Source organism: Polyodon spathula, chromosome 1 (genome assembly GCF_017654505.1).
Source record: "Polyodon spathula isolate WHYD16114869_AA chromosome 1, ASM1765450v1, whole genome shotgun sequence".
Classification (NCBI taxonomy): domain Eukaryota; kingdom Metazoa; phylum Chordata; class Actinopteri; order Acipenseriformes; family Polyodontidae; genus Polyodon; species Polyodon spathula.
This window is the reverse complement of record NC_054534.1, coordinates 91,413,374-91,557,552: the sequence shown is the minus strand read 5'-3', so window position 1 is coordinate 91,557,552 and position 144,179 is coordinate 91,413,374. Positions and strand designations below refer to the sequence as shown.

General features: G+C 37.8%; 1 protein-coding gene across 1 annotated transcript; it reads left to right on the top strand.

The window, feature by feature from the left end:
* The first annotated feature begins 64,334 nt into the window (after nucleotides 1–64,334).
* On the top strand, nucleotides 64,335–137,772 carry LOC121324194 (gamma-aminobutyric acid receptor subunit alpha-2). Its single transcript, XM_041265783.1, has 10 exons — nucleotides 64,335–64,621; nucleotides 65,246–65,325; nucleotides 66,649–66,764; nucleotides 81,302–81,369; nucleotides 90,590–90,810; nucleotides 92,254–92,336; nucleotides 101,904–102,047; nucleotides 108,308–108,460; nucleotides 123,830–124,032; nucleotides 137,338–137,772. Exons 2-10 carry the CDS (start codon nucleotides 65,255–65,257, stop codon nucleotides 137,641–137,643), a joined length of 1,365 nt encoding a protein of 454 aa, XP_041121717.1. The 5' UTR covers nucleotides 64,335–64,621; nucleotides 65,246–65,254; the 3' UTR covers nucleotides 137,644–137,772.
* The last annotated feature ends 6,407 nt before the right edge of the window (nucleotides 137,773–144,179 follow it).

The following is a 144,179-nucleotide window of genomic DNA, read 5'->3' as shown; positions in this document are numbered from 1 at the left end:
TGTTAAATTCGCAGACGACATAAAAATAGGAGGAGTGGCAAACACTGTTGCAGCAGCAAAGGTCATTCAAAATGATCTAGACAAGATTCAGAACTGGGCAGACATATGGCAAATGACATTTAATAGAGAAAAATGTAAGGTACTGCACGCAGGTAATAAAAATGTGCATTATAAATATCATATGGGAGATACTGAAATTAAAGAAGGACTCTATGAAAAAGACATAGGAGTTTTTGTTGATTCAGAAATGTCTTCATCTAGACAATGTGGGGAAGCTATAAAAAAGGCCAACAAGATGCTCGGATACAAAAGTGTTGAATTTAAATCAAGGGAAGTAATGTTAAAACTGTAAAATGCATTAGTAAGACCTCATCTTTAATACTGTGTTCAGTTCTGGTCACCTCGCTACAAAAAGGATATTGCTGCTCTAGAAAGAATTCAAAGAAGAGCGACCAGAATTATTCCAGGTTTAAAAGGCATGTCATATGCAGACAGGCTAAAAGAATTGAATCTATTCAGTCTTAAACAAAGAAGGCTACGTGGCGACCTGATTCAAACATTCAAAATTCTAAAATCTATTGACAATGTCGACCCAAGGGACTTTTTCGACCTGAAAAAAGAAACAAGGACCAGGGGTCACAAATGGAAATTAGACAAAGGGGCATTCAGAACAGAAAATAGGAGGCACTTTTTTACACAGAGAATCATGAGGGTGTGGAATCAACTACCCAGTAATGTTGTTGAAGCTGACACCCTGGGATCCTTCAAGAAGCTGCTTGATGAGATTTTGGGATCAATAAGCTCCTAACAGCCAAATGAGCAAAATGGGCTGAATGGCCTCCTCTCGTTTGTAAACTTACTTATGTTCTTAAATATTTGTTACAACAATATATCAACGGTGGACATCAAAACCAAAGCTTCTATTTGTAGCCGAGGAAAGGGATTAACATCACTGAATTTTCAAATAGATAATTGGATATGGTAGTTATTACTATGTTGATATATTGAGGTTCTGTGGAAATACCTATCCATCTGTTCATGTCATTAACTTGAATGTGACTAAAGCTAGGCTATTTATTCTGGTCAGTCACGCAGTAGGTACAATGCCCTCAATGAAAACAGCACCTGAAATATGCTTTGCTACCCTACTCTAACTGCAGAGCCAGTGACACCCAGCTAGCTCTGTTTTGTCATATGGACACCGAAATTCAGGGACAAAACATAAATAAATACTTACATAAACAAATATGTATTACAATAGCCCCGTTACATACAATCCAAACATTTCCATCTAGACTGTAATTCATAGATACATGGTATGCATTTTCATGAGTTATTAATTGAGAAAAATCAATAATACCTTTTCACGCTACAAAATAAAAACCACAACATTCATAGGCTTCATATATCACAAGAATTTAGATACAAAATTTTGGCAAAATAACTTCCCTTGTCCTCTGTCATAAACACTGATGTTATTCTCTGTCCAGTGCTGTTCCTTTTAAGGTTAGTTGATGAAGTCTGTCTTCTAAAAGTGGAGCCTACAGGGACAATCAAGAAGAAATGCTTTTACTTAGCAACAAGAAATAAGCTACTCTAACACACTGTGATGTGCATGCCAGACTGGGGCTTGGAGCAGTGTAATAATGTTACTTGATTAAAGCTGAACTTGCTAAGTCATTTCCTTTACAGTAACAAGGTAATCACAAGGAAACACTGCACTTATTATTGTCAATCAATTGTCAAAATAGTTTAGCAACTTGAACTGCCTACGTGATAACATATGTTAAGAATTATAGAAGAGTATAATACAGTATATTTATAAAAGTTGTTTTACTGAGGTGTTAAGTCTCATTACTGTAAAAACACTGCATTTGTGACAAAAACATTCAGAAATAAGAAAGGTGGATGTTTGCAACATTGTCCTAAGGTCTGTTATATGGTTAATGTGAAAACCCTTTGCATGGAAATAACTGTGTTTCTCTGACAGTGCTTAATTAGCACATGAATCCTAATTTATGCAGAACCTGGGATGTTATTTTTCCAGCTTACTGGCAGTATATTAATGATTAACGCTAATAGGAACTCACCCTCATGTAATTTAAAAAAAAAAAAAAAAAAAAAAAAAAACTGCATTTCACAGGCTACTTAAAGTAAACAAAATAGATGAATAAATAAAACAGAATATTTGAGATACAGCACTCAGAATCCCTCAGAACGATTGCAAACTGCAAACAAATGTAATGTTGTGACAAAAACAAAACATTTTATTTTAGGAAACCGGTGGCAACTCAATCCAAATTAAAAAAAAAAACCAAACAAGCAAACACGCAAAAACAAACACTCTTCCTAAAGACCATGGGTAACATTTTCAAAGCCTTTTACTCTAAATTTATATTAGCATTATTTACTGCTAATCAACTTGCTATTTTTTTGCCTGGTTTTTGAGCGGATTTTTTTTTTTACACACAAGCGTGAAGCACATCAGTGAAGAATTTTAATAGAAAAACTATTTTTACAAACTCATCGTGAAAACCAAATTTATGACCGCGTGATCTCGTTCTCCCTTCCTTATTTGAAACTCTAAAAATGTAATTCTCGTTGACTGGAATTTTTTTCTGTTTACAGTATTCTGAAATAATTGCAAATAAAATAAAGCAAGCTCACAACACAACTCCAATATCAATTGATAATAGGCTGCTTTAGATTTGTTTTAAAATGATTATATTAAAAATATGAAATTCATTGATACAGAGTTTACCATTTGCTGAGCACTATGATCTGTGGATTAAATTAAACAGTGTTGAAGTTTCTAGAAGGAACATGATGCAGTTACTGTATCTGAAGATTGAACCAAACTTCTTTAAAAAAAAGAAAAACAAGAGTCTGTTTTGATTAACTTATTTGTGTACCATATATGCTTAATGGCTTATTAAAAAAAAATTATAATAATAATATATTGATATTTTTTTCCTCACTGTACCTCTTTTTCTACCCTATATGAAGCCCAACTCAAATATTGCCTTACCGATCCAACCCATTTAACACTCTTTCCCCTTGTTAAACTTGATAAGTGTCCATTCTGGGAAGTTTGCATGTGCATGGCCAGTAGTGATTGCTGAAGCGCTATGGGGTTCGACATTCCTTCCTAACCCTGTGGGAAATCAAAGGCCAATGAAAGTCTTCTTAGGGGCTTCCATTCAAGGTTTCAGTTTCAAGCAGCGAGATTGGATCCATGTTGAGGTGAATCACACTCCACTTGAACCAACAGTGCTTTTAACTAGGTGAGCCACTGGGGACCCCTGACCAGTATTTTCTTCCTCTTACCTTATTTGGTTTCGATAAACTGTCTTATAACAGGTCCTAAATATAAGGGTAAACTGTCCTGTATTTATACATCAAAAAACCGTGGGGGAAGGTCATGGGAAGACAGGTGTGGAGTCCACTCCGGACTGGAAGAAACCCTTTTACAGGTAGATTCCTTCTTTTTTTGGATGCCACACAACATTGGAAATCACTTTTATAGCTTTTTTTCCCTTGATTTTTGTTATTTATTATCATGTTTTTATTGTTCTTCCTTCATGGAGAAGTTTACATTAAGCTCTTTTAATGGAAATGGCTGCCATGATGTTAAGAGAGCCCATTTATTAGATTTTATTGAGCAAAAAAAAACTAATTTTATTTTACTGCAGGAGACTCACTTGAAGCACACTTGCTGTTAGAGTGGAAGGGGAGGGTGATCTCAAGTCACAGCTCTAACATTAGTGCTGGGGTGGCAGTTTTATTTTTACTTGGAGCAGAGATTGTGTCTGTGGAGGAGGTGCAAGGGAGGCTTTTAAAAGTTTTAATATTTATGCTCCTAATTTGGGCAGAGAACTGATTTTATTTTTTAAAAGTCTAATCAGATTTTAGGAAAGTGTGATCCAGAACATTACATACTGGTGGATGAGGATTTTAATTGTACTTTTATATTTTAATTTAGACAGAAACCACAATGAACGCAATACCCAGTCTATCAAAGAGCTGTCTGGCGCGCTTTAATCCAGTTGCTGTCTGGAGGAATTTACACAACTCCTCTAAACAGTATATCTGGAGCATGGCTGGACCATGTATACACTCAGAGCACCACCTTAGTAGAATCATTATAACAGCAGTATTCACCCCACAGCCCTGTTTTAATCATCACTTCATCACCAGTTTTCTGCTTACCCACTGCACAGCACACTAAATCTCACTGGCACTTTAATGTTAAACTATTACAAGACACTTAGTTCGCAGATTTTTTACACTGTTCTGGGACAACTGGAGAAGAGAGGAGGGGTGTTTTTCCAGTTTGAGGCAGTGGTGTGACTTGGGGAAAACTCAAATTAAGTTTTTCTGCTAGCAATTCACCCAGAATGTCACTAGACACATGAATGCAGTGGTTAGCCAGTTAGAGAACGAGCTTTTAGAGATTGAGAGAGCACTGGGAGGCCAGAGCATGGAGGGGAGATATTGCAGCCTAAAAGAAAGGAAACATCACCTGGGTAGCCTGCTGGAGGAGGTCAAGGGATGGATGTCATGGATGTCTCCACAGACGCCTTCTTTGAGTTGGAGAAGACGGCAGCAGAACAGAAGCAGATGCTGTTACTGAGGCTCCCTGTGGGGGAGAGAGGTCTCCAGCCCTGCAGAGATTCGTAGGGCTGCGGTGGATTTATACTCCGAGCTGGAATGGACTGAGAAAAGCAACCAGGAGGAGACAAAGATGCTATTGGAGGGTCTCCCTAGCCTGAGTGAGGGGGGAGCTCCGCAGCCTGGACATGCCTCTCTCATTTGGGGAGCTCACGACCACTATCACACAGCTCTCCAACAGCACAGCACCTGGGCTGGACGGACTGCTGGCTGAATTTTATAAGCACTTTTGGAAATGTCTGGGATGTGATCTGCACCCGGTGCTGAAGGAATGTGTGGCAGAGGGTGAGCTACCCCTGAGCCCCAAAAAAAGAGACCTCTGCAAGCTGAAGAACTGGCACCCTGTGTCGCTGTTGTGCTGAGATCCTCTCCAAAATTCTGGCCGGCCATCTTAGGGAATATTTGAGTGCCGTGTTGCACAGAGACCAGATTTACTGTATGCCGGAGCGCTCTGTATTTGATAATTTGTTTTTAATCAGAGACCTTGACCAGGAGAAGTCTTTCAATATGGTGGAATATGATTTTTTATTCTGCACCCTGGAGGTGTTTGGTTTTTGGTCCTGTTTTTATCTCTTACATCAACATTTTATACTCTAATATTTTTAGCTTAGTTAAGATTAATACCAGTCTATGCCAGCATTTCCCAGTGCAGAGAGGAATCAGACAGGGTTGCTCTCTGTCGGGGATGCTTTACTCTATCCATCGAACAACTGCTACAGCGGCTGAGGGAGCACCTTTCTGGTTTGGCCGTGCCTGCCCTCCCCTCGGCCCAGCATGTCTGTCTCTCAGCGTATGCCGATGACCTTAAAGTTTTTGTGACCACTGACAGAGACGTGATTGTGCTGGAGTCCTGCACGCAGTGCTTTGAAAGAGCTTCCCCAGCGCTGTTGAACTGGGCCAAGAGCGGAGCATTCCTGGCAGGGAGCTGGCTGGGAAGGTTCCCTCCCTCCCTGCCTCGGGTACTGGAGTAGAACAGAGCTGGGCTAAAAGTGCTGGGAGTATACTTGGGCACATTGGCTTACATGCAGCAGAACTGGGAGGGGATGTTGGTGAAGGTGGCAGGGAGATTACAGTGGCTGTTGAAATACATGTCCTTCAGGGGGAGGGTCCTTGTGATTAATAACTTGGTGGCATCCATGCTATGGCACAGACTGGTGTGTCTGGACCCTCCCCAAGGGTTGATGGGGTCTAGAAGAAACTTTTGGAATGGAAACCATTGGTTGAGGCCAGCGGTGCTGCTTTCAGACTGCAAGTGGCCTAAAGCCTGCTGTACACCCCTGAGCTGAGCTGGATAGACCTGGCTCTGTCTCTCCTGAGGCGGGCTGGAAGGCTCGGCTTAGACAGGTAGCTGTTTTTAATGACCCCTTGCAGAGTAAATAATACAGGGTTGGAAAGTTAAATGCTGGAGGTTAGTAAAGGTTTTAAAAAGCCTGTTTTTTAAATGTGGCATTTTTAAATCTAACCAGCTTTTTCAGTGTTTTTACAGGGTAGAGTCACCACCCTGGGTCACCTGATAGACTGGACTGAGTGGCGATGGAAAAGCAGGGCTGAGCTGACTGCAGCACTGTAAATACGTTTGTAAATATCATAAATACATCTTGGATATTGACAGGCCATTGCAAAGTCAGTTCCTGTGTCTCGCCCATTCTGCCAGTGGATACCCACAACCCCTTTTTCACAGTCAGGTATAAGAGAGACATTGCTAAAGTGGCATGTGGAGACCCAGCAATAGAACCACATGTTCTCCGAGACTTCACTGGGAAACAAAAAATAAATTAAGCTTCACATGCTTCCAATCCCTTGATTTTCCTGAATGTTAAATTAATTTGCAAAATTGTTATATGGCTAACTGCTAAGTTTCCATAGCGACAGTAGGGACATGCTGGAGTATTCAGGAGATGCACAACCCCTCAGGTGGAATACAAATTAAAAATAGTCAGAAATTGTTTAAAATCATGATTAGCCATATCATTATTTAAGAAATATACATGATTACATTACTGGTCAGTCACATACTGACTGGAAGCTATAAAACACTAAAGCACAGATGCAACAGATACAGCAGACCTTGTTTGGCCACAGCTTTCTCTTAGTGTTCAAGCAAAATTATGCAATCTTTTTTTTAAACTAAATCTAGTTATACAATAAGAAAAATGTGCAAAAAGTTATAATTCTATTGAGAGGTTCTTGTGACATGACAAATTAGTGCATGTGTGTCATTTTGCTACTCAGAATTTCTTCCTATTTTCCTTAGATTTTTTTGAAATGCAACCAATCCTTATAGATGTACATATTTAAATATATAAATGTTTATACCTCAGCTGGCAATGTAATGCATGCTAATCACATTGAAATTATAAAATACCAAGACAATATTACAGTTCTGGTGTTCATTAGAAAAAAAAAAATGACTTCATATCATCTTTTTAATTTATATCAGTTGTCGGGTTTTAAGATCTTTGGGTTGCAAATGACTTTGCTAAATTTGAATGAGTAGAATTCATTAATATTCATAATGCATTATACAGAAAAGACTAAAGTATTCACTGGTGGCCTGACAATGTCAGAGAACAGAATTATTAAAATTACTAATAACAGGGAAGACACCATATAACCCTTAAAGAGAGGTTTCATTTAAATGGGATTGATCTAGGAAATTCCTCATGAAATAATTTGAGTACACAATAGTTATGATAATTGACTGAGTGTAGGTTTGTGGGATTAGTCAAGCATCTAATAAAGCTAAAATAATGTCCTCTAAAGATAAATTAAATTAAAGATAAATTTCATGTTTGCATGGGGCCACACTCTTTTCTAAGTGGCTGGCTGGCAGCATCTTGTAGGTCAGCAATACCAATGTATTAATGTAATCTTAAAATCCAGTTCGCCGTGTACTCAGAAAGTGATTGGAAAAAGACTGTTGAGCTAAACTACTGTTAGCACATAGGAACTGCATACATATTCTCATTACATCAATGTGTCTCTTGTAATACGGCAGGGAAGAGGTTAAGTTTTCCCTGCCCAAAAACATGAGCGAATGCACATTAGTGTGTGGGTCTTAATTGAATTAGATTTGTGTTAATTGTTTTATTATTGGTTATCCCCTGCACCTGGTGTTAATTGTAAATTGGAGCCAGGTGCAGGGTATTTAAAGATAGCAGCCAGTCTGCTTACAGCTGTAGTGTGAAGAGCCTGGTTGTAAGTGTGTGTAACCATCAAAAGGTATTGTGAGTAAGCCTTTCAGTGTTTTGTGTTTTGTGACAGGTAAATGGCTTAGCTGTCCTGTATGTTAGTCAGAGCTCCAAAACGGAGTTAGGTTTTGTTATTTGTTGGTTTTTATTAAAAGTGCACTCAAGCGCTTAAACTTCCATTTGGCATGTCCTGGGTCCTGTCTTAAGGGGGCAACGAACAGAAAGTGAGTTGCAGTTCATTTACACTCTGTAAAACCAGTCAGTTTCATGTGCTGTATACTGCAGTATATCACAGACAATTGACACAAATTACTTCAATGGGGCATTTATGACATTTTTTCCTGTGAAATAAAATCACATCTTTGACAATCCCACTATGGCCTTGTAGCATTGCAGTCAAGGATGGTCAGGACCAGGAAAGCAGACCCAGAATCAGGAAGCAGCAGTTTTAAGCACTGTGCACGCTTTTATTAACAATAACCCTCCCCTGTTCAGGCTGGGCATTCACCTTCACTGAACTATCCTTTCCTAGAACAAATGATTCAGCTGCTTTTTTATACTGTGTGGCTGGGACTTGATTGAGCAATTATTCAATCAAGACCCAGCCACATTCCACCTGTGTATTTGGCAGGGATGGAATTAACTCTATCTTTGCCAAACTTAAATACAAAACAACACATTATTTACACTGACAGGGCTTCCGCCCGGCCGCAGGCCTATGTTTGCATTGTGTGCAAACTGCAGGAAAAGTACCCACTCCATAGCAAATGCACAAAAATCTGATACTTTCATTCTGTACTAGAATTGTTTATGTTCTGTTTTCTCAAATGCCTGTTCGAGCTTGCCTTTGATGCCCTGGTATTAGACTGCAATCCCTAAATGGGTTTAAAGTTAATTTTCTGGTTGAATTTATTTTGATTAAATATATTTAGGGCTTCTGATTTTGAAAAAAAAACAAACATTTATTTGAAAATAAATTTGTGTATATACAGGTATATCATGTACATACAAAACTGTGCAACTGAAACAATGGAAATAAGTATAATTTTTAATAAATGGGTTTATGTTGCTTACATAACAAAGCGCATATGCAACCGAAGCTATTGTTTATACACAGACATACTATAATTGAAATGACATGAATAAATAAACAGAACAGAATGGGCTTCATTTACAATTGTTTACAAAGTCAAAGTGCTGGCACAAATCACACAGATCCTGCACTTTTCAAAATATGCAGTGCACTTAACGCATTTGGCACAGCTATCAACAGTAACCCAGGCTTCTGGCATCAAATGCTCCACAGGTATATACTAGTACAATGAAAGCTTCTAATTCCTTCAAGGCCATTGACCAGGGATCATCTTGTAGTTGTCATTGAGCTTCTGTTTCAGTGCAACATTGTATTTGGTGAAGCGTACACATGTCAATCAACAGGCGAAAAGCACTCAAGGTGCTCTCATCATTGTTGCATTTTGCATATGCCATAGGCCCTGGAATTTCCCTTAAAATATTATGTTCACCCTTTCTACCTGCAGCTTCAACACCAGGATTTATACTTTGCAATCATTACCAGCCTCTTGAGTGGGAGGTGGTGATGGCACTACCGCTGGAGAAGCGGCTGCCTCAGGTGAAGTATCAGCTGGATCAGGTGTAGGGGCTGATGCAGGTGAAGTGCCACAGGATTCTTGCCACAGGATTGCTTCTTCTCCCATGGGATCTCCTTCACCCTCAGTGTCACTGCTGCTGAAAGATTCATCTTCACAAACCCATTCTGCCTCAGAACCAGATTTGCCATTGTTGCATCAGAATCATTGTTTGGTAATATTTGCAGTAATTCAGTACACTGCTTTGCTGTCCTGCGTCTTCTGCAATCCATTTTCAATGTAGGGGTAACAATGAATTTCTTAGAAAAATGAATGATGTGTATAGTAACCAGAGTGCAGAGAGACAGCCTGTCACCGTGAGCTGTCAAGGCTGATTGATGGGCTATCAGGAGGCTCATTAAAACAATATAGATGTCAGAAGACCACTCACTTGAGGAATGCAAACTGATATAATCAAACTTCAATAAATGGCGGCAAGTCCTGACTGATAAATACAAATCATACCACAATATTTCATTGTTATAAAATGTTTTATATGTATCGGTCAGTTTGACCGCTCCTGGTCGACATAGGTATGACAGTATTTTATCTCCCTATTTTTTGCAGCTAAGTGATTCTTTCTTTGTCAGGGTAATTAGTACATATATTTAGGAAAAGTCAGGAAAGCACAGATCTGTATCTTAAACACATGCACCGCAATTTAAATTAAAATTCCAAAAATTGTCAAAATGATCGCCTTGGTTGTTCTAGTGTTAAAGCTATATTAGTTATAGGGACAATTTAAAAACAGAATAGAATTCTAAATAAATGCCTAGACACATAAAACCCCCCAGAAGAATGTGCACTTGACCATAAGGATTTTGTTGTGGAACACAGTAAAAGGAAAGAAGTTACAACTTAAGTGTTTAAGTACTGTCGAGTTACTATATTATGACAGAAAGGAAATGCCCAAGCATTTTGGAAAGTAACCAAAAACAATAATTTCATGCAGCACATAAAAAGCGAAAGCGCTGAAAGCTCGATTTACACAAAACTCGAAAATAGCTGAAAAAAAGCACTGAAAAAATGAAATGAATATAAACAGAAGCCCTACTTATATTTTAAGTCACCTTTGACATGAAATGTGTTAAGAATGAGGTAATGAATTAGAAAAGTATTGCTAATTAGCATTTGTGCTGCTAGGTATAGACTAAACTGCATCTATCATAAAGGGCAAGAGTAATGCATTTGTTAATTGCTACATGAATGAAATAAATCCATGGAAGATAATTAGGGCAGCCCATTTTAGCAAGATACATATTTAGTGAATATGTTGCCAATCAATAGACAATAGTTGCACTAATGATACATCCCTCCTGGTCAAAGGGATTAATTATATAAACAATTTTTGTATTTTTCATCCTGAAATAGCCTTGATGTTATAAGAGATTTCATGATTAAATTATTTGTTTAAATAATGGCACGTACCAATGAACTCATAATAAAATCCAATAAAAAGTATTTTTTAAAACTTTGTTTATTGGTTTTTACAGATTATACAAGAAATAAAATAAAACACAATTTAACAGATTTTAAATGAAATTAATAAAAATTAGCGAATTAATAAAAATAACAGGAATTGTTATAAAAAGAGAGGAAGAGAAGGACGAGAGAGAGAGAGAGAGAGAGAGAGAGAGAGAGAAGAAGTGTAATGTTTGTTTTTACTTTTTAGAATATTAATTTTATTTATTTTATGGAAGGGAGTGAAGTCTGAGCCTGTCAACACAGGAGAGAAAGGGTTGGCATGCTTTATAAAATTTTGCAGTGGATCCCCTAAGTGTAAGCTTTACTTTTTCCAATTTAAGACAGTACATAAAATCCCTAATCCAGTGAACAAGGAAGGGTGGGGGAGTCTGTTTCCAACCAAACAATATCAATTGCCTAGCCAGTAGGGTTGCAAAGGCCACAGTGTCTGACTGCAGCCCTGATAGGGGAGCATTGCTGGCTACCACACCAAAAATTGTAACGAGTGGAGTGGGGTCAATGGGTACTTGCAAGGATTGACAGAGGGTCTCAGAGATAGAGGTCCAGAATAGAGCCAACCCAGTACAGGACCAGAATATATGAATAAGAGAAGCTGGTTGTAGTTTGCTTCTGTCACAAGTTGGACCCAATTCATAGTACATTCTGGCCAATTTAGAGAGCAGCCTTTTAAAAGTGACAAGTAATTGTGGCCTTAAACTTATGCTTCTGTATAAAATACACAAGGACTCCTCTATCTGCATATTTATGAAGATAAAGCTTATTTTTCCTAATAGGTTTAAAGGATATATCCAAAGATATCTTCAGTTATATATATAATAGATATATATATATATTATATAAATATATAATATATTAAGATATATATAATATATATATAAACTAGACATGTATTTGTCAGACTTACATAATGTACATATGTACTGTATACAAAAATCAATTAAATTGATCACTTAAATTTGTAAAGTTACTGTAGGGTTTGGGTTAGAATTTACAAAAGGGATGCTGTTCATTTTGTTATGGTTATTTAATATATATTTATAATATATCTCCTTTACTAAAGATTACTACAGTAACATTTTCAAATACCTTTAAACAAAATTAACCCCATTTCAATTATATTATAGACTTGAAGTTGATGATCCAGAAGAAGGCATCTTATGTTTCCTGAACTAGGCATTTTTTTATTTTTTATTACTGTTCATAAATATACATGGCACATACATTTTGGATATATAGTCAACTAGAGGCTTTTTCAATTTTACGTGCAAATTCCAATTTTTCGTCCAGATGGTGTATATTAATTATCACTACACAGACTAATGTTAACAGGTGTTACATTTTCAAGTGAAATCTGTCTGACGTTGAGTAGTGAACAAGCTGGCTTGTGTCTGTCACACGCAACAGTAATCTAAAGTGTGTTAACTGTCTCCTGCTAATTTTCTTTCTTTTGCCATCTGAGACTACAAGAACTTGGCAGATATCATCAATGCTGAGGATGATGGAAGGACTGGCAGTGGCAGCTGATTAGATCTTTAACAACTGTGATGTGAAACAAAAAACCATCAAATGCAGTTAATCAATGCATCTCGATTATAAGTCAGCTGTATAGCACTGTTAAAGAAAATAACAATTCAGCAGAACCTCAGAGAAATATGTTCTACCCTGGAAACACCTGTGGATATAATTTCTTCTTGGCATCCATGATTGGAGGTAGGCAAGGAGAGCACCAACAGTGATTATTACTTTTCTCCCAAGGCAATTCAGGAAAAGGAAAGGAACAATTCAGTAGACACAAAACTAGGGAATACTGGAGGTTTTAGTACCATTGTTTACTAAAATAACTAAACCTGGCCTGGACTGGAGATTACAATTAGAATTTGTTTCTGTAGATCCTGGATTGTTTTCATCACTTTAAAGTCTTAGTCTTGTCTCATATATATATATATATATATATATATATATATATATATATATATATATATATATATATAGATATATATATACATACACACACACACACACACACACACACACACACAGTGCCTATATATATATATATATATATATATATATATATATATATATATATATATATATATATATATATAAAGTCTACACCCCTTTCAAAATATACACCTTTTGTTGCCTTATAGCCTGGAATTAAAATAGTTTTTTTTTTCATTTATCTACACATCCTAACCCACAATTTCCAGTGAAAAAAATATTCTGGAAATTTGTAGAAAATTAATTAAAAATAAAAACTGAAATGGCTTGGTTGGGTAAATGTCCATCCCCCTTGTAATAGCAGTCCTACACCAATATTATATTATAACATCACACACCAAGTTAAGTGGCCTGCATCTGTATTAAATTGTAGTAATTCACATGATTTCAGGATAAATCCAGCAGTTCCTGTAGGTTCCCTCTGCTGGGCAGTGCATTTCAAAGTAAAGACCCAACCATGAGCACCAAGAACTCCGGGACAAAGTTGTTGAAAGGTACAGATCAAGTGATGGGTATAAGAAAATATCAAAGGCCTTGAATATTCCTTGGAGCATGGTCAAGAGAATTATTTAGAAGTGGAAGGTGTATGACACCACCAAGACCGTGCCTAGATCAGGCCGTCCCTCCAAACTGGATGACCAAGCAAGAAGGAGACTGATCAGAGATGCTACCAAGAGGCCAATGCCAACTTTACAAGAGCTACAGGCTTTTATGGCCAAGGCTGGTCAAAGTGTGCATGTGACAACAATATCCCAAGCACTCCACAAATCTGGCCTGTATGGTAGGGTGGTAAGAAGGAAGACATTACTCAAGAAAGCCCACCTTGAATCCTGATGAAGTATGCAAAAAAACGCTCAGGAGATTCTATAACCATGTGGCAAAAAGTTTTGTAGTCTGACGAAATTAAAATGGAACTTTTTGGCCTAAATGCAAAATGTTATGTTTGGCGCAAACCAAACACAGTGCATCACCCAAAGAACACCATCCCTACTGTGAAGTTTTGGGGATGTTTCTCATCGGCAGGGACTGGGGCACTTGTCAGGATAGAAGGTAAAATGAATGGAGCAAAGAACAGAGAAGTCCTTGAGGAAAACCTGCTACCGTCTGCAAGAAAGCTGAAACTGGGATGGAAGTTCACCTTTCAGCATGACAACAACCCAAAGCACACAGCCAAAACTACATTGGAGTGGCTAAGGAAGAAAAAGGTAAATGTCCTTGAGTGACCCAGTCAGAGCTCTGATCTAAATCCATTTGAAAATTTGTGGCATGACTTGAAGATTGCTGTCCATCAATGCTACCCAAAGAGCTTGACAGAGCATGAACAGTTTTGTCAAATATTGCCAAAACTAGGTGTGCAAAGTTGTAGAGACCTATCCCAACAGACTCACAGCTGTAATTGCTGCCAAAGGTGCTTCCACCAAGTATTAACTCAGGGGGGTGGAGACTTTTCCAATTATGATCTTTCAGTTTTGTATATGCATATATACAAAATTTGCTCAGGTGCAATAGATTACCTCAACAAGTCACACAATTTGTTAATGGACACCATCTGTGTAAGAAATTAGTGGATCACCTGCTTTAAATTAATCTGTGAAGATAAATACTGCTTTCTCTGTATGGTCCCACAGTATGATAGCGACCTTCAAAAGAAATAATCAAAATGAAGACTAAAGAGCATTCTAAGCAGGTCAGGGATGTGATTATAGAGAAGCACAAATCTGGGGAAGGGTACAAAACCATTTCAAAGGCACTGAACATCCCTCAGAGCTCAGTGCAGTCCATCGTACATAAGTGGGAAAAATACGAAACTACCACCACAATGCCTAGATCAGGCCGCCCCTCTAAACTTAGTTGCCGGACAAGAAGGACGCCTCTTAGGAAAGCTAATGTGAGGCCAACAGTGACTCTGAATGAGTTACAGAAGTCAGTGGCTGTGATGGACAATGATATTCATATATCAACAATCTCCAAGGCATTCCACAGAAAGGGCCTTTATGGGAGAGTGGCAAGCAAGAAGCCCTGGCTGAAAAAAACCCATATCCTTGCCCGCAAAGAGTTCGGGCAAAACATCACCAAGAAGATACTGCAGTTATTTGGCAGAACGTCTTGTGGTCTGATGAGACTAAAGTGGAACTTTTTGGCCTGCACACTAAGCGGTATGTGTGGCGCAAATCAAACACTGCACACCAGCCAGGTAACACCATCCCCACCATAAAGTATGGCGGTGGTAGCATCATGTTATAGGGATGCTTTTCAGTAGCAGGGACTAGCAATATTGTCAGAATTGATGGGAGGATGAATGGTACACAATACAGATAAATATTGGATAAAAACCTGTGCCTCTCTGCCAAAAAACTAAAACTGTGGAAGAAGTTTGTCTTTCAACAGGACAATGATCCAAAGCACACTGCCAGAGCAACACTGGAGTGGCTTAAAATGAAGAAAACAGATGTCCTTGAGTGGCCCAGTCACTTTAATCCCATCGAACATCTGTGGCAAGAACTCAAAATTGCTGTCCATCACCGTTCCCCAACTAACTTGACACAGCTTGAGCAATTTTGCAAGGAGGAATGGGCAAATATTGCTCCATCACGGTGTGCAAAGTTAATAGAAAATTATCCGAAAAGACTATTGGCTGTAATAGCTGCCAGAGGTGGTTCAACCAAGTATTGACCCAGGGGGATGAAGACTTAAAAAAATGACATTTCAGTTTTTTAATTTTTATTATTTTATTGTTTACTATTTTCTTTCTTTTTGGGGAGGACTCTGTGAAGAAGAATAAAAATTCCCAATCTAATGCATCAAATTCCCGGGCTGTGAGATTCTTAAATATATGAACAGCACTCTGATTAACTATCTAGGGGTTGATTAAGGTTGCCAAGGTAAATTAGACAGGCTTGGTGTTTTAGCTCTTGTCAATTGCCTCTAGATTAAATTCAGATACAGTAAACAACAAATCGATTAACTCATCTTTGCCCAACTTCCTGGTAAACTTCACAAAAATCAAAGAGAAGGGGCATGTCGTATTTAAATTAGGGATGGTATCTGCTTCCCAGTTGTCAAATAAATTCCTTGAACTTTGCCAAATAAAAGTAGTGAACGTTGATAGCAGGAGGTTGAAAAATACACAAGCTAGACTCCTACAAAGATCTAACAAATCACATTATTTATTTTTTTATTTTTTTAAATATCATGGCATGCTGGCTCAAGTCAAGCAATTCTGTAACACAAAAGTTAGTGCAAAAATATCATAGAAAGTCAAACAAGGCTATAACCGGAATTATATTTAACCTAATTAAATTAACAAACACTTTCCTAAACATGCATTGTTCATGTAAAATGTACATCTTGCAGCTCTTCATACTATATGTAAGGTATCACCCAATCTGTGGGGTTTTTGGTGTGTAATCCACATAATAAACAATTCTCAACTCCACACCAATGTCACTGGGAAACAAAGGCTATCACTATAATGAACGAGTCAAACTTTAACAAAAGAATAACATTCTGAGAACCTGATTTCCTCCTTGTATTATTTATTTATTTATTTATAAAGGAAATGATCCCAGTGAGGCAGAGGCTTTGTTTACAAGGGGTCCTGTCATACACAGACACAATCATACATATAACACACAATTAATATTTGTGTGGTCCAGTATTAGACAATAACAACAAATAAACAAAGGAGCAGAAATACACCTTTGTTCTTTTTTCTTTTTCAATGTGGACTAAAAGAAAAGCAATGGCAAGGAGCTTTAAGCAAATCCCGAATCCGCTCCTTATAACCAGAAAATGAGAGGTTATCAAAGTCCATTCTTAAACCATGTGAAAAAGTGTTCCAGGTTTTTGGGAGTCGATAAAAAAAAAACACTTCTACTTGTGTCCGTATCCTTGGGACTACCAAACTATCAGAATCATGAGATCACAAACTATAGCCAGTATTGACCAAAGTACTAATATAATTGGGAACCATACCTTTAATAACTATAAAAACAAAGCAATACCAGTGATAAAGCCTTCGATTTGTCAATGAGAACCATCCTAGTTTTTTTTTTTTTATACATCTGGCACTGATGTGTCAAAAAAGGCCACACTAAAACAAAATGGCAGCATGAATTATATATGAATTTTATTTCGGTAGCACTCGCTCCTGTTCCATATAGCTCACTTATTATCTCCTAACTCTCTCCTCCTAATGAGCCGAGAGTGGGTCATTTTATATTTGTGGCTGGAACCTTAATTACCTATTAATAAATTACCTTATTAAGGTTTCAGCCACATTCCCACGAGAGTTTTTAGGGATGGGGTATTAGCCCCATCCACACTGACTATACATTATAAGACCGGCTTTTCATGGGTCTCAAATAAATAAATAATCATGTCGAATTTCTTTTGTCCGTGCACCAACAAAATATAATAACAGCAACAACAACAACATTACAAATGAATACAAACATAAATAAATAACATCCACAAGGGGAGGGCACCCCGTCACAATGACTCACCATACAAAGGAGTAATATTGTACCTCAGGGATCAGAACTATCCATTGGGCTACTGCCGTTGGTTGGAAATCAAGATACTGTAATATTGTACAGAACATAGCACTGTTTTTAGTGAGACAGGTGTGCTACAGAGTGGATAGCCATGTTTCTGAACATTAGGGCATTCCATGTTCTCAATTCACTCTGTTCATATTTCATATTGGTATATTTTTTCTTGGTTGTTTGTTTATTTCATCTACTCCAACATCCGCAAAATACGCCCCTCCATCTCCTTCTCCGCTACCAAACTCCTGGTCCACTCTCTCATTTTCACCCGGCTTGACTATTGTAACTCCCTCCTCCATGATCTCCCCTCCTACGCCTTTACACCATTTCAGCAAATTCAAAATGCTGCTGCCCGTATTATATTTAACCTCCCCCACACTTTTCACACTTCTCCTCTCTTCCTTCAGCTACACTGGCTCCCTGTTTACCACTGTTGCCTGTTCAAATTCCTTACACTAGTATATAAATCTCTCCATGGCCTTGCCCCATCTTATCTGGCTACACTCATTTCCTATTATATTCCTCCTCGTCCCTTACGCTCCCAATCACTACTGTCCCTCTCTGTCCCACCCTCGCCCAGTGCCCAATCACGTTTTCGTTCCTTCTCTCTTCTTGCTCCCCTCCATTGGAACTCCCACTCAACATAAAACAATCACCCACTCTACACAGTTTTCGCTTCTCCCTTAAAACTCATCTTTTTTCCCTAGCTCATTCTACCCTTACTGCTGGACCCCAAACTCCTGTTATGACCTTGCCTGCCCGACCCTGGCCTAGCCTCTGGCCCTTGCTTTCATCTACCTATTAATCTCCTCACCCTACCCCAATATTCTTACCCTCTTTCTTCCCCCGTTTTTTTCAGTTTGTACAAAATTCTAAAAACTTGTAGTGCCTTGCTTAAAGGCACTATAATAAATGCTAAATAAATGAATAAATACTTTTGCATATCAAGATAAATATAAACTTATCATATGTTTTACTTGCAACATGGATCAACAGGGCATTATTTAATGTCTGAAAATATAACTAATTGTATTCATTTTTTGCAAATGCTGTACTTTGCTGGACTCCCCTGCAGCTCCTTGCAATTAATGCTAATTGACTGATTGAAGTTTTAGCACTGCACTGCAGGGAAGTTAATTTAATACACTTGCACCGAAAGCAGTAAAATGGGGCATGAGGAGTTTCTTGTTAGATAACTTTACTCAGACTACTCATTTCTTGGTATCTCTTCTTTAAAAATATGGAAAAGTTTTTTAAATGACACTTGTTCACTATTTATCTAGGATGGAATATAACTAGTAACTTACTGCATAAGTGTCAGTCCACTGAGCCTACATATCTATCACTTTATTGATGCAGTCAGTCCAATGAGTCTGTGGACAGGTAAGGATAAAACACTTGAGGCACTTAAGATACTTCTCCAATATGTTTCAAAGTAATCCAGACAAGACTGTATTTTATTACTTTTTATTTGGGCTGTACCAAACTGAATACAGCTGCTCCAACAACCAGTACAATTCTATATTCAGTGTGAGGCTCCTGTTACCATAGAGACCTGCCTCATACTGCTCTTTTAATTCATGAGTCACCCTGGTATTTAGGCATTTAAAAATCTAAAAAGCGTGTAACCACATGTGCACACTGAGGACCCCTGGTAAAGTCACAAGCTGATCAGTCATGTTATTACAACACAGAACAGCACAGAGAACCACAAGCACTTTTAAAGCTAAGGACCCAGGGATAGATTAGAACTGTTCCATACAGACTCAGTATAAAGAATGCCCAACCGGGTAAGTGTTGTAAGAACATACATAAACATGATAGAGACAGTATTCGTAGTTAGGATATGTTGACAGTAAAATGCACAACTACTATATTTTCCAGTACAAGGGCTCTGTCTAATTCACTCTTTACAATATTTCATACTTTTTAGATGTGTAAGACAGACAACAAAATAAAGTGTTCATACGAGTACATGCTTGACCTAATTGTTGCATAATGATAAATATAGTTGTTTGCAGAAGTATTCACCCCCTACCAATAATGTCACATTTTGTTAAATTACAAATAATGTATGCACAGTTTTTCAAAAAAACTTTTTTTTATTGAAAGCTGTAGTGGTTAAACTGAACGCTGTTATACGAGGAGGAGGTTAAATGTCAACAAAACTTGTAAAGCAAATGTACAAAATGAAATTTACTGGTTGCATAAGTATTCAGCCCCTTAAGTCGATATTTCATAGAAGCATCTTTTGTAGCAATCACTGCTGTGAGTCTTTTTGGATAGGACTCTACTAGCTTTACACAGCAAGATGGCAAAATTTTTGCCCATTCTTCACAGGAAAATTGCTCCAGTTCTGAAAAGTTTTTTGGGGATCGTCAACGGACTGCAATCTTCAAGTCACGCTATAAATTTTCAATTGGATTCAAGTCAGGATTGTGACTGGGCCATTCAAGAACATTAACTCTCTTCTTGTTCAGCCGCAGTGTGGCTTTGGGTCTGTGCTTCGGGTCATTGTACTGCTGAAATGTAAATTTCCTCTGAGTCTTGGCTGACTCAAATAGGTTTTCCTGAAGGATTCGCCTGTACTTTGCACCACCCATTCTCCCCTCTATCCCGACAAGCTTCCCGGTCCCTGCTGAAGAGAAGCATCCCCATAACATGATGCTGCCACCATCATGCTTGACAATTGGGATGGTGTAGACTGGGTGATGTGCAGTGTTGGGCTTGCGCCAGACGTAACACTTGGAATTTAGACCAAAATTTTTGTCTCGTCTGACCACAAAACCTTTTTCCACTCACCTGCAGTATCATCTACATGCTTTTTCACAAACACTATACATGCTTTAAGATGAGGCTTTTTGAGTAATAGCTTCTTTCTTTCCACCTGTCCATACAGGCCAGCTTTGTGTAGGGACCAGCTTATTGTTGATGTGTGAACACTGACTCCCATATCAGACACAGAACTTTCCCATCTTTCAAGCTCATTGTTGGCTTCAGAGTGACATCCCAAACCAGTTTCCTGCTTGTTCGGCTGCTCAGTTTGGAAGGGCGACCTGATCTGGGTAGTGTCTGGGTGGTATGATGCATCTTCTGCTTCTTAATGATGGAATTCACTGTCATCACTTCATAATCAGCGCCTTTGAAATTTTCTTGTACCCTTCTCCTGCTCTGTGCCTCTCTACCACTTTATCCCTGACTTGTTTCGAAAGCTCATTGGTCTTCATGGTTGCTTTGTTGGAATACTATGTGAGTTGCAGCTTGAAAGTCTTTATATACCTAGGGAAATTACCTACAAGTTAAACCACTTTGAGTACACACAGGCTGAAACCATTTCACTAATTTTGTGACCTTTCAAACAAATCATTTGCACCTGAGCTATTTTAGGGCTGCAGTAGCAAAAGGGGTTGAATACTTATGCATTTATTATTTATATTCTTGTAAGAGGTTAGTGGGCTGAGTCAAATGGTGGGACTGGCAAAAAGTACACAGGAGGCTTGTTCTAGTTCTCACCGCCGTGGACTTCCGCGTTCGGGCGGAGCGAGCGATCTTTCTGGAATTCTCAGACGGTTCGACCTTTGCCTTTCCGCCGGTCTCGTCCTGTTTTATGCAACACCACCAGCGATTGGGAGGATCGACCACAGCTCCGACCCATTGCACCCCCGTCACAATTCTATATACATTTTTAACTTTATCAATGTGGAGAAGTTTGTGTAGATTCTATATGTAAAGTCTTTTGAAAGCTTCGTGGAGTACACTCAGGTGCCAACAAAATGTAAAAACTTTACAGGGGATGAATACTTTTGCAAACCACTGTAAATGAGTAAATAACCCAGGGGAGTGTTCAAGATATATGAATATGCATAGGATATCCTGTAATGGCCAATGGATAACCAAGTTACTCCTCCAAAGAGTTAGTCTTGGTGCTGCCTTTTGGATTTTATCAGCATATCTCAACTATGCTGGGCAGTCTGTGTAGTGTTACAGATCTTTTGTCACCTTAGCAGCTACATTTTGTGAGGCCCTCTGGTGGCCACACAATGAAATAATTAAAATAATTGATAGTGGTCTTGCAACATTTTTATTTATTTATTATTTTACCATATATATATTCAATACATATATGGAATTTGGTTAAGGATTAAAAATAGAATAAACTTGGGAGCTCCAGAGTGGTGCATGCGGTAAAGTGCAGGATGCCCCCTATAGCCTGGAGGTCGTCGGTTTAAGTCCAAGCTATTCAACTGCCGACTGTGGACAGGAGTTCCCAAGGGGCAGTGCACAATTGGCTGAGTGCTGCCCGGATGAGGAGGGCTTAGCTCGGCTCCCTGTAGACTGGCTGGGCGCCTGTGGGCCTGCCTGCAAACTGCCCAGAGCTGCATAATCCTCCGACACTGTAGCTTTGAGGTGGCTGCATTGCGGGCTGGCAGAGTGAAAAGAAGTGAGCGGCTGACGACACACGTTTTGGAAGACGCGTGTGTCTGTCTTCGTCTCTCCCGAGTCAGCGCAGGGGTGGCAGCGGTGCGCCGGGTTGAAATAATAAAAATAATTGGGCTTTCCAAATTGGTGAGAAAATGAGAAAAAAAGTAGGAAAAACATAACAAAGCAGTGAAAGACTGAAGGTATAATGTGGTCCATAAACTATGAGCATTATTTTCCACTCTGGGTTACATTTCCACCATATGAAAAGAAAAAAAAAATCTGTAACTGGGCTTTGGTAAAAACTCAGGCAGTAGTTTGTCATCTTATCTTAGGAGCATTATCTAATGTCCAATGTACCAGCTACTTCTAGAGTTTCCAGATAAATAAATTAAGCTAGGCTTTTAAAGTCAATGTTACAGACCTTTTAATGTACAAGATGTGTGATCTTTTCCCATGGTGGAAAATGCATTTGGCAGTTTAGAAACTCCGGAATTGATGGTTTAGTGCAATAAGGTATGTGGGTGAGTGTGAACAGAAACAGGGACTATAAAGAGTATTTCAAGGAAAGGTTAACTATGCAGAAGTTTATAGCCTGTTAACCCCCATCTTTCTTCTGCCAACATATATTTTCATCCTGACTGCAATTTTTCCTCGATAAATTTGTGTAGGGAATGTGGTATTAATTATTGTTATTTAATATCAATTATCCAACATCAATGATGGATCTTGACAATAAATGTTAACAATCAAACTGTACTTTATTAAATGTTACTATCCATTGGTAATTGATAACAAAACAACAGTTATTGGAACATATACAGTGCCTAAAGAAAGTCTACACCTCCTTGAACTTTTATCACATTTTGTTGTGTCAGTGCCTCAGTTTCATGCATTTAAATGAGGATTGTTTTCCACTTATCTACACAACATACTCCATACTTTTAAGGGGAAAACAGTTTTTATTGAGAAAAAAATTATATATTAAAAATACAAAACTGAAAGATCATAATTGGAAAAGTCTCCACCCCCGAGTTCATACTTGGTGGAAGCACCTTTGGCAGCAATTACAGCTGTGAGTCTGTTGGGATAGGTCTCTACCAACTTTGCACACCGAGATTTGGCAATTCTTCTTTACAACACTGTTCAAACTCTGTCAAGTTCTTTGGGGAGCGCTGATAGACAGCAATCTTCAAGTCATGCCACAAATTTTCAATTGGATTTAGGTCGGGGCTCTGACTGTGCCACTCAAGGACATTTACCTTTACCTTAGCCACTCCAATGTAGCTTTGGCTGTGTGCTTTGGGTCGTTGTTATGCTGAAAGATGAACTTCCATCCCATTTTTAGCTTTCTTACAGAGGGCAGCAGGTTTTCCTCAAGGACTTCTCTGTACTTTGCTCCATTCATTTTCTCTTCTATCCTGACAAGTGCCCCAGTCCCTGCTGGTGAGAAACATCCCCATAACATGATGCTGCCACCACTATGCTTCACAGTAGGGATGGTGTTCTTTGGGTGATGCGCTGTGTTAGGTTTGTGCCAAACATAACACTTTGCATTTAGGTAAAAAAGTTCCAATTTAGTTTTGTCAGACCACAAAACTTTTTGCCACATGGCTACAAAATCTCCTGAGTGTTTTTTTCAAACAGGATTCAAGGTGAGCTTTCTTGACTAATGGCTGTAGCTCTTGCAGAGTTGCCAATGGCCTCTTGGTAGCCTCCTGATCAGTCTCCTTCTTCATCCAGTTTGGAGGGATGGCCTGATCTAGGCAGGGTATTGGTGGTGCCATAAACCTTCCACTTCTTAATAATCGTCTTGACCGTGCTCCAAGGGATATTCAAAGCACTTCGATATTTTTTTATACCCATCACCTGATCTGTGCCTTTCAACAACTTTGTCCCAGAGTTTGTTTGAAAGCACCTTGGTACTCATGGTTGAGTCTTTGCTTTGAAATGCACTATCCAGCAGAGGGAACCTACAGGAACCGCTGAATTTATCCTGAAACCATGTGAATCACTATTTAACATAGCTGTAGGCCACTTAACTTGGTGTTTGATTTTGAAGACAACTGGTTACACCTGAGCTAATTTAGGATTGCTATTACAAGGGGGCTGGACACTTATCCAACCAAGCTATTTTAGTTTTTATTTTTAATAAATTATCTACACATTTCTAGAATATTTTTTTCACTTGGAAGTTGTGGGGTAGGATGTGTAGATAAATGGAAAAAAAGCATTTTTTTATTCCAGGCTGTAAGGCAACAAAAGGTGAAAAAAAAGAGGGTGCAGACATTCTATAGGCACTGTATCTGTAGAGGAAATATAGTAGTCTACTAATCTTAAACGGTTACAGAATAGGTGAGTAATACTACTGGACCCAGGGGTTATTCTCTCATGTCAGGATTGGAGATTGCATGAATTTGTATTAGTATTTACTGTGAAGCAGGGCATGTGTTCTTGAGCTCAATTAAAGTGAACTCAGTTTAGACCAACTCTCCATTTGTCTCTCACCTCACATGGCAAACCCACAAGTTGGTTCTTAATATTAACCCTTTCTTTGTTAATTTCTAACCCTACACCTGTAAGCTGTAAATAAGTGCGTACATGTCCCCAGTATTACTTGTGGATATTTTGGTTCAGTAAATTTTATATGGATCAGGAAATATTTAACATTCAATCCTTAGGAATTAGCAAAAATGTTATAGCGAGCCACATAAATAAGCAAATTACTTTAGAGACATTTTAATGCCACCTTAGAAGGTATTTTATAGCTGAGGTTTGTGAACCAGTCAATGGGAGAAAAAAAGTCCATACTTTAATTTGACAAAAAAAGTTTAGGAGAACCTAATTAGAGTGTCATTCTAAAATGGTATCCCTTCGCTGTATGGAAGAATCATGATAAGTTTTCAGTATTAAATGTGACAACTGTCAAAATGAAAACGTTACAAAGTTAGTATTGGTATGACCTCCCTGAGCATTAACACAATCCTGGCAGCGTTGACACATAGACCCGATCAGCCTCTGGATAGACTACTGTGAGATGTTCTGCCATTCTTTTGATGCAGCTGCAGCCAGCTGCTGAAGGTTGGGCTGGTCGCAGTTTCCCCCTGTGGCAGTTTTGTCCCACAGATGTTCTATTTGACAAGAGAAAAAGCTGGCCACAGCAAGACCTCAACATTGTTTTCTTGAAGTTGTGGAATTGTAATCCTAGCACTGTGTGGTCTTGCATTGTCCTGCTGGAAAATCAAAATGGTCGTATATTTCATTGTTCTTTCATTAATTAAAATCATGTCTTTTCAAACGACTATTTATACAGATTCTTAATGAACTCATCCCAAGGAATAATACTACTCAGACAATCAACAAACCTATCTGCTCACTAAAGTGTAAATAACATTATGTATGTGCCCAATGAGCTATTGATGTAAAACAGGCTGTTGAGTTTTCATTGTGCATCAGTGTAGTTTCAGATTACATTTGACTATAATCTGTTAACTTTTAGGTACTGTGATTATTAGTGATAATGAGGTCTCTCTGTATGGGTGTGCAATGGTTAGATTTGAATTGCTTAGTTTGCAATTCTGCTGCTCCAAACAACATGGTTAGTCTGTGACTAACTTCATCCAAGTATAATTTAACTGAAAACTTGCCATATATATATATATATGAGCATAACAATATTCACAAAACATGCCACATTCATTATTCATTTTAAAGGGTAACTTTTCTTTATCATTTCTACATATTTCAGGAATGAGGAAAAGTTAATAACTCAGATTTTTCTGGGTTTAGAAAAAATCTAGCTAGAATAAATCATTCTGAAGCACAAGTGGATGGGATTTAAGCCAGTGTAGGCCATTGCTAACAGTGGCGTTTTACTTTTATTATATTTCTATTGGGAACTGAAACCAAACTGCAGATTGTTTTCTATAACAAATGACATTTTTTTTTTCTCTCTTACCAGTTCATCTGCAAATTTAGATCTGTTTTATATGTATTTCACTTTGCAATTTTGATAGGGATGCTTGCTTTCTGTAGCATGGTTTCTGTTCTCAGAATTATGCCACTGAATTGTTAGCTCATTAATGGATCACCTGGGTCAAAGCAGTATCAGTGAAAAGACACCACTCCATAATCCCTATTCTAATTGAATACATTATTTCTTATCCGTTTTTTTATCACTGCCTAGCATACATTGAATCTCCCTGGACTGTCTGACATAATTCTAATTTAGGTAATCTAGTCACATAGCAGAGATTTCCCTCATTGAAAGTAGGCTAATGAAATACAAACAGAAAAATAGCTGGTCTGGGAATATTCCATGCAATGTTTGACCATTTAAATACTGCTTTTATGTATGGACATATTTTTGGCAACAAATAGTGACAGCTTAATCCATTTGACTGGCAAACATATGAACGAACACCTTCAATTTCATCAGCTCAACGGCTCAGAAATTCCAGTGTCTTCTCCGGTTCTGAGTTTGAGTTTTAGAAAACCAGGGCTGGACTTGAATAATTGACTAGATTCCCAGGCAATTTGTATCACAGTTTGCTGTATTCCTGCAACATTGGGTAAGTGGACTATTGATTGGTGGATTGGCAAACCAAGAACACCTTCACATCTATACTTATACATATTGCTTAGTTTAACTTGATGGATTAGTGTTTTTGCTGTTCTACAACACAAGACGATAAACCCCTTGGTGGCTCACTAGATTAAAACAATCTTTCACCTCTGGGTCATTCAATTTCAACACTGGTCAGTAGTGATCAAAATAATTTCCCCTTGATGGCTATTTGGGGTCAAAGTGTAATAGTGACTTATTGCCTTTTAGTTCTTGGTGGGCTGTTGTCAAACTGCCCTCACAAAGTGCACTAATTGCAAATCAGATCCTGCAAGGCTAGCAATCAGGAACATCGTCAGGATAGTGGGGGATAAAGCATATAGAGGCTGCAAATAACACACTGTAGATGTGTAACTTCAATGATTAGCTTTCTGAGCATTCACTCTCCTGCTAAAGTGCTTTCAGTTCTGTATATGTTTCATCTGACCCTAGTACTGTGTCACATTGAGTACACATTCTACTACAACAAATACTATTAATAATAGAACTCTGTCACATCATAACAATAACAATAATAATAATAATATTTTTTCTGGTGTTTTTTGTAAAGGTAAGATTATACATGATGTAACAACACTGAACAACTCAGTTATACAATATATTATCAATACATTGACATAGCTAGACTTCTCCATATAAACTATAGGAAAAAAACCATGGTCCACCTAAAAGCTGGATGTATTTGTGAGATAGCCATGAACGTTTTACTCAAAGAGGTTATGCACAGTATTTTACATGGGCCTGAGCATGGTATAATCTTACAGAGAAAATGTAGTTTTAAACGACAAAGTGGATAATGTCATCCACTGCACACTAGAAAAAGATGAGGAACTAGAAACGTGGTGAGACAACTGCTTTGTAATTGTACAAATCCCGACTTGGTTCAGTTATTTATTTAGTTTTTTTAAGATTGAATTTGTATTAAAAACTTAACATCCTCTACAGCAGGGCTGGGTTACACCAGCTATGCGTAAGTTTGTCCATAAGTTAACACATACAGCCTTCACTAAGTGCTTAGTAGTTACTAGTTAGTTGATAACTAAGCGCTGTCCTATTTCCGGTTGCACTAGGCATACTTAAGGCAGAACTTCGCTAGTTTGTTACTAAGATTGGAGACTCCAATTCGGTCACGTGTTCTCTTTACAATAACCAATCAGCACTGAGGATGTTGGAGCGCAGATGCTGCTGATCAAAACAACTCCAACGTAATAAACTTGAACGTACAACCGAGTAGTCATTGTGCCTGGCTTTAAACTGTTATTATTAATAGTATAGGTGACCGATTACAAGTACCGATAATATGCATATCATTTAGTTGTGATTGTTTTATATTAAAGATTAATTTATTAAAACTATTAAAATTAATTCAGTGCATTTTGAGTCAGGATACCAGCACTGCAGACTTTTCCCGTTCACACAGAAAACACTGTAATGAAGAGCTTACCTCTCCACTCAGTGCTCTTTATATCGTAAAACACGCTGACTCCGAAAACTTTGAACACTATCGTCTTCAAACAGAAGTTCCTGTAACAGTTGCCTTGCCGTCTTGGAATGTGATTCTATAAACAGCTTACACCTACCTGAAGGTAGGTGTAATAACTATCGTTATAACTGTCTTACCTGGTGCAACCCGCGTACATTTAGTAATGTGTTTTAATTATAAATATAACATCAAGTCAAATGTTAAGTATATTTATGTATATCAATTGCATTAACCTATTAAACTAATTCATTAATGGTCATATATAAATTACATAAATAAGTCTGCAGGTGTTATTGGGGGATAGTGTGTTGCTTTGTCATTTCCAAGTTTTTAATTACTGTTACAAAGACATTGTTAGCAGTGTGAAATGCAGCATCTTTTGCTAAATTAACTTTTCCGCTGTATGGCGGATCATTCAAAAAGCGATTGATACCAGCTCACAGCTCACATAAAGTTGGAAATTACAGTTTACAGTTTACAGTTTTTTTTTTTTTAGTTAGTTCTGGTTCTGAGTTGATTTAGTTGTGTTTCTGGTGCTATTTTTCTTTAAAGTAAAGGTAATTACTGGTAATGGTACTTTGTCAGATTCGGGAAATTGATCTTCATACCATTTGTCACAAGTTTTTCCATTAAAAAGATCAAAATTTGATTGTGGGCCTGTCATTTTTTTTTTTAAATGAATAATAACACTATGTAACACAATTTTTGTTCATGGGTAGTAAGTGTTATTTCCTAATTGCTTATGCCTCAAAAGTATAGAAAATGGCTATTATTCCCCACAAACTTTGCTTTTGTGACCAGGACAGTGATATTTTGTAATATCTCTATTTCCAATGAGAAAATGGGAGCTTTTGTGTCTTTTCATTCACATAAAGTCAGAAAAAAACAACATATGAATCCAAATTAACATGTATTTATACTAAAGTAATACAAAAATGACTACAAAAGATTTAGAAGTGAGTAGTTTTTCGAGATTTACGATTATACTGTAAATTTACTAAAATTGAGCTTTTTGGCCATCAAGGAAAACGCTATGTCTGGTGCAAACCCAACACCTCTCATCACCCCCGAGAACACCATCCCCACAGTGAAGCATGGTGGTGGCAGCATCATGCTGTGGGGATGTTTTTTATCGGCAGGGACTGGGAGACTGGTCAGAATTGAAGGAATGATGGATGGCGCTAAATACAGGGAAATTCTTGAGGGAAACCTGTTTCAGTCTTCCAGAGATTTGAGACTGGGACAGAGGTTCACCTTCCAGCAGGACAATGACCCTAAGCATACTGCTAAAGCAACACTCGAGTGGTTTAAGGGGAAACATTTAAATGTCTTGGAATGGCTTAGTCAAAGCCCAGACCTCAATCCAATTGAGAATCTGTGGTATGACTTAAAGATTGCTGAACACCAGCAGAACCCATCCAACTTTAAGGAGCTGGAGCAGTTTTGCCTTGAAGAATGGGCAAAAATCCCAGTGGCTAGATGTGCCAAGCTTATAGATACACACCCCAAGAGACTTGCAGCTGTAATTGCTGCAAAAGGTGGCTCTACAAAGTATTGACTTTGGGGGGGGGGGGGGGGGGGGGGGGGGGGGGGGGTGAATACTTATGCATGCTCAAGTTTTCTGTTTTTTTGTCTTATTTCTTGTTTGTTTCACAATAAAAAAAATATTTTGCATTTTCAAAGTGGTAGGCATGTTGTGTAAATCAAATGATACAAACCCCCAAAAAATCAATTTTAATTCCAGGTTGTAAGCCAACAAAATAGGAAAAATGCCAAGGGGGGTCAATACTTTCGCAAGCCACTGTAAAATCACCTTGTTACCTATCCGTTGTGATGTAGTGGAATGCCTCATGAGGTCAAAAATCATGATCAAATTTAATTTTTTTTCCCCCACAGAAATAAAGTGCTGTTCAGTAGATTATGTCATGTTCTGCAGGATGTTGCCCAAATAATTGTGTCTTCAGACTTCTCAAATGTTTACATTTGAGTGGTTTCATTTATTTGAAGAGGATTTTTCGATTTCTAAATTATTTTCTTTAGGGTAACCAACTCAGATCTGCTTTTACATGAAGAGTTTATAATAGAGCAGGCATTTCTTTCTGGTGGAGGGGTTGGACGAGCAAATCTAACTTTTCTTGTAAAAAGACACTACAGTTTTTTTTTGTTGTTGTTGTTGTTTTTTTTTTTTAAACCAAGTAATATTGACTTTTCAGTTGGGTATGTTTCAGTAAACCTATATGGCGATCAATAGATTTGATGACAGGCTTAAGAATTCCAATGTAACCCAAAAGTTTCAGTCAGTGAATGCATTAATAACTGAACTAATAAACACATTGATACAAATTTGATCAATGTATCAATCATGCAATCTCATTTTCTTTCTTGGTTGTAACCACACAAGTGACATCACAATAAAACAAACATAATAACTTTCATAGTTTTTCAAAAAATACATTTCCCAGACTTTGTACCAAGTGAGTTGGTCTCATACTGTAATTAATTTTAATCTCTGAAGCAGGAGACCAGACCTGCATTCTAATTCTCTTCAGGGCACAGATGTACCTTCTCAGTAGTCTTATACAATAAAATATGTCAAATAAACTTCACCAGTTGAGTAGACAATCTTCATTTTAGATGTGAAGTGAACCAGATAATAACCTTAAGTTCACTTCCAAACAGCCTTTACTAAACCGACCTCTCCATAGTGTGTTTCTAAATAACCCTTGTTCTGTGTAAATGGGACCATACAATGAAGACATTTCCAAGAGACAAAGTGATTAGGAAAGAAAAGCTGAAAATACCAACTCATCTGAACTAAAATATCAGTTCATGGAAGAGTAATTGCCAGTTGCCATTAAACTTATCCAGTTTAATCTACAGTGGTGCTCATCATAATGTGTATTATTAAGTAAAGATCTAGAGGTTTTGTCTTATGAGTACCGGCTAGCTTAGCAAAACAGTTAGAGGCTGTTCTGTAAACATGATCAGCATAATCAATGATCATTTGAAGAGGATGGATGTTAAGCCTGGAGCAAGCCAGGCAGTGTGCAACATATCCTGACTCTATTTCTAGTATTTAGGACTAATTTATTTTTAAACCGAATCAATTGAGACCTGTTGAAGTTTTCTTGTGGTTTGTCTTGGTGGCTCTGTAATAATTACAAGATGTAAAAGCTCCATTCCCTTGCACAGTGCAGCTCAAATGCATCCTGATACTTCTTGTTTCTCTCTGGAAACAAAGTGTTGCTGCAGGTCTAGACAAACCAAGGTGGTTGGTCCACTCCCCTGGTACATGTAACAATAAACGTTGTCACTGCACATTTGTTTCAATGAGCGTAAGAGAAATGTTCATATATTTATTTTTTAGTCACTTTATATATATATATATATATATATATATATATATATATATATATATATATATATATATATCGTATAATGACCACTCAATAACAGGTATAGGCCATATTATGATAAAGAGAGAAAGGATCGATGTTGTTAATCTCCCTCCTGATCAGAAAGGGCACTGTGTAAGGACAGTGGTACGCTGCCTCCTAGATGGACCGCTTTGATGGTAGGTGGAAACCGGAAGGTGACCATATTAGGGGGAGTGCGCAGTTGCACGTACACGGAATGACTCCACTGCGATCAGCTGCGGGACGGCCCTCTATTGGAGAAACCATGGTGATGAGTTGATTGCAGGGAGGAGGTCATGGGTACAAAGGGGAAGCAGCTATGTCAGTATGCCGCCTTGCGCTGAACAAGAGAAACCTGACTGCCGGAGCCTGTAGTTTTTGTTTGTTTGTTTGTTACATGTTGTCTGTTGTGTATTGCAGAGGAGGAGTACAGAGCCAGCAGCTGCAACCACGAAGCCAGCCCGCATCACCAGAGCACTACCCTCACTACACGACACCAGCACCACCCTGTGGATTAAAGAGCACACTTTCGTGCACGGACTGCTGGATTATTATTGTTTCTTCATTTTGATCTGTAAACCACCCGTGTTCTCCCCGATACCATTGCTGGTAGTGGGGTGGTTCTTTTTGGTTCTTTTTGGTTTTGTTTATTAAAACATGTTTTTGGGAACATTACTGTCTGGACAATCATTTTATTCACAACACCACTCACACCTGTCACACTAATACATTTTACATTATTTAAGCACTAGAACCCGAAGAGGGCTTTACCATCTAGTAGGGTCAGTCTTGGGCCATTTAACATAATGAGAAGGACCTTACCAGATGATCAAGTCCTCATACGTGGGTTCTATTCAGTGGTGTAGTGGTAAATTAAAAAGAGGGTAAACTCCTCTGTTTGGTGCTTGAGGCTAGGCAGTGTCATGGTAGGAACTTAGGTTGGCCATTGTTACCATTTTTCTAATTTTGTTCAGAGACACGGGAACGAATTTCAAACCGGGGGTGCTGAAAATGAAAGAGGGAAGCAGCTTCAGGCAATATTTAAATATATACAAAATCGTCATTTTGTGTGCATTTCACCATCAAAATATGCACAGACCAAGTGAGTTTCATATGAAACAGAGGCACAAAGTCTATAAGACAATAAGCCAGCATATTAACTATATTTCAAATCAGATGTACTGTCCTTAGATGTCTTTTTAAAATAAATATAAATAAAATACATTAATCTTCTGCACTAAAATGCCTTCATTCAATTTGACACTTTTAATAGGTCTATTCACACATTATAAATTGTGCTGGTCTGTAAAGTAAACAGATCAGACTTGCAAACATGTTCCAGACACCTGTGCTAATCAGGAAAGTTCCTCCTTTTGTACATTAATTGTGTAGATGCATTGGGAAACAAAGTTACAATTTTAATGGCAGCGCACAACTGCTTGGTATTTGGTAGCAACTGTTACTTATTAATATAGGGTTGGTAGATTGTTATATTTATTTATGTTCTCTCTACCTGCCTTTTAAAGGTGTAGTTAGCATCATCTGACCATTCCTTAACAAAAACTGATGGCTTTCCTCTCACTGTGAGGAAGATGTAGTCACTACACTACACACCACTGATTTCGTAAAATACTTAACAAATAGCAACATGTAAAATTAGCAAAGAAACAACTTGAATTATCTTATGTGTTTGCATTAAAAGGCGCGCTATTTAAATCGCAATCCATGGATACAGAGCAATAAACCTGTTAGCAATCGAGCTAGTCGTGTTGCTTGTATCTCATCTGTGAGTAATTCTTTAGAGTGAAAGAAAGATTGAAGTCAATACTGTTGTAAAATGATATTTTTTCGATTTTGTTTTTATTTGAATTGTTTTATCTCTTAGTAGTTTCAGCCACTCCCTCCTTTATAATGGCTTGCATTTCTTTTTTTTTTTACATTTTGGAAATCCCCCATTACATTGCTGCAATTACACAATATTCAACTCAAAATGTAACAATCAACAATGGTCATGGAAAAAATATTTTCTCCTGGAAGCTAAAAACGAAAATGGCAGTTTGTCATGCGAGGCAAGAAACACATTTATGCTTTAGGTAAGCTTACCTTGCTAATATATACCCTAATGATTAGACGTCTCTTCTGAGTTCTTACCGAAAACATACAATGTCACTTTCTACTTGAATCCATACTAAAAAAATCTTACATTCCAGATACTGTGCTAGTATGAGCCTACTAATGGAAATGATTGTGCCTCACAGGCCATGGGCTGCTGCAGTCACAGTCACAATACAGAACACGACAGAGAAGACACCACCAGTACAAATACAGATTAGAGTATGATTTAACAGTTATCACAGCGAAACCAGCTGCTAGGTCAGGACACATTTGTAAGTAAACGCTGTCTCTCAAATGGCAGTGCTTGGTGCTGATAGGTTGGAACAAGGAACGTCGCCCTCGAATAGCAATGCTTAGTGCTAACTGAAACACTAAATGACAGCATGCACACAGCAGTACTAATTGGTGGAAACGTTGATTCATGACTTTCTTGCAGGCAGTGCAAATGCTCATTCATAAACTAAAGTTAACGAGAAAAGTTGCCGGCGTGGCCGCACCGCCACCCCACCCCTCCCTCAGCATGTGGGAGTGCAGTCGCACCCCCAGCACCCCCACTTCCCGCGTCCCTGATTGGGTTTGGAGGACATCAGGGGCAAAAATGAAAGCCATTAAAATGCATTTCTGGCACTCAGTTCCACAGGGACAGTGACAACACTGTTTTTAGAATGATTTTGGTTTTGAAAATAGCACAAACTCCACAAGTCTCCAAGGCAGACGAAATGCACACATTACAAATGTCAGAACACTAGAAAACCTTTTGTTCCAGCGCATGCTGCAAGGAATATCTGGAGTACCGGCAACATTCCAAAGACTAATGGAAAGAATGGTTGGCAACATGAATCTCCTGGAGGTTTTAGTTTATCTGGATGACCTCACAGTTTTTGGAAGGGCACTTGAAGAACATGAAGAACGTCTCCTCAAAGTGCTAGATTGCTTACAAGAACAAGGCCTAAAGCTACTGTTGGATAGTGCCAGTTTTGCCAACCCAGCGTCAAGTATGTAGGTCACATAGTGTCTCAGCAAGCCATCGCCACAGACCCTACCAAAATTGATGCTCTCAATATCTGGCCAAGGCCAAACAATTTGCAAATCACACTACTAAACTAAATGGGAAAAAGATAGGCAGGTGGAAATCTCTCAAGAAGCTTGGAACCATATATATTCTATTTTGTTCAGAAAACTCTTTCGAACATTATAAAGTACTTTAGAAACCATACAAACGTTTTGCTTTTTTTCAACACAATATTTCCTTTTTTATTTTTGCTCCATCAATGCTAGGCTTCACTCCATTCAATTCAAAATTATAAACAGCTGCCATTATACACCATATAAACTAGGGGTGTTAACCATTTAGAGTTTAAACATTTAAACATTAGAAAAGTGTGAAACATTTGTAATTTTGCTTAATTGTTTAAACACTGTCAAAAATGTGTAGGTCAAATATTAAGAACAAGAGGGTGTCTGCAAATAAAGGCTACTCAAGAGTTTTTTTTTTTAGTTGTCTACTTTCTACCTTTGTCATATAGCATCATTGTCACTGGATAGTCACCTCCCATGCTTTTGCTCACATGAGTAGTAATGTCATCTTTGGGAGCTTGAAATAAGTAAAGCCCTGTCTGGGCATAGTGGGATAAAAAGGGAGACCAAGAAGTGCGGAGAAGGTGGCTGTGAACTCTTAACTGGCGGCCAGCGGACCCCACAAAGAAACCGTCACAGCTGTGCAGGGTCCCTCGGGATGGTGGTCGGGAGGACCACTATGGACGACCATTGCCAGGTCCCAGTTTTCATGGAGGGAGTGACCTACACCGCTTTGGTGGACACCGGGTCGACAGTTACCATTGTGTGGTCAGACATCTTGAAAAGGCATCAAGGGAGACCGTGGCTGATGGAGGTGACCGCTGCATGTTACGGACTGTGATGGGGGAGCTACAGTCGATGGAGGGAAAAGGAACAGTGACAATCCACACTGGGGGACAGTTGCTAAAGCACCCGGTGTGGATTGCCCCAGTCCAGGACTCCTGTATTCTAGGACTGGATTTCCTCCATCGCATCGGGGGCCAGGTGGATTTACAGTTGGTGGTGTTGCATCTTCCTGGAGAGCCAGCCCTTACCCTGGCTGGACCCAGAACATCGGGCCCATCAGCCAACTCTGGCAGCGAGCAGTAAGAGGAAGCGGCTGCCCCGGCAATCATCCCAAGTGAAGGTTACCATGATTTCCTCACCTCACCAGGAGGGCTGCAGGCACTGCCAGAGGAAGGAGGACTGGGAACAGGAGCTGCTGCCCAAGCAGCAGGGGGAGGAGGCCTCGCTGTCTCCCGGGCTCATCTGGCAGCAACTCAGGACCTAATTGCAGGCAGCTGACCATCACCGAGGCAATGAAATGATGGCAGCTAAAGGAACAGGATCCCAATCTCATCCCCGTGTTACAGTGGGTCGAGCAACAGCAGCGCCCCCCTTGGGGGGCCATCGCCATGCAGTCCATCACCACCAAGGGGCACTGGTCACAGTGGTCCTGCATCATGGTCCGAGATAGGGTGCTGGAGCACCCATGGGAGGCTCCAACAGGACAGCAGTCTCACTGGCAGGTGATTTTGCCCCGGGGTCTTCAGTCTACCGTGTTGGAGGTGCACCATGGCACCCCTGGTACAGGCCACTTTGGAGTCAACAAGACGTTGTGGCGACTCCAACAGAGCTTTTACTGGAGTACTATTGCCGCCGTTGTGACAGTTGCACTGCTAAGAAGGGATGGGCAGACCAATCCCGTGCTTCCCTCCAGCAGTTTCCTGTCGACAGCCCTACGGAAAGGGTTGGAGTCAATATCCTGGGCCCCTTTCCCTGCTCCGAGAGAGGAAAATGCTTTGTGTTAGTCGCCATGGACTATTTAATGAAGTGGCCTGAGGTGTACGCCCTGCGAACCAGGAGGCTGTGACAGTAGCAGAGGCACTACTGGAGGGGTTCGTCTGCCGGTTTGGGGTTCCCCTGGAGATCCACTTAGACCAGGGGCGGAACTTTGAGTCCCGGGTCATGGCGGAGCTGTGCCTATGGCTGGGAATCCACAAAACCTGGACCACTCCACTACACCCCCAAAGCGATGGATTGGTGGAGCGGTTCAACCGGATGTTGGCGACCCACTTGGCCATCACCACTACCAAGCACCAGCTGGATTGGGACTCGCAGCTACCCCTGGTCCTTCTGGCGTCTACCAGCTGCACCTTGACCCTGCTGATGATGGGTAGGGAGCTGCGGGCCCCCGACTACATTGGTTTTCGGTCGGCCACCCGACACAGAGGTACTTCCCCCTGGACCTGAGTATGCCCGGAGGCTCCAGGACTAGATGGACACTGCCCACGACTTCACCCGTGTGCAACACCAGGTGGTGGGCTGCCGCCAGAAGCAGAACTATGACACTTGGGAGAAGGGGAGGCCGTTTCGGGCACAGGAGCTAGTTTGAGTGTTCCAGCCTCTACGAAAGCGGGGCCGTTGTCCGAAACTGGACAATGCCTGGATGGGGCCCTGTCGGGTGTTGGAGCCTCTGGGCGAAGTGATCTACTAGGTCCAGATTCTCCACAGTGGCCGGAGGATGGTGCTCCATCGGACCAGCCGGCGACATGCAGAGGACTGTGAATGCATCTACTGGACAGTCTGCCACAGCCACCACACCAGCGGACCCTCCCAGCTAAACAGCCACCTTGCAAGGAGCTATTGCACCAAGGCCACCGAGGGTGTGCAGCTGACCCCGCCGATTCCTGGACTGAAGAATCTCTCGGGATGACGAGGAACAGAGGGGAATTTGTGTAACGGCGGGTGCCACAGCTGCCAGGGAAGTACTTTCCCCGGATCTCTGGGCTGGGGGGTTTCCCCACAGCTGCCGGGCAGGGACTTTCCCGGCTGGTGATGTATCCGCTCTGGATTGGCTGAAGCGGGTACTGCTTCCCTCCGGCTCTTCTATAAAAGGGACTGGGAGCTGGACATCGGAGTTAGCCTGGAGAAAAGGGACTGAGACCTGGAAATTGTTTAAACTTGTTATTTTGGTCAGTGTTTTGAGTGCAAAATAAAGGTAAGTGTTGTACCTCAAGAAGCTCTGTTTTGTCTCCTTCTTGAGATTGCTACAATATATATAATATATATATATATATATATATATATATATATATATATATATATATATATATATATATATATATATATATATCCTGTGACTAGCTTTTACTGTATGAGCTCAGTGCTGAAGATCCTGCCTGAGTTTGGGGTTCTTTATAAAGTTGCTATATTTGGATGTTCTTATATTGCACCTGCAGGCAATTGTTTGATGTAATGATTTGAATCAATTTTAAAATAGAATATGTTCAATGGGTTTTTAAGTATTTAATAAGTAAATTTTACCTCACTTATTGGTTTGGTTGTTTCTGTTCTGCCGTGAATAAAGTGCTCTAGTATTTATAGCATCATTGCTGTCACACAACTGTGAAAAAAAGTTTATTCTTGTGACACTAACTCAATATTCAAGAGGGTATCCAACCTGCAACTCCATGGATCTGAAAAAAGTTTTAGGTCTAATCTTTCTGTTTAGTGGGGAAGAATACATACTTCGGCATCAACTTAGAAAGCGTTAGTGAAACCAAATGAATGGTTCTCCAGGCAGTTGATTGGTGGACTTGTATCGTGTCACCAACAGGTTTTGAATAGACCCGGTAGCGAAATACCTTAACCCTTTGCTGTCTAAGCAGAATGACCATATATGGGCATGAATATGGCCACTTTGTGTTTTAGCACTTGTAGTTTGGCAACCTTAAATCAGAAATGTAAACCCAATATATCTACAGAAAGGAATGAAGTAGCTGTTTCTAATGATATAATGTATTTTATTGTGGAATGTATTATATTTTTTTCATATAAGCCACACCTCCCAATCTTCTTTTGAAAAATGTATAATAAAAAATAAAATATTAGACAAATGCCAAATTTCGACCTCTTTCCAAGTTATATATAAAGCAACTTTGAGCATTTACAATCTGCAAAATTGTCCAAAGATTTCAAATCAGAAATCAGAATTGAAATATCTTGTACAGTTACAGAGCTACACAAGGTTTTAAATGGTATTTTACGGAAAAAAAAACCCTCAGAAATGGCAAATGCAGACTACCTAAGACTTTCCAAAAACTGAGACTGAAATCATTATGACCCTTTTTGTGATTACCGGGGAAAATAACAGCAGGAGAGATATAATCTTGAAACTAGCCACTGTGCTTCAGCAGAAACATTTCGATCAGAAAACTACAAAACATTAGGCTGCTGCAGCTCAACCTGGATTCAGTGCTGCACCAAGTGACAAACATGTTACTTTCATTTTAAATTAAAAGTTACTTGACTTTTTATAGTTGTATGTACATATACCTGTTTATACACTAGTTTCTTTTATTAGTTTTTCATTTTTGAAGTAGTGAATTAGTTAGAAAATAAACCCTTTTATGTTTAATTGTTCATTTAAATACAAAGTTTCGGCTGTGCAGATGTTTGATATGATGTGTTTGAATAAAAGTTGTATCCGATAGTTTGTCTTTCATTTTAATATTGATGTTGTTTAAAATGTACCATCATAATGACTGCCTGCAGCGGTTTTAGGAATGAGTATAGCGCGGTGTTTCTTGTGTTAACATCTGCAAGCAGATGGATCCTCACCTTACACGTTACCCCAGACAGGATTATACCTTAAATATTGTCTATGACTTGAGTGTGCTACCTTGTGAGAAATCACCAAGCTCATTTGATAAAATGCAATGGAACTAAAAAGGGGAAATTTTGGATTTGAAGTAAGTGCAAAGTAATTTTATCTGAAAGGAAAATATAGGGACAGACTTGCTTCAACATTAGGTTTGTTCCTTATCAAGTATTACCGTATGGGTATTTACCTTGTGAAGACCTGAATACCTGAATAAAATGATAGCAAAGCTGAGCGTCAGCATCTATGATGCAGTCATGCCCACCCCCGAAGGCATAAGAAGACTGAATGCCCGGCTGCCAGCATCCTTTTTCCTTTCACAGGACTGAACCTAGACGAGACAGCCATAAACAGATGATTACTTGTTAGTTTTTATCTGCTTCTATATTTCACTAATTGTGTAATACATTAATTTATGTGATAATTATATATGTTGTTTTAGTTTTCTAATTACATGTAATTTTGTGCACAAAAGCCTACTGTTTTGTCATGTCCTGTAGCGGCTTGTGCCCCACGTGAAGCCGGCAGCTGTTGTCGCCCTTTCCCAGGGTTCAAGCTACTTGAGTCGGCTAACTGGTGCTCTACTTACAGGCTGCTTAGCTCTGACTGGATTTAAAATAAAAGTTCAGTTTTGTTCACATGATTGTATTATTATTTTAACTGTAATATAGTTATTACTGTTTTCTGAGAGAGTTTTTCTCTTCTGTGTGTCTTTTCAGTTTTTTTTTTTTTTTACAGAACTAGACCATTTACTGGCTAGACCTTTGACTTATCTGATTAATCTCTTAATTTCAAAAGGTATGTTTCCTGAAAATTAGAAACCTACTGTAATCATTCCAATATATAAATCTGGGGACTCTCAGCTGGTGATGAATTATAGACTGATCAGTATTCTTCCAACATTATCTAGTCTTAGAAAAGGTCATAGCTGTTCAGTTGATAGATCCTTTCGAGTCTAAAATTTTTTGCACTTGTTACAGTTTAGATTTAGACCCAAGTACTCTACTGTTTTTGGACCTAAAGAAGCCATTTGACACAGTTAACCACCATGTTTGTTTCTCTAAATTATACAGATTAAAGTTTTTCAGAACTGACACTGAGATGAGTTGAATCCTATCTAAAGGACAGGACCCAGTGTGTTTTAGTTAACAATGTTAAATCGCCTTTCAGAACATCTGTTACTGAAATCCTAATTTAATTTAGTAGTCGCCAGTTGATTTTTACCCCCATTTTCTCACAATCTGAAATAGCCAATTGCATTATTTTAGGCTCTGCTCACAAGCTACCAGTCCTGCTCTGACTCGGGAGTGGCAAAGTCGAACCGAAATGTGTGCTGTCAACTGACTGCTTTTATTTTTCACTGCAGGACCTCCATGCAGCCACCTCAGAGCTACTGTGCGGGAGGACAACGCAGCTCTGGGCAGCTTACAGGCAAGCCCGCAGGCGCCCGACCAGTCTATAGAGGAAACTGGTGAGCCGAGAACACCCTGGCCGACCTAAGCTCTCCCCACCCGGGTGACGCTCAACTAATTGTACGCCACCCCTTGGGAGCTGTCATCCACGGTCGGCAGTGGAATAGCCTGGACATGAACTGGCAAACTCCAGGCTATGGGGCACATCCTGTGCTCCATGCTGAGGGACTTTACTGGATGCGTCAGTCAGGAGCCCCCAGGACCCTTACTTTTTTAGTCTGTATATTAATGACCTCCCTGAGGTGTGCCCCGGAGCAGGTTTACAGATGTATGCTGATGACACCTTTATTTACGTATCTGCAAAAACCTGCACCGAGGCAGCTTTTAAATTGACAGAGCATATGAAGAATATATCCAACTGGCTTAATTTTTCATGTTTGACTCTAAATGTAAAAAAAAACAAACAAACAAAAAAAAAAAAAAATTAGTATATGTTTCTCCATAAGGCAATTAAGGACTAGTAATTTTGATGTCCAAATTGACGGGAAAGTTTGAGGAAGTCTCCGAAGTAAAATTTTTAGGAATTATTATAGATTCACACTTGGAATTTGATAGGCAAATTAAAAAGGTTAATATTACTGTTAAAATGAACTTTAGACATATTAGGGCTAATTTAACCACCAAAGCTGCTAAACTATTCATGACACTATGATCTTTACACATACATCATATTGTATTACCTCTTCGTCTCAAGCAAGTGAATCAGTAATTAAAACAAATACGTTCCCTTTACAAGCAAGTGCTAAAAATCGTGGATAAAAAAAAAAAAAATCTGTGAGATACCATCACTGTAACATTTTGAGTAAGTACCAATTGCTGAGATTTGATAATTATGTCAGCTTTTCTTATGCGAAAATGGTATTTAAAACTTTACATGGATTATGTACTCCACCCTTAAAGGAGTTCATAAAAAAGCTCTCTGAAGATACTAATAGGCTCACAAAGGAAGCTGTATATGGGAATTGTGAAGTGGAAAGGCATAAAACAGCATTTGCCCAACCAGATCTCTTTATAAGAGGTATTTTATTCTGGAACTCACTTCCTTCAGAAATTATGGTTCTAAGGAATTTAAAAATATGTTGTAATAAAGTTAAGGCTTGACTGAAACATAATCAGTTATGCAATCATTAATTTAATCAGGATGTATTTGAATTTGAATTGTTCATATTGGATATTTATATTCTATAAATTGGACTGTAACTTGATTGTGTAAGCCGATGAGTGTTATGCACCTTTTTGTTTTATTTTATTTAGTAGAAGCCAATTAGTTTTTGTTATTTTCTCCCCAATATATTAGTGTTCAATTATTTTGTTTAGCTCGGCTTACTGTGCCCACCCCTGTGCTGACTCGGGAGGGGCGAAGATGAACATACGCTGTCCTCCGAAGCGAATGCCGTTAGCTGCCCACTTAATTACACACTGCAGACTCACCATGCAGCCACCCAAAGCGGAGGACAATGCAGGAGGACAACGCAGCCCTGGACAACTTACAGACAAGCCCACAGGTGCCCGACCAGACCACAGGGGTTGCTGGTGTGCGAGGACACCCTGGCCAACCTAACCCTATCTCCCCCTGGGCAGCGCTCGGCCAATTGTGCACCGCCCTCTGGGAACTCCCGTCCATTGGTCGGCAAAGGAATAGCCTGGACTCGAACGGAGACGTTCATATTATAGGGCGCATGCTGCACTCTATGCAAGTGCTTTTACTAAATTCGTCACTCGGGAGCCCTTTGTTATGCACTTTTAATAGGTAATTTATTACTTTAATGTTGTATGCATTTTTAATCAAATATTCAAAATTAGGTTATTGTTATAGTTTAGAGTAGACGTAATATGGAGATTTATTACTGTTTTCATCAATGTCTGCCTGGGCACTGTCAATGGAAATTAGCCTACTGACTTTATTGAAAATGCAATGCATCTTGTGTCATGTAAGTGACTCTGAAGTTAGAATAGTATGTGTCCCTGATAAATACAATAAACAAACAAATAGAGCTCCTGGGCTACCGAGGGTACCATATTGAGTGTACCGTAACGAGGCTAAGGTCTACATCTCGATGCCAAGTTACCAACCCAGTTCCCAACTTCCCATATCCAGTACCAAAGGACTTAGTTTGAGCTTTGAACAGCTTGTTACAGTGTTTTATATTACGCTATTACATGCAGTACTGTACGCTATGTACATTACTGTGCAGCGGCACTGCTACTTGTGTATTATACTGAGGCAGCAGTGTTTTACACTGTGTTGCTGTTTGCATCGTGCCAGGGTTTTATCACCACAAAGGAACTGGTGCGTCTGCTTCCTAAGTGGCCACCCCCAATGCCCAAAACAGCTGTTGCAGTCAATCAGGCCAGACGATTGGTTCACCACGGTGCCTAAAGGATGCATATTTTCACATCCCCATAAGACCAGGGCACATGAGGTACCTGCAATTCTCTTTCCAAGGATCAGCGCACGAGTTTCGCATACTGCCATTTTGCCTCTCTCTAGCTTCCTGTGCCATTTCAAAGTGAATGAAAGCTATTCTGGCCCCATTGAGACTCAGAGACATCAGAGTGCTCAATTACTTGGATTGCTCACTTGTGTCTTGTCCCCAGCGCAGGCAGAGGCCTACATGGAACTCGTCACAAGCCACCTTCATCCGTTGGGCTTGTTGGTGAATCGTGCAGCACCAGCTCACGCCTTCGCAGACAGCCGCCTATCTTGGAGTGCATTTGGACTCCAGGTCCATGCTGTCCACAGTAGTAGTAGCATCTTCTCAGACCCTTTGGGTCACCTGCGCATGCACCATCTACAAGCCTAGTTCAACAGCAGGGTATTTCAGCCCGTGAACTGTGGCCGCCTAATGACAGTGTCTCGCCACTGTCTGAAGGTGCTGTCTTGGTGGACACAGCCTGCCCGTCTATACCTAGGTGTGGCATTGGGCATTGTCACCAGTTGAGAGGCCATCACCACAGAGGCATCCAGCCTCGGTTGGGGCACTGTGTAGAATGGCAGGGGGGCAAGAGGAGTGTGGAACCACCCTTGGCAGGATCTCCATATAAATATTTTAGAGCTGTAGGTAGTTTATCTGGCCTTGCAGAATTTTTTGAAGGCGGTTCAAGGGAAACACACTTGTCCGGATGTCCAACACTACTGTTGTGGCTTACAGTTTCCTTCGCTTAGCCCACAAGCTTTTGCTCTGGCCACACAATCACCTCATCTCACTGCAGGTGGTACAGCTGCCTGGGGTGATAAACTGGGCAGCGGACCTCTTCTCAAGGGGAGTTCCCAATGCCTCAGAATGGAGGTTTCACCCCGAGGTGGTGATCCTTATTTGGGAGAGGTTCAGGAGAGCAAAGATAGGCCCACTGTCCCCTCTGGTTTACCATAATAGCAGGCAGGGACCAAGTGGCGATAGATGCCTTAGCACACCAGTGACCAAGGCAGCTGCCATGCTCCCGCTGTGTCTAGAGAAAACCAGGCAGGACCGAGCCAGTGACCTGCTCAGTCGGGTGCAAGGGACATTGTGGCATCCCGATCTATCGAGCCTACAGCTCTGGGTCTGGCCCATGAATGGCTGCATTTGAGCTGCCAGGGACTTTCCATCAGGGTTATTGACATTCGGCAGAGCACTGTCCACGACATTGTGCCCCCCTCACTTAAACCACTGGGCACCTTTAAAAAAATTAGCCAACGATGAGATGGTGGAATGCTTACCACTTAATAGAATATCCTTCCAGGGCATGCTTGAATTACTGCAACCAAAGCTCAAATAACTTAATAGCCCCCAGAACATAGCATATTGGTTACCCATATTGTAAATTGCTCATCTGTGTTTATTCTTTAGTTTTTAATTTCTCCTTATTATCATACATCTGTTTACTGCATATGAAAGGCAGTAACATAAAAGCGCTGAAGTAAATTGTTTTGAATAATTTTTGTTGCATTAGCTGTGAAGTTGTATTCACATTTTTTTTTTTGATACGTTGCTTCTTTGATTTGCTCAAAAACAAGAAAGAAAAACTAAGGCGAATAAAAATGATATATTTAATACTTAGTTAAACATTGTTGGTGTTGAATTAATGACCTGGCGATGTGTCCTGGTTGCTGGCACCTAAAACTGATCAGAGGGAGACAGGGAGCAGAGGTTAAATATAGTCCCATTGCTGGTATGCGGGGCTGAACCAGTGCTCCATGTGGTCACATAATCGCTGGGCGACTACCCTGGGTTGAGTCTCTGGTGAGCTTCAGTACTCCCTGAATACCCTGTGTGTTTCCCCTGTGATGTTCAGGTGGTGGAGAATGGCTTGCTTCACCAGGTCGTACTGGGTGGCTTTGGCATCCGTCATGGCCTGGTAGGCTGCCTGGGCTTCCCCAATCAAGCAGGCCCTAGCTGGCTGGCCCAGAACTCTCGTGACCATGTCACGGTGGTAGTCAGCCGCTCAAACGCGAGCAGGTAGGTTTCTGGGTCTGCCATCATCTTTTGCATCCGCGCCTTTGGGGTCGTCATCACGTTGGTACTTTGGGCATCATTGCACCACTAACCCTCTTCAGTAAAGCCGAGTACCTCTCCTCTCTCCACCTCTCCTGGACCTCCCGTCTGTTATCCAACGCCTCCAGCAGCACCGACAATGCAGTGATCTCCATAGTCCCGCTTTCTGACACCACGTGTGGCAAGGTGTTGCAGTGCCCAGGTGTAGAGGTGATGCAGTGTTCTAGATAACGACAGACAACAAAGTACTGGCGAAATGGTGGTTTTAATTTGTATTCCAATAGTCTGATGACAACAGTAAACAATAAATGAAGGACTGGCAGTACACAACGATGTGTACTGCTCAGCTAAACAAACATGAGGTTCAGTCCCAAAATAGTAAGCACCGTATTTATCCCTTTGCAGGCGGCCCATTTATAATTTCAATCGAATTTGATTGATGACGTAACTGCTTACTATGCAGGGACAAGTGTGTTATTTATTTATTTTTTTCAAATTAGCATAAAAACCTTTGTCAGACTTCAGACAATCAAACAAACAACGATTGGTCTGGTCTGCAGTTCAAGATCGACATTTTTATTTCATTTTTTAGCACCGTTTTTTCTTTTTTTTTCTGCCGAGTGATTCAGTGACCACAGTGTTCTACAAGTATAAAGAATTACCTGACAGCATACTAAATCACTTATAAACAAACATTTACTATAGTGAAATATCAGCATGACAAACCAATCAAAATGTATTTCACTAAAGCCCCTAACCAATAGAGTTCAGTTTCTGGATGCAGTGCAGCATTTCAGTATCTATGGTTGCAGTGTTTACTCGAGATTACCGTAGACCATGGCATCAAAGCACAATTCTTTACCAGAGGGGTTTGTAAATAGCTTTGCAAGACCCAGAACACTTACTGATCCAAAAGAAATATGGTAGAAGACACTTTTATAGAAGATGTTGATGGAATGAATGCCAGAAGGAGAAAAATATCACCTGAATTACAAACTTCTTCCCACTGATATGAAGATTCTGAAGTACATGAGCCTGTGAATATTCCAGTTTTGCTTGTTTAGTTTTCAATAGATGTTAGTTATTAGAAATACGCCTTGGTTATAAGTAGACTAATGTCTATCAGGATAGTACATAAAGTCCAATTGTTTAGTGTAGGCAAATGTGTTACTCTTACAATATTGTATCAGACTTTGCTATTGTTGGTGTTACCTTTTATCTTGTAATTCTTTTTTTACATGTATTGGTTCCTTTTTAATTTTGTCATTTATGAATTTAGCCCAATGTAGTATGTTACTTGTATAGCTATTAATTAGTTATTATAATTTAGTATTTATTTATTTATATTGAAAATGTGTTGTGTTTATTGGAGACCCTCCGGTCACTACACTAATTTTTATTTTGTGGTACTGTTTGGCCTTGTTCGTGCCTACATACCTACCTGTACCTTTACTTACTTACCTGCTCTCTACAGTTATCAACATTTTGTCTTATTATGGAAGTTACTGCTTTATACAGTTATCATTTCTATACCCATTTGTATTTTGTTTTGTTTATTTCTTCATTTGTTATTATTGTTCACAATAATAAACTTATTCCTGAAATTGACACCTTTGACGTCACTGTGTTTGCTGTCTGTGACTCTTGCTGACTTGTTTTGATAATATTAAATAAAGCCAGTAATAGCTCCTTAGGGATGGCACTGCAACTGCCTTTCGGTTGTGCAGGGCGACCGTTACAAACTGAAACACATAGAAAAATAAAATACCTACCATCTCTAGCTGTTCATTGTTCATGAATATAACTATGGTGTCACAGAGCAATTAACGTTATGGCTCTTCATATAATACTCTATACAGTCAGTCCTCGCACTTTGGACACAATTTGTTCCTGGATGTCGCGTTGTAAGTCGAAGCACATTTTCCCATAGGAACAATGTTATAAGTTGGTGTTACTTTCCTGACTCTTCAGCCACATAATACAGTCTTACAAAAATGACCCGTTATATTGTACTAGTGCAAATATTTATTTAAATTTTTACACTCAGTCCGGTGTTTACGCGCATCCTACTGACTGAGACACCTATCTGGCTTGTTTAAAAGTAGAGACTCGGAGCTTTCCAATGACGTACTCAGTGTGTGTATGCGGAACTCCTAGCAGGAAATACGATGGCCTGAGGTTAAGCCCATCATCATGTGACATTCACAGTGAAGGTTTCGTTTCGAGTCGGTTGCTCTTATCAGGTATTGTTAAAGGCAAAAAAAAAAAAAAAAAAAAAAAAAAAAAAAAAAAAAAACACTAGACTAAGTCAGGGTGAGCACGGAAGGTACTGCAGTTCGGATACCGAGCCGCGCACATGACGCATAACTCAGGTCTCGCTGTGTCGTAAATGACGTATCGATGACGTAAAGTCGAAGCAGGGTAATAATGCAAAAGAGTCGTAAGTGCCGTGCGTTGTAAGTCGAAGCGTCGTAAATCGAGCATCATCTGTAATGGCGTATAGCTTTAGGCTCTGATTATTTTGTTGGGAATTAATATTGTTTTACTTAGCCAGATGCATTATTTAGACGTAACATATGTTTTTATTATCCTATTCATGTAGAATATGCACTTTCTGAGCCAGGGAGACTATTAGGTTGTTGAATCACTCAGCAAAACCTAGAACATCTAAAAACAAGAAATACCTAATTACCAGATGTTTGCTGCTGGCATCAATAAAATGTCAGATGCTGTTTTATAGAATAGCATCATTAATTGCATTTGATTAAAGATTCTTAGCTGAGGAAAAAGATGCAGCATGAATTTAGATTACTGCAGGATCAGGTAGAATTCATTAATTTGATCATAAACACATGACACATAATTATAGGATTCCTTATTATTAAGAATTCATGACACTTGTTTGATTTGTTTTTTGTTTTTCCTGCTCCCACTATGTACTTTTTTTCTCAACCAACACCTTTTTTCAAAAGCAAAAGCAAGTTTAAAAAGGTCATATTTTGCTAGAATAGTTGGGAGGAGAGGTAAATACCGATCAAAAAAATAATTAATAGAAAACATATAAAAGTAAAAATTATATATATATATATATATATATATAATTTATGTTTTTTTTAGACAATTTGAACGGGATTGTAACTACTGTAAAATTGCATGACTTATTGTATTACACAGAGCTGTGCCACTCAAAGATATTCAACCTCCTGCTCAATCTCTTAAAGTTACTTACCCAATCAGTACTATCTGGACATAACAGTGGCGTATGGTAGATAGACGTTCGCGGGCAGACTTTTTGGTTTTTAACTGAAACAAGGCACTTACAAAATGATAACTGTTCTAAATCAGGTACTACCGGCTGAGTCTGGGTTTCTGTTCTAAATCAGGTACTACCGGCTGGGTCTGGGTTTCTGTTCTAAATCGGGTACTACCGGCTGGGTCTGGGTTTCTGTTCTAAATCGGGTACTACCGGCTGGGTCTGGGTTTCTGTTCTAAATCGGGTACTACCGGCTGGGTCTGGGTTTCTGTTCTAAATCGGGTACTACCGGCTGGGTCTGGGTTTCTGTTCTAAATCGGATACTACTGGCTGGGTCTGGGTTTCTGAAACGGTCATGTGCACATGGTCGGGGTGGCGGCTTGGCAGTTATATATCCCATCAATTTTGCCCTGAAACCCCTTTCTGTTACTGATTTCATGTCATTTGAATGCCTGGCTTTTAAGGTACTTTCTTCTCAGCCATTAGCAGTAGAGCTCATCTGTCACCCACCGAAGCAGGGAAATTCCTTTTTGGATGAGTTCTCCCTCATTTTATCTTCTTTGGTTTTGGATTTTAGTAGGATATTAATTTTGGGTGATTTTAATATCCATGTTGACTCTCAGCACTGTCCCTTCTCAGTAGAATTTCTCTCCCTATTGGATTGTTTTGGTGTTATTTTGGTGCTGGTGTTAATATTCCCACACATAATAAGGGCCATATACTCGATCTTGTTATTTCCACCGGTTTAACAGTTAAAAACCTGCAGGTTCAAGATTGGGGCATTTCTGACCACCAATTCAGAATTTTGTGGAATCTCTCTCTCAAAGTTCACTGAGCTCTCTCCAGTCTCTAAGATTGTCTCAAAAACAAAACCTACCACCTTAGACCCCATTCCTACATCCATTCTTAAATCAGGTTTTCCAGTTTTGTGCTCTTTTGTAACTCACATTATTAATGACTCACTTCACTCTGATATGGTACCGTCTACATTTAAATGTGCTGTCATTACCTCCTTGTTAAAAAAGCACTATTTAGATCCTAGCTTGCCCTCTAATTATAGGCCTGTTTCTCATTTACCATATCTTTCTAAGATCTTGGAGGAGCTATTGCCCATCAGCTACAGAGTTATTTAACTAATAACGATGTGTACAAACCTTTCCAGTCTGGTTTTAAATCTATGCACAGCACGGAGAAAGTGTTTGTCAGGGTAGTCAATGATCTACTGCTGAATGCTGATTCAGGTTGTGTTTCCATCCTTGTCCTGTTAGATCTTAGTGCTGCCTTTGATACCATCAACCACACTATTTTGCTGAATAGACTGGAAAGGGGTGTAGGCCTTACAGGTTCTGCACTCTCTTGGCTTAAATCTTACTTGACCAGAAGGGAGCAATATGTAAAAATTGGTCAGTGTTCATTGCCAAAAACCGCAGTCATATCAGGTGTTCCTCGGGGGTCGGTTCTGGGTCCGATTCTGTTTGGCATATATATACTTCCAATGGGTCAGATTTTTTGCAAGTATGGCATTAATTTTCACTGCTATGCTGGTGATACTCAAATCTATATGCGCACTACCTTGAAATCAGCTGTATCTTTAACATTCTGCTTGAGTGATATTAAGAATTGGATGCAGAATAATTTCTTACAGTTGAACTCTGATAACTCTGGTTCCTCATATCAGCTTCATAAATGTGAAAGTTTTAAACTGATTATTGATGGAATTGAGACCCAGCCTAGCACATGTGTAATATCCAGATTTGGCTTTTGAAGAGCATATCCGCAATATAACTGAGGTCTCTTTTGAAGAACATATTCACAATGTTACTAAGGTGTCTTTTGAAGAGCATATTCACAGTGTTACTAAGGTGGCTTGTTTCCATCTGCTTAATATTGCTTGTATTGTATTCACCCTTGTCTTACTGAGCCGGATGCAAAGAAGCCTATGTTTTTTCCTTTATAAGCTATTGCAATGCTTTGCTCGCTGGTGTTTAAAAAAACATTCCTAACAAGTTGCAATTTGCCCAGAACTCAGCAGCCCGCATTCTAACTAAAACAAATTCTAATGATCCTACTATTATTTTTTAAGGTGCTGCATGGGTTAGCACCAAACTACATTTGTGACCTTTCACCATATACGCCTATGCATCGCCTTCGATCCTTTGACTCTGGCCTGCTATCAGTATCTAGAACTAAGCAGCATTCTTTTGGTGACCGAGCGTTTACCTGTATAGCTCCTAGGCTGTGTAATGACCTTCTGAAGGTCATAAGGGACAGTGATACTGTTAGTATTTTTCAATCTAAACTGAAAGCCCTTTTATACTTTGGCTTTTATTGTCTGACCTGTTATGTATTTTTAAATGTATGTATTGTATTTTCTTGTTTTATTGGACATTATGTCAGTTGTTTTAAATTGCTTTTTTTATTCTTGTGACGCACCTACAGATGTGCACATGAAAGGTGCTATATAAAAAAAAAAGATTACTATTATTATTATATTAAAAACATAGATCTCAGACACTTTCATTAATATGCATTATAGTGCATGCCAGAATCACACAGAAAGAAATGCACTTCTTATTGTCTGTACATGTCTTATCATCTTATTGTTAGTTTTTAGCCTGTTGCAAACAAAAATACAATTTTATTTTAATAGGATATCCATTGCTATTGGAGAAATTAGCAAAAAAACAAACAAGCAATTTTCTGTAACAATAGTGAAGTAAACAATACACACTAATAGTCTTTTATAAATAAAAGGGTAATTTACTTTCTGAATTTCTTGTACGGACTGGAGCATTGTAAGGTCCAATGGATGGGTCTCTCTGTTGACTGGGACACTTGATGACTTATTATTATTCATTGTTAAGGACACCTGATTGACATTTTACTGATGTAAAAAACTATTGGGGGACCTCTGAAAAAATGATCTGGAATAAAAAGAAATGGAAGACTCTCACGGGTCTAAATTTCACCGATGTTGGTAATAACTCTGAGGCTCTGTTTTATGTGGGGATTTTTAGTTCCGTGCAAATCTGGCTTTAGATTGATTTTTTTTTTTTTTTTATGTTATGATTTTCAGAAGTATAAATCTGCTTTACTTTTGTATTTCAATGTGTGTTGTGATTTATCTAAGTTATGAAGTAAAATGCACAAAATGTTTTTGATCACAGAGAATTGTGTTTACTTCAATAACCAAAAATTATATAACTTTAGGATAGGTTGTACTATTCTTAATCTAGGTCACTTTTCATTATGTACTTATTTTTCTGTGTGATGTACATTATATAGGCAAAAGCTGCATAGTCCTGAACAGTGAACATGCAAGTGTGAGGGAATATTGGCACAAGTTTAAGTAAACCAGACAAGGTTGACGACTTGTTTATGGGGTACGAAAACTGTCGTTAAACTGAAATGCCTGACTTCCTATAGCTATATACTGCTTCACTGAATATTTTTTTTTTTTTTCTATTCACAACCAGCCTTTATTTTCACTGAAAGCAGGAAAAGGTGGATGAAGAGAATACCACTAAGTGGTTGAGATATGTGGCCACATAACAATATGTGACCACTTTGAACTAGTAGATAAAGGGAATTTCTGAAGTGTGCCTCATTTATTGTTTTTTTAAAGCGTACCAATATTGAACATGTCATTAATGTCAAGTGTTGTGGCCTCTTTATAGTCTTATACAATTTTACTGTAATGTGCTAGAAATGCGATACTGAGTCACATCCCTTCAGTGATGTAACTGTCTTTTTATAGGGTACTTAATTCAGACCTGTGACACACAAGCATTACAAAAAGGAAAAGAATTGGGCCTGTCAAACTCCATGGAAACAGAGTTGGAGCTCCGCCTGCTCTGTGTTCTATTGTACTTTAAAGAACAAGTGTTGAAAGATGTACTATTGAATAAACTTTTTTGATATTCAGTACTGCTGCATGAATTTCTTTATTTCTGGATCTAATTTTTGGTACCTAGGCGAATCATACTTTTTCAGTGTGTGGCATGGCTAACATAAGGAAAGTAATGCCCTGAATTTAACTGTTCAGTGTAGGTTTTGCTTATCTAATGTATTTTCCATGCATCTGTTCTATAACTGTCATATCAATAGAATACTAAACGAACATGCCTGGAGTGCTTTGCTGATTTTTATTTTCTGTATGGTAACCTTTTGTTTCCTCATTTTAAATGTCATGTGTTGGCTTCTTCTTCTAATTAGATAATATATAGAGAGAATGCTCCATCAATGTTCATGGAATACTGTGGTTATATGACTCTGTATGGTTCTGGTAAACAACACATTACATTTTGGTATGAGGAAATGGAAACAAGCAAGCAATGAAGCTCAAAACTGTATCTATCAGGCAAAGAAAAATACTGAATCCCTATATTGGAGTAACAGAATTGCCGCTTGCAATGATTGTAAACAATATAAAAATCCAAATTTACATTTGAATGTTTTGAAAAAACATCATTTGAAAAAAGTTTTAGTGTTTACACAAAACATTCACTGCAGTGTCAATTTAATTTATGCACATACTTTTTTTGTTATTGATATCTGTTACAGTATATTTAAAAAAAATTGAGTGATGTTCATAATACAATCATAATTATAAAATGTAAATGTATTCACCCTATTAAATTCAGTTATGTTGGACCTTCACAGTTACTGTCACATGCTTGCTTACCCCTGTACATGTTTATGCGTGCTGCAATGCATGGACAAAATAGGGTTCTCATTAAAGTTCAGCCATGGCCTTAATTTAAAATGTGCTTACTTTTTAAGGAGACTTTACTGAAACACAATGCTCTGTAATAAATAAGTAATAGTTCAGATTTTACTCCAAAAAATGCCAGTGTATCCCTCAATTAGACTTTGAAAAGATAAATGAAAAGAGAAAGCAGTACCTGACCCAGCAAACAGAGTTTTAGATCATGTTGGAGGTTTTAATTCCATTTTAGCATCTGTCTCTTTGTTTAGGCTGTTCAACAAACCTAGGAGCCACAGCTTCTGGCACATGCTATAGTGTAACTCTTTAAACAATATGTGCAATGATACTGAATACAAACAATAATCAGCAGAATATAGAACTGTAACATTGAGCAGGGATGTTCTGCTTCATATCTAGAACCTCTAGTTAAGCTGACATTACTGATTTTTTCAGACCATAGCAAACATTAACCAAGACTTTTGCATAAATCGGGATATGTAGAATCAATACTGACATCCAGGGACACATTTAAAAGTGAATAAAAAAAAACAACTATAGTAAAACACAAAATACAGAAGAAAATGCATGAGTATTGTTTATGATTAAAGGGTACAGAAGGACCTTTTTATTTTATGGTGTTACCATGTTCCCATATGTTGCTAAAACTGTTTACGTAAGGTGTGTGTATTGTTTTATTTTATTATTTTTTTTTTACATTTTGACCACTTTTTTAAAGGGGAAGGGAAACAATGGGGTTGCCTGTCAATTCGAAGATGACCACCAAATATCGTTTATGGGATATACGCCTGCCTATTGGTAGGTGTCACTGCGCTCTTACTATCAAAGCTGCCGATAGCCCCCCCCCCACCCCCCCTCGTCACACAGTACTCAGTGCACGAGGTACGCACGGTAATTGGTGCACGTGGTGCACACGGTACTCTGTACAACGTTAGTGTGGCAATGCACAGTGCTGCATAGTACGTGTTGCACATAGTGCACGATACTCTGCGCACGGCGCTCGGGTTGCACAGTGCACATAGTGCTTGGCCACTACCTCAGACCTAACGCAACAGCTCAGTGTCTCGTTGCCCTCTGCCTGTAAACGGTGCTCCACTCCGCTGTAGGCTACGCGCTGCCCCGGTCATGTGAATGCACATAGTCCAGGATAGACACACCTGTCCAGCTACTACGCTGTGTTTACACTTTATCTGTGTAACAGCCTACATCAATTTGTGATTGCAGTCTGCTTAAAACCTTACAGCACTCACCGTTTTGTGTTTTCCTCTGCTATTGCAGTTTAAAAAGAAAAAGAGACACGTGATACTCCACCAGACCCCGGCTCTGTCGTGCCCGGCTGTGGAGTTGACTCTGCTGGACTGCCTCAGCCCGCCCTCTCGTGCTCTTAAAAATTTCAGTTCACCCACGTTGCCGTGGTGTCTGTTGTATTACCCTCACAGCTTGCTGTGGAGTGTGTATGTATTCGTTTCTTTACTGCATTACAGTTTAGAAATAAAAATAATACAAGCGTGATTTTTCCACTCTGACTCAGCTCTGCTGGCCCTGCTGTTGAGTGGCGTCCGCCAGCTTGTTTCAGCCCACCTAATCGGCATGTTGTTTTTTTTTTTGTTTTTTTTTAAAAGCAGTTTCACACGCTGCCGTGGTGACTGCTATTTTACCCTCACAACCTTGCTGTTGTGTGTGTGTATATGTGTTTTTCTTTACTGCCTTTCAGTTTAACAAGAAAAGTAATAGCAGAATAATTCCTCTACCAGGTCTTGCTGTTGAGTTGAATCAGCAGGCATATTTTAGCCCACCAACTCGACGCTTGGTCACCCGTCTGGCATGGTGAATGTGTTTCTCCCATAGCTGAATGACTGTGTGTATAAGCCTGTATTTTTTTCCTATTACTGCCTTTGCAGTAAAAAAAAAAAATATATATATATATATATATATATATATATATATATACTTTTATTCCTGCCTAACATGCCGCAGCTCCTTGAGCCTGAGCTCCACTCTGGCATACGCTATGCGCTGCCACGTTGTGTGACTGCACCCGGTCCAGAACCAGGTTATCGCTGCTCTACACCATGGTGTAGCACCGCGTGCTCCCCTGTTCTGCTCTCCTGATTGCCTACTACAGCCACTCAAGCCTGTGTATCCACCCTGGTATATGCACTACCCTGGGTTGTGTTGACTTCACGTGGTTAAGGCTGGGTGCCTCTCATTGCTCTCCATGCCTGGTGCTTAGCGCCGCATCATGTCAATAATACCTGTACTCGATTCCCCCGATGCTTTGGTGCCCCGGTAGTGTATTCTACCTCACTCAGTGTCCACGGTGCTTCTGCACCCCTTGTTGCCTGAGTGCTTCTATACACGTCTGAGCCTTACGTGGTGTTGGGAACCCCTGGCCAGACAGCAGGCTCAAGCCCTCACTGTGGCCCCAGCTCAGCCGATAACGCCAGCCCCGGAGTTAACTCCACCTGTACCAGTGGTCGCCCCAGATGTTACAGAACCGGATTTCAATTTTGATGAGGATGACCATTATGTGATTATGTCATAGCCTCATGGGAAAGTGGCACCTTCCTTCAAAAGCAGCCCCTACCTCCCTTGACCATTACTTTGGACCAGTGGTTGATGAATTGCTGCAGCTCTCCCACAGAGAATGCAAAGTGCCTCGGCACGTAGAGAACAAGACACACATACTTGTTGGACGTACCAATATGCTGGAGCTGCAAGCAGTTCTCCTTGCTCTCCAGCGCTTCCTACCTGTGGTGCGCAACAAGCATGTGTTGATCCGCAGGGACAGCACATCACTGGTGGCGTATGTCAACCACCAGGGTGGCCTTTGGTCCCCGGGGTTGCATCGCCTCGCCTTCAGGCTTTTGACTTGGGCCCAAAGGAACTTGCTGTCCATTCGGGTAACGTATGTCCCAGGTGTGGACAATTGGATGGCAGACATCCTCTAGGGAGGGTCCGCACCCGTCGGAGTGGCGGTTCCACCCTCAAGTGGTGGAGCGCATTTGGGAACGGTTCGGGAAGGCACAGGTTGATCTCTTCGCCTCGGCGGAGACGACACATTTCTCCTTGTGGTACTCCCTCTACCTCTTCGGCGGTCCACTCGGCATTGACACCCTAGCCCACGTATGACCCAGAGCACTCCTTTACGCATTCCCACCTCTGCCATTACTCCCAGCCTTTCTCGAAAATGTCCGGTCAGAGAAGGCATCGGTTCTCCTAGTGGCGCCCAGGTGGCCCAGGAGAATCTGGTTCTCAACTGTATGCCAGCTATTGAACTGCCCGCCCTGGGAAATCCTGCTTCTCCTGGATCTCTTCAGTCAGACGAGAGGCACGCTTTGGAACTCGGAACCAAGCAGGCTCCAGCTGTGGATCTGGCCCCTGAAATGGACCGCTGATCAGCCTTAGGGTTGTCAGACGCGGTTGTGGGTACTTTGCAGAATGATAGGGCTCATTCCACTAGGTCGTTGTACGCCTATAAGTGGAAATATTTCTAGAATTGGTGCCGGACTAACAGTCATGACCCAATATCTTGTCCCATGCCTGTCATCTTGCAGTTTCTGCAAAATCTGCTTGAGGCTGGTAGATCACCTTCCACACTTAATGTATATTTAGTGACTATTTCTGCTTGCTATGCCCCCATTGACTCAATGTCCCTGGGTGCACATTTTCTGGCTACCCTGTTTCTCCGAGGCTCTCAGCAGTTGTGCCCTCCTAGGAGGGCTACTCTCCCCAAATGGAGCTTTGGGGTTGTACTGGAGGCTCTCACGCAGGCCCCATTTGAGCCTATTTACTCCATTGAGTTGAAGTATCTGTCTAGGCGGGTAGCCGCATATTCCATGAGAGGGGTGGCTACGTCGTGAGCCCTCTTTAGAGGTGCATCTATGGCTGAGATTTGTAATGCGGCTAGCTGGGCTACACCGCATACTTTTTTCAGGTTCTATCGTCTTAATGTGATCGATCCATCATTGCCTTCAATGAGCACAAGGGTCCTTGAGGTTGCACGCTCGCACCTCTGATCTTTGGTCAGGCAGGGCTGAGGCATCCCTTGTGACGGCTCTGGTATTCGTTTTTCCTCAAACAATGTCTGATGGCCATCTTTGAATTGAAATGGAACATTAGTTTACCTACTGTAAACCTGGTTCCCTGAAAGAAAAGATGGCCACCAACCGCAAGGTCGTGTCGGTCATCACCTGCATGACGTTTTTTTCCGCTTGGTAGACTGGACCGAGGAGGTCATCGGGGGAACCAGGTTTATGGTAGGTAAACTAACTTTTTGTGTGTTAAAATGATTTACAAAGTAATAAAAAATAAAATTTGCCATAGAAAACAAGTAATATTTACCACTAATACAATCAAATGACTTTTAAAAATACAGAAACTGGCACTTTCTGTTACGTGTTCTGCCATATTGACAGTGACGATAGTGACGGATGGAACAAACTGCATTGCATGAATAGAGTAACCTGGACTAAAAGGCATGACAGTTTATTCCCATGGGTAGGTGGAAGTCGGCCAGCTAGAAAAGGGGCGGAGCTACAGTTCCCGAACTCAATGACCCAGACGGGAATCGGTGTGGCATCTGAGGATTGGAAAAGCGGATGTGCTCGTTAAACATGGGATCATGAGGGAGGGTATAACATAGGGGGGTAGCAAAGTAATCTGCTCGTTTGTAAATGGTTAGAGTTAATCTAAAAGGTGTAAGAGTATTGCTGAAAACCGTGAGTGTTTGTTTTGTGTTTGTTAGTGTTCGCTGTAACTGTTGTTTGTCTCACTATACTACTAGCAACACGATCCGGAGCTGTAGCGCAAGCCAGCATCAACCAGGAATCACTTTCACCCGTGCATTTCACGGAGAACAGCACCACTAGCATGTAATATTATTTCACTGTCTTGTGTTTTGTGTTTAGTTTTGGTGTATGTAAAAACTGGACTTTCGTTTGCGGTCAAACCCGGGGATTACAGTTACGAGTGATATGCGCCGCTGTATCACTCCAGCATTTATTATTTACAGGTGTTTGCCTTTGGGATCATTAATAAAACACCCTTGCACCTGAAAGCAATTGTCTGTGTGATTAATCTGCTCTGCACTGCACTCACCTGTATCCAATCACCACTTTGCCACAACCCTTTAAGTCATTTATATCAATTTTATGTTTCAAGTCATTCAAGCCAGACAAAACAATAACCAGTAAACCTAATCATTGAAATGTGCCTGCAATACAACCAGAAATGACATAATTTCACAATCATATTGTAAAATCAACGATTACATGTGTTTTCTTTTGCAATACATACTTAATAACACGCCTTCGAACAGAAAGATTAATTTTAAACTGCATTAAACTACCCTAATTGGAAACACAACTTGCCAAATACAAATTCCTGTTACTGTTATCTAATATGTGGATTAAATCAGCTTTTAGATGTTATCTCTCTGAAAGGTTCAATACAATGTTAATTTTCCAACTTATGTTGACAACAGAAACCCATACATGTAACAGCCCTTGAGATCCAGATATTTTGAATTCAGGTCTTGCATTATGCCCTGTCTGCTGAATTATCTAATTTTGCAAAAAGGAACAGTCAGATTCTTGTGCAATGATGCAAATCTTGGTGCATGGTGTGCAAATATTTCCGCCAGTAATGGACGATAGCTGAACTTCAAAAGTTTGAATAATTTAATTGAAGCAGAGTGTCAAAGCAATTACTGCACTGGACTATATATATATATATATATATATATATATATATATATATATATATATATATATGAAAAAGTAAAAACAAACTTTGATGCAGTTAATACATTTTCTGTATCTGTGGAAAGATTTTAAATATGGTGATCATTCGTAGGAGTTTTGAAGGAGAAATTATTGCACCACCATGGTTAGACTGCATGGTCAAATATTGAACGGCATCATGGTGTGCTGTGGGTACAATCGTTACATCATTGTCCTTATATAATAGTAGAGGTGTGTGCAAACCGTTCCATTTGGTATAGCATAATTTGTAGCCACAGAATTCCTGGACCACTGGAAAGACACAAGACCCTTAACTATGAAATACAATTGTTTGCATAATTACTGGCAGTGGATCATTTTTTGCCCATTTTACTCATGTGAACACAGATTGCTCACTAAATATATCACTGCGTAACTAATTGTTCCCTCTTCAGATATATATTTAACATTCATTTACTCGGTTAAAATGAACAACCCATGGCCTATGGTCAAACTGTGGGGGGTCTTGCTTGTTAATTGCTTATATCTGCAGCGAGAACAAACATGTTTTTCTCTTGGAGGGCAAGGGGTGAGTCATCACCTTATAAAGATAAAAGGAAAGGGGGCCCCAATTTACAGGTAATTAAAAAAGACTAAACTGCAGTAAACATATGTGTATGGATAATGAATACTGTTAAACTGATTTTAAAAACAGCAACACTAAATATATATTGACATTTGTAATGATGTACACATTATACATTAACATATTTATGTCTAATATGAAGGGGCTTCTATATATTCTAACACAGTAATATTTTGTTTTCAATCTGCCATGCTTGTACGGATTCTTTCATTTTGTCCATGTTACCCACAGGGTCAATTTTTTAATATATCCTACCATTAAAGATTCAGACTTTTAATAAACAATAGCAGATTATTTGTCAAAGTGGAATGATTCTGAACATTCAGAATCTCAAAGTCCAGATCAAACCTGAATTGATTATTTATCTCTTTTGATTTTAAAGAAAAATCTATTAATGTCATTTAATTCCATTTAGATTTGGCTTTACCTTTATTTCTTTGGGGCATTGGCCAATGGGTATATCTGTCTATCATTACATTTAGTATGTGTATTTGTGTAAAAATCAGAAACTGTATAATAATAATAATAATAATAATAATAATAATAATAATAATAATAATAATAATAATAATAATAATAAAATTGTGTATAGGAAGACATAGTAGAGGTACAGCTATACTTACAGCAGAGACACACCTCTTTCTTTTATGCAGACTGTGGTGTTATAAAGACATATACAAGTACATACAAATAAAAGCATGTCGGCTCATACTACAGCTGTTGTGTGAGAACCCTATGGTGCTGAAAGAACAGCTCTGTGTCACTAAACTGACAGCACAACTGCTGTATTTCTGACGATATATATATATATATACTGTATATGTGTGTGTGTGTGTGTGTGTGTGTGTGTGTGTGTGTGTGTATATATATATTTATATTTAAAGAAGACGTTATTGCGTTTAATAATTTAACTCTCTGTCCGCCTAATACTTTAAATGAGTCTTTACACTAACTCTGAATCGGACTGAAGAGCAAGCTCTCAAAACTAGTCTGAACAACATCGCTCCTGCTTGACTCCATCTGGCACACACACACAATATTTGTTTATTTCAATTTTAAATGGCTCAGTGCAGCAGTAAAATGTTTATGTACCAAATTCTTGAGACTGAGAAGTTACTTTAGATAATGCATTTCAAAAGAAGACTGAAAGAATAATTGTGGACATGTCTGTTGTGTTTCACTTATAAAGCTTTTAGATTATATGAAGTGATCAAGTTAATGGAGATAAAAAAAATATGAAGTTTAATACAACAATCAAGAATGCCAACAAAAACACTCAATTAATGTGACTACTGGACGAATATGATGCGGTGTCTGTGGATTTAATGGTTCATTTAAGCTTACAGTGCTCAGCTGGACATATTTTAGTGGTTATCTTTTAAATAGGCTACTCCTGCCATTACTTTTTCATTATGCATTTATTTATCTAGACACTTTTTTGTTTGTTTTTGGTCCCTGGGTTTACTGCTTATAAAGTCTGTGGATATGCTTTCGAGAAGATAACATACCTTTTAAATCAATTCGGGTACATAAATATTTTTACTAAATGCTATTTGTATTTTGAGAAGAAAAGCTTTCCAATATATTGTAGTCCCACCTGACATTCTGTTTAGTTGCTTCTTTTCCCAGAGGACTATTAAGGACAGGACATTTCATCTCTGCGAATTTCAATTAGACTTTTGCCAATGGCAAAAAATGCATATTAATGATTCACAATACTGAGAGAAGGCCTGCATTCAATTATGTATACTATACAGTAGCATATATCAGACATAATAATCAAATTGCAAAGGCTACGCAATTAAAATAATTAGTGACAAATAGGGGTGTGTGTGGTGAGGGAGAAAGATAGAGAGATAAAAGGACCAAAGGAAACAGATTCTAATTGTAATCATTTATTTTTATTTGACTTCTAGTTCCCTTGCCTCACTAATTATTGTAACTAAATAAATGGCTTGAGCCTTCATTACTCATGGCATCAGTCTCATTTCTGTCTCAGAAGAACCCAAAAACGCTACGTTGGTGTTAGAAAGAGTGTGATAGGAATGAGATGGTTTGGAAAGTTAGCCCCAGCCTGAGGTCACAAAGGACAAGAGCAAGGTACGGGCCGAAGTAAACCGCACTGCAGAGTCGAGGCAGAAGGGTCTGCCCCAACCAGACAGTGAAAGAGGGAGGCCTTCCAGAGTGCATTTGAAGTGATCGTGCACAAGTGGTCAGAGGCCGAGAAAGGAGGCCAATTGATCGTTGCGCTAGATGGGGAGGCGTAGAGCTGCATCTTGACTCTGCCGATGGGGGAGAGGACCAACTACACTGCACTGGCAGCTGCAGTGGAACAAAAATTCAGGCAGGCTGCATCCATTTTTTGACACACGACGCAGCTGAAGGAACGACGGAGGCGACCAGGTGAGTCATTGGGGGCACTGGGAAATAATGTAACATGTTAATACAGAAGGCATATACAGAACTGTCCAACGAGGCTAAGAACAAGATAGGGAGGGATGTGTTTATTGGGGCAATAGTGCCAGCAGAACTACAGCGGCACATCCTTTTCGTGAAGCCGAAGGCTGTGCAGGAGGTGTGGCGCCTAGAGCAGATCCTCATGCCAGCCCAGGTTGCCCTCCCCATTCACAACAAGGCCATGGTAGCCCAAGCAGATGCGTGGTAGCACAGGCCACCCAGAAGTAACCACAGATGTAGCCAGCCTGGCTGTTTGCCAGGGCCGGCTAACACTCCAGAAGCCGGTTTTGCATCGATTACCAGCGACTAAATGCTGTCACGATAAAGGATGCCTACCTGCTCCCCCGCATTGAAGATTCCCTGGACAAAATCGCAGGCTCCTGCTGGTTCAGCTCCCTTGACCTGTACAGTGGCTACAGGCAGGTTGAGCTAGCCCCTGAGGCCTAGCCAAAAACAGCTTTCACAATGGGACTCGGCCTCTGGCAGTTCACTGCAATGTCCCTGCCACATTTGAGCGCTTCATGGAGTGTGTCCTCAGTGGCATTCCACACTCTGCTTGTGTGGACTATATGAACAACTTGCTTGTCCATGCAGCGACCTATCCAGAGGCCATTGCCAACCTGAGGGAGGTGCTGGACCGGATCTGGCTTGAAGCTACACCCAGGGAAGTGCCACCTGATGTGCCAGGAGACCCAGTTCCTCAGTCAAGTGGTAGAAGCCAACGGGGTTGCGACAGACCCAGCCAATGTGGAGGCGGTACAAGGGTGGCCAACGCTAACATCAGTCCGCCAAGTAAGGGACTTCCTGGGGCTGGCATCACATTATCAACGGTTTGTCCGGGGGTTTGCCGACATCGCCCGCCAACTACCACTCCACCAAGGAGAAGGGGAAGCTGTTCAGCTGGACTGAAGAGTGCAACAGTGCGTTCCTCCAAATTCAACATGCACTGGCCATGGCCCCCATCTTTGCCTACGCTGACCTGGCCCTACCCTTCCCGCTTGACACTGACACCAGTGATGTGGGACTGGGAGATGTGCTGTCTCAGATGGGCCCTAAAGGGGAATGAATAGTGGCCTACTACAGTAGGCCCTCAGCAAGACTGAGAGAAACTATTGTGTCACACGGAGGGAGCTGTTGGTGGTTGTGCACTCCATTCGCCACTGCAGGCCCTACTTGTACGGCAGGCCCTTCACTGTCAGCACTGACTATGCTTCGCTACAGTGGCTCCTCTGCTTCAGAGAACCAGAGGGGCAAGTGGCGCTCTGGATCAAGGTGCTCCAGGGGTTCGATTTTCTGTTCCAGCCATGTCTCACCAGCCATGTCTCACCAGCCATGCGACGTTGCGCAGTGCCGGTACTGCAAGTGCCTGAACCTGAGCCACAATGCAGGTGAGTGTAGTCACCCTCGGTGAGGGAATGCTGATGGAGGTCCTGTAGGAGAACCTGGTCCCGCTGCAGAAAGGTTGCATGTTGTGTGTGTGTGTGTGTGTGTGTGTGTGTGTGTGTGTGCAGGGGTTGCGTGTTGTGTGTGGAGGACAATTGGCATATGGGTTTGGCGCAAAATATGGGGGGATGGGGCAAACCAGAGGATATAAGGGGGTGTAGGGAAAAGACCGGGAGAACTGGAGAAAGCTAGAGTGACAGAGAGGGGGGATTGTGGGGAGAGATAAAGATAGAGTGGAAAAGGACCAAAGGAAACAGATACTAATTGTAATAATTTATTTTTATTTTCGGCTCCCAGTTCCCTTCCCTCACTTTATGATTTTATTTTATTAATTATTGTAAATAAATAAATGGCTTGAGCATTCATTACTCATGGCATCAGTCTCATTTCTGTCCCAGAAGAACCCGAAAAAGCTACAATACAGTTAGGTTTTGCTGCACATCAATGTTTATATCTATCTATCCATGCCTACTGTGTCAAAAGCAGAACACCATATAACTGAATAACAGTAAACACAGGCTAGATTTACATTTCAAACTGTACTGTAATTGGCTGCAATGACACCAATGTAGTGCTGTGGCTTAATACATGAACACACTTAACTTTAAACAAATTCAAGTTAATACGTTTAGATTTGTCTTTCCCATTAAAATAAAGTTGGAGAATAAATCCCTCTGTTGTGTTTGAAATCCTCGACTGGTGGATTCTAAGGTTCTGTAGGGGTACTCTACTTAACAGGCATTAGGACCCGGCAAGGCTCCTCCTTTTTCTTTGTAGTTTTGTTTCTCTGTCTCAGACTGCAGTGAATTTGGAGCAGAATGTTAGCAGGTGCAAAAATAACAAAAACAAGGGATATATGACGGAAGATCAGGGAAGTTTTGTTGACATACTCTAGGATGAGCGCAAACTACCGCCAGTTCAATTGATTTCTAGGTATTGGGAATTGATTGAAGCTCGCCCTCGTTTCCCTTGCGCGTTCACGGTTTTTTTTATCTAACCACACTGAGCAGCATCTTACTGCTGCAGTGTGCTTTTAGGCTCAACTTTCACATTTTCTTCATCTTTCTCAGGACCAGTCCAAGGAAAGTCATTCTTTCTTCCAGGTAAGAATTGTCAGTGGCTAAACATGTATTATTATTATTTTTTTTTTTTACTAAGAAGCATATTTTAATAATTTATGGTCATTTACATTATGCATGATGCATCTGTGGGACTATTGTGGTTTACTATCGCAATTAAATGAGAATTTCACAAGAAATACATTGAACTATATATGTGCAGTAAATGATGCATAATGTATACGTTTATTGCAAGTGTCACATCAACGCATTAATCGGTTTAAAATGTACTCTTACAAGCTAATGTTCAAGTTAATATTTCTATATATATATATATACAATATAATATATATATATATGATATATATATATATATATATATATATATATATAATATATATAATTCAAAGACTGTAACAAGGAAAGCGAAGAAATGAGTCACATGTATACGCGATCTGGTTTATAACCATTGTTGATATATTACATAACAAACAATCAAAGTAAATGTCAATCTTGTAGCTTGTTTAGTAAGAATACTGAAGTCCAGTCTATTCTAAGAAGAAAGGTAGTTTCGGGTAGTTGATGACGATCTTTCTTTAACACAAAAGTTATCTTTAGTCTGTTTACTAGGTGGACTTGTGGATTGTTTACATATTTTTTTTCTTATAGATATCAGTCATGAAGAGGAAGCTATACGCGTTTGAATATCTATGTATTTGTCTTTGGTTGGGGATATTTTGGCAAGCAAGGTAAGAGCAGCGTTTCATTTATTTTTTATTTGGAAATACTTGTTTTCAGATGTCTTAAAGACGTTGTGGGAGATAGCAGTGCAACTTTGAAATAAGTACAGTGCTATCCATGTAAACACTGAAAATGGAGATTAGTGTATTTATAGGAGAGTGATATACAGTGTTGCTATTACTACTGTGCCTAAAATAAACTAAAAACGATGTTCATACTGAAATCCTCTAGGTGGAGATAGTGGTATAGACCTTCATAGCATCAACAGTAGACTCCAGGTTGCATAAACATCATTGCTGTTAGTTATAATTAAGTAATGCACAACCGTATATACCGGGGTTTCCTCAAGCGTTCTTGAAAAAGACTGATTGTCTACGGTTGCCAAAAATTCTATCTACTTGTACATGTTTATCTTACATTCGTTTTGAATATAACGTAATAAGGTTAATAATAATTTACAAAAAAAAATAGCGCAAGACGTTGCCATTAAAGTGGAAATCCCACAAAGAAAACGGAATTTCCCAACGTGACTTTTGAAATTCCCCTCAGGCGAATGTGACTTGCTTCTTTTTAAGTCAATGCCTAAGCCTTCCTTTTAAATTCTGCTGTTTAAAATTGAACTGAATAAAACAGCAACTTTATAATTATGTTTTTATAGACTTGTTTAAGCAGTGCTTGGGGCTATTTAAGTCAACTCTGATGTAAACAAATCTTATGCAAATAATTAAAGACTTTGTTATTTATTTCCTACCATTTTAGGTCAAGAATAGGGAAGCTTTTGAATAACGATAATGATAATAAATTTACAGAGCCAGCTTTCTCTGTGTCAGTGACTCATTGAAAAAAAAATGGCAGTAGAACCTCTCTTCACAAGCTTACATCTGCATGCCATCATGGACAAGCTGGATATTTATGTTGACGGATTTTCTGCTAAATAGGACTATAACCAAATATCATAAACTGGAACACTGGAAAACGTGGACCTCTTAATTATATGAAATAAATTGTTATGATGCACTGTGCAAATATTTATCACACTATTCACCTATCCGTAATCTAACAATATTTATCACACTATTCTCATATCCCTAATCTAACATCAATGTGGTTATTTTTACAAACTGTTTATATTGATTTACCGTGATTAAAGCAGAACACAGGTTTTTTTTTTTTTTTTTTTTTTGTATTTTATAAGGAATGAAATTGAAGGGGGTGCTTATGTTGTGTATGGATGTGTTTGTTATAACTGTTTCCTAGGTCAAGTGATCTGAATTCAGTGTCACAAAATTCCAAAAAGAATATACATTTAAATGTGTGCAATTTCCATTTAGATCAGCAGTGGCCAACTCCCAGGAAGAGGAAGCCAAAAATAACATCACCATCTTTACAAGAATTCTTGACAGGCTTCTGGACGGCTATGATAATCGACTTAGACCTGGATTAGGAGGTAAAGGAAAAAAAGAAGAAAGAAAGAATGTTCTCATTATTCAAAGACAGTGGATACTGTTGACATGCCAGCATTTAATTAGAAAATGCATTTGGAAAATGAATACTAAAATATTTAATTAAATAAGCCTTCAATTCTTTTACTGATATACATCAGGAGTAAATGTGTGAATAAAATAATAGGACAGTTTAATGGTGCGAAGATATTTTTTAAAATTAATTTGTAACCTTTGTTTATTTACACATGTTTAGACATACAATCCCAGTCTTTTATGACTGAGTCAATAAATTCCAGTGTTCATTTTTAAGCATCATGACTAAAGCAGCATGCAAGGACTAAATGCCACAATGCAAAAGCAAACTGCATGCTGTATTCATAGTCAGCATTTGTCTATCGTTTATGATTGTATTCCATATTTTCCTCTTCCTATTTACACAGGGCATTGCCACCTTCATTATTGTCCCTGTGTTCAGCCAATGGCCTGTCCATATAAGATGGTTTTCATACATGCATTACTTTAAACATTACTGTGGTTATATAATTACCACATATTACAATTGTCATCTGTTATTCCAACTCAGCACACACCTGTACTTATATCTGTGTACATTTAAGGAATGTAGCACTATTAATAGGCACTAAAGCTGTCAGTTAAGCCTCTAAATAGCAATCGATTAATTGGGCACACAAAATATAATCATTCATTATATAATCATTAAAAAATATAGATGATTGTACCGGCCACAGAAAGTTTTGCTCCCCCTCTCACCAACGTGATTATTTTAATATCATTGCTTTTTAGTATGAGCTTGTGCACAACAGTGGAATGTGAGGGGTAATTAGCTGTAATATAATATATGTAAGATACTGGAGGAGGACCAGTGTCATGGCAAATTTCATATATATATATATATATATATATATATATATATATATATATATATATATATATATATAGATATATATAGATATAGATATATATATATATATATATATATATATATATATATATATATATATATATGAAACCATATTTTATGTTTCTTTTACTATAAAGATTATGTATTTAATCACACGCACATCAATGTATTGTAAAGCATCCAGAGATGACAAATAACAAAAGCAAGAAAAGTATGAACATTATGATTACATACCAATAACAAATGCACAAATGTATATTTGTTTTTACTCTATTCACTCTGAATCGCAAAACAAAATCGCCATTGCTACAGGGGCAAAATTTGGCAGGGGGGCGAAATTTGCCATGCCACCGGCATAAAAATGTTTTATCAACGGTGGGTGGCACTTACATTGATTGGATGTGGTCATCAATCAGTAAACCCAGATTTGAAAGCCTGGTTTGAAAAATGCATTGTAAAAAATCCCCCCAAAACAGTTCATTTTTAAACTAAAGAAGCGTAAACTATGTACAGTCATTTTTCTTAAAAGTGCACAATCTGTTTACATGCTGTTTGCCAGAATACAGGCTTGTCGACCTGCACTGGATTCAAGGCGGCTCACTTTTTGTTCACATCAAATACACAGAGTACTACTTTGCATACTCACAAAGCTGATTCGCTGGTGGTCAGCAAATGAGATGCTAGTTAACACTTAACAAGAACACACCCACTGCTTGTCTTTGGCAGAAATACTGTAAATAGCAAGGCAGGGGCATCCAGTGCAGTTTCGTTGATAAACTTAAATTATGTTAGTAACTATGCACTTTACAAAAATGTAATTATTGAATCGATTGGACAGTATTTATCTTGATGCATATAATGAGGAATGGAATCGATTGAAAAATTGATTTTTGGTTTAATCGTAGCAGCCCTAATAGGCACATGGTCATTTTTACTCCAGCTGTATTGAAAACATGTGCTTCAAATGGGTAAGTGTATCCTGCAATGACTCATTGCCAGTTTAGTATCTAATGGCCTCTTCATTATATAAAATGTAGTATTTGTAAATTGCATGTGCGTGCCTCATCTAAGAGCTGACTGTTCCTTTCTTTCCCTGTTTTTACCTAAATATTGATGGTCACTTGATGGACAAGCAAAAAAGCAGCATGCCAGAATTCCTTTAAAACAGGTTGCTGTGCCTCTGCGTCTTGTGTATGTTTCCGCACAGATTGATATGTCTAGGTGTCAGCCTTGAGTGGGCAACACCTTGTCACTGCAGCCTAGCTAACTGGTAATTACTGTAGACTGCTCTGGTGTTGTGCTTTAATAATCCGTCTGTAGGTTTTCTGTATTATGGTTTCTGTAAAACACCAGGAAAGACACTTGTTTTATACATTAGATCCTGGGCTGTAGAAGTTATGTATAAAGACAATTGTCTTTCCAATTTCTGACTGTTGCATACAAATATCTAAGAATATTATTATTACTGTATTTTTTTTTTCTTCAGAAAGCCAGTCGTTGAAGTATTTAAACAGCCTAGGTTGTTTGTTTTGTGGTATTCATTTCATTTAGAGTTTTTTTTCTAGCACATCATCAATTGCCATGGGCTCAAACAGTTCAAAAGGGATGTTTTCAGTATCTTCCATGACAGCAGATGTTTTGACAGGTGTTTTCATTGATTTTGCGTGGTGTAGTGATACATGGTTAGCACACGTGCAGTAATTTACCTTTGTTCCTAAGTAGTTCCTAATCATGCTGGTTATTGTAATGGCTTGGAGCACTGATGAACCAATCACTAACACACCGTTTTATAAAAAAGAAAATTGCTCATAAATGCCTCTTTTCATGGTACTTAAGTATTCCAAATGTATAAAGGAGGTTTACATTTTTGTATTTTTTTTTTTTTTTGCCGTTGTGCCTGATCAGTCAACGGAAATCTTACTGTCTTGTCCGTCAGCTCTTCGTTAATATTCATGGTTCGTAAATGTAATTTGAATACTAGTTTAATTACTTAATTTGGGTGTGTAGCCTATGGTGGTGTAACTCCAAGGATGTCCAGTGGTTTATTACTTTTAACTAGTTTACTTCCAGGTCATGTTACTTTTTATTTGCATTGTTTAACTGTTATTAGTTGTAACTTTTTTTTACATTATGGTGCAGATAATTAAAAATATGTGACATGTTGTATGCCTAATTTATTTGCAGTTGTGCACAAGTAGATCTATACATGTATCAGAGTTATATTACTGTTTGTGTAAGCTACTATTCTCTCACAGCAACTGATAACACAAATTGCTATACTTAATGGCAAATACAGCAGAGGGTTTTCCCCGAAATATGTTTGGAGAGTTGGATGGCTCTAAAATGTGTTTCAGGTGTTTGGAAAGATCTCGAGGTGCACTGCAATGTCCCCCTGAAGATGCCTGCTTGCTGCATTTCACAATATATCAGTTCAATGAAGGGTTGTATCTGTGGCTGAAGATGACTTTCAGGCCCTCATTGAAGAAATAGCACCCAATCCCTTAAACCCTGACATTCCACATTCGAAAATGGCAGAGAATGAACCAGTGTACTTTTTCCCCAAACCCCCATGATGCAAGCTACCTTTATACCTGAATGCAAATTGCCCACAGCAAGTGTACTGGCCTTGGTGCTGAATCATGCAGGAGCTACAGGTTTCGCAGTGGTTAGTTAGAGGGAAGATATACAGCACAGACAAAAAACGCACCTTATTCTGTTTGGGATTTACTAACAGGAATACCGTTATCTGAATAAATCATGCTGCCACTCAATAGCCAAATGAAATTAACTGATTTTCAATACAATATTGTTCTACATTGTTTTATATTGTATACATCAGTTGTTGACGGGTTATAGTTTTTTTTTTTTTCATCATTTGGATACTGTACATGCTAGCTGGATATGATAACCTTTAGCTTTAGCTTTAGATTATAAAAAATCTTTGGCAGCAATTACAGCTGAGAGTCTGATGGCATAGGTCTCTACACCTAGATTTGGCAATATTTGACCATTCTTTACAAAACTGTTCAAGTTCTGTCATTCCTTGGGGAGCGTTGCTGGACAGCAATCCTCAAGTAATGCCACAAATTTTTGATTGGATTTAGGTCGGGGCTCTGACTGGGCCACTCAAAGACATTTATCTTTTTGTTCCTTAGCCACTCCAGTGCAGCTTTGGGTGTGTGCTTTGGGTCGTTGTCATGGTGAAAGGTGAACTTCCGTCCCAGTTTCAGCTTTCTTGCAGAGGGCAGCAGGTTTTCCTCAAGGACCTCTTTGTACTTTGCTCCATTAATTTTCCCTTCTAACCTGACAAGTGCCCCAGCCCCTGCCGATGAGAACCATCCCCATCACGTGATGCTGCCACCACCATGCTTCACAGTAGGGATGGTGTTCTTTGGGTAATGCACTGTGTTGGGTTTGCACCAAACATAACGCTTTGCATTTAGGCCAACAAGTTCAATTTTTCTTTCGTCAGACCACAAAACTTTTTGCCACATGGCTACAGAATCTTGTGAGTGTTTTTTGCATACTTCAATCGGGATTCCTTCTTGCCACCCTACCATACAGGCCAGATTTGTGGAGTACTTGTGATATTGTTGTCACATGCACTCTTTGACCAGTCTTGGCCATAAAAGCCTGTAGTTCTTGCAAATTTGCCATTGGCCTCTCGGTAGCCTCCCTGATCAGTCTCCTTGCTTAGTCATCCAGTTTGGAATTGGTGGTGCCGTACACCTTCCACTTATTAATAACTGTCTTGACTGTGCTCCAAGTGATAGTCAAGGCCTTTGATATTTTTTTTTATACCCATCCCGATCTGTGCCTTTCAACAACTTTGTCCCAGAGTTCTTTTGAAAGCTCCTTGGTGCTCATGGTTGAGTTTTTGCTTTGAAATGCACTACCCAGCAGAGGGAACCTACAGGAACTGCAAAATGTATCCTGAAATCATGTGAATCACTACAATTTAACACAAGTGGAGGCCACTTAACTTGGGTTGTGATTGCTATTACATGAAGGGTGGACACTTATCCAACAAGCTATTTCAGTTTTTACTTTTAATTAATTCTCTACAAATTTCTATCACTTGGAAGTTGTGGGGTAGGATGTGTAGATAAATGAAAAAAAAAAGAATGCATTTTAATTCCAGGCAATAAGGCAACAAAAGGTGAAAATTTTGAAAAGGGGTGCAGACTTTTTATAGGTACTGTATATAGTGGTACTGCATATAAGGTATTACATTATTTTAACCCGGGACCTTTTTTGTATAAAATCTCTTCATTTGTAAAAAAAGCCAAAAAAACCCCAAAAAACAAAAAACATTTTTGTTGTGATGTTATGCTGTTTGTAGTTGTTGACAAGAGACTGATGCTATCAAAATATTTTCACCAACCAGTCAGATATGAACTCTGTACTCCAGAGGAAAGGCTTGGCTACAGTCCATTTCACATATCTGCCCTTTTGTTTTTATACAATGTACACAACGAGTTACTCTTTCGAATCTTATGTCAGTGGCTGTCTGACTCATGTGGTCCTAGATTGTTGTAAAACCACATGCTTTCTTTAAAGTCTGTTTTCTCACATTTCTGTACTACTGTGTGGTAACCAGTCTACTTTAATTGATATACTTTTTATAAACACACATCTCACGCTGTCTGTTTGAAACCTTTCATACCTTTCAAACATTATGTCAGTTTAGGTAAGATGCTTTTGTGTAATCCAACATAAACACAAACTAATTTGAGATAGCAAACTTAAGATAATTTTCAAATTGCTACTTTGTATTTGTCTAGTTGGTAAAGTGACAAATTTAGTCAAGTCCTTCCTTGGAAGCTTTCTGGGGGTATTGTCTTGATGAGACAGGAGTTCAGTCAAAGCGTAATAGAAAAACACATGTATTAAGGAATATACATTTTAAAAATAACACCTTGTATTGTTTTTTCAGTTACTGTATTTTTGACCATTCAAATTCTTACCCAAATGGTTTCAAATTTTTGCAAACCATCTGATTTTTCAGTCAGAAATAATAGTGCATATCACTTATAGGAAACAGCATGCAATTTGAGCCACAATGGTAGTACCCCAGCATTTAAATGTGTTAAAAACAGGCAGCGTACAAATAAAAACATTACATTCTTAATGCCACACTTAATACAACTGGAATTATTACATCAGTCATACAGACTTGGCCTGCCCTGACTTTCCTCCAAAGAGTGAAAAAATAACCAATCTATCTGTGCTTAAACCATGTCTTTGTCTGAGTTAGCCCATTTTATATTGCCATTTGGCCAATATGCTATTAAATGGCCAATTGCCAACCTACTTTCATTGTGAGATAATGGGCCTCATTTACGAAAGGACGCTAAGCTTTATTGTGCAGGATAATTTTAATTACTGTGCACGTTAACGATTTCCGTATTTACTGTAACAATTTTATTCATTATTGCACGAAATAGTGGGCATATTATGGTGTACACTGTTTTTACTGTGCCACACTATGGTAGTCAGAATGACTATGTGATGTGTATGGTAATGCACGATAATATATTTAAATGAGGCACCCCGCTCTGAATAATGAGATGAGCGTCATTTACACCGTATTTACTGAAAGGCAATAACTGTATTGTGCACATTAAAGTTTTGTGCCTGCTTTAATGTCAAATCTATTTTTCATCTTTTTAACCGCCATTTTTGAATTATTGCAACTTTATTCTTTGCCATTTAATTCGTTAAAACGGATCTCAATTGCTTTTGATTTCTATTATTCATTGTCAGTTTGACAAGTCAACAGATTTAATCCGACGGGATTCAGGGAAGTTGCAATTGAAAAAAACAGTTTGTTCTGTGTTTAGTGGGGGTGGTGATGGAAATTTTTGTTTGAACCGATATATAATATGGCCCAAGGGCCCATTTGGTTAAGACTGTTCACCTTCCACCGCCCGACCCCGTAAAAAAAAAACAAAACAAAACAAAAAAAAAAAAAAAAAAAAAAAATATATATATATATATATATATATATATATATATATATATATATATATACACACACACACACACACACACACACACACACACACACACATTGTGATGTATGTGAAAATGTCTGTATAAATTGTATATAGGCCAGTATACTGAAATATACTACTTTACCCAAAACACATTAACTAGAAGCAGCTTTCCTAGAAAACTGACAAAAAAACTCAATATCACAATGTAAAATAATGGAGAAAATAGAATTCTATGGGTATTTTACATTCAATGGAAATATCAAAGAATAAAAAAACATGTCAGCGTATATAATGCTAAGTCTCAACATTTAACTTATATTCTAAAATATAACTTTTTTAACAACACTGAAAAGAAAAAGATACCGACAAACTATAAAATTCAAAATATACAATGGGTTTATGAGTGCAAGTCAGTGTCCTCTTAAAAAGTACAGGCTAATCTACAAAGATGCATGTCGAATTCACAGAGAAGGGTGGCGAATACAGGAAAAGCATGACAGAAATAAAAACTTATGACGGAAATAAAACTGAGCAGCATTTCCGTCATACGTTTTTATTTCCAACATGCTTTTTTGTATTCGCCACCCTTTTAAGATGCTGCCCACTTTTAGATTAGCCTTGCACTTTTGGGCCACCATAGAAACAGTAAACAGTACCATTTTGAAATGTACATTTTATGACTTCTGTCAGGACACTTGACTCGCACACTTGATAACAATGCTCATTACGTGTTCTAATTGTGCAACTTTTCCACATGATGCGGTTGATGCAGAATCCAGTGTAAGAAAATGGGTACGTCTGCATTTCTTGCTTTCATTTTTTCCGGCACTCTGCTAGCCAGTCCACTCTTTTGCTCAGTCATATATGGTGCACTGTGGCGGAGTGTCCTGCCCCTTTATGTTTATTAGTGTTTTATGTTGTATGTAGTGTGTTATTGTTGGTGTTTATGTATAAAATACACAGGATGTAAATATGGGTTACGAGCACAAGTGTTTAAAATGTATATTTGTATTTAGGCACGAGGATAATATGTGAGCACGGGGAATTGCACTTTTATTAATTCATGTGCAGTTGTACCAAGATTCCAACTGAATGATTGATTAGAAATCGGGTCTCGGTACAGCTGCATATAAACAGCATGTTTTCACGCACTCGGGGTTGTGTGTTTGTGAGTGGAGAAGGGGAGAGAGAAGGAGAGAGTCTGTTAACAATTGCTATTTTGTGCTGGAAGCTCCAGCACGGTACTTGTTTTCTGTCCATCCACTTTGTTCATTTGTCTGTTTGTCTGTCTATTTACTTTGGCCAACGCGCCCTTTATTTTCAGTCATGTGTTTTGTTTAAATCCTTTGTTTCTTATTATTTACAATAAAACTCTGGACACCGTAACGTCACAGATTCACCTACCATTCCTCATTGTTTGGAGTCTACATTTCTGATCTGACGTCACCCCTGCAAAGCCATCATGTTCACAAGTGGTGTCTGAAGTGGGACGACAGCGCCTCCAAGTGTCAGACCAGAAATACGGCAGGTTATTTATTTTTTTACAAAGGAGTGTTTTCGTTTTGTTTGGGAGAAAAAGAAAAGAAAGAAAAAAAAATGGGAAAAAGTGGTCGGAGAAAGCAGGAACCTCCCTAGAAGCATCCAGGGAAATTTGTGACGAGGACCTGGATGCATTTGTGGAGGCTTGGTAGAGCCAGGGAGGGGTTGGTTCCTGGAGTGGAGTGCTATGTGCATGGAGTGGCTGACTGCCCTCTCCCGGATACAGAAGAGGGGCAGTCTCCATGCCAGCGGCTGGAGCAAGAGTGCCTGGAGACCCAGGAGAGGAAAGTGAGGAGAAGAAGGCAGAGAGAGGAAAGGGTGAGGAGGAATCCGAAGGAGCCCGAACGTCCTACGCCTGAGTGGGAGGAGCCCGAACATCCTAAGCCCAAGAGGGAGGAGTCGTTGCGATCCTGTGTGCTATTTGATTGGCATTTTTACTATGTATGTGACCTGTGATTGGCTTAATGGGAATATCACTCATACAATGCAGACTGCACATGTTGAATATGTGCATGTTATATTAAAGAGGCGGGTTGTTTTGAAGAAGAATCCCAAAACAATACAGTACAATGCAATTTTAGAAACTAATAGGTGAGCCGAATGCATTCAAGGAGACAGGCTTTTTTTTTTTTTTTTACATCAGGCAAGGAATACATAATAAAAGTAAAAGATAAGCAGTGCAGTTTCGCTTTGCGTTGCCTCTGCCTGTTCCGTGCTGAGTGCCTATTCTGTTGATCGCTCATTTTCAGCCAGTTTAAGCCACCTTCACAATAAGCTACTGTCCAAAAGGTATGCCATGGTTAAGTCTCTGACATTATCGTGCACAATAAATGATCGCTCTCTATACGTGTAGCGTGCACGGAGTGGTGTGTAAATTAGCCAAATACTTTGCATGTAAATTAATGTGTTCTCTGTTAGTAAATGGGGCAGTAAATTTAGATTTATCACACCGGGTAGGCTCACTTCAATATGTGCGCACTAACTCCAGATTTAGTGCCCTTTCATAAATGAGGCCCACTGTCTGTATTTGAGGCCTCTAGATCTAATCCATTTCATTATGGCGGGATTCTTAACCCTTTGCGGTCCATTTATTCAGCGCCTATCAGGCAAGTCAGGTCCAATTTATTTTCACACGCGCTGTTTATTTTACATGAGCTGTTTAAAATTTTTTTTTCCCCCCCGAGTAAAACTGGTTTAAAGGGCATTGCAATACTAAGTGACATCAGTACTGCATCTTCAGCCAAGCCACACCCCTTGTTTGCTGTATTTTTCACATACCTCTTTATAGACGTGCATACTGATAAATCCTCTCCTGATCAATCGTTTTATCACCAAACTCCTCAATAATGCGATCCAAGTCATTATTGTATTACTAGAACATCTCAAAGAGCTGCAAATGTCTGTGATATTCTTTGAGCACTGGATGCAGAAGCAGTTACCTCCTTTGTTTATGTCTGCTTGTCTCTGTATGGTGCAGCTGCTAGGACTATTGCTCACACGCCCCTTTTTTTCCAGGTTTCAATCAGCTCCTATCGGTCTCACTCGGCCATTGAATGGTTCTCTCAGCTTTTTACGGAGAAAAAATGACTAGAGACATGTAATTTACATCTTTTCGATGATGTCGGACAGTGTCCAACATTGGACTGGAAAGGGAAAATCGCAATGTCAAACCTGGTCTGACATAGGACCCTAAAGGGTTAATGTTTCTTTATGGCCAAAGCATTTTCATAAATATATTCTGATTACTCTCCACACTTTTTACATTACTTATGGTCAGTCTCGTATTTTTTTCTTTTGCATTTTGTTGGATCTCCTTCTTATCACCCGGTGTCATGCTTTTGTAATGCTTTAGTAATGCCTTCCCCAGGTGTTCTGAAGTAGTGCTTTTGACAGTCAGTTTGTCATGGGTGAAAAGGGCAGAGGTAGGAATTCCTTTGATATTTTTGATATCCAATTTTAAGGCAGCAAGGTATCAAAACTTTCCAAGACACCGTTCTGCGACATGCCATATAAAGACTCACATGGGAGAAAATTTTTATTTTCCATTTCTGTTTCATGTCATAAAGTCATTGGCAATCCAATTTCTCAGATAGTTAACCATTTTCAAGATGATGGAAAACCTATCACCATAACGATATTGATAAAAACTTAAAATCACTGCCGGGTGAGTTGGGGTGCAAATATATTTGCATGAATTGAAGTTCGACATGCACTACTAGAAATAACATGACTGAAATATATGCAAACAGGCGTTGTGAGAAAAAAAGAAAAACATGAGAAAGTGGTTCTGACATTTTCCACTGATGCATGTGGCTGTCTTTTGAGGGAATTCCATGATTAACATACTCCTTTGTAAGGACCTACAGTATGCCTTCTGGTGAAATAGCAGCCAGTAAGATCAACCTCTATAGTATAATTATGGTAGAATGCCATTCTCCTACTTGAATAAATTATGAACATCACAGACTCTGCTGCCAGCCAGATCTTTTATTTAGTGTTTGATGAGCTGGGGTCTTATTGCATAAATGCAGTAGCTTTTCTCCATTTCAAAAAAAAAAAAAAAGAAAAAAAAAGAATACTTTGGCATTAAAACTAAAGTGTTTTACTTTAGCACAGCTCTGTGACTTGCAACCAACAAACAACCAACCCAAAACAAACTATTCCAAAACATAATGTAACTTTGCTGATAAGTACAAATGAATGGCAATTGCAATTGCCATTAAATAATATTTGTATTTTAAAAATGAAGACAAACTTTTTTTTTTTTGTACATACCTAGACATTTTGCTAATAAACCAGTTCCAAGGTGATAAATACACGCCTAGCAGGCATTCAAACATGGGGATTAACATCTGTTCAGCACTGGTGTGCATGGCAATCAAAGAAACAGTTTGTGTGAGAAATAAAAATGTCTGAAGAATACTAAACTAATATTGATTTCTGATGTGGGGTGTAATATCAGAATGCTGCCCCTTGGAACATGAAATAGTCATGGTGATGCTTTAGAAACCATAGTACAGATGAGTGATTTAGTTGACAAAACAGGACATTGTCCCAAGCCAATAGAAAATGCCAAGCTGTAGTGATTTTCTAGAAGCTTGAATCTGCCATTACGTAATGCATCTGTATTTCACACTTACTAAGTATTGTAAACAGGATTTAAAGGCCTGACGGTTATACAGTGCCACATCAAGGGTGGTATGTTGGCTCAGCAGGTTATGCGTACGACTGGGACATTATTTCCCGAGGGCCCTAAATTGAATTATCTATCTTATTGTCATTTGAAACTGGTGACAGAGCCAATCCTGTTAGGGCAGTTAAGTGATTATTGTGCAGTGGCAAAGGTCTGATGAATGGGAAGCCTGAAGACACTACATACTGTTAATCTGTCATATACTATATTAAAGGTTTGCAGGTTGTAATTTGAGGGTCAGCATTAAGTCTAATTGCAAAATAACACTCCATCAGAGAAACTCTAGTAAAGATACTGTTTAAAATGACAGCAAGAGTCTAATGTAAGTGTTATGGACCAGTTTTATGGTTTGATTTTTGTTCACAGGAACAGCAACCAACCAGAGACATTGAAGTAGGATAATACATGCCCAATTCAGAATGGTTTATATTCAAACAGTATTCAATCACAATTAATTTAATTTCACAATACCAGGTCATGTAAAGTGTTTTCCGTTAATTAATTTTGTATTACAAATTAATTATTGTATTGACATTGGATTCCAAACAGAGCCAAAATAACTCCTTCAAAATCAATGCCATGGAAAAATATGAAAAACAAACCCAAATCAATACAGGGTCCATTTTTATTTTAACACCCACTTTTTAGGTTGTTCGCTTGTTAACATTAAAAAAAAAAAAAAGTTGATTATGTTTTATTACTCGTTACCTAAAAATAAAAAAAAATAAAAATACTGTATTTAAACAGAAAAAAAGGCAGCTAAACATTAGGTCCTTAATTAAGGAATACCAACTCTAAGTTGATCATAAAGTGGCATGACATTTGTTTACTTTTAAAGATGGTGTAATGTTTAGCTAATGAGATCGGGTTTTATTTTCTTATCTTTTTTAAAAATTTATAAACAGTGTAATAATCCCTATTACTTCAAATTTAAGACACACTTTTTAAACCAATTTCATTTTCTCAAAAATGTCCTGCGTCTTAAATTTGAGTACTGTATATGTATTAAAATCACCAACAAAAGATATGACTGCCCGAGTAAACAACAACGTGACTGACTGTCAGTTAAAGGGTTCCTTAGTAGTTATTCTGCAGAGTAAATACTCCCCTCCTCGATGTAAACAAGGCAAGCTTTCGCTCAGCGCCCACCTGTGTAGCTATGGCTGTGATGCAGTAGCCACGAACTGGCGCTGCTGCGTTCTTTAAACAGGCATAGGATCCCTGGGCACTGCCCCCAGCCAATCAGGACCTCCTGATCAGCTCAGCTGAACCAGTGACAGGGTCTTCCCTGTCACAAAACGTCATTAACTTCCTGAGGAATTTGAAGAGAAGCTTTACATTTTCAGTATTTCATTATTAGGCTCAGTTCTAATCAGACACCCGTATTTTTCTACTTGCCAAGCAATATTGCAGTTCCCAAAAAGGGAGAAAAACATGTGTGAGTAATCACGACTGGAAATGAGAAGCAGCACATAACTGTAATGCTTAGAGTGACAGCATAGTTACAAATTGCCTCTATATGTATTTTTCTTATATGAGTAAATGCATCTTTATTTGATTTTTTATTTTTTCCTTAATTTGAGGGTGGGAAATTTGGCCTGGGTCTTAAATTCAAAGGAATACAGTGTGTGTGTGTGTGTGTGTGTGTGTGTGTGTGTGTGTGTGTGTGTCTATATATATATATATATATATATATATATATATATATATATATATATATATATATATATAGACACACACACACACACACACACACACATTAACACATAGTTAACAAAGAAATGAAGAACATTTTTAGTGTGCTAGTCATTCTTTTGTTCATAGTAATTAAATTAAAAGCAATGTCCTTAAAAAGGCATACAGGGTTTTTACTGGTTGCAAATATGAGTTTTGTGTTTTATGTCTTGTATGGTTATTTGACAAGTCCTCTTGTGCAATTTTGGCAAGAGGATGCAAATACTGTGAAACCATACACACAATGCATTTACTTTTTGTAAGTCACAACAAAGATTATGTCATGTGTTCGGATGTACTGGAATTTTGACAAATTCATGACATTTGTGACTTGTCAATGTTAATAGTGGCTGATGAAGAAACAAAGACAAGACAGCACTGCAATAAAAAAAAAAAAAAATGCTGTAATTTATTATTTTTTCTAGTTTACCTTTTAAACTTTTATGTTGTGTTGGAAGACATTTCATTACCTTGTAACGCGAGACATGTCAGTTCCGTAATATAGGGTGTTGTTGACACCTCAATCAAACAGGTGAGCTCAGAACAGTGCAATTCACCCTGTCATTCTTTCAGTGGGCCTAGATTCCAAAATGAGATCTGATAGCGTTGAATACAATCATTCAATGTTAGAATGTACTAGAAATCCCTTTTCAAAACAACTAGGGATTTCTTGGAACCTCATTATTGTAGCAATGTGTTTGTTTTAATGGGGATGGGCTTTAAATGTAGGTCATTTTGTGAGAATTAAAAAAAAAACATAAATAACTGAAGTCTGTATGCAGGCAGCCTTTGAAAAAAATTATGGTCTGTCCTTAGGAAGATCAGAACACTCTAATGTGAACAGGCATACAAATGATTACATTAATTTAATTAAGAAACTGAGGCATGTAATTGCACTAAATAGCCCAATAAAGTTACTAGAAGTAAAACATGCAAAAGAAACATGATTTATTTATGCAATGGATATTTAAAGCCTGAAATCCTGTAATGATAGTATGATGTTGCCATGGAAACAGTAGTGCTTTAGACTAGAGTAAGCATTGGATACCTTTTTAAGAAAGTGTAGGAGGTTTTGTGTTGCATCTCCCAAGGTATTATTTCAACCAAGTAGATTGTTGAATGTATTCTTTTTTTTAATGTGTTTTGTTTCAGACAGAGTAACAGAAGTGAAGACTGACATCTATGTTACCAGTTTTGGACCTGTTTCTGATACAGATATGGTGAGTGCACACTTACAGTACAGTAGAAACCTACAGTACAGTAGAAACCCCAGCAAGCTCTATTCCAGGGCACTACCAAATAGTAGATTATTCAGATACAGCCAACCTAAAAAACACAATTGATGGAAAACAAAACATTGAAAATATAAAGCAATCTGTAACTTGAATATTAAAAATGTTTACAATAAAATGAAACACACTGTTCACTGGTTTCTTACTGCCATGAAACCCTGGTTATTTTTATAGTTTTCTAATGTTTAAACCGCTAACAGAACTGCACTTTTCATGTAAATTATACATAGAAACGTATGAACTGTTTTTTGTTTTTTTTTGTAGAACGCTACAGTTTTCTGTTGTCTTTTTGCAATTTGAAAAGTCTTTCATGCAAAATGTTTCCTCTGCACCCACTGTCACCATGCACAGTAATGATTCACCAACAGCGATAGGCCTATTAGCATTAATTCCACTGTCACTATTTAATTAGGTAGCTACAAATAAACTTCTGTATTTTGAATCAATCATTCCACTTTGGGAGAAAAACTGATGAGGGGGTCCGGCTTGAGAACATGCAAAAGCTGTAATAAAAATCAAGCTCATAACACATTTTACTGTGTTTAACTGCTGTTGGAAAAGTCCTAACCTAATACATTTTAAGTCTAAGTTCAATCACACAAATACAACATGCTCACTGTATCAATCAAATGCAGGAGTACAGTAAAGTTACAATAGCTATAAACATGCATACCGTTGTTCAGAATCCATTTGGAGAGTAAAGCTGTTCATTCAGCTACAAACCTCTATCGTCTGATATGTCTTCAGTTAGTCATTGCTTTGTACAGTATTATTTGACAGCAGGACATATTTTATTTTTTGTGGACCCTCCTTACCTAGCATTATTTTCAATAATATCCACATTGAGACAAGCAATAACATCACATTGTCACTGCTTGTATGAGGATTCTTTTTTTTAATCGGGAAATCTGGTTTTTTTTTTTTTTTTTTTTTTTTAACTTTACCACCACAATGAATATTAACCCATTAGCGTTCAGGCAAAGTAAGGTAAATATTTATTGATGATGTTTTTGATAGGCTTCCTAATAATATGACGCAAAGTATTTGTGGTTGAGTCTATTGCATAACGTGGGGATTTGTTCAACAAATTCTTTATAAAATGAAAAATAGGTGATCTTTTTTTAATAATAATAATAATAATAATAATAATAATAATAATAATAATAATAATAATAATGTCCTTTACATACATTGATGTACAAATATATTTGAATGGTATGTGTTCACTATACCCTGTTCCGAGATCTACCTCAGGACCTTTTGCAACCCACAGTTTGTGAACCACTGATCTACATCACTTCTTTGGGAGCAGTATTACCCCCAGCAGGCTAAATACATCGAAACAACATTGATTCAACGTCGACGTTGAATTGACGTTGAAAATTGGTTAGATTTGCAAACGGAGTCAACACTGAATTGTTAACGTTGGTTCAATGTCGGTTTTCAACATCAGTTCCAATGTTGACAATTCAGTTGCTTCCATTTGAAAATCTAACCAATTTTCAATGCCACTTCAGCGTCGTTAAATCAACGTTGTTTCAATATATTTTGCCTGTAGGGATGTTTCCTTTTGTAAGCTGGGCTTTACGATGTTGGTTTGGCTCAAGTAGCTTTTCAGTAATGGCCCCAAGTTCGATTCAGAAGGAGGAAATTATGTCATCGTGCAAGGCATGCTAGGATGAATAAACAACAATTTCAACGATAAAAAAACAAAAATCTAAAATTGTTTCAAAATGTAGAAGTAAACAAATGTATAATATATTTAGCTACACAGATTGCAAACTGGTTCAGGTAAGTAAAATATAAGATTAAATATTAAAATATATCCGCTCAAATGTATTGGATAGCTGTGTCCAACTGTAAAGGAGCTAGATGGGCTAACTTCAGTTGCCACTTTCACTCTCAGAAGACAGTTTCAATTGGCTTGGGCACAAGTGGAATTAGATTAGTGCTCTCAACCTGACCCTAACCTAAGTAGGAAAAAAAACACTACCACGCAATGGACAGGATTTTCAAGAGATTGTAAATGAGAACTCCAGCGTTAATCAACAAATCGGTGTGTGGCATTGATTGTGGCATTTTCAAGTTATGCCTATTTTTTTAATTAAATAATCGTGCCACTTTGATTTCCAAAATTATGTTGATTTACGAAATAATATCCAGCAGTGCTTCTTGCAAGTATTTATTTTGTTTGCTTGGGAATTTAATTGCAAATCCCTGTTAATTGTCATAATTTATCAATAGTTTATTTGCACTTGGAAAAGGAGGATTTTAATTAAGTATGTAACTCACCTTGAAACAGAAGTTTAACAGAGTGGTTGTGACACCAATGATACAGACAGAGTGTACAGCACCAGAGTTAATTTCTTACAGACTACCTAGATAATTCAGTATGTGCAGGTGAAAATATTTTAGCTTTTTCTATACTTGTGGTTATGAATGAGATTTATTCACTTGCTTTAACCATTTGTACCTCATGGAATGTTTGTTGCATTACTAAAATGATATACCATTATTTGCACCCAGTGTAATGTTACTACTAAAAATGATCAATTCAATTGTAGCCTGAACTCTGGATATGTACATTATATGACAGCTGACCTCTACTGTTTGAAGCATTTTTATTTGAATTATGCAAATAAAAACTTAAGAGTAAATGATGAAATCATGGTATAGAAAACAGCATATTAGACATAGTTAGATATGACAATAAAGTTTCCTTAGGTGATTGCGGATTTGTAATGTGTCCTCGGCTTTTAACACCTGTGTCTAATCCACACAAGAATGAAGAAGAGGCGTACAATAGAACACACAGATCCACTAGAAATGTGGTCAACATCATTAACATTGATTATATTTTAATGTTGTGATATTTGTAATGTTGGCAGACTCCCCCCACACTTTATGTACAATGTACACTTTCACCTTCACATGTTTGTAGGCATATAAAATGTGCTTATAATACTGTGGGTTCAGTGGCTTCTTCAAATCATGTTGAGTTTATTTATTGCGGAGGCAAGTAAAACGTATCAGAGAAAATACAGTCGTTGAGACAGGAAGTGATGTATGTGACCCGTGACAGTTAAGCTTTTTAATGAGAAATGTGATAATTAACAACCTCATTGACTCAATTGCAAAGTATTAACAGATTGATTTTATTAATAACTGTTTTTCGGAAGCCCCCCAGGCCTTATTCCAAAATCAATCTGTTTAACACTAGAACCGCCATCTGCGTCAATTTGACATTTTGAGGTATACATATGTAAATAACTCTGCATTTGTGAATCTCATGCGCATGTCCATTCTTGACTTTTCCTAACGCTGTCTGAGTGGCAAATTTGCAAAAAATAACAGTTTTATAAGAACCACCTACCTAGAACCGCCAGATGGTCATTTTGAAGCATATTACAATACAGGTTTATTTCTTTTGTATAGCCTATAATAGTGTTATTTTAATATACAAGCCCCACCCCCCACTCCCTTCCTAGCCTGCACAGAAGTATGTATTTCAGTGGAATGTGGGGGTGGTGTGTTCTGGCTGTAATTCAATGGCACTGCGTCTGTGTTTACATCACAGCTCCTAGATGTAAACAAACCTTGGATTCATTTTTTTATATATAGACAATGTCACAGAATTGTTTTGATTTGAGGGAAATTAGAAGTATTTGCCCTGGCAACGAGGGCAACAAGGATTTGCCCACAACAATGGAGGTGTTACTGTTTCCCCATAGAAGCACTGTGCCACAGAGTCATGCAATAGAAATGGTAACATTATTATTATTATTATTATTATTATTATTATTATTATTATTATTATTATTATTATTATATTTGATGTAGCTGACACTACATAATATCCAAGAGCGACTTGCAAGTTCAATGAGGAGGTTGTGTCAGATGGCATTCTTGCACAATTCTGCTATATGCATCTATAGCCTTTTATGTTGCCATTTAAATAGTGTTTCTGCTATGATATGATGTTCATGAATAAAACTTTTTAGTTGTATCCAATAGTTTGTCTTTCATTTTCATATCGAAGCTGTTTAAAAAATGTAAACATCAAATTGATGTGCTTGGCGGTTCTAGGTAGTCAGAAATTATGGCAGTTAATCCTAAAACAGAAAAATTAATGTTAATGCTTATAGAACTAAAAAGTAAGACAATCCCAATGTCATTTTAGTTGTTTTGGGATGATTTAAATTATTCTGAGTCGTTCTGTGTTAGTAGCTTCCTTTCTTTATCTATGTCAGTCATTACCTGACTCTTGAGCCTCCCTGGACAGTCCCAAGTGCTCATTCTATTCAGGCCATGTGAAAATGTTGGCCAACCTACTTTCTCTCCATATAGTGTAGGTAGAGCCCCGTGTTTCTCGCAAATCCGAGATAGCACAAAATAAAAAGAAATGCAACATGTAAAACTAAGTAAAATCGAAATGCAAATATAAAATGAAATTGGGAGGTTTATTCAAAAAATACTTTAAATAAATACTTGCAATCATAGTTGTCAAGGCTCAGCTATTGTCATAGGCACAGCCTGAAGGGAAAAACAGAAGCTCTGACTAGCACTTTTGCAGATGTATAATTTGGAGTGAGTCATTTGCGAAGATAGATTCAAAGCATTAGCTGTTTATTCCTTTTCTTTTTGGTTAAAATACAGCTTGGTTGCTTATATTTTGTATTAGTATGCTAATTATTTGTTTTATTTCAAGTGGAGCACTTTGTACTGGAACAAATGCTGTTTTGGTTTTGATTGAATTTGAATGAATTCATCTGCTTTGCTTAGTGTTTAAATACTGAGAAACCCCAAGCTTGTTGTATACTGCTTCAGTGCAATGGGATTGAAATACAATTCCTATCGTTTTTTTATTTGTTTAGTTTTTAATAGGTGCATGTGCAATTATTATGACAGCCCCACAATAGTAGGGAAGTGTAAACATATATATTTTTATTTTATCTTATTGAATTTTTATAGAGGGCATGACCAGTATTTACTGTAAATAGGCAGTTAATTAAAGAGTAGGGGAACTGTACGTTGCTGTAACTGCCGCTAATGAGAAATAGAGGTAACTAAATTATTTATCTCTGCAAGATATGTTTGTCAAAATGTTAAAAATAAAAAAAGCGGATAATGTTTAATAAAAATATGTAGGTAGTTAATACATGATGTAGACCTATACTACTAGTATTGATATTCTAGTGAGTTGTTTTAAACTAAAATTATAAAAAATAAAAATAATTTCACAGGGCTGTAAGTATAGATTTATATGTAGGGCCTGCATCTGCATCCATGTAAAAGTTAGGCACAGCATACTGCGCAAAATTATGTTTCCTGTCAGTCCATCAAATGTATAGCTGTCATTTGTTTTTGTTTAAGAAACCTAATATTTCTAATGATATCATGTTTGAGTTAAAAGGAGGTTTTGTCTTTAAAAAAAAATAGATTAAAAATTGAGAAATTTGTAACTTGACTGCTGAATAGGTGTGAGGGGAAATTTCTAAACAATCCATATATGTCCGTTTCAACTAAGGAAGCAGTTCCCTTGTCCCACTAAAGGGACTTCTATAAAGGCGACACCAGTAGCAGCGGACCCTTGGGAGGTGACGGTGGCAGCAGCGGACCCTCGGGAGGCGAACCCTCGTACCCTGTAACTGGTAGCTCCCCAGGCGATGCAGAGCACCAGGCAACCCCAGGCAATGCGGAGCACCAGGCAACCTCAGGCGATGAAGAGCACCAGGCAACCCCAGGCAATGGATGGCAGGCATCCTTAGGCAGAGTGAAGCAGGGCAGGAGTAGTCCCTCCCATGGTAGTGGAGGTGTGAGCTGCAAGCAGTCCTCCCATGGCGGTGAAGGTGGAACCAGCAGGAATTCACACTCTGCTGATGGAGGTGTGAGCTGCAAGTAGTCCTCCCATGGCGGTGGAGGTGGAACCAGCAGGAATTCACACTCTGCTGATGGAGGTGTGAGCTGCAAGCAGTCCTCCCATGGCAGTGGATATGGTGAAGACAGGCAGCATCTGCTGCTGTACTCCTGGCGGTGGAGGTAGTTGAGATAGAGGCAGCTCCTGCTGCTCTGCTCCTGTTGGTGGAGACGGCAGTGATGGCTCCTCTCCTTCTGGCGCTGGAGACGGCAGCGATGGCTCCTCTCCCTCTAGCGCTGGAGATGGCAGCGATGGCTCCTCTCCCTCTGGCACTGGAGATGGCAGTGATGGCTTCTCTCCCTCTGGCACTGGAGATGGCAGTGATGGCTCCTCTCCTTTTGGTGCTGGAGATGACAGCAGCAGGGCCCCTCCCATAACAGCAGCCAGATAGTTGAACACCATGGCTGCGATGTCTGGGAGGGATGCTGGATGGTGTTGCTGTTCCCAGGCCTCCCAGCGCTCCCCATCTCGGGCCCACAGGAGATTGATTACAGCAGGGAGGGCCTCGTCGATATCCCTCTCAGGCTCCGTCAGCCAGTCCCAAATCCTCTCAGAGGAGAGTGGACCAGTCCGCCTCAGAGGATGCAGGTCCTCTCCCACAGGCACTTGGGACGGAAGCAGAGGCAGCTCCTGCTCCTCTCCTCGTGAGGGTGGTGGTGAAACCAGCAGGTATTCTCCCCTCTGCTGGTGGAGACTTGGGCTGCAAACCAGAGGACTTCCCTTTCTTGGGCTGTGGACGCTCGGTCTCCTCGTTCTTGGGCTATGGACTGACTCCTCATCCTCCGGTTCCTGCTCTGGGCAATTTCTTGCCCTCTCCTGCCATGGAAGGGGTTGGTCGGGTGCTATTTGCTCCATTCCTTACCTTTCAGGCAGGTGAGGTAGACGTCCAGTGTGGTAGAGACAGCGCAGGACCTGCAACCGGCCCTGCGCTGTTGCTGATGTGCTGGCTGCTGCTGGTGTTGCTGTTGCTGCTGCATTCTCTGGCCACTTCTTCCCATTTTTATTTTTTTCAAACAAAACAAAAAAAAAACACTGCTGTTCTTTTTAAAAATCCCAGTATTCCTGGTCTGACGCTAGGAGGCGCTATTATCCCATGATGACACCAACTGTGAAAGTGTGGCTTGCAGTGGTGACGTCCAACCAGAACAGAAACGAAAACACGGAATGGCGGTGAACCTGAGGCTCTACAGCGCTCAGTACTTTATTAAATAATAAAACAAAAGACAAAAGAACAAACACAAAACACCAAACAAAAAGGTACAAGGGCCAAACAAACAGACACTAACAACCAGTAAATTTACGTCTCTCCTCTGACACTCTCCGCCTGAGCGCAGAAAGCTGCAGGCTTTTATAGAGGTGACTACCTCCCGATTAGTAACAAATAATCAATGAATTAACTCGGGAGATGGTCACCTTCTGCACGAGGTTTTTATGAATGGGGATTTTAACCCCATCCATGTGACTATTATGAGACCGGCTTTTAATAAATCAGACGGCTTTCATCCGTCCACACAAAACACATATATATATATATATATATATATATATATATATATATATATATATATATATATATATATATATATAATATATATATATATATATATATAATACATATATTTACTCACAAACAGCGCGTGCACACACACACACACACACACACACACACCACCACACACACACACATACATATATATATATATATATATATATATATATATATATATATATATATATATATATATATATATATATATAGGTGCTGGACCCACAAAAGTGTTGGGGACACTCTGCAACACTGTCCTTTACTTATTTTTTGTTTTCAACTTTTGGTTAGCTATAAAGGTAGAGGAACAAACACTATGGACTTAAACCCTTCTTGCTGGCTGCAGAAGGGCAGCCTCCCGCATTATACACATTTACGTTCATCTGGATTTTTTTGTAAAATTCCATTCATATTTACTGTAGTGAACTACTGTGTGTTAAAACCCATTAATTATAACTAGTGCTGGGACAAACACAGGATTTTCATTAGCAGATATTTGTTCATAATTTAAATATTCGTTGGATATTCGTACAATTTCAAAAAGTAATACAGACATTATATTGTTCAGAATGCAGGCAGAGACAGCATAGCAGCAGGGGGGGCAAGGTATTTTTGTTGTTTCTAGCGAAACGAACATCTGATTTTTGTATCCAAATACATGTCAAAAAAATGTTTGTTTGAATATTCAGGTATTTGTCCCAGCACTAATTATAGCCAGGATGTGTCAACAGTCCTTTTGTTAGTTTGTATACTGTTATGTAATAGCTAGATTGCTTTTAGTATTGAAACAAATAAATGACTACAATGCCCAAACTGTCGACCAACAATCTCTATCTCCAAGCATGCATTTTATCACTGTTTGCATGTTAGTAACCCCAATCAGTATCATTACTATTATAGACAATGATATACAAATGAAACTAACTCACAAGTTATATATATATATACTATACTATATCTATATATATATATATATATATATATATATATATATATATATATATAATTGGAAAACAGTAAGGATTCTGGTGTTCACTGTTTTGAAGGCAGAGAGAGCAGTCAAATATGAAAAACATATTTTTTCTACTCAAATATACAGAGCAAACTGGTTATACAGGCCAAAAGAGCAGAGTAAAACAGACTGCACCTTTAGTAGTTCAGCTGCTGCACTGCCTTGACTGGATGCAAAGGTTGGACAACATTGTCACATGAAGCCCTAAATGCTTGTGGGCAAGTTGGTGAGATAAATGGGATCTGACATTAGCCAAGAGATGAAAACATGTGTGTGAAAGGGAAAGAATAACAGTAAAAATAGGTAGCACAGAAGCATTGAGCAAATATAAATGTATTACTATTATTATTATTATTATTATTACAGTGAGGTATACCATTATTTTCCTGAATCAATGCAGACTTGAGGGGTTACGTGCAGATGCCAGAGCGATTGCTTTTTGTACTTTGACATAACACACCAAAAGCATACTCAATGCAAACCCACAACCACTTGCATTGCAGTTTGTTATCGGATCACTGAGTTTTCTGTAACCTTTTAGGTTTTATAAATACAGTCGCACTTACCTAATGCTAAACTCACATTTACAAGCTAATTGTAAATTGGAATTGGAAATAATATGTAGAATTTCTTTTCTTCAAACAAAATACTGTTGTTTGATTTTAATTGGCAGGAATACACAATAGATGTTTTCTTCCGACAAAGCTGGAAAGACGAGAGATTAAAATTTAAAGGACCAATGAACATCCTCCGGTTAAACAACCTGATGGCCAGCAAAATCTGGACTCCTGACACATTCTTTCATAATGGGAAGAAATCTGTGGCACACAACATGACAATGCCAAATAAACTGCTAAGAATCCAAGATGATGGAACATTGCTGTATACGATGAGGTAAAAGTTCAAACATGTGACTCCACTCCATATCCAACTACTTCTGGTATGTGTGTATATTTATCAGCAACTTTTTATGATTTTTCCAGATAGAAATTACACCTAAACTGTGTACAGGCTTTTTCACTCATACACAGACAGCTTGATATCTCTGGAAAACACTTGCTAGATTAGATATACATATGCATAATTGTGTTTGTATTGTTCAGGCTCATGCTACAGTACATTCTCCAACCTGTTCACATTCCTCAATTCATCTATTAATGCTGAAAAAAGAAATAACATTACATTAATGGGTTAAGCGGATCAAATTTAAAAAAGCAAATAAATATTTAGATTTATATTATAAATCTATTTATAATATACTTATTTATCATTCTTATAAGACTGGAATTTTGGGGGCAAAATGATGAATCCATGGATCAAATAAAACTGAGTAACTACATCAATAGGATTATCATTAATTGCAGGAGCGTGACATGACTCTTTTGACTGACTGAGTGCAGTGACGGGGCCATTATAGTGTCAAGCAAATTCCCCCTGAACAAATAACCACATTGTTCTAGAAAAGTAATTTGACAGAAAAGAGAATCCCTGATGAGCATGAAAAAATGATCTAATTTAATACAGATGTTCTTAATTTAAAATGTCACAATATTTCATAATTTGAATGTATTAAATAGTTTAATTTTACTCTAAACAAAATGAAAGTGGAGGCTGCTATTTAAAATTATATTTGTTGATAATGTCACCTTTGCTGTACCTTACACAATAACTAAACTGTCTATTAATTAATTGAATATTTTATAACCTTTGAATTCATATATTATCTAATTTTGTATCTGTTATCCCATAATATGTTTTCATTATCATTTATTACTATAAAAATGAATGGCTGTTCTGCAGGTTTTATAATGTCATCAACATATTTTATCTTGACACTGTGTAATGATGTGCGCTGGTTATTCCTTCCCCTTTGAAACAGCAAGTAACACCCTTTCTGTTCAGAGGGAAGGAATAATCTGTGCATCATTACAGAACTCAGAGACAACGCCAAAGGAAGAATACACTAGTGATTTTATGAAACAAGCCAAATATCAATGAGTGCAGAAACAGTAGTAAATGATGAATAAGAATACATAGAATGGGATAATATCAAATACACAATTAAATGAAAATGTTGAGGGCACATTAAAATACCCTTATGTGCTCTTTACACTAATTCTTAATATCTGGCCTTAATTAGTTTCCTAATGTTTAGTTAGTATAGTTTTCTAATATGTTAGATTACACCTGTAGATATTTTACAAATTCTAAATATACATGTAGGATCCTAAAGGTTTTGATTGCATGTTTATTTATTTTTTACTGGATGCATCAGCCAATTCTCATTCTTCATCAGAGGGTGGATGTAATTTTAAAGGTAAAATAATTTCTTCGTAGACTGACTGTTCAGGCCGAATGCCCAATGCATCTTGAAGATTTTCCAATGGATGCCCATGCTTGTCCTTTGAAGTTTGGAAGCTGTAAGTATAAATTAGGAGCAAGACATATATATTTTTTTTTTTTGCCTGGGTATAAATCAACATCAGTAAATACAATACTACCTTAAGGATGTCTGTTTCACTATTATGGCAGTTTCTTCAGGTTGGACAGACCAACAACTACAGTATGTCATAAATGGTTAGAGTTTATGTGGTAAAAAAAAAAAAGGACAACTCAAAAGATTGTAGGTTTGTATTTTTTAGCATGTAGCATGTATTTTTTATTTAGCCTTGGAGCTGGTAAAAAATAATATGGATGGCTGGATAACATTTTTGGGTTGTTCTGTTTATGCTAAATCTGTATTTTATAGTTAATTTTACTGTGAGCATAAGTGTTTTATGTTGGGGCAATGTTTCATAACAAATTGTGAAATTGGACTGTTTTACTTATGCTCTAACATATGTTCTGACAATATCATTCTGGTTGGCAATATTGTTTTTGGTAGAGCTATTAAAAGCCACTAATGAGTGTGGTACTGTAGCAATTTCCAACCAGTATGAGGTTAGAAATCATATTACAAATGGTGTAAAACTACATTTTGTAAGAAGAAAAACAAACAAACAGCGAAGTGTAGCTTTTATTTTTTATATAATTTTGAGTGAAAACATGATTCTTTCCTGCTTCTCCCTCGTTTGTTCCTTGGGCACTGTTGAGGCTGCTGAGGTATACTCGGATACTTCTCTCCTCACTCATTTATTGCTTGCATTGTTTACATCTTCTATGCCATGGCTCAATTGATTATCATTGTCTTACCATAAAGATCACTCTGCCTCTTGAGGAAAGCTAATTTGCCTTTGAGCTTTGTCTGTATAATTTTGTTTCACATGTTGCGTAAAAAAATATCTGCATGTTTATTATGTGATAATAATTTACCACAGGCAGGTTGATATGCTGAGGTAACAAATTATTACCAATAGTGTGTTATTACGTAGGGGTGGGCAGCAATATTGATATTTTGATATGGTATTGACATCATTCAATATTGATAATAATTTCCATACCGCGATATCGTGGGATTAAACAAAAAATGCACATACACTCATACACTTTTTATTGCTAATACTGCTAATAATACAAACACAGTATAATCAAGTTTATTTTATATTAAGATACAACAAGCCCTGTACATACCAATCACTGTTAGTCTTGTAGGCAAACACCAAACACTAAAGTACTGTTTAACCATTGTATTCCATTGATTGGCGTTTAGGTACCAAAGGCTATTTCCATGCTGCATTAAACCCTATTGGCATTGTTTTGTGATATGCACATGCGTCAACGGTTCATTGCATTTTGTTCCTGTGATTACTTCCGCTGTTATTAATGTATTTTAAACATGTGAACTTTCGGTATTATAAATGAGATGTACTTTTAAAACATCAAAACACATCTCGAAATAATGCAAAATTCAGCATGACACCATACTTAATACTTTAGAGGTGTCGTGAGTTAGCATTTATACTCAGCAGCTGAAGATTCAATTACTTCCAGATTGGCTAGAAAATGAACATGGCCAAAGTCTTTGCGCAGTGAACTATAGAACTATTTTGGTTTTGAGGTGGCTGATGGTGGAATAGTAAAACAATATAACAATACTTTGTTTTTCTTCATGGATATTGTGAAGCAAACACCACTAAGTTGAAGTAAGTTGCTGCTTTTCATATGTAAATATTTGTTAACGTCTAGATATGTATATATGTTTAATATTGCAGTTGTGTTACAATATTTCTGTGTTTTTGGAAGATTTTGTTATTATCGATATCGGGATACGTGCACGACATTGATATACAATTTTCATATTATTGCCGACCCTTAGTTATTATTAATATGAAGAAAAATGATGCTCTGTGTTTCTAAAACATCTGTATATTGCTTTGTAACATTTACCTGCTTATACTTCCCAAGGCTAACAGAAAAGAGTTGGGTATGTGAAACATGTTCTGTGGGCCTTTTAAATTTGTTAAGATACAGAAGAAAGCATACAATTGAAGATAATTGTGCTGAACTATTGTTTGGTTGCTTTCAGTACTGTGTATAAGTGCAATAAACTGATGTAGTTGTCTTATGGAAAAATGGTACTGTATTGTACAAGAATACAATAGATGGGATTTATGACTGAGACAAATTGGCAGAATGTCGTGAGGTTTTCGTCCAGTAGTAGAGTGATAATAGCTTTTGCTGCTCCTATCTGACACATTTCTGTGGCTATAATCAGCTTCAGATTTAATAGCTTATTAACCTTTTACCCTTTGAAACTGTGGCAACAAGGTTCCCCCATTAGAAATAACAGCCAATATCATTTGCAAAAGTATATTTATGCAAATTTTAGCATTGTCATGCATGATATAGATTTAATTATTGTATATTTGAAATGAAGAGTCATACTTGTTACTCCTGCCAAACTGCAATAATGCGCCTCATCGGAATTAGTTAGTCATGTTTGGAAAATACATAAATAAACAATACAGATATTTGGGAAGTCATCATGGTTTGATATTTTTCTCTACTGGAAGATGTGCTCAAAATCCTTTTTTTTTCTTTTTTCACGTTGGTAAAAAAGGAGGTAATATCTGTCCAAAAACGTCAAGATACAATAAACTGGATTAGCCACAGTTGTGATGTCTACAATAGTTATAGAAAATAGGGATAACTTGCCCTTGATTTAGTCTTTTGGTCAGATATAATCTACAATGCATGAACTGATTATAAAACAGTATTCCAGTATATGCCTTAAATAAAATGTGAACTGGCAGTATCAATGTACCTGCCTAATATACCTATAAAAATTTGCATCTTTTATGTTACAGCATTGCAGTATACAGTAAATCAATCAAATATGTTAATGTGTGGTAGATTCAATTAGGAACACATTGTATTGAGAACAGTAAAAAAAAAACTAAACATTTCATAATGCACCACTGTTAAATGGATTAAAATAGTATTTGTGAATATTGACTATTGAATCCTTGTGTTTTCTCCTAGCCAATGGTTGCTTCACAACCATGGGGTCTATAGGATTCACTGCACTGAGAAGGTAGCACTGCCTGGCACAGCTTGATCTATTAATGCAAGCAAGCTATCAATCACAGCACAGGGAAACAGAGTGTGCTCTAACAGGGATCGACATTCTCATGATTAATGAACGACAGAACACATAGAACAATAAAAGAGAAACACAGGAGCTTAAGAGAGCTGGGAGTATGAGATTCATGGGAAGCCTACCAAAGTGACATTGAGGGATTCAGCTGGAATGGAAGAGAGTTTGATCTGTTGAAATTGTCACATAATAAATTGATGTATAAAAAAGTTAACAGCTTTACTTTCGTCAGAAATCGGCTGTTTTAAATTACTTTTGGCATCCAGAATGGTACATTCTTTTTCTATATTCTTGTGTAATCGTACCTGTGTCATGGGAAATAAGATAGCGTTTGCCTGTTTGAGCCTTTCTACGCATGCGCGAATCTTAGAACTTAAAGCCAGTGTTCTCTGTGGAGATTCATCTATAATGACAGAACACCATTTGTATTTTTTTGAGAAACGAAAACTGGTACTATTGCATTGCAGACAGTAATTTTTGTTTAAATATTTTGTCATCTTATTTGTTGAAGTGTTTTACAGATAGTATTTTTGGTTTAAAAAGGTGACATTTATCGTAATGTATATTTATGTTTAATTTGTATTTATAAATACATTTTATCGCTGTATTTGTTTTTTTTAATATACACATTTTAAAAACGTTATTTTGTCGGCATAATTTGTCTATGCATAGTTAAAATCACTACTTGCCAAATGTGTATTTCCTTTAAAAATTGTCGTTTGTGGACATGTCATATACTGTCCAGCAAATACTTGTTTATGTAGACTCACTTTAACAAAGTTATATTATTTTCATTGTAAGTTGTTCGGTGACTGAATCTTTTTAATAAATTGAGTGGGAAAGTGGGTACAAACGCCTTTCTTCATGTAGAGAATAATGTTTTTGACGTTGTAATCAAGTCTACGTGGGGTATCTAAACCTGTTAATATAGAAAACCTACACATTTTTTGTGGAAGATGGTGTTTTAAGGGGTATATATAATTTGAGAAATGCACAAAACGATTGGCTTCCTATACATACCGTCCTAAACTGTAGTTACATTATTTATATGAACATCTGTAATCCTAGTTGACATGGTGGATGTACTCGCACAGCACCAAATACTGTACTAATAATTCAGATAGCTCTCCAATTTAAAGTAGTACCCTGTGCAGATCTCTCATCCTCACTTCTACGATGAAAGTCCCCACTCACCAGTCGTTATATTTCAGGAACGATAAAACGACATATCACAGGTTATAATTTTTACTTGGTAGATTATTATGTGTGAGAATATACATACTTGTACGCAGATACACACACACACACACACACACGTATTTGGTCATATACATTTTAATAGTAAGCATCAAAAATGTCTGTTCTCAGTAATTAAAATAACATGGAATCATCCTTTGACTGTGTTACAATAAGCTATTGGTGAGATTTCTTTCATACTTATTAAATATTACATTTTTCATTCTTTTTGAAAATGTATGAAAGAGTATTTCATCGCTCGTTTTATTCCAGTGCAGTTCTAAATCTCTCGGAGTGAAGAATTTCACTGCTTGAAACAGGGAAACTGTCTATACAAGTTAAGTGTCTGATAGCTTGACCGGCATTTCAAAACTGGCTGATAGCTTGACCGCAGTATATAATTGCACATCAAAATAAATCACAAGACAAATGCGTAATGGTTTCTGATACAGTATGCCAACACATACAAATTATACATGGATTTATTTCTCTTTCACTGCATTATTTGTATGAAGAAAACCTAATATAAATATAAAGTGCTAAATAATTTCTGCTTACAAGTTTTGCAGGTACATGTACGACGAAAACCTAGAATATAAAGTAGCTAGTGATTAAATGTAACCTTTGTAAACTACGTTGCCTAAACTTATTATTAAATAATAATATGAAAAAACTTTATTAATATTACAATGATGTGTTTTCGATTTTTACCACCTGTAATGTAGCTTTTAATAAAGAGTCTGACAAAAGTTTTAAGAGTAAAATAATTTCCTAGACACATTGGAAAGATCGCAATAACAGTTTGTTCTGAATTAAAGTTCAGACAGAAAAACTTGACTGCTTAAAAGGCAAACGCCAGCTTATTTCCCAGCTAACTTATTTCCCAGCTAACTTATTTCCTGTGACACCGGCTTCATACTATAATTTTTTACATTTTGGAACTGGAACACCAAACGTAGAACTCCTGTAGAGTGTAGGCCAGTGCCAGTTTGGTTCAAGTAAAATCTTACTATTGGTCAGAATGCATCAAATTCCAGGAACAATTTGAAGAATCCATCTTACTGAGACAAAAATACACTTCCTGATTTTCTGTAATCTCGTTGTAGGGCCAATGAAACTCGGATTATCAAAGAATTCTCAGGCATTTCATGACAGATTTTCCCTAGTAATCTGAAAACATTTTAATCTGTTTATACATTTATTTATGAATATAAATGACAAATACATTATATAGAGATATACGTGCCTCCAGACTGTCGCTGATAAAAGCACTGACATCTCAGTATGAAGCTGAAATTCTGTAGCTCAAGCAATCCAATCTTTGTTTGTGGTTTCTTGACTAGCATAGCATTGACTACCGTATCATTGAATCCTGCTATTGGAAGGTTTTTTAATACAAAAGCCCTTCCCTTAATTATAATAGTTATAGCCTTTCTATGAAAATGGAATTGGTTTGGAGTTAAGAACCATATATCTTTTTACAAAAAACAAAAAATCAATATAACAGTACTGTACCTAGTTAAAAAATATACTTAAGTGCAATTAGAACATAAGAACATAAGAAAGTTTACAAACAAGAAGAGGCCATTTGGCCCATCTTGCTCGTTTGGTTGTTAGTAGCTTATGGATCCCAAAATCTCATCAAGCAGCTTCTTGAAGGATCCCAGGGTGTCAGTTTCAACAACATTACTGGGGAGTTGATTCCAGACCCTTACAATTCTCTGTGTAACAAAGTGCCTCCTATTTTCTGTTCTGAATGCCCCTTTGTCTAATCTCCATTTGTGACCCCTGATCCTTGTTTCTTTTTTCAGGCTGAAAAAGTCCCTTGGGTCGACACTGTCAGTACCTTTTAGAATTTTGAATGCTTGAATTAGGTCGCCACGTAGTCTTCTTTGTTCAAGACTGAACAGATTCAATTCTTTTAGCCTGTCTGCATATGACATGCCTTTTAAGCCTGGAATAATTCTGGTCACTCTTCTTTGCACTCTTTCTAGAGCAGCAATATCTTTTTTATAGCGAGGTGACCAGAACTGCACACAATATTCAAGATGAGGTCTTACTAGTGCATTGTACAGTTTTAACATTACTTCCCTTGATTTAAATTCAACACTTTTCACAATGTATCCGAGCATCTTGTTAGCCTTTTTTATAGCTTCCCCACATTGTCTAGATGAAGTCAACAAAAACTCCTTGGTCTTTTTCATAGATTCCTTCTCCAATTTCAGTATCTCCCATATGATATTTATAATGTACATTTTTATTTCCTGCGTGCAGTACCTTACACTTTTCTCTATTAAATGTCATTTGCCATGTGTCTGCCCAGTTCTGAATCTTGTCTAGATCATTTTGAATGACCTTTGCTGCTGCAACAGTGTTTGCCACTCCTCCTACTTTTGTGTCGTCTGCAAATTTAACAAGTTTGCTTACTATACCAGAATCTAAATCATTAATGTAGATTAGGAATAGCAGAGGACCTAATACTGATCCCTGTGGTACACCACTGGTTACCACACTCCATTCTGAGGTTTCTCCTCTAACCAGTACTTTCTGTTTTCTACATGTTAACCACTCCCTAATCCATGTACATGTGTTTCCTTGAATCCCAACTGCGTTCAGTTTGAGAATTAACCTTTTGTGCGGGACTTTGTCAAAAGCTTTCTGGAAATCTAAATAAACCATGTCATGTGCTTTGCAATTATCCATTATCGATGTTGCATCCTCGAAAAAATCAAGCAAGTTAGTTAGGCACAATCTCCCTTTCCTAAAACCATGTTGACTGTCTCCCAGTACCCTGTTACCATATAGGTAATTTTCCATTTTGGATCTTATTATAGTTTCCATAAGTTTGCATATAATAGAAGTCAGGCTTACTGGTCTGTAGTTACCTGGTTCAGTTTTGTTTCCCTTTTTGTGGATCGGTATTACGTTTGCAATTTTCCAGTCTGTCGGTACCACCCCTGTGTCAAGAGACTGCTGCAAGATCGTGGTTAGCGGTTTGTAAATTACTTCTTTCATTTCTTTTAGTCATAGTGGTAGCCTATTGACACAACATTATCAGAATACATTAACAAATCTATGTTGTGCTATGAGGGAAGCTTAAGAGACTAAGTTAACACATAATTATATTTAACCATCCTCTGGAGAAAAAAGTACTGTAGAATGATCCTGTTACTTCTGTTGTAACTCTGGGTGGCCACAATCAAGTGAGTAAAATTTATACTTTTCTGTAATATCATTCTAAAATCTTCTAAAAAGTAGTCGTAAACAACCGCTTTGGTGCAATTCATGTTTAATTTATAGTATGGTTCTTATCATGACATTGCGTGACATCTGAAATATTAGCATAGCCCCTCCTTAGATACTATAAAATGACATCCACTGGCATGTTAGTTGTGAAACTATGTCAAACTAAATAGGACAGGGTATAATGATTTTTGTTTTTAGGTTTTTTTAGGAATAATTGTGCTACAATCATGTCATGCTACCTCTTTTTTGTTGTTGTAAACATTCCCATTGTTTTTACAACTCCCTGTTGTAATTTACACTAAATGCATTTACACTAGCAATAGAACAGCACGTGTTGATTAGCACACTGCTGAATTACATTATCAATAGAAAAAAATGGAATTTCATACTGGAGCTTATCTGAAAACATGTATCATACTGCAGTTATTGTACTGTAGTCAAACTTCTGAAGCCAAAATGTGTTGAAGAAACAATTAACTTTCTTTATGTGGAAAGGAACAAAGTATCTCATAATTTAAATGTGTTACTGGTCTTACCTGAAGATTTCACTGCTTTTCTGGATGCCCCCTGCAGGGCTGGCCTTTGTCCAGCAGCTGTAATTTTGTTAATATCTGCTGTTGGGGACTTTGGTGTAAAGAGATTTTTAGCTACCTGGTAGGACTGAAGAACATCCACTTCCCTTCAGTTCTCTTAAGCTGTTGTGGAGAGTTGCTGAGGAAATAATTGAACATTCTAAATTTTAAAATGTGTTCTCATTAGAAGATTAGGTATGCCACAATGTATGGAACTGTGAGAGGGGTATCGGGCAGATTGAAGCTTTAAGTCTAGGAAAGACATTGTTAACATTTTATTGAGTTGCAAAAATTGCCCATGTTGAGATGTTTGCAAACAGTTTAAACAGAGCATGGTACCTTGATACCAGCTTTTCAAGGATGACTGTCTGGTAAAATGTAGCACTTCTTAAAGAAAAAGTATTACTTCAATGCAGCATACTGCTGGAAATATCAGCCATGTCACAATCAATCAGTTTGATGAGTGTATACGTTCTACTGCTATTAGAGTGTCATCTAGGTAAACACATGGAAGAAGGCTTGAGAAGAATGGCACAGTGAATGTCTAGCACAGCTCTTGCGAGTCCCTAGACCATACCTTTCATCTGGAACTAATAACCTGAGCACTGAAAAACAAGGGGCCTTTTAAGTAATTGCTGTGAATCAAAAATATGAACATGAGGTTTAGTGAATTTACAGATTACATATGCGTTTATGTTAACTCAGAAATGTCTTCATCTAGGCAATGTGGGGAAAATATAAAAAGGGCCAACAAAATGCTCAGATAGTGAAAATTGTTGAATTTAAATCAAGGGAAGTAATACTAAAACTTTACAATGCATTAGTAAGACCTAATCTAGAATAATGTGTTCAGTTCTGATCACCTCGCTACAAAAAGGATATTGCTGCTGTAGAAAGAGTGCAAAGCAGAGCAACCAGAATTATTCCTGGTATAAAAGGCATGTCATATGCAGACAGGCTAAAAGAATTGAATCTATTCAGTCTTGAACAAAGAAGACTACGCTGCGTAATGATTCAAGCATTCCAGATTCTAAAAGGTGTTGACAATGTTGACCTGGGGGACTTTTTCAACCTGAAAAAGAAAAAAAAAATGGAGGTAAACAGGCATTCAGAACAGAAAATAGGAGGCACTTTTACACAGATAATTGTGGGAGTTTGGAACCAACTCCCCAGTAATTTTGCTGAAGCTGATACCCTGGGATCCTTCAAGATGCTGTTTGATGATATTCTGGGATCAATAAGCTACTATCAACCAAAGGAGCAAGACAGACCGAATGACCTCCTCTCATTTGTAACCTTTCTTGGCACAGTATTTATCTTTGTAATCATAACACTCACACAATTTAACTTAAGTAGTAAACTACAGTATGACATTGTTTTGTTCATCTTTCCCCCAGATGCCTACACTACATCAGAAGTCACATATATTTGGACACTCAATGCCACTGAATCAGTTGTGGTTGCAGAAGATGGTTCCAGATTGAATCAGTATGATTTGCTCGGGCAAACCGTTGGACAAGAAACTATTAAATCCAGCACAGGTTGGTTAAAAAAAAAAAAATGACAAACATGTCAGGTGCAGTAATATTGGTTCACAAAGCTTTAACTCTTCAGCAAGCCCATTTTTTGGTGTTTAATTTTAAGGAGCACACTAAATACTGTAATATTTTGAGTTGACTTGCATTCTTCAGTGAAACCATCTTTAAATTGTTCAGCAATAACTTATTTATTTTATACACCTGACACTGCCTGACTTAACATGGCCAGGAGTCTTTATGATTGCTTGAGTTGGAGGAATTTTATTGGAAAATTGTGCCACATAAGGTAAGTCATAACATGGAAGAAAATATAAACTATATTTGTTTACTGAAGTTTGAGTTGAATTAAAAACTCAGAGCCCTGCATATCATTCAGTGTTCTGTTAATGTAATTATTATTATTATTATTATTGTACATATATACAGTACCAGTCAAAAGTTTGAGTACACTTGCTGGAAACTAGTTTTTTTTTCATAATTGACAATGTTTTACGCTGTATACGTTTCTGTAAATACTTGAAAATGAAAACACGTTACAATTACAAAACATAAGGAGTATCAAAGCAATGTTCAAAAAAATTGAAAATTGTCTCTAAATCTTGGATTCCTCAGAATAGCCACCCTTTGCCTTAATAACAGCCTCACAAACACGAGGCATTCAGTTAACAAGTTTCAGCACGAAATCACCTGACATGTCTTCCCAGCTCTTTTGCAACAATTCCCAGAGATGTAGGGCACTTGTGGGTAGCTTTGCTTTGATACTTCTGTCCAGTTCGTCCCATGCAAGTTCTATGGGATTGAGGTCTGGAGACTGGGCAGGCCAGGTTATTAGATTGAGTTGCCCTTCACTTTCCTTCTTCGCCAGATAGTTCTTGCACAACTTTGCGGTGTGTTTTGGGTCATTGTCTTGCTGAAGAATGAAGGACTTGCAAAAATAAAAGCACATGAAAGCACTGCAGATTCAAATCGCAAAACACTTTAAAGAAACAGAAATTCCTACCTTTCTGTACGTACGAGGCACCCACCAGTAAGCACTTTGGTTTATATTATTTCAGTCTTAACTCCTGATGGAATGGCATGCCTCTGAAGTATGCTATGGTAACCATGCTGGTTGAGCTTGCCATGGACTTGGTAAAGATCACCAACTCTGTCACCAGCAAAGCAACCCCAGACCATGACACTGCCTCCTCCATGCGTGACAGTGGGAACCACACCTGCAGAACCCATGCGCTCACCCTCTCTCCGTCTTACAAATACTCTGTGTTTGGACCCAAATATTTCAAATTTTGACTCATCGGTCCATAAGACCGACTTCCACTCCTCAGACATCCAATTTCTGTGTTTTTTGGCCCAGGCAAGTCTCTTCCTCTTATTCTGCACGCTTAACAATGGTTTCTTTGCAGCAATTCTTCCAGTTAGGCCAGCTTCACGCCATCTCGCCACTTCACGCCGTTGATTTTGAAACATCTGTAATTCTAGTAGCATTTAGCTGAGCTTGTAATTCAGGGGCATTTCAGACTTTTAACTGACTTGGGCTTCAGACTGAAATCCCCTTGCTTTGGGTGACCATTTCATTGAAATTGACAAGATTTACATTTCCATTTAAAAATGAAATTGTTGAATGCAGTTCACTTATGATTATCAGCTTATATAAGTACACATATCATATAATGAAATATTAAGTGTTTATAGATAAGTTTATACAGTTAAAAGCATAGATAATCATGAAAAACCTGGTTTCAAGCAGGTGTACTCAAACTTTTGACTGGTACTATATATATATATATATATATATATATATATATATATATATATATATATATATATATATATATATATATATAAAATATACATTATGTTACCAAATGTCAACATAACAGAAAACTTCAAAGTGTTCTATCCTGCCATTGAATTGCTTCAAAGGGGAATGTAAACACCCCCAAAACTGGTTGACATTATGTAGACGTGGATTGTGTGGATAATTGGGATGACACATTTTTTGGAAGAGAGATCTGGGACATTACTGGACATCTCTGTTTGGAATGAAAAGATACCTGGAACCTTAACTGGACCGTACTGTGAATTATGTTGAATCCTCTACAAAGCAGAATGGCAACGATGGTACATGTAATTCAAGTTGAGGAGTTCTAAATCTCATTTCTGTTTTCATAATCGGATAGATGGCTCCTGGATGTGGTGGTAGCTAAATGAAAACTACCACATGGTTGTTTTCTGTATTAGTTGTTATGGTCCCATTATCTGCAACATAATTACTGGATTTTTTGATCAGTAAACTTAATTAGTCGCCTTGTAATTCTTCAATGAAGGACACTTACTATTTCAACATGAACAAAAGAAGATAAACAACATTTGGTAAGATAATGTATATTATATATGTATATTAATGTATATTATATTATACACAAAAAAATAACACATTTTATAGAAGAGACCAAACAACCCAATATTTCAAAATATATCTATAAACAATGACAAATTGCAGCTGCTGTAGTTGAAAGACAATAAATCCTAGTATAACAAGAACTTATTTTATATTATATATCCTCTTTCTCATAGCAATTATATCAATGGCCTTAAGTAAGGGTTTACAGATTTAAGTAGGCAGTCACAGATTTTCTTAAAATCAAATGAATACTTATAAACCCAGGAACTTGTATTTTTGTTCACACGGTTGAACAGTCTACTAGTCTGTAGCAAACCCTGCCCTACAGTTTTTATATTTCAGATTGCTGCAGGTTTTGTGAATGAGTCTGCTATTTATATTTTGTACATTACAGATTGCCAATACAAACTTAAACTTCGTATATCACACAGGTAAAAACTTGGGCACTGCAGTAATTGCAAAAATAAAAGCACATGAAAGCACTGCAGATTAAAATCGCAAAACACTTTAAAGAAACAGAAATTCCTACCTTTCTGTACATACGAGGCACCCACCAGTAAGCATTTTGGTTTATATTATTTCAGTCGTAACTCCCACAGCACATGCTTGACCCTAATGAGGTTCCTTTCACTTTACTAATTTGGTTACACACATGAAACTGACCTATTTTGTGTACGGGGTGCCCACCCTTGTGTGTATTTTATTTATGTATGTATTCATTTGTGGTGGTGGTGTTGTTATTATTGTATGTATTTGTGTGCGGGCGGACAGTGGCCTCATTCTGAATAGCTTGTGGGAATGCTGGAGCCTTAATAAAGTAATTGTTTAATAGGTAATTAAGGCTCCAGCCCCAGTAAAAAAGACCCACTCTGGGCTCAGAGCTTGGGAGGAGAAGGACTGTAGATTAAGAGCGAGAGCGAATGCTGCCTAATTAAGATCTAAAATGGTACTCGTTATTACCTGAAATACCGTATTTGTTATTGTTTATTTTGTTTTGTCCAAGGTGTCCATTTCTTTGGTGTGTTGTGTGAAACTTATTTTGTTTCTTATTTAATAAATATACTGCAACGGCAGTTTAAGCCCTGTACCTTCACTCTGTTTTGTGCTGCTTCCTGAACCTGAGGTCACCACCCACACGCATCACTCAAGCCATCTGTGACATATTGCAGCAGCAGTAGTGCAGGACTTTTTCTTTTTGGTTTTTGTATTTAGTAGAGGAGTGTGGTTTAAAAAAAACAATGGAGAGAGCAAAGTGGTGAAAAGGAAGTCTGTGATTATGGCTGGGAGGCGTTTGTGAGGCGCCTTGTGGCAGAATTGTGCCCTGGCTATGGAGAATATGGCCACACGTTAGCTAACTTCCTCTCCAAGTACCAGGAGGAGGAACCAGCGCCCAGACAGACTACCTGCAGCACCCACCTCCACCACCAGAGGGAGACTACCAACAGCTCCCACCTCCACCACCAGAGGGAGACTACGGACAGCTCCCACCTCCATCACCAAGGGGAGATGTGGAGCTCCCACTGCCGCTTTATTGGCCGGAGGCTCCCCTCATGCCATCATCTTCCGAGGGTCCGCACCTGCCATTGCCTTACGAGGGTCTGCTGCTGTCGTTGCCTACGGAGGGTCTGCTCCTGCCCTGTCCCGCAGCGCCTGGGGTTGCCACGCCTGCAACGCATCGGGCTGCCGAACCTGCAATGCCTGGTGCTGCCACGCCTGCACTGCCTAGGGCTGCCGAGCCACCATTCGCCATGGCCAGGGGAAGCCAGTTCACCATGGCTAGGGGATGCCAGTTCGCCATCCGAGACCGAGTTAAGTACAACAGAGCCTGAGGGAGAAGTGGAGTTCCCGCTGCCACCTTCATGGCCAGGGGCTCCCCTCCCAAGTTCACCGCCTGAAGGTCTGGAGCTGTCGCTGTCAGAGTGTCTGGAGCTGCTGCGGGTTGGTGGTCCTGGACCACTGTCGCCTGAGTTTGCAGGCCCTGCTTCACCTGACGTTGTCAGCTCTGCTTCGCCTGGGGATGCCAGAACTGCTTTCGCTTGGTGTTGCCAGCTCTGCTTTGCCTGGGGTCGCTTGCGAGCTGTCGTCTGGGGATGTCTGCACGCCACCGGCGGAGGATGCCACCTGCATGCTACTGGCAAGGTTTACCAGTATTCCACAGCCCTAGTTGCCACTGGGTGCCCAGGGGAAAGCCTCCGCTCCCACTCCAGAATGGTTTTTAAGGGGGGAGGTGGCCATTGGGCGAGTTGGCCACAAGGGGGGGGCAAGTGTGATGGGGTGCCCACTCCTTGTGTGTATTTAATTTATGTATTTATTCATTTGTGTAGTTGTATGTGTTTGTGTGCGGGAGGATGAATCCATCCGTCATTGTTGTTTGAGATCGGCAAAAAGCCGGTCTCGTAAAATGTGGCTGGAGCCTTAATAAGGTAATTGCCTAATAGGTAATTAAGGTTCCAGTAACAATATTATAGATCCACTCCAGGCTCAGAGCTCAGAGTGTTTTGTTTCTTGTTTAATAAATATACTGTGACGGCAGTTTCGTCCCTGTACCCTCAATCTGTTTTGTGCTGATCGTGACGTCACCACCTATACACACCACTCAAGTCAGCTGTAACAATCGTATAAAATGTTTTGTGGCATGTATTTGTGTATGTGTACAGGACCTCCACTCAGTTGAGGGATTCTTATTGGCTTGGTTTCTGTGTGTTTGTTCTGTTGCTCTTGAAATTCTGCAGTACCTAATTAATCTGTTGCAACTGCTGGTCAAGTTCTTGTTATACTAGGATTTATTGTCTTTCAACTACAGCAGCTGCAATTTGTCATTGTTTATAGATATATTTTGAAATATTGGGTTGTTTGGTCTCTTCTATAAAATGTGTTATTTTTTTGTGTTGCTACCACTGTTTGAAATTTTCCTTAAGCTGTTTGCATTGGCACCAATATGCTTTTATTGTCAGATCCCTTTTTAAGCACAATTCAAATATGATTAGAAGTTTATAAGGCATAATGAAACTACACAGGCCAATCATGTTTAAGTGTGAATGTATCATTAGTGTATACATATGTACAAAACATCCTCTAAAAAGTACCAAGACATCTTGACTGCTCTGATCCATTAGACAAAAGAACTATGTTATGACATATACATTGAAGTTACCAATTATTTAGGTTATTATTTATTTTATATATTTAGTTAATATTATTTAATGCTTACATTAAATACTGGTCACTGCATGTATGTCTTGTGGAAATTAAATATGTTATTTAGGAAAATTATCCATGTATGTTTAGACTCCTGCAAGAGGTAAAGGATACTTGTTTAAAATTTTCTCCAAAACCATTAGTTCAATAGTTCTGTCTTTTTAAGCTTAAGACTTTTACTTAAAATGTCTGCTTTGAATAAAGATAAATACCAAATCACTTTTTACATATTCAGTGAAATGTCCATAGTGCTACACATGTATTTAAATATAAGTAACTGTGTAAAGTATTTGCGTCTTTCTTTAATTACAGAATCTTGGCATGAGGGATCCACTTTTTAATGACATTAAGGTGCCCAGACATTGAGATTTATCTACAGATGAATAAATAGGAACACCAGTTGGAGCTTCCACTGTAAATGCCAGTTTCCTTGTAAAGAAGAAAAAGTGTTCGAAATACAGTACAAACAAAGGAAGGACATTTTTTTCTTTCCTCAGCTCAACACTACAGATCACCATCTGCACAATGCAATGTATAGATTTCCATAAATTAAATCAAAGTAGCGTATGTGGCACTACTATGGCAACACTGTTAGTGGTAGTGCTGTAGAGGAACGGTTATGTTAAGATGCCCCTGTTTATGTGTGTTTTCTATTATCCAGGTGAATATACAGTCATGACAGCACATTTTCACTTGAAAAGGAAGATTGGCTACTTTGTGATTCAGACTTATTTGCCATGTATTATGACAGTCATTCTGTCCCAAGTGTCGTTTTGGCTGAACAGAGAATCTGTCCCTGCCAGGACTGTGTTTGGTGAGTATTTTTGGTTCTGAGTCCAATTAAAATCCTAACATTGCCTTGATCTATATAATAGTATTACCATATGGGAATGCACTGGAGAGCAGTTGCCCTTAATCATTATTATCATTTACGTACAAAACTTAAATCAGAATACAGATTTCACTTGTATTTTAAACAAGATTTTCAGGAATAGATGTGATGCATTTATATTGTATATTTGTATCTAAAAGTTAAACTACTGTGACATACTAGATGATTTAATTAGATCAATGTGACGTACTATTCAGAAAATAACATATAACAATAATAACATAACAAATTATGTCACATTAAGCTATATAATTAGATCAATATGACATACACTTTTCTGTTGATAAATTGTGTTTTCAAGTTGTTAGAATTTAAGCTACGGTTCAGGCAAAGTGATGATTCCCCACTTTTCTTTTTCTATTTTATTTATTTATTTGAACGATTCAGTATTAACTGTAACTATGCCTGAACATCAAAATGAAAATCAATGTTTGGATGAAAAACAAAATAGGCTTAAAAAGTTCAAACCAATTATAAATGCCATTAAACCGTGCAGCTCCGTTATTTCATGACCTTAGATGTAATATTGGACCTGACTGGGGGGTGAATTGAATTCCCACTGGCTTCTGTTCAGCTGAGCTATCAGGTCAACTGACTGTCCAGAGTCGCCTTGAGTCTTTTTCCAATACTTCTGAGTGCACAGCTGTTGCTGATGCTGTAATTTATTATAATCAGAACTCTGCTGTGCATATTCTATACCAAAGTTCTGTTTATTATTGAACATATTTTATTGATGAAGAAATGTAAGTTTTTAGATTATTTAAGACAGTGGTGTATGCTGGTCATGATGGTTGGCTGACTGGTTTCAGGAGACTTGGTGCTGGTCGAGGAGTTGGTTAAGTTGGTCCAGGATATTTAAAATCCCTTTACTGTTGACTGAATTAATCTATTTGCAGTAAGGTTTGTGTGGCATTTGATGTACATGCTGGGTGCCAAGTAAATGCAATGAATATTTGTTCAAATTAGCAACTGTTAGATGTTCACCAGCTCAACAGAAGAAGGGTTTGTGTACTGCTCAGATATGGTTTCATACTAGATTCTATTCAATTGAGTTGGTTGCCTATTATTATTATTAATAATAATAATAATAATAATAATAATAATAATAATAATAATAATAATAATAATAATAATAATTTATTCATTTATTTTTAGCTAACGCCCTTATCCAGGGCAATTTACAATTGTTAAAAAATATCATAGCACAAAGTATCACAAACTATTGCATGGTAAAGTATCACATTTCAGAATATCATGTTACAGGTAGAGCAGTTGTAAAGTGCAATAAAATCACTAGTAAAAGATCAAATTCAAATAATAGCAAAAAAATACAGAGAATACAGTAAATAATTACATGTAAGAGCGGGTTCGACTAAGCAGTTAGCTTACATTAAAAGTATTATACGAGAAAAAAACATGAGCACATAGTAAGTATGATGCATGAATGAGAATGAATTCAATAAGAGAAATTACAAAAAACGTGTAAGAGTAAAGTCAAATACAAGATACAGCAAGTAGTTATAATTAAGCACAGTATTAGACTACAGCAAGTACTACAGCAGTCTGAACTAGAGCAGTTCAGAGCAAGTGCAAGCTGGTGCAAGTACTGGTACAATTGGGTGCCATATGGTCCAGTATAGTTGAGAGTTGTGAGGTTTACAGATGCTGTCTGAACAGGTTTATCTTCAGGAAGCGCCGGAAGGTGGTCAGGGACTGAGCAGTTCTGATATCCATGGGTAGGTCATTCCACCAGTGAGGGGCAAGGGTGGAGAAATTTGTAGTGATAATATGTGGCAAAGTGGTTAAAAGTGTGCAGGTGCAGGAATGCAGCAGTGATCAATGAACAGACAGCGAAAATCCAGGTGCAATGATATTTTATTTGTAAATCCAATGGTCTGATAACACAAAACACAGTTAATAATGATAACAAGCAATACAGTGGCGTGTATTGCTTCATTGTAATTCACGGGTTGGTCCCAAAAAATTTTTTATACCCACATGAAACATAAACACAATCCCCAGTCCACAGTACGTGCTCTAGTGCTCGTAGTACTAATACAATTTATCATGAAACAAACTGCAGTGTTGTCTGGGTTTAGTGCTGGCCTGTAGCGACAGCTCCGGATCGTGTTAGCCATCTAATACTAACTCACAAGTATTCGTTAAACACGAGAAAAAAACCAAACAAAACACTCACGATTACAATACAGGTTCTCCTTCCAGTTCAGCTTTTAACCATAACAAGGAACAGATCATTTCGCTATGCCCCCTTTTGTACCGTCAATCACGATCCCTTGGTTAACTAGTGCAATCGCTCCTCCAATCTGCGGCTGCCACGTCATTTCCATTTCGGGTTGATGATTTAGTGTATCGTAGCTCAGCCCTCTTTCTAGATGAACGACTTCCGTCAAAGCCTGGGAATGAATTGTCTGGCCATCCAGTCCAGGGCGCTCTGTTCCCTTTACACAGCACCCTCACAGGTCAGAAGAGAGATTTATCACCAAGAATCATTCTGTCTCTGTCACACAATGGTATACAAAAAGACTAGGATTTTTCAGTATTCTTGTGAAATGATTTAGTTCTTTGCATACGGCAGATGATAGAGGTCCTTTATACACAACCACAGTGCAGTATATATTGTACCTCTCCATGCCATTTCCATGGAGTATAAATTCCTGTGAACTGAGTTGTGTTGTCTTCATACAGAAAAAAAAATATTTTCACTGGCTTTTCTACAGTGTACTGTATACCATAGAAACTGGATGACTTGTCATTTTAAATCTGAGGCGATATCTCTTCTTGATATTTATTTAACTGATGACTAATTCATCACAATCATCATGGGAAATACTGTATTTTCATTGGCTTTTACTGCAGGGGTTATTCTTCTCCAGAAAATTAGTTTTTCTGCTTTTACTTTGGTTGACACATTGTTCAAATAACATACAAAAAGGTAAAATACATATTTTTAGTTCTCCATTATACATTATTCTTACACCTTTTCTGTTTGAGCTCAGCATATTTATTTTATTATTATACATGATAATGGTACTCAAGATGATTTTACATGCAAAGCACATAAGACGTCTGCATGCAGTGTCCAGTACCAGCATAATTTAGATTTCATTACAATACTGTCTGAATAAAATCTTAGGGATATGATGTGATATTATGTGCTCTTTCGATTGTTGGTTAGTGTTGTCAAGGATGTACCAAATGACAGTAAGAACGTCATTAAGGGGATTCATAGCAGTGATTTTGGCCCACCAAGCATGGTGGTCTTTTTACAGCTGTCATGAACATGTATATTAAACATCAGCCAACTATTACATGGAGAGCGACCACTCATAATCTCCTCACAAATATCACAGGAAAGCAAGAAACACATATTATTTAAGGCACTATACGCAAGACAAAACAAAAAAAAATAATACTGCAAGCAAAGAAAAAGCTATACAATGCTTCTATACGGTATTGCTTTCTTAAAATGTCACCTTACCTTGAATGACAATGGTACATACATACAAAGCATTCAAGTGATCAGTTTTCCAATATAGTCTACTTGCCAAGCTGCCTGTGAGGCCGCCTATATAGTTCATCTTTGGGAAAGCAGATTATACATTTCAACACACCACAGTACTCATTTCCACTCCAATTAGCCCAATGCAGTGGAATGAGTGTTTTGATGCATTATCCTGCTGTGCTACTTGAAAAACAACCACACACAGCCCAAGTGAAAGAGAATGCCCCTGCATTAGATTCCAGCTGATACTCCTGTTTGTGCACAATAACATATTGTGTATTCATCATGTCCATTGCCACCAAAAGATCACCATCACATGATGCTAGCTCTCTCATCAGGACTTTTTTTTGCTGGAGGATGGGTACTCTGCTGTGAGCCATAGGTTTCAAAAGTACACTCATCTGTGTAATGTAGTGGCTTAAGAATAGTAGTGGCTTATTTGAATTTATCAGTGTTGGAACATTATGGAAATAATATGATTTATCACACTTTTTGTTATTATTGACCTAGTTAATTTGTAAACAAAAGGTACCTGATCTTTTAATTAAGGGATACTGTAGCATTTTGTTTATATATACACCTAATGTACTGACTTTGATTTAAACAGCTTCCATAGATGCTTCTGCTTCTCATTTATCTGCTTGTTGGTTTCTTGCCTTATTGTTGGTGTTGGTTGCTGCATGCCGACATTTACCAAGCCACGTTTTAACATAATCGTCAGGTTTGAGCAATAACAGTGGGGGACCAACTCATCTGGTGAACTGGAGCGACAGGCGCTAGTTTTTTGGCATTTGGGTTTGTGAAAAAACTTAGTAATTGTCTTACTCATAGACGTCACGTCCTAAAACATATTGTTCCAGAACACTTTTGTTATTGAATTCATGGAACATACTTTATTTTGTACATGTTACCTATGTACATAGTTCTTTTTACAATTCTTTTTAATTTTTCTTTTTTTTTCATACATTTACACTTATAATTCTCGCCTGTCAGACAACAAGGTACCAGATCTAGAATGCAGTGTGCGATCTGGCACAAATTAACCCTTGGTTAACAGTATTAGAAGGTTACATTATTTAATCCTTAGAACATGTCAGCACATGTGACAGAGACCTCTAGAACAGTGTTTTTCAAACTTGTTTGACGGGTAGGCTTGCCTGTTCTTGATTATCTCATTCCAATCTGGATGAGAAGACAGAAGTGCCACCCGCATATCAGGGGGGCTGTTGAGTCGGATTCTTTGTTTTGTTATTAATCTTGTCAAGGTGGAAAATCCCAATTCACACATGCATGTTGTTGTGAATGGTAGCAATAGCAGAATGCTCATCCTACGTAACAAAGTGTTCTTTTGAAATACTAATCCAAAATGATACCAAACTTTAAGACTTGTGCCGTGTTTTCAGTGTGTTATCACAGGTAAATTGTAGTAACTCACTTTTTTGTTCAGGCATTAAGTTTAGCTCCATTATCGAGTCAGGATCTTTCACTCAGCACTTTTCCTTCAAATGTTCAAAACCTTGTGCAGGGAAGTAGCAACTAAAATTGTCTGACATAGCTCATATTTTCTTCACTGGTGCTGTTCTCAGTGTGTTGTAACAATGTTGGGAACATACAGTAGCTCTGGCGATTACTTTTCAGTCGTGCTTGCCACAATGATAACGACTTTTGGAATGTCTTTATCTGTTGACAGTGTTGAAACAAATCATTGCCTCTTCCTTGCAACTTTAGATTCAGTTAGTTTAAAATTGAGAACGTGTCGGCTAGATATGACAGCTTTAATAACCAACTAAACTAACACTGTTGCACAATTTGAAATATCGGAGACTCATCAAGCTGGACAGCAAAGTTGACTGTGACTAAGTAATAAGCTGGGCTTCCAAATGTTTCACATTGTCACATATTCTTTGAGAAATTGTGTTATCACTGAGAGGAATACTTTTCAATTTTTCAGCAGTCTTCTGCTGAAACCATATACAAAGCTGCTGGAAGAATTATTTTTTTGGCAACTGTATGGGCCATTTCTATTTTTGCAACGCGGTGTGCAGCCAAATATGTATTTTATTTATTTATTTATTCACTTTTCTATAGCGCTTATATACAGGGTTATCTCAAAGCACTGTACAAAACATAGCAAAGAGAATGATACATTAAGATAAAATGATACATTAGTATAACATAATACATATACAGTATATCTACCACTGTCAGATCATAAAACAGATTAATAAGTGTAGAATAAATAAATACATATAAATATAGGTGCCAATATAGGCATACATATATACACTTTTAGACAATAGTACTAATAATAAAAATAAAATAAAAAAATAGTGAGATAAAATGCAATGATGCAATTTCAGCACAATATAAGTGGCAATTAAAACATTCAAGCTCATTAAGATAAAAATACCTATTTATAATAATATGTTTTTAGTCTTGATTTAAAAACTGTAACGGTATCTGCTTCCCTGACAAATACAGACAGAGCATTCCATAATTTTGGTGCTCTACAGAGAAAAGCCCTACCTCCCATATTAATTTTGTTGACCCTAGGAACAACAAACAGCCCTGCATCCTGTGATCTCAGAGACAGGCTAAGATGGTATGGGATCAGCAATTCCTGCAGATAAACAGGTACTAGACCATTAAATGCCTTATATGTTAGCAGCAAAGTCTTAAAATCAATTCTATATATCATCGGGAGCCAATGTAAAAATGTTAAGACGGAGGTAATATAGTCACTTTTCTTGGTTTTGGAATTTTTGCAGCAGTGTTCTGAAGTAGCTGTAAACGGGATACCAAACGTTTTGATATACCAGAGAAAAGTGCATTGCAGTAGTTAATCCTTAATGAAACAAAAGCATGCATCAGCTTCTCAACACTAGATGCAGCAATACTTGGCCTAAGCTTAGCTCTATTTCTCAAATGATAGAATGATATCTGAGCTATTTTCTTAATATGATTCTCAAAAGACAGATCGGGATGAAAGATGACGTCCAAATTTCTAATTTCTAATTTTAATTCCAAAGAGAGACTGCTAAGGTATAACTTTCATAATTCGTCATTTTTGTGTTGATGCTGTGAGCCCACAAGCATGATGACCCCGCACCGCAGGTAACTTCTGACATACTGGAACCTATTGGAAAGATAAGACCTAAACCAGGATAGAACACCTCCAGACAACCCCACTAAACCTTCAAGCAGCAAGATCTAGGAGAATTAAAATTGAAGGGAAACCGAGATCATTTACTGCCCTAACAAGGGCTGTCTCAAATGCAGTATTACAAGCTGCAGATGTATGTAATTGGTCAGCAACAGCTCTCTCTAAAACCTTGACTAGAAATGGGAGATTGGATATTGGCTTATAGTTACTAAATGCTTTAGGATCAAGGTTGTTTTGTTTTTTTTTGTTTTTTTTTTAGCAAAGGCTTTACCACCGCAACCTTAAGGGAACTACATCAGAGAAAAGTGATTCATTTATAATTAATAGGATGTGTGTATTAATGGCACAAAATACCTCTTTTAATAATTTGGTAGGAATTGGGAACACATAGTAGGTCTCATACGCGTAACTAATGCTGGCAGGTCTTCTAAAGTAATCTCAGAAAAACCCTCCATTGTAATTCTATCAGGTCTCATTAGTTCAGGTAAAGAAGAATGGTCCATATGAAGGATTCTGGGAAATATGACTTTTAATGTCCAAATATGATGCTAGTAGCGCCTTATCATTCAAAGTAGTTGTCCGGCTGAGAACACGTGCTGATAATTTTAATTCCTGTTGCTTCCTTTGGAGATATTTAAGAGGTTTATTTGCTAGTTCCCTGTGCTTCTTTTCTGAATGTCTTTTTAACTTTGATGTCTTTAAACTCTCGTTTACAAGCACCTCGCAGCAAATAACACATGGGGGCTTTGGATCTTGATTTGCTTTAGCACAATTTATGAAACCATATTTAAAAAAAGAATCACTGTGCTGACTCATTCACAACTTTGTTTTCTTAGAAAAGATTCCACTGGCAGATGGCTGGGCAGGCTTTGGAACTTGGGATGAAATCACGTTACTAGAACTCTCTGTTGCCGATGACGTAACCTTTACACTAGCATTTACAGTGCCGTGAAAAAGTATTTGCCCCTGTCTGATTTTATGCTTTTTTGCATATTTTTTTGACACATCTTCAACCAAAATCTAATATTACATAAAAGGGACCCTGAGTGAACAAATAACACAAAATTTTGATACTTATTTCATTTATTTATTAAAGTTATGCAACACCCAATCCCCCTGTGTGAAAAAGTAATTGCCCCCTTAATAACTGGTTACGCCACCTTTAGCAGCAATATCTGCAACCAAACGCTTTGTAGTTATTGATCAGTCTCACAGCGCCCTGGAGGAATTTTGGCCCACTCCTTCATGCAGAACTGCTTCAACTAGGTGACTTTTGTGCGTTTTCTTGCATAAACTGTTCATTTCAGGTCCTGGCAGAACATCTCAATGGGGTTTAGGTCTGGACTTTGACTAGGCCATTCCAAAACTTTAAATTTCTTGTTCTTCAGCCATTATGATGTAGACTTGCTTGTGTGTTTCGGATCGTTGTCTTGCTGCATGACCCAGCTGTGCTTAAGCTTCTGCTTGGCCTTACATTCTCCTGTAGATTCATTCTCTGTAGATCCATTTTCTGTTACAGAAGAATTAATGGTTCCTTCAATGATGGCAAGTCATCCACGTACTGATGCAGAAAAGCATCCCCAAATCATGACACTACCACCACCACGCTTGACTGTTGGTATGAAGTTCTTACTGTGGAATACAGTGTTTAGTTTTCAACAGACATAACGGGGCCCACGTTGGCCAAAAAGTTCCACTTTTGACTCATCTGTCCAAAGAACATTGTTCGAGAACTTTTGAGGATCATCCAGGTGCTTTTTAGCAAACTTGAGACGAGCATTCATGTTCTTCTTAGTGAGCAGTGATTTCCGCCTTGCTACTCTGCCATGAATCCCATTTTTGCTCAGTGTCTTTCTGATGGTGGAGTCATGAACACTGACCTTAGCCGAGGCGAGAGAGGTCTGCAGATCCCTGGATGTTGTTCTAGGGTTCTTTGTGACTTCCTGGATGATTTTACGCCTTGCTGTTGGAGAGATTTTGGCAGGACGGCCACTCCTGGGAAGATTCACTAATGTCCCAAACTTTCTCCATTTGGACAGTGTGGCTCTGACTGTGGTTTAGTGGAGCCCCAGAGCCTTAGAAATGACTTTGTATCCCTTTCCAGACTGATAGGCATCAAAAACCTTTTTTCCAGAGGTCTTCAGGAATTTCTTTTGATCGGCATGATGTGCCTCTAGAACCTGTGTGCTGACAACTTCACTCTGATGGTAAGGGCCAAAGTTAGTCAGATTTATATTGGGCAGGGCTGGCCCAAATCAGGGCTGATTGTTAACCAAAGTATTCAAACAGCTGACCCTAACTACCCCTTTAATTGGGTTGAGTTAACTAGGGGGGCAATAACTTTTTCACACATAAAGATTGCAGGTTTGGTTACCTTGCACACCAAACAAATGAAAGAAGCACCAAACTTTGGTGTCATTTTGTCTCTCAGACTCCCTCTGTATACTACTACAACCCATAAAAAGATCTGACCAAATTCAATGTGAAAAATGTGCAAAAATGCAGAAAATCAGAAAGTGGCAAATACTTTTTCACGGCACTGTACTTTAGAACTGTTTCTGTTCACCATAGCTCAACTGCTTAAACAAACTAAGAACAGTAGATATAAAACACTTTATTGGTATTGGACATATTATTATATATATTATTATAATATTATATATATTTATTATTATTAATAATATTATTAATTATTATTAATTATTATTATATTATTATAATAATAATAATAATAATAATAATAAAGAATATGCATGAGTTGTGTGGCTATTGACCTGGAAGTCAGAGGTCTTTTCGCAAGGGATTGTTACGATATATTTTATAAAAGACCAATTGTCAGGTGATCACACATGGGATTTCACTTTGCACAGGTTTAATTTAATTGCTCTCAGTTTACTGATGATTTTGTTTTCCCTTCTAAAAATTATTATAAGGCAAAATTGGATTTGACATGGATGCGTTTGACATGTTTTTTGAAAAAACCCACTTAAGATGGTGTGGCAAAGTGGTTGGTAAGGGGAACAGATGTCGCGGTGATGCAGTGCAGGAGTGATGAACAGACAACAGTGATTCAGTGAATAAGTGCTTTATTGCTCTTTTCCAGGTCTGGCGACCGTCAAAAATAATAAATCCCCGGCAATACACAACAATGTGTAAAGCACGGGGATAATGAAAACAAGGGCACAGTCCCGAACAAAAACAACGGTACGGTCACCAGTCCTGGGTGATCGAAAACGTGCAGGTGCTCAGTGCAGTGGTGCTCCGGATAGCTCTCCTTTCGACAGCTCCGGAGATGTGCGTTAACTGTCTATTAGCGCGACAAAGACAGACAATTACAGACAGACAGAAAATAACACACAGCACATACAACACTCTTCACAAATACTCTCTGAGAGCTCCTCTCTCCGTCTTTCTCTCCTAACGTTAACCCAAACGAAGGAGGAGATCAGCGTTACCTTGGCCCCTATATGTAATCCCGCATGATATCGAGATAAACGGTTGCAGCTGCCTTATTACTTGCAGCTGCCTCTCATTTACCTTTCAAATCAATACGGTCTTACAACAGAGTTGCGCTTCTCTCCAGGCTGACCCCCTTCCCTGACCCGGAAACAAACTGTCAGGCCAGCCCTTCCAGATACTTCTCCTCCTGTTCTTTAGCGCCCTCACAGGTCGGGAGGAAGATTCATCACCAGAACTCATCTTTCCGTCACAGATGGATATTAATCACTATGTACATGAGCAGGCAGTATGTAGTGAATGTCTATTTTATATACTCTCCAGTGGTATTGTTGACTGAAAGAAGTTCTATGCACCACTTAATTTTTTTCTGTTATGATCTAACTATTGATAACCATAACCTAAACTCCATAACCTGCGATACACAGGTTAGCCCAGTGGTCCTCAAAGTAATTTCGGCACAGGCATAAATTGATCTTACTTGGCGGTTTGCGGGCACACTGACTTAAACACTGCCTTCCCACAACATATAATATATGAGTTTTAGTGAGAGTTATTCTTAGCTCACTCTGATAAGGCCAAGTCTTGCATGGTGCGCTCATTTTTTAAATAATTTATATTAAATATGCAATGCATATATTTTTAAATAGGGTGTTTACACAGATAACCATGAATAAACTAAAATAAGAGGATAGATAGCGTCTCGCTTTGTTTCAATTTGGAAAATTTGTCAACACTACTCTGTTTTAAAGATCGCTCGTCTCCAGTACTATTATTCAGAGAAAGTCGATTCGTAACTAAATCAAGTACGGTGTTTCCTTTGTCTGGTGAAATTAAAAAAATATATAGAGAGAAAATTAAATTCTATATACTGAAATATATTATTTTTCTCAATAAGTCGGCGGAATTCAGTGCTTACTCTGCATTTTAACATCCACCTCACAAATGATTGGACAGCTGTCAGATCTTTCACTTTTCCATTGGGTACTCACTCGCCTTCAATTTTCATGCAGAATACTGTGAACGGCCTCTTTTTTCTTATGATTGGACAGGTGCGTAAAACTTGGCAAATATATGACTGTCTTATTGGTTAAACTCACTGTCAGTACCTGCCACTGAAACAGACACAGTTTATGTCCCACCCAGATAACTTATGATTGGGCTACCGCAGAGACAATGCAGATATTCAGTTGGTTGATCGTATTGCAGAGTACATATAAGCACGGCATAAGCGAGCAGCACTATCAACAGACTGCTGTGAAGCTTTTGCTGGAAAACATTTTAAAGCTTTATTTTCCCCACGCTACGATCCGCCAGAAATGTGTTCCCGACCCATAATTTAAGCACAGCTGCCGCGGGCACGAATTTGCCTGCGGGCACCACTTTGAGGACCACTGGGTTAGTCGCTACTCCTTTAGTTTTATAAGATGCTTTTTATTCAGAAACAAAAATAAAAAAAAATATAAAATAAACAAGGAATCAGAACATTTCAATCACACCCACACAAACTAGTGGGAGCTCTTCAATGAGATGACAATAAATACACTTAGATTCAATAAATGATGTTAACAGGATTTATGAATTATTTATTCTATTTTATTTATTCTATTTATTCTAAAGATACTGATTCAGAGTAATTTATTGAGCAGTTGAACTTATGTGTTTCCTTAGTGCAAATACGAATGATGCCTCTCTGTATAAGCCAAACCTTCCATCTTAAGGATGTCAGTACCCCTTCAGTTGGCAGAGGATTGTGTTTTGGTATAAAAAGTAATTTGGTTTCATCACTGAACTGGAGTTCCTATGATATCAGTGATTCCATTAGAGCAACAAGCTTCAGTGCCATAGGCACTACTCTCACCGTGATCCTAATATATGTTCTTTATTTCAAGTGAACATATTGTATCTAATTAAGACAATGTCCGTTTAGCGGGTGTTTGTCTGTGTTCTGCATACTACTATTTGTTTTCTGATCATCATTGTTAAGGGTAATCATTGTGAAAGGTACGAAGCCTTTGACCACTAGGTTATTGGTTGAAGTCTTGAGAAAGTCAGTAGAGATTGAAAGTCATGTTGATCTGGTGGCTGATGAGGGGCCTTTATGAAATAAGTTCTATGATCTCAGTATTTTCACATCACATAAAACCAACAGGGGTCAAGTGGCATCTTGCTGGCATGCTGGCAGTCTCCCAGAGAGAGCAAAGATTGGCTGGATATGGAGTCTGAACGACTCTCACTTCCTACATGGTTGGTCCCTCCAGGGAAGGGTTGAAGCAAATTGATGAAGCAGTGCAACAAACCTCATTGCTGCTGGCCATGCTGTAATGTACCATCGACAGGGATAAACAGGTCTCAAGTCTTTAGTGCTGAAACTTGCTCCTTTCAGGAGTTCAGGAATAGTCATTTAAAAATAAAATGTACATTTTACATAAATAAGTTGCAAGTTTATAAACATTTATTATTTGCATTACTTCAAAAGCCATGGTTGAGAGAAAGTTGCCTCTAGAGAGATTAGAGATGTGTTTACCTGTGTTTGCCTCACAAGACCCCCTGAGATGTGATTAATAAAGCTGTTCTGTCAGGGGAATGCACTGTTCTAGGTTGAAACCAGGGACGTGTAACAAGGCAAAAATACACCAAATCAACCCCTTCATCTCCTTAATTTGTGGAACAGCATCTGAGCCTGATGTTACTTAGCTGACATTGCCCCAAGTGTAAATCTTGTTTATGATCAACTCCACTGAACTCCAAGCAAAAAATACCTCCTTCTCCTCCATTACTGGAGTTAAAATGGTACATTTAGTTGACATTTTAAAGGTTTTGTTCCAAGTAGAGGATAAAACATACATATTATATATAATATAGAATATAAGTTTGAATATATATATATATGCACTCTTATATATATATATTATCTATATAATATAGATATAGATATTAAACACGATACAGTATCTAAAAAGAAGCCTCTTTTATTTTTTTTAAAACATAATCGTGTATGCCCTGTGGCTAATGTATGGATTGTCCCTGTTAGTTGTCAGTGTATGAATTAAAATTCAGCACTTTGTCCCAGCCTCATTAAAGTCAGAATAAAAAAAAAAAAAATGTGTGTGTCATTTCTCCTTCTGCAACTTTTCTTGTTTATAGATTCAATTAATAGCCAAGACTAGATAAATTGTCATGCAGATAATCAGAGTGTGAATTTGTTAAAGCAATTGCAGATCATGAGTCACCTAAAGTGAAATTTACAACACAGAAGACCATTCAGCAGATCCAAAAGAATATGACATGACATAATCATAAATGACTTGCTATGTGCATTTTATTTACACTATGTTTACATCATGAAAAGATTCTGAGTAAATACACAGTTAAAAGGCAGCACTAGACTTTGCACAGAGTTTGCTTTTTGGAAAGTAATCATGTACATTTCCTATTGTGTCTTGCATGCCAAGTCTGTCATTCCTGAATGAGAGTGATGTGTTGGATTTGGAATTGAAGTCATTCAGTGACAATCCAATTTTACGTGCACTACAAATGACAGTGATCAATGGTATTCACTGTAGGAGACACCTAACCGTCATACAATAGCTGTAGCCAAGCGTAAACAATTATTCTAAATCAGACAAGGACTAAACATTTCATATACTTTTGTTTATTCACTTCAGCTTGCCAATACAAGTCCTTTTTCTTCTGGTAAGGAGTAACAATGGAGAATATTATTCAAACTGGACACACCGCATAACAGATAATGGATGAAAAATGACAGAAGGAAATACAGGGAGAAATGAAACAAAGTTTCTCAACCAAACCAGTAATACAAAACAAAAACTAATATTATCACACGCTTGTATAATGCTAGAAGCAAAAATTAACATATAATGTGATAAAACAGATATAAAAGTAACCAAGTACTTATCTGACTCCTTCTTCAGGATTGTAAAATGGTGCAGATATCAGTGCGCACAGCCCCTATATGCCCTAGGGTGCGGGGGCGCGGCTGCAGGAGCCAAATACCGATTCGGTAACGGATAACATTTTGTAGTTGAAAAGGAACTTTGTACGAGCTCCTAAAGGGCTTGTTCGAGGGTGTTCAAATTCTGGACCAATGTGTTCTCTGGAGCACCAGCGATGTTGTTTTAAACCATGAACTAGGTCTAGTATTATACAGGCTAGCAGCCCACCCTGCTGTTTTCTCCTTCTGCACATACAGTGCACTATGTAGGGATATATAGGTAGAAGGTCTTGCAATGTATGTTTCTTCCTATATTAAGAGTTAGTTTAATGGAATTATGGGGCAAATGGGAGTCATGACCATACTGCCTTATAATACGCTTATAGCCACCTTATAATGAGGGAGCACTGTATTTGATTAATCCACACAAAAGCTTTTCCTTTGTGCCTACCTCTGTATTTCTTTAATGCAGTGAACAACATGGCAGGGGAACCCTCCCTAACAGGCTGGTTGATGTATTCCTACACTTGACAAAACAATACTAGTAATATACTGTAGGTTTACTACTAAAGTAGTCATTTTATTCATATGTGAATGGTGATAAACTGTAGCTAAAAAAAAACTACATGTGCACATAATAATTTTCTCTCATATCTCATCTTTTTTTTTCTAATCCATGCTACCACTTGTGTATACTTTTTCAGTTATATGTACTGTTTACATTTTTTCTACTAACTAGTCAAAGTCAATTAAAAGGAGTTGAATGTGGAAAGTATGTAAACTGGGACAAATGACTACATAATGGTAAGCCTTTGAAGAGCTTGAGTTTGAAGCTAAAAATATGCATTTTGTAAAGCAACAGCATATGTGCTTCAGTGTTGTTTTATAATGAGTTCACCAGTTTGGATGTTCAGTATATACTGTGTTGTGTTTTACACGTGTACTGTAAGGAACAGATGACAAGCAAATGAATGACCTTTAAAAGAGATCTGAGGACATGTCATTGTTTGGTTGTTTATAAAATACTGAAGGCTGAAATATAAATGCATCAAATATAACTGGTCCCAATGCCTTTGGCTTGAACTATTTTACCAAAATAAATATATTTTATAGCTTAGAAAACAAGAATGAAAAGAAAATAGAAGTATTTTATATTAAATATTTTATGTTCCTTCATCTGTTTACCTTCCTCAGGAGTAACAACTGTGCTGACGATGACAACTCTGAGTATCAGCGCTCGCAATTCCCTGCCTAAAGTGGCTTACGCAACAGCCATGGACTGGTTCATAGCTGTGTGTTATGCCTTTGTCTTCTCTGCGTTGATAGAATTTGCCACAGTGAATTACTTTACAAAGCGTGGATGGGCCTGGGATGGTAAAAGTGTAGTGAACGATAAGGTAAAGTATAACCTTTTTTTATTCACCCAAGCAATACAATTATTCTTGGTCATACATTGTAAATGTATGAAGCACAGTAAAATGCTTCAAACTTTTCAAGGTGTTTGATCATTGTATTTTACAGACCAATGTCATTAAATTATATGCAAGTACAGAATGCTATGCTAGAAGTCCTATGCATGCTGCGCAGATCAATGTATTTTACTTGTATGTACAGCTAAAGGCTGGTAGATGTAGTAAACTGGTGTAGGTACTTTGATATTTACTTACATTCCTTGAGACTTGGTGAAAACATGGTGGAAACCGCTGTGGCAACACATTTTGTAGTGATGGAAAAATCAACTGCAGCTTGTGTGTCACATTATACTGTGGATGCTGAAGACATGGTAACTAAAATACAATAATTCTGCTGCAGTTATGTTGTGGCTGGGATTTAACAGCATGTTCTCTCTGTTACATGGTGCACCCCGCCCCTGTGTGTATTTGTATTATTTTGCATTTGTGTTATTATTCAAAACGTATTATGTAGTTATTGTTGATGTTTTGTTTGGCAGGGAAGGAGTTAAAAACCTTCCCTGCTAGAAAGTACTGGTACAGAATGTGGCTGTCTTCACACTGGCTAATTGATTGTCAGTTTGAGGACAGCCGCATCAATATAAAAACCTGCAGCTTTGGCTGATCAAGGCGGGTGTGTTCAGAGGCGGAACGAGACATGAGTGAAAGAGAAACAAAAAGCTTAAATATAAAAATTGCTACATGTGCTGATTATACACCAGCATGATACTTGTTTTGTTTTGTTTCGTGTCTGTTTTGTTTGTCTATTTGTTTTGGCCATCGTGCTGTTTATTTTGTGTTTTGTTTTGTTAAAACCCTTTGTTTTTTTAATAATTAAAATGCGCCCCAGCGCTTTTCATACCCCAGTACTATCTGTGTATCTATTCTCTTCCGGGTCTGACGTCACCACGAAGCTATCCTGTCACATTCTCTTTAAACTTTGTCTGTTTCAAATGAACCTGCAGGTGTACTGTGTTAGACAGCTGTCAAATAGACTGGTTTCATAATGCTACAGTAGAAGAAGCCAGTGATGGCAACAATGGCAAAGCACTGCATTCTTCTATGCTGAAAAACTAAGACCTAAGGTACTGCGCTCAAGGCGGAGCTTTCCCGAAGTAAGCAAGCTAAATTAATTGCGTATTTCATTATTGTTTAGTTTATTTCTTTCAACGCTACCTGCATTTAATGAAGCTATAATTAGCATTTTTTAAAAATTAAATTATATTTTCTGACGACGAAGAAATGAGCTTAAAACTATTTTCTAGCTGTACAATCCTTAAAGGAAATTGATCACTTTACTGTGTAAAGGATGCAGTCACTACACTACACACCGTTGGTTTCATAAAGACATTCTGTCAGGAGACACGCCTCTTTAAATCTTGCAAATAACACTACATAATTAGGAAAGAAACAATTGAGAGGATTATGCGTTTACATGAAAAGGAGCGCTATTTAAATTACAATTGGGTAATACATAGCAGTGAACGTGTTTTAGAGCAACCAGTCAGTCAACATGCCTTTATCACTGTTAAATATTTTATCTTGGTTATTATAATGCTAGTAAAACACTGAACTTAATTTGTGGAGTACTGTACATAGGATTACTCTCACATGACATAGCTGGACTGTACATAGGATTACTCTCACATGACATTGCTGGACTGTACATAGGATTACTCTCACATGACATTGCTGGACTGTACATAGGATTACTCTCACATGACATTGCTGGACTGTTGCTAAACTTTTATATTTTTTATTGTTATTGTAAATGCCAGCAATAAGCTAAACATGTCTTTTTAAAATACCTTTATTTGTAGACTGAACTACTATGTTAGTGGAAGACTGTAAATATGATTCTCACAATTGTGCTGGAAATGTGGTTTTCTGAACTGTTTAATATAATTCTTAGGTTTCCCTTTTTTTTTTTTTTTTTTTTTTTTTTTTTTTTTTAATGCCAGCAATGAGCCAAGTGATATTTATAAACATTATGACAGGTTTGAAGTGTCTTCAGGTGCTTTACTTACTATTACAGCAACACGAGTCTGATTGGAAAAAAAAAAAAAAAAAAAAAAAAAAGTGTGGTAATATTTATTAAATGTACTTATTTTAACTACCAACATTATATTTATGTTCAAATGCCATATTTAATTATTAATACGTTGATGAAACTTGGCAACAAACGGAATTGGCCATTTTTGTAAAACAGAATTTGGTGTTCCCAAGAATGGAGCAATTAGTAGCCCTAGAGATGGTTACTATTGAAGGCAGTGCAGATGCCAGTGTTTTATGCAGTAGTATAAAGCATTTTTATGCATGCCACCAGTTAAGCATGCAGTCTATATCTATGATAACAACCGACAGCACTGCATAGGATCAGAGGATGATTATTATTCAAAATCAGAGGCAGAGCCACAACAAATGTCTTGTTTAAATTTAAAGTAAATTGTAAAATTGTTGAGATACTTGTGTTGGAATATTGTTTCAAAGTATATAATGCAACAAAAATATGTTAAAAGGGTTAATGTGTGGCCGAAGGTTTCTCACTGATAATTTACCCTTTCTCAGTCAAAACGGCAAGTTTCTTAATATCTAAAAAACTTACACTGGTAGAGTAAATGGAGAAATGCAAATGTACCTTTTGCATATCCAAAGACCTTCAAATTCTATGTACATGATGAAGACCATCTACTCATAGCATGCAGTGTGCAGAAATACACACTGTACTTAAAAGCAGCAAAATCAATAATAAATAAATTAATTGCAGTTGGTTAACAAATATGAACAATGCACTCATATCTAATGCAAGACAGCAAATCCAGCTGAGCTGTCCTGGGGCTTCATTTAGGTATGGCAAGTTCCTTTTATTTAAGACCATTTCAATACGCTAGCCCTAGCACACATGGGAGCAATGTTTTGAAAGGAACCAAAATTATTTGGATAATGTGGTTACTTCATTCCAACTGGCTTTCCTTTATTTTTATAAGCAAATTGTCAAGTGCATTTCCTTTCATGTGAACCTGGACTACTCATCTCCCCTGGCTCTGATGAGGGTCAGTTCCAATGTCATTAACATATGAATCGCTGTTCTTCTTTGAGCATAAAGCCTGGGTTGACTTGGTTTTCATTATTATCGGTATTCTTTATTACTGTTTGGTGTTTTTGTAGGAGTGTGTATGTTAATTACAAAGTTAATTACTTCCAGCCTTGGCATTTTATGTTTATAGCTTGGATGTGCAGGAGAGCAATACATAGTGTTCCCCAGTCAGATTAATATGCATTGTGGCAGATCATTAAAGTACTGCAAATGTTTATTTATTTTTAGGATAAATAGAACATAATTTGATTTCGAGGCTTATCAGAGACTCAGTTTGATCATGGGAAACAGATAGAAGGGTAGATAATGTAGCATCTGCAGCAGCTTCAATAAATATTTTAATATCAGTAGTTTTGTAAAGTTCTAAACAAAAAAAAAAAAGAGGTGTACTTTCTGAACTGGATATCCACAGCAGATACTTATATAGAACTTGGAAATTGACTTTTAACTACAAATCTGACAACGCTACCTCTAAAAACATGTGCTGGTGAATCCAATGTACTCAACCTGCCTGGATGAGGTTTAAAGCCGACAGGCACAAACAGAATCATTTCACAGAGTGGAGCTTTATAATGTGTGTTTCCTCTGGGTAGTCAGAGGAACACAAAGAGTAGGTAAAGTGTTATGGGATTTAAACTGGAAAAAATATCTGCATTCAGGTGTGACAAGAATAAAAAAAGAAATGAAAAAAGGTGTATGTCTGGAAGAGGCTGTTATTCAAAGTATAAGGAGCAAATACTGGGGTGGCAACCATGTACTGTTGGTGAAATGAAAGTCTTGCTGCTTTAAGATGGCTGGACCATTTAAATTCATAACAGGGGTGCAATGAAGGGGTGGGCTTAGGGGGCTGGAGATTTTGGATAATTTCAACTGTCAACAAAGGAACCTTCTGAGCTGCATTGGGTCTTCGTTTAGCTGGAGCAGAGAGGAGAAAGTCAAGCAAAACTTTCAATCCACTCCGGGAAATACATCATGCCTGAGCTAGAAAATTCAAAATGAAATAATAGCAGCTATGGGCCATGAAATTCAACAACAAATTGCTGCAGATGTTTTGAGAGCAGAGTTCTTTTGGTGTTCACTGACGAAACAACAGACTTATCCCAAAAGGAGCAGCTGCGTATCTCTGTACACTATGTTCACAAGAAAACCAGTTGAGGATTCTTTAACCTACATTCACGTGGAGGATACAACCAGCTCCGGCTTAGCTTCTGTAATTCTTCAGCAGCTGAAAAACTTGAAAATCTCCAGGCACAAGGTTATAATGGAGCCAGTGCAATGAGCGCATTTTCTGTGTTGTTCAAACAAAAATCAAAGAGAAATACCCATTAGCTATGTACATGCACTGCTGCAATCATGTCTTAAATTTGGAATCAGTAGTGCAGCAGCACTTCCAGCTACTTGCATCACTATTGTGCTGCTGTCCACTCAAGACTCAAGCCCATGTGCGAAACCCGGTGGGTAGAGGACAATGACATTATGGTTGTATTTGTGGAACGATTGACAGCTGTTACTGATGCCCTAGAGGAAATGAAAAGCATGCCACATGGGGAAGCTGCACTCAAAGCTCAAACATTGTTCTGTGCCATGAGCAATATTCAATCTATTGTCACCATGACATTCATAGAAAGCATTTTGAGTGTTATGCTGCCATTGCCCAGCATACTACAGAAAACAAACCTAGACATTGTTGCTGCTAATCAGTTAATAGAAGTTCTCCATGTAAAAAATGAGATAACCATGAAAGAGTATTTAGATCCACCTTTACCAAAACAGTTAGCATACTTGAAGAGCTGATATACAAAAACATTACAGCAACTACCCAATAGAAGAGCCAGAACATTTTGGCAATCAGTCTTTGTGCCATGTCTCAACTTTGTGATCTCTGAATTGACCAACCATTTTGCGGATTTACACAAGACAGATGGAAAGCACTGGTGCTTGTTGCCTAAACACCTGGCTGATTCTCCTGACGAATCAATAATGGAGCCAGTTCAGGTAAGAGATTAGGTATTGCATACAGTGTTGTTACTAATTTTCAAATGGGCTTTGTTAAAGAATATATTCACAGGAGTTAGGAACAGAAATATGATTTAATTTTACTATAGTGTGAAAGATGGTGATGGTCATTTTATAAACAAGTTGAGATGGACCTGCTCTTTGTAACAATGGAATTTGTTCTGTTTGCATTTATTGTGCATCTGCTCTTGCTCTAAAATCTGAACATTTGTTGTCTAAAAGTTTAAATTATTTTTTTTTTTGTATCTTTGGCTTTTGAATGAGTGGATCCCAACTTGTTTGCCATGTGCTGATTGGGACTCGCGCTCCTGTAATATACATTTGTTGTATGGGTTTGTTTTTAAGGCGCAGTAACTTTTGCACTTCTCCTGAGACAATCATTTGATATCATTGTAGGTATCTCAGTCAGATGTCTCACAGTCCGCTATGGTTGCTGCTGAAGCAGACAGGTGGTACTTCAAATGGGCAAATGTACCAGCAGAAGAAATGCCACAGAATGCAATGGAAACACTGGTGCACTGTAATGCCACAATCTATCCGAATATCGCCCAGCTACTGAGAATTGTGGCTACGCTGCCGGTATCAACTGCTAAGGCAGAGAGATCCTTCAGCACTTTCTGGCGAATTAAGAGCTATACACGCTCAACTATGGAGGAAAACCGACTGGCTGAATTAGCACTACTGGCAGTGCATCACAGTCGGCGCATCTCAGTAGAGAATGGGATTGATGCTCACACTCTCATCCAGACTCTGGTTTTGTTCATTAATATTTACTGGACTTCTGCTACTTGGCAGGTTAACCTGAGCCCCCTGTAAGGAAAATTCTGGTGTGATTCACCATAATACCATGTATTGACAAGCATCGTGTATCATGTTGGGATTAGTGTAAAATGTAAAACATACAGTAACAAGGTTGAATAAGACTCAATTTCAAGGAATAGCCCTAAACTAGTAAACATTCTATGTCACTGTACTTTATTGTATTAACTGGTGTCAATACAGTGGTCAATAAACACAACACTGGGATTAATACAGGGTTAAAGGTCTATCGATGTTTAGGACATTAAAAGAGACCCCGATATGTGTTATTGTTAAAAATGTTCCAGTGATACACAGAACAAAGAGATTGTATAAAGGGATTACAGCATGGAAACATAAGAGAACAGTCTGAGACCAAATAATATATAATACAGGCGTACTCCACTTAAACAGACTCCAAGGGTCAATGGAAATCAGTACTTTATAAACAAAGTACATAGAAAAATACATGTGTGAGGCAGAAAGGAGGCTTTAAATATGGGAGATTGGCCAATAGCAAGGTGAGTTAATTCCCCTGAGAATGCTAAGCTTAAAACTTGACATATGTATAAGGCCCATCTTCCCTAAGCTGGATAAATAATGTACTGCTCATTGAGAGCTACACGGTTATTTTCTGCAATTCAGATCTAACACTTATAACGATCATGAGACTAATAACCTTTGACTAGTTGTAATGTCTTATAAATAAGTACAGCATTTGTGAAATGCAGAAGCAAAACTCTTATTGTAATCAACAATTCCTCAAAAAAAAGCCCAAACCCCTATGTCAAAATCTGTATTATTGCAGGGTGTCTAATAACCTTACAGAATCAGCTGGACCTAAACCAAACTTTTCACCATAATAAGAATAAGCAGGGGTTGTTTTATACTGAACACTAGTAAATGGTGAAATGTGTGGACGGTAAGTTGGATCTATTTGTTTTATAACGTACCAATTATCAGAACTGCAATTCTGTTTGTTTTGTTTTTGTTCTCGGGAGTGTATTACTGGGTATTAACAGTGGGGCAATTTCCGTGGAAAAAGAAAAATAAGTCTCACCTTTTTTTTTTTTTTTTTTTTTTTTAGCCAGAGAAATTGTCGTTTCAAATGCAATAACCTAATTAATATTAAAATGCAGGAGAGTATATTTAAATGTTTACATCTGGCCTTGCATGACTTCTCATATCATACAGCTTTCTTAAACTGGGTTTCCAAGAAGGTTGTGCGCCTTTATGGCTGTATTACTGGTAATTGTTGAACATTTTTCATTCTATATATTATTATTATTATTATTATTATTATTATTATTATTATTATTATTATTATTATTATTATATTAGACATTTAGCAGATGCTTTTATCCAAAGAGACAGATACTAGGGTTGGTCTATGCAACTGCTGCTGCAGAGTCACGTCTCATCTGAAGGATATGTACATGTTTTGCTACAGAACTGTAGCTTTTAGCAAATCTGATCCTTATAGTCTACTAATGGAGCTAAAATACCAGCACTTTATGTTAATGATATAAAAATGATCCAGTCAAAATGTTTTTGTACTTTAAAACAAATCTTGCTCAATTAATTTGCTCAAGCCTAGTGCTGTCAGTAGACAGCAGCAATAATACAGCAAAGCTAATTTAATACATATTTTGGGACAAACGTGACTTTTTTGATAAGTAATCTCTGTGTATAGAAACACCTGCTAAGAGAACACCTTTGTGGTGAAACAGATTTTTCCCATTGTAAATGCTTCGCCTAAAGGAACAGGAACTTCGCTTAAAAGAACGCCTTTTTGGCATCGATAAAGATTCATTCACAACTGTACTGTTTTGTAACCTGATAACTCATCCTTAAACTTAAATTCAAATGGTTTCAAAGTGACTGGTTTATTAAATCTTTCCAGAACCACCGTCATTTTTCATTGCCTCGTTTTATATTCTGATTTCCATGGGTGCACCTCCTCAGTACAGAATGGCATGTAAACAAACGGCGAACGCACTGCTGTTTCTCTTGCTATAAAAAAGCTGTAAATTCCTCAAGAGTTTGAAAAAATCGGACACAAGTCGCGGAGTTGCTGGTGTTTTCCTTTCTGGTGAGCTGCTTCACCATTCTGTTAAATAATTGTGTGCATGTCTTGATAGGAGGCTGTGTGGTCAAACAAGATTGTAACCAGGAGGTCTCTGGTTCTCAGCCACTGGGGCAATGTACAAGCAAAAACTGAAAAGCGTGACAGCAGATCTCTTGTGCTTTTATGGCCATACTCATGATTTAATCTAGAGCTGCTGCTGCATTTATTAACATGCGAAGGTGCTGTATTAATTTAGTTTGGCTTTTTATTATTATAGTTTATCAACATACAGTTGCCCATTGCTTCTCTCTTATTCTGTTTATTTCATATGTTGATGCACGTATGTCGTGACAAGTATTAAATGTTAATTTTTTTTTATTTATTGGTTCATATTGGCCCAGAAAAGCAAAGTGTTTGACGGTCAGAAAGGGCTTTTTTTGGCGGAATTGTAGCTTTTCGACTGTGTTTAGTGATCCATCCCAAAATCAGAAATGGCCAGAAACCTCAATTCTGACAGTTCAGGGAACGTTATGCAAATGAAGTGGGTACCTAATTAGCATACCCCCGTGCAAAACTCAAAAGGGATCATGAGTCTTTTCCGTCTAAAAGAGTTCCACTTGTTTCAAATTGTCCTAAACAGGTTAAATGTGTAAGCTTACACTTTCAGGAAGGTGGAGAGGGGTCAGCATCCATTGCATTCATGTCAATTGTGATAAACAGCCTATGTGAAATTGTCAATATCAACTTGTTAACTGGAGAAAAAACAATACCATCGACAGTGTACGTTTAACTCTTGATTTGATATTTTACCCACATCATCAGATATTTTTGACTTAATTATTTTTGTGAGATTATTGCAGGTTTACCAAAACATAAACAACAGGCCTACTAGCCAGTTTGAATTATTTTAAGTGATTAATTCCACATCAATCGGAAATGCTCAGATTCACTTTTATTTTAATGAAATGATTGAAAAGATGTTATTGCATGCATGTAAAATAGCTAAAGTGTCTAGATTTTAAACTGTTTATTATTATTATTATTATTATTATTATTATTATTATTATTATTATTATTATTATTATTATTAAAAACAATGTTTTGGAATTACATTTATTCATTTGATCACATTGTAGTCATTCTTTTGGCTTTGAATAAATGTTTATTTTTATTACAGGATGCCTCACTTTGGCACTTCTTGCTGAAGGATTGCCTTGTTCCTCAGGATCTGCTATTTTCGGAACTGCTGATGACGTGAAACCTGTCATTTGCGTCATTTACATGCAGATTTCCCATTTAAATACAAAACAGTGTTTCCGCCACTTTTTATGTTAATTACACCCATTCCGACTATCAGAAACCCTCAGAAAAGTGTTTGATTTTGTGGCGGAAAAAAAAAAAAACATTGGGATAAGTGTCGGGTTAAAACTGGCGGAGATAGCAAGTTTCGAACTGTTAAAACTGGCGGGGCCATTGTGTCTGGTGGTCAACTCCGTCTTTGAGAATAGTTCAGCAAAGAGAACACTTTGTTTGCTTCCCGACTATTATACTCATGATAGATGATACTTAAGCTAGTGTATAATGAATTGCATCCTATTGCTAAGGGGAACAATCTATGACAAAGCAATCAGCTATCCAATGACCAATGACGAAGACAACAAAAGACAGTGTAAAAAAGGGCTTTGTTATGTATTCATTGCAAATGGCAATAATCTGAAATGTTTAAAAAAAAACAAAAAAAAAAAACACCGAATGAAACGGTCTTTAAACACCTCAACTGTATTCTTTTTTGTTCCATTTGGTCAAAGAAGCTTGCTAATAAAGGATTGCTTGACGCAGACTTCAGTTATAGTATAAAGTTACGCAAGGTTACGTCACAAACTGGATTTGCACTGCTGAAGTCTCGTAAACATAATGCTTCCATGCAAAAAAAAAATAAATACAACCTGACCCATTTTGAATGCGGTGTGGGAATCATTTGTTGTTATTGTGGACCAAGCTTGTTTTGCAAAGCGCAAATCTGACATCGCAATTCCATTTGCTGTTGTGTTAAGTTTGTAATAAAATCATGCATTTACGAGGAATAAACACTGTCTGTAGTTCAGCCAGATTTCCCGGTTAACTGGATAAAAACCCATTGCTTTAATACTGTATCTAGTCAGTGCATATACTAAGCTGGGGAAAGGAAAAGCCTGCCACTGTTTTCTCGGGCCGGGTCGGATCCAGGTCTAATAACAAGAATTTTACATCGGGTCGGGTAAATAATTGTTGGTTTGCGGTCGGGTTAATTAATTTGGACCTCTGAAGTCCTCTACTGCATAGAGATCTGGCCATTGATATGTACCAGTGAACTGAAACTGATTTTCCTTTGTGCTTGCACTGTATCACAGGGATACACAGAAGCATGGTACCTTGGGGTTTATACTACATCATCGCAGCAAATACACACAGATTTTCCTTGGTGGTTATACTTGTGTGTCAGTGAACTGAAGCAGATCCTTTTCTACAGAGTGGCAAAAAACAGAGACAGATTATCCTTGGTCTTTATAGCATAATGATAAACAACCAGCTGTATTTTCCTGAGTATCTAAATGATGACGTGGTAGCAAATTTAAATGAATTTCCCCTGGCGTTTACACTTAACGTGTCAGTGACCTGAACTTAAGTTCATCTTCATTGGTATATGCCCTATTATGGAAGTGAAACAAAACATGATTTCCCTTGAGTTTTACAGTGTGGTGCTACATAGCATAATCTAGGAATATGAATAATCACATTGTAACCCTTTCCTGATTTTCATTATGCTTAAGTGTAATCAAGAAAGGTATTGAGCATGCATAACTGCGTGCTAGCCAAACAATTTCTTTCGACCACAGCACTGTGGGAATTTATACGAATATCACACTTTGAACCCTCTGTACAGTTTGCATACCTTTTGTAAATTGTCACATTGTCCTGTCATGTTGCCATAACTAACTATGTCAGTAACAGTTTACCATATTACTAAATTACTACCGTGCTTATAAACAGTATTCTCTAAAGGGTCACTTTGTAAAGAGGTCAGGATATCCCAGTTACAAATATATACTATACACAATACAGCTGGTTTTACAGACCTATATTGGCACTCAGGAAGTCCAAGGCCAGACTGGGCTTGTGAAACCATCGGAGAAAAAGGATACTGCAAGTGAAAAACAAAAATAGCCTACCCCTTAAGGCTAAATTAATTAATTAAATTTTTACCAGCAACATAATATATTCTGTGCCCCCTTCAATAGCTAAAATACTTTTAAAAAATGCTATTAAATCATTAACACTTTTTAAAGATAACTTTAAAACATTTCACATGATTAAAAAAGAAGACACCTATTATTTATTAAAGGAAAAAAAGTCAAATACGAAAGGCCCTGCCTAATGAAAAGTGGTATTTAATGCCAGAGAAAAACTAAATGTAATTAGGCTGCAGGGGTGGCAAGAACATTACATGTTCAGAATGTTCAGTTACACTAGATGATATTCATGTATAAGTTCTATAGTACTGTGACAGTAATGTAAGCACACATGATTTGCATCGTTCACGCTGTCAACCAAGCAGGAGCACATTCAATTAACCTGAACCCCTATGATCTGTTTTTCTCATGAGGTTAATTTGAGTTTTCCAGACTCGGATGCAGCTTGAACGTGCAGATGAGAATGATTAATTTAGGCTATTAGTCCATTTGGAAAAGTCACACACTTTCATTGGATACCAGGGTTGATGTCTCATAAAATGTAGGCATTATGATTATGCTATAACTGACCTCAGGTGTGACACTTGTTATATTTAGATTGATGCCTTAGCCTTATCCTCTCCCATCAATGATTACACCGTGTAACATTTTTTTTTTTTTTTGGTTCCTGGGTAGTAAGTGTTATTTCCTAATTTCTTATGCCTCAAAAGTATAGAAAATGGCTATTATTCCCCACAAACTTTGCTTTTGTGACCAGGACAGTGATATTTTGAAATGTACCTATTTTCCAGAACATTCCAGATAGATTCAGTGCTGAGTAAACTTGGAGTAACTTCTAGAACTTTCCAGTAATATAAATAGTAGTATAAATACAGGGGCCTTAAGCCCACCAGTTCAGTTTAGTTCCAGCTGCCTAAGTGGATACATATCTGCATTTTTCTGAGATGGCATCAAGAGGCTGCAATGGTGGCATTCCTGATGGGTCTCCAAGGCGGTTTTACGAAGTTTCCCTGCTATCTTTGCCTTTGGGACAGCAGGGACATCAAGGCGCACTACCACAGGCGGGACTGGCCACAGCAGACCGAGTTCTCTGTGGGGAGGAACAACGTCAAGTGGGAGCCACTGGTGGACTCCCGGAAGGTGCTGATGCCACCACTGCACATCAAATTGGGCCTTATGAAACAATTTGTCAGAGCTCTAGATAAGGAGTACGCAGCCTTCAAGTACCTTCAAGACTTCTTCCCTAAGCTGTCTGAGGCAAAGGTCAAAGCCGGTGTCTTCGTCGGACCACAGATAAAGAAGATCCTGGAGTGTAATGAATTCCCCAAGAAGCTCACTGGCAAGGAGAAAGCGGCTTGGAACAGCTTTGTTGCAGTGGTTCGGGGCTTCCTGGGCAATCACAAGGCCGAAAACTATGTGGAGCTGGTTGAGACTCTGGAGAAGAACTATGGAACAATGGGCTGTAGGATGTCCCTCAAAGTCCATATCCTTGATGCTCATCTTGATCAATTCAAGGAGAACATGGGAGCGTACTCGGAGGAGCAAGGCGAGCGCTTCCACCAGGATATACTGGACTTTGAACGCCGCTACCAAGGACAGTATAACGAGAACATGATGGGTGACTACATTTGGGGGCTGATTCGTGAAAGTGATTTACAGTATAATCGTAAATCTCGAAAAACTACCCACTTCTAAATCTTTTGTAGTCATTTTTGTATTACTTTAGTATAAATCCATGTTAATTTGGATTCATATGTTGTTTTTTTCTGACTTTATATGAACGAAAAGACCGTTTTCTCATTGGAAATAGGTAAATTTCAAAATGTCACTGTCCTGGTCACAAAAGCAAAGTTTGTGGGGGATAATAGCCATTTTCTATACTTTTGAGGCATAAGCAATTAGGAAATAACACTTACTACCCAGGAACAAAATTTGTGTTACAGTGTTATTAACACTGCTCCGTTTGTATATATCAATTCTGACTATAATGAATGCCACAAAAATGACCTTTCAAAACCACTGCTCTTCATTTGTTTTCACAGAAAAAAGAAAAAGCCTCCATCATTAAGAAAAACAATGCATATGCAGTAGCTGTCGCTAACTATGCACCAAATATCACCAAGGACTCTGTACTGCCCACCATTTCAAAAAGTGCCACAGCAGATCCGAACAAGGCAAAGCCAGAAGCAAAACCACAGGAAGCCAAGAAGACATTCAACAGTGTAAGCAAAATCGATAGAATGTCCAGAATATTATTCCCGGTTTTATTTGGATCCTTTAACTTGGTATATTGGGCCACATATTTAAACAGAGAACCAGCCATAAAAGATCTTGTACCGTCAAAGTAGATGGTCAGATCTTGCTGTATAACATTCTAAATATCGGACTAAGGATATGCCAAATAAAACAAATAACTGCTAATCTATGTGCTAACATAGGATAGCCAGACACTAAAACAAAAAATACCTTGTTTACTATCCCAGCAGTGCTTGTTTTTTTTTTTGTTTTTTTGTTTTTTTTTATATATATATAGGATTGCCAATAGAGGGTTACATAATTGTTCTGTAATTTATTTTCATAATATGTACAATCTCTCATTTGTTTGTAATGTTTCTTTAAAATTAGTTATGCTTTAATAATGTTTATAGCCCTCGCAAAATATCAGTTCTTTCTGTTTCTGTAGGAAGATCACATTTAGTTGTACAGTATGCTTTTGTCATTTTTTTAACTTCAGAATTTTTTTAGATAAAAACTCCTGTAGGCAGCCAGTGTATAATCTAGTCTTGTCTTCAGTTAGTGAAGTTTTAGAGGACCAAAACACTTACAAGTGCTTACATTTAAAATACATTTCAGAACAAAATATTTTCTATTTAATTTACACTAATATTAAGAGACATAAAACTCTTTTCCAGGTTTTACCACTATAAAAGTAAACAATCAGTTTTATTCAGCTCAATTGATCAGACATAAAGTACTTTGAAAGAACGGACAAAAACAAACCCTGAAAATTATTGTTTGGCAGGAATAGTTTTATTGGTTATACTGTACAATCGCATATGAGCATGCATATATATATATATATATATAGTATATATATATATATAATATATATATATATATATATATATATATATATTCGCAAGCTCAGATGCCTCCTATAAAAACAAGAAGGACTATAGAAATATATGATTGTTAGCTGTTTTGAATTACAGCCTGGGCCATGTAAAGGGGATCTACAAATCTTCCAGATACTGCCGAAACAAACAACCCCCATCTAAAGGAATATTCTTTCATTTAAATACTTGTTCATCTGTGGAGTAAAATTGAGTTTAATATAAACTTTTTGATCTAAAGCAAACACAAAATTCAGTACAGTAGTTTCTAATTGTGCCTTTTGGGAAAAAAATGACTCTTGATGATTAATTCAAAAGTGTGCAGCTTGTCCTGGATGTACAGTACAAGAACAGTTCAATTGTGGTATATGTAGTCTTACTAAAAGAAACTGAAACAATTTGATGACAACATTTAAACTAGAAGTCTTTCTCAATATCTGTCAATTAAAGACGTTACGAGAGTTTCCATGTGTGTTCTAATTTTACTCGAGACATTGTGCTCGAGCCAGATGAAAAATGACCCTCTACATTCCGGGTATATTTTTGGCCACAAACCTGAGCTGTTCTCCAAAACGTGTACGTGCATTGCCATTTCATGTGTAAATAACCACACATGGAAACTCCCCCATTAAGAAACTCTTCTTGTTGAAACATTTGTCAGTTTTTTAATGTACATGGGCTGTTGAAAAGGGGCTCTGCTCTGTTGGAATGCCTAGTAATCTGGTACTTTGATCTGGTATCTTTTGAGCATCCTGTAGCAACACTCCATACCTACAAAAATACATTTTCAGCACTGTTACATACATTTATATGACCGTCCCTGTACAACTCTGTTCTACAATGAGCCACTTTCTTCTTTTTTTTTTAAATCCATGAAGCTTCCGTGCAGTTGCCTGTTCTGTAAGTTGCCAAATGTTATACAATAAGACTTTTTGTTAAGACATGTCATTATTGTATTTAGGTAACAGTCAAGACTCAGATATTATTACTTTTGAAACACCCCTCTTACTTTTTTCTATTTAAAATAAAATAAAAACTGGACTACTTTATACAGCAAAATTAAAAAAAAACAAAAGATATAGAAAAGCTAATTTCCCTTGCTAATGAATCAAATAATTTGGAAAAAAATGTTTTTTACATACATTAGCAGTTAGTTGATCTGAACATGGTTAGATCTTTGCTATAAAACTTTTAATTTTAAGTAAATATGCTGTTTAGTGCAAATCGTTACAGTAGTGTACAGTAACGATTTTAATACATCAAAGGTGTGGTGTACAAACAATTTATTTTATTTGCTAATGTATCTGAGTGTTTTGTTTATTTATTTTGTTTGTTTGTTGGGGAACAAATTGACATTTCCCGTAATAAGCGGACGGTTATTGCGGGAAACACACGCTCATTAACACCAGTACCAGAGCGCGACCCCAGCACGAGCTAATAACTCACTGGCAAAGACTAAGTAAGCCCCCACAACAAGCAACACAGAACTTTAGAATTCTGGCAGGAAAAAGAGATTATAAAAAATACTGTATTGAGTAGTGTGTGATAAATGAGAATGGAATGCCCACCCTTGGGGTGGGATACTTGGATTTATGTAGCATCTCACCCTCTGAGTGGGCATTTGATTATCATATCACATACCTCATGCATTATTATCATATCACATACCTCATGCATTATTATCATATCACATACCTCATGCATTATTCTCTATGTAAGTGATACTGTTCATCTGCTCTACTCTGATAGGTAGGTGTAAGCCAGGTGACAAGTACAAATCTACAGAAATGTTCTGTGCTGTAAAAAAAGCTGTTTTAGAGAACGGCATTCTTCAGTCTTCTAGTCCAGAAATTATATACCTGCTATTATATTTTAATGAAGACAGGTATAAAGATTATATGAAAACCCACCTTTGTATTGCTTTATTATATGAATTGGTAGAGATGAACAGTGCCACAATCTTCGTAGTTTAACTAGGCCGTCTTCCGCATGTTCTAACAATGAAAACAAAAGTCAAATATTTTTTGTTAACCTTTCCTGCTTTCCTAATTTACTACACCTTGAAAGAGTCTAGTTTGTCTAATTTAAGAACAAGTTATTATTATTGGGTATTTTAAAACTGACTAGAAGTAGGGAGAAATATACTTTGCCTTTGCATGCTACCAACACATTTTGGCTATGAACCTACTTCAAGAATTTTTATTTTTTGCTACCTCCTCCCCACCTGCCACCTCTGTAAGCTGTCTAGTTAAATAGTTATAGTTATACATGATTCTTCCATTGCTCAGCCTGTAAATACACTAGTAGCTAGCATGGCTGCTTACTTTCCCTCTTTTAAAATGCAAGAACAGTGGCCAAAGAGTAATGTGTGCACACATAATGTTACTTAATAAAGAGATAAACTGACTTGAGTTGTGTCCTTACTCTGAGTTCATGTAGCAGAGATTTTTTGACCCATAATTCCTTGTCAACGTTTGAAAACTGTGTGATGTACCAACACAGTTAATTAGGCCAGTTTGATCATGCAGCCTGCACTACTTTCTGGTTTATTTGCTTTGTTCAAAGTATTTCTCAATGTACATCCCAATGAGTTGAGGCATTTGGTTTTCAAAGTTGCTATGGCAGGTGTTAGAAGAAGAAAAGAAGAAACAGCATCGCTCATTACTGTGGTGGCCATGAGTATTGTTGCATTGCAGTTTTTGAAAATGACTATAATACAGTAGATAATACCATGATGCTTTACGTAATACACTTGTATGGTATAAAGATATGTACCCCAATATATGTATTGGCATAAACACCAATTTAAGATTGCTTGGAAGCCCCAAAATGAATTATCAAAGTTTCATATTATATATAATATATATATATATATAGATATATATATAGATATTATATATATATATATATATATATATATATATTATATTTATTATAATTTTTTTCTTTTGGGAAGGGAAAGTATTGTGCTTGTGATAAATTGTAAAAAAGTAAATAGCTTTGAGAACCTAACCCATATTACATTAATACCGATGCATATGTATACAGTAAGTGAATAAAAACTTCTCAGGTTCTAAGTAGTGGTCATTATCACATAGGTAGATGCCCTCAACAGCGGTCATTTGCCTTCGACTTTGGATTAAATGTCACTGCAGCCAATTATCTAGCAGTGTTCAAATTTACTAACATAACTGAGATTGAATGCCTTCTAATATTATACAGCATATCTATTGTTTAACTGTAAGATGTTACTTTTCTACATTTTGATAAAGGCATCCAAAAATGTAGTCATTTGCTTGTATCCCTTCAAAAATCTTAGCTTAATATTCTACCCCCTCTCTGACTGCTTTGTAAGACTCGCCCTGAGCTAGGTCTTACTGCTGTACGCACCTTACAGCCTATGTACTTAAAATCATTCTGCAGTGCAACTTGTTTTTCTTAATGGTGTTATCAGCCAAATTGCCAAATTATGTATAAGTAAACAGTGTTAAACTGATTATGGTTTATGCACTAAAATCATAATGTGGCCTTCTAAACCTGTGTGGGGTGGGATTTTATACAATTAGAATGGCATACAAATAGAAATTAAGTAGGTAATGTGAATATAATTAATATTTAATGTTTTTATAAGACATTATTGAGGTAGCATTTCCAAAAGGTGTTACGTAAACGTGATTTGAATGGATACTGATATTTGCTGAGCAAATTTTATTGTTAAAAGGATTTAGTTTAATTATAGAATAGGACTAAGACCATGGTGTAATTAATTGTATCTTTTGGGAAACTGTAAATACAGTATATTGGTTTTTGTCAAAACAGGAGCTGGCCTCTACCTCATGGCGGGCATTCATGGGTATTTGTGCAACAAACTTCGATTCATTAGTGTGGTTAATCTTATTCATTACTTTACCAGATACATTTTTATTTCAAAACATAGAACACAATGTTGCAACCTTGTTTAAATTAATTGTATTCACTAAAACATGTTCTGGACATTGTTGGTTATAAATGTGTAATAGTAATATCATTGTCTGTTTAAGAATTATGAATATTTCTGCAGTCACTGAAAATAATATCAGCTTCATGTGTTTCCGTTTGCCTGAACAAACCTCACAGGTTGAAAAATGATATTGTTATTAATACCAGGTACAAATGTCCTCTTCTTTTGTACTTGCTCTCTGTATGTCAAGCCTTACTATAGAATTCATAAGGCTGTCTTGTATTTACTGGTTTCTTTGGTCGATTTTCACATTCAGTACAGAGAATGTGCCATTGTTAAAGTAAATAGTCATGCACCTAGTAATGTTATAATGTTGATATGAGTGTCATAGTTTTTCCTTTATTTTTTAATATTTACATTTTATTTGAAATAACTTAAGAAATCAGTAACATCAAAAACAATAACTTTCTATCATGCAGATTCTGTAAAAAAAAAAAAAAAAAAAAACTAAAAAAAGTCTTTTTTTTTATTAAAATCCATGCTTGATGCAAAGTATAGATCAAAGCAAATAGTCGAGAGTATGTATTTTCTAATAAAAGCTGTAAATAATACATTGTTGAAATTAGAAGGGGTGTTTTGCATGTATTAAGATATTAATGTATATTAATTACATGTAGCTTGTTGCAATGTTGCAACATTTGGAAAGCCAATACATTAATGAAGATGTGTTTTTTTCTTTATTTCTATAAATTCTGATTTCTATGTGATGATATCTGTACCTATGTTACATGGAGTTTTGTAATGTTACTTTAAAACAAACAAACAACAAAAAAACAATAAAAAAAACTAAACATTTTGTCTTTTTGTATACAGTAAGCCTTGTATATAATTTAGGGGCAGGTAGAAAGTGGCTCATGAAGCATCTTCTCAATGTCTCCAAATTGAAAGGGACTGCTAAAGAGAGGTAACAATGAGGAAATGTACTGTTATATTACTGTGTATCTGGACTTGTGACTTCACAAAGCTTCAACTCTTTCTAGAACAGCTTTGTGAATAGCAAACTTCAGTTTATCCATAAACACAGATTTTGAAAAAACAATAATAATATAAATAAGTTCTGCAGCAAGTATTAGGTGTTACTGTTATATCTATCTATCTATCTATCTATCTATCTATCTATCTATCTATCTATCTATCTATCTATACACAATACTGTGCAAAAGTTTTAGGCAGGTGTGCAAAAATGTTGTAAAGTAAGAATGCTTTCAAAAATAGACATGTTAATATTTTATATTTATCAATTAACTAAATGCAAAGTGAGTGAACAGAAGAAAAATCTCAATCAAATCAATATTTGGTGTGACCACCCTTTGCCAGCATTAATTCTTCTAGGTACACTTGCACACAGTTTTTGAAGGAACTTGGCAGGTAGGTTGGCCCAGAGATCTTGGAGAACTAACTACAGTTCTTCTGTGGAGTTAGGCAGCCTCAGTTGCTTCTCTCTCTTCATGTAATCCCAGACAGACTCGATGATGATGAGATTAGGGCTCTATGGGGGCCATACCATCACTTCCAGGACTCCTTGTTCTTCTTTACACTGAAGATAGTTCTTAATGACTTTCACTGTATGCTTGGGGTCGTTGTCATGCTGCAGAATAAATTTGGGGCCAATCAGATGCCTCCCTGATGGTATTGCATGATGGATAAGTATCTGCCTGTACTTCTCAGCATTGAGGAGACCATTAATTCTGACCAAATCCCCAACTCCATTTGCAGAAATGCAGCCCCAGACACTCATTCGTGTACCGCTCTCCAGCCCTTCAGCAAACAA

What these genes read in the sequence shown, in the direction of transcription:
- LOC121324194 (XM_041265783.1), top strand. Translation starts at nt 65,255, where the DNA reads ATGAAGAGGAAGCTATACGCGTTTGAATATCTATGTATTTGTCTTTGG. An exon ending in CTGTTTCTGATACAGATATG is followed by an intron (nt 81,370 to 90,589) that starts GTGAGTGCACAC and finishes TTTAATTGGCAG; the next exon opens with GAATACACAATAGATGTTTT. An exon ending in ACATTGCTGTATACGATGAG is followed by an intron (nt 90,811 to 92,253) that starts GTAAAAGTTCAA and finishes ATTTCTTCGTAG; the next exon opens with ACTGACTGTTCAGGCCGAAT.